Source organism: Anomaloglossus baeobatrachus, chromosome 3, assembly GCF_048569485.1.
Source record: "Anomaloglossus baeobatrachus isolate aAnoBae1 chromosome 3, aAnoBae1.hap1, whole genome shotgun sequence".
In the NCBI taxonomy this organism is placed as follows: Eukaryota; Metazoa; Chordata; class Amphibia; order Anura; family Aromobatidae; genus Anomaloglossus; species Anomaloglossus baeobatrachus.
Genome location: NC_134355.1, coordinates 592617896 through 592762074, shown reverse-complemented (window position 1 = coordinate 592762074; position 144179 = coordinate 592617896). Strand labels below are relative to the sequence as shown.

Genomic DNA, 144179 nt, shown 5'->3' with positions numbered 1-144179 from the left:
GATGACTGTGTATAGATTTGTCTGTTTTTATGTATTTTAGGGAATTTGTCTTCAAATATGTACCGTATATGTGCGTATGCCTGTACCCATGATCAGGACTCACTGTGTCCTGGAGGCAGCGCATCCTGACCTGCGGGGCTGCACGTCTCCTCCACAGGGACCGCAGCTGCCTGTGTCCATGATCAGGACTCGCTGTGTCCTGGAGGCAGCGCGTCCTGACGTGCGTTGCTGCACATCTCCTCCGCAGGAGACCACAGCTGCCTGTGCCCACGATCAGGACTCACTGTGTCCTGGAGGCAGTGGGTCCTGACCTGCGGGGCTGCAAGTCTCCTCCGCAGGAGAACGTAGCTGCCTGTGCCCACGATCAGGTTTCAGTGTGCTGCGTTCTCCTGCTGTGTTCTCCCTACAGAGGACGCATGCAGCTGCAGCAAACAATTGACATGCTGCAGTCTGGAAAGACGCTCCGCAGGTCAGTGTTTGCTGCAGAAAAAACAAGCACAGTGGGCACGGGATTTCTAGAAATCCCTTCACTGTGCTTGTACTGTACAATGCAGCATTTTAGACACAGCAAAAACACGCTACATCCAAAATGCTGCAAATACTGATCGTGGGCACGCAGCCTTAAACAATGTGATCAGCAGTGCTGAAAAGGATTGGATGTGGGCGTGACAAATTGCAAAATGGGTGTGGCTAGAGGGCATGGCTTAAAATTGCCCCTCTTTGTCCCTCTTTCTCATCTTTAAATGTTAGGAGGTATGGTATAACACTGGCTTTAGTTTATATAGGAAAATCCGGGTGGTTGGTCCTCTTTAAATAAGTTTTTTTTTTAAAACCCACCCTACAGGCTGACAAAGTGCTTTCCCAGGACTTGGGACTCCTTTAGATATATATAAATATCTATCCTGTGTCCTCATGGAATAGTTTTCATTTTATAATAATTTAAATAAAACTTTACTTTTTATTATGTATATCCATATCGAATCCCTGCTTAAGTGATAATTACTGATTGGATTCATTAGCCTTTGGCTATTGCTTTGCTTTATAGTCACCCACTACCTGGTAAACCAATATTTAGTGCATGTTCACATATGGATTATAAAGCCTCTGATCATAATCAGTCATTGCTTCACTTTGGGAACAAAAAGTATAATAAATTTTGTGACCTTTAAGCATCCAGACTACATATATCCACACCTCACACTTGGTAGATTACAGGAGGAATAGAAGATTAATGAGACCTTTATGTAGGTCCCTGATGGCGTTGCCACCTGTGCTGTCTTGATAGAAGTCTATGTGCCATGTAACGAGGCGAGCAGCTCTGACTGTTTTGTGATTAAAATGGACATGGAGACTGACAGCACAGAATGGTGCTGCCACCTTGTGGACAAGTGCTGAAACTGCTCGAACAAGCCTGCAAAAATGGAGAAAATCTAGCTGGTACATCCTACCGCGACCTGATGCTGAGGGACCAATTCGTAATAGGACTGAGAGATCCGTATCTCAACCGCTCATTGCAGGACTTACTCCGGATAAATCCAGCCCTTACATTTGCTGAGGTTAAAGAAGAAGCCATAGAACGTTCTAGGGGACCTGTTACGGGAACAGAGACTTATACCGCTACTTGCAGATCCATGTACAGTACAAATACTCCGAACAGCGACACGGAGGAACTGAAGCAGATGGTGGCGGATTTACAGAAGCAGGTGCTGCAGCTCACATTAGACCGACAGGCGGATAGGCAAGTGAGACGGCAACCTAGCCGGCCTATGGGAAAGTGCTGGACATGTGGTGACCCCCGTCACAGAGCAAACCGTTGCCCCCAGAACTCCTTCCATCCCGAACCGCAGCCGTTCCATCGAATGGACTCTCAAACACCCCAGCAAGCGGAGTTTCACTCGAAACAGCGGATGGAGCCCCAAGCCTATTACTAGAACCGCCAAGCCGTGCCTCTCAACAGCGGCCACCTTTAAACTAGACATCCTGGCTGAGGAGGCTCACTCGACCGGGAAGGCCAAAGATAAAAGGAACCAGCAAAGAAGCCAGCTTGCATCAAACAGCCCGACACTGAAAGTAATGCTAGAGGGGGTTGCCGTGCAAGGACTAATGGATACTGGATCCCAGGTGTCCACCATCTCAGAGCAGTTTTATGAGAAATATCTACAACCATGGGCTGCTTATGACCCGAATACCGTCATCAAGATCAAAGCGGCCAATAATCTACCCATCCCAGTAACGGGAGTAGCTTGGATGAGCACCGGACCTCGGGAAGAGGGGGATAATCGTGGTCAAAGAATGCTTCGGTTCGGAAACGCCCATGATTATTGGGATGAACATCCTGAAAGACCCAGACCTGGTATTGTTTACCAAGCGGGGACCAAAGTACTGGCAGGAAGTTACCACACACGGGGCAATCCGCCAAGCATTTTGAAGAGTGGTTCGGGCCTGCAGCCTACAGCAAATGGCAGAGGAACAACGGCCCATAGCCACTATCACCGTGCCTCGCCCACTAGGATCACCTTACCGGCTGAAAAGGAGACAATTATCTCGCTACCCCTTAGCACCACAAGACCGCTTGAAGGTGTGGAAGTACTGATTGAGCCGCAAACCCCGAGGGAGGGAAAACTGAACCCATTAGTCGCTCGCACTCTGGCTGTCGTGAGGAGGGGAAGGATCCCTGTCCGTCTGAGCAATACGGCTAGTGTAGGCGTCGACCTAGAAGCGGGGACACAGCTCGCCAGAGTCTATGCCCTACCTACAGAGGTGAATCCCAGGGGCCCCCTCCAGTTTGCCCCATCGGCAGAGGGAGACTGGACAGTGACTGTCTCCGCCATGGCCACCGCCACAGATGACACTGAAGCTGGAAAGGAGCTGCTAGAAAAGTGTCAGCTGGATACATCCCAATACTCTAAACAGGAAGTGTCCCAGGTGGAAAAACTACTGCAGGAACACCAGGCGTCCCTTGCCCGGCATGACACCGACTTTGGATGCACCACCAGTATCCAACACGAGATCCCTACAGGTAATGCTTCTCCTATGCGCGAGAGATACCGGCAGATACCACCCCAGCAATACCAAGAAGTGAAAAACCTCCTGAACTCCATGCTCCATGCCGGAGTGGTACGAGAGAGCCAGAGCCCCTGGGCTGCACCAGTGGTAATAGTTAAAAAGAAAGATGGATCCCTGAGTTTCTGTGTGGACTACCGCCGCCTGAATGCTTGCACCATCCGGGACTAATACCCTTTGCCGAGAATCGAAGAATCCCTGATGGCTCTGAAGAAAGCCAAGTACTTTTCCTCCCTGGATCTGGCCAGCGGCTATTGGCAGGTACCCATGAGCGAAAAGGACAGAGAAAAGACCGCTTTCATTCTACCCATGGGTCTGTACGAGTTTGACAGGATGCCCTTCGGCCTGAACAACGCGCCGGGAACTTTCCAGAGGCTGATGGAGCGCTGCTTGGGAGACTTCAATTTCGACTTCACCGTCATCTACCTTGATGACATTGTGGTCTATTCAGCCACGTTCAAAGAACATCTACAGAAGCTGGGCCAGAGGATAAGGGAACATGGCTTGAAGTTGAAACCCAGCAAGTGCCATCTTCTACAGCAGGAGATCGATTACCTGGGCCACAGGATCTCAGCCGAAGGTGTACAACCATCGCCGGAGAAAATAGCCGCTGTACGGGACTGGCCACAGCCCACAACTGTCAAGGAGGTCAGGGCTTTCCTGGGACTGGCAGGCTACTACCGCCGGTTCGTCAAGAACTTCGCCCGTTTTGCCGAACCACTGCACGACCTGCTTCGAGGAACCACCAACAGTCCCAGGGGATGACTCATCAATTGGGGACCTACCCAAGAAGAGTCCTTCCAAGCTCAAAAGGGTACCTTGACGTCGTGCCCCATCCTGGCATATGCAGATTACACCCTGCCCTTTCAATTACATACTGACGCCAGCCTAAAGGGTCTGGGGGCAGTACTCTCACAGGTACAAGAAGGCAAGGATCGTGTTGTAGCCTATGCCAGTAGGTCCCTACATGAAGGTGAAAAGAATCCCACTAATTACAGTTCATTCCAGCTGGAGCTGTTGGCCTTGATGTGGGCAATGACTGAGAAAATTGCCGGATATCTGACGGGGACAGAAGTACAAGTCCTGACGGATAACAACCCTTTGGCCCACTTAGAAAATGCAAAACTTGGGGCTATGGAGCAGCGATGGATGGCTCGGCTCTCCAAGTTTAACTACAAGATTAAATATAGAGCTGGGGCTGAAAATCAGAATGCGGACAGCCTGTCCAGAAGAACATCCCCCTCGCCCACTAAGGACCGGGACGAGGAGCTGGAAGGAGATGAGATGCCTGACTTCGCAAGACTAGCCCGGCAGATGATGGATTGTCGCCAGTATGCTGTGGATGAGGCTGGCACTCCAGTAGGGTCCCCATTGTCCCCACAGGAATGGTGCAGAATCTAGGACCGGAATGCTGAATGTGCGCTACTCAAACAATGGGTGAAGCAGCAGCAGAAGCCATCCTCTGACACGCGGTCACGACTGTCCACCAGTACCCTGACCCTGCTCAGCCAATGGGATCATCTGATTCTGAGAGAAGGAGTGCTATACCGGAGGATCTTCCTATCCCACTTGCTGGAGGAGTGCCTACAGGTTGTAGTGCCGGCCCAAATGGCCCGTGAGATGGTGGGAGAAGCACACAAGAGGAACGGCCACTTTGGAATAGACAAGACCTTCCAGTGGATCCAACAGTCCATCTACTGTCCGGGACTCCGCAAGCTGGTTGAAGATGTCTGCCAAGCCTGTCGCACCTGTGAGCTTTACAAGTCCGCTGAGCAACGTGCACTTGTCCAAACAGTTGAGACATCCCGGCCCCTTGAGCTGTTGATGGTGGACTACCTGTCGATTGGGACGGCGAGTGGTGGCTACCAATACTGTCTGGTTATGGTAGACCATTTCACAAAATTCGCAGTTGCTGTTGCCACCAAAGATCAGACTGCCGAGTCAGCTGCGCGGGCCATCTGTCGACAGTTCATCCAGGTCTATGGGTGTCCGGAGAGGTTGCACTCTGATCAGGGGGCTTGTTTTGAAGGTCAAATTATCGAGGAGCTGCATCGGATGTATGGGATCCAGAAGTCCAGACCCACCCCTTACCACCCACAGGGGAATGGTGTGTGTGAGCGCTTTAACCAGACTCTACTCCAGTTGATCCGCACCTTAGCCGATGACAAGAAAGACCAATGGCCCCGATTCCTCCCAGATCTAGTGTGGGCCTACAACAATCAAGTCCTCTCCGTGATGGGCTTTACCCCACACACCCTTCTCTTTGGCCACCCAGGAAAAGGGGTCCATGACCTAAACCTGACCAGTCCTGAAAAAGATACCGGCGGTACCTATCCATACTGGCTACACACTCACCGTCAGAAGATGGAAACTGTATACCGACTGGTAGGCCAAAAAATCCGGGGCCAGAGACAAGCTGACCCGCTGCCCGTACAGGAAGAACTCTTAGAAGTAGGACAGCTAGTCCTGGTTCGTATTAAGAAGCCTCAAGGAAAACTCTGAGCTAAGTGGGAAGCTGAAGTCTATCGGGTAGTTGAGCACCCCTATCCCGATGGTCATGTGTACAGAGTCCGGGACGAAGATAGAGGCAACTCTCGCACCTTACATCGGAATATGTTGCACCCCTGCCGATCCCAGCCTGACCCCCTGACCACAGTATCCGGTGAGGATGACACTGCTGACATGACTGACACCATTGATATTACTCAGCATAGTGACCTTGTTGACTCCGGGACTGATTACCCACCTGCTCAGACTGGCTCTCCCTCTAGGGAACTGACGGAGGTAGAGAGTGTAACCGGTGATAGAGTGGAGGGAAACCAACCTCTGCAGCGTACTACCCGCACCACTGCCGGGGTTCCTCCTGGACAGTCTTATAGGGACCAGTATGTATGGTCCGCTTCTCAGCCTCCCCGTGCCACAGCCTCAGTCCTCGCTGCCTTGGAACCTGTGAATGTTGACAGGGACTGCCAACCTTTCAGTGGGGGGATATATAACGAGGCGAGCAGCTCTGACTGTTTTGTGATTAAAATGGACATGGAAACTGACATTACACAGGATGGTGCTGCCACCTTGTGGACAAGTGCTGAAACTGCTCGAGAGGTGGACGCTGTAAAATCTGATCCCCTCCCTCAGGCACTTGTTGTACAGGAAGTAAAAGTGTGGGAAAAGGACACTGAGCTTCTGGAGCTGGACCTGAGCAGACCTGCCTCGGACTGCCCTCATCGCTGAAGTGTGAGGAATTGCCAGAACTGCTGCAGATGGGATACTGGACTCAAGGGACCTCCGGACTGTTTCCTTCCTCCATACCAAGAGACTGTAAGCTAGTCCTCTGTTGAGAGGGCTGAAGATCTTCCCACTTCTCTCCCTTGGAGTCGCCGCCGTTTACCCGGAGTCCAGGCCTGCTACGTGGGAGCCCTCCCCCTTGTGTTTTGGACTGGTAATATAACCTATAGGGCAAGTCAGGGACAGAATTCTTGTTTATCATTGCTGTTTTTTTTGTGTTCTGCGCCGCGCGTCTGAAGTTAAAGACCCGGATAGCAAACCCTGGTTATTTGTGCTGCTAAGCCAGCGGCGTGTGTCATTGGGATGTTTACCAGTAAAGAAATGTACCTTTACATAAAATTTGAGCGTGGGGATTTTGTTGGCGCAGATTATGGGAACTCAGCCGCGGCCTTACCCGAGGTCACTTCAGCCAGATGGTATATAAAGGCTCAGTAACGTGATAGTCCCAGTATAGGACAGAGCCATTTTGTATACTTATAGTTATGCTTTTTAGGAGGAGAGCCTTGATTAGGGTATGTGCGCACTAGGCGTTTTTTTCACGCTGCGTTTTTATGTGCGTTTTTGTCTAAAAAAACGCACCCGCGGCAAAAAAACGCATGCGTTTTTACCGCGTTTTGGTGCGTTTTTTGCTGCGCTTTTGCTCACTGCGTTTTTAATCAGTGAACAATGCCATTAAAGATTGTTGATGAAAAAAAAAAAAAAAGGTCTGATGTCATTTCCTTCTTTAATATGTTCTTCATTGTATGCAGGAGAGCAGACAGCTGCAGAACTAGTGTATGCAGGAGAGCAGACAGCAGCTGCAGAACTACAAGGCTCAGCATCCTCCATCCAGGACTGTATGCAGGAGTTTTTTGCCCAAAAAAAATGACATGGGCTTCGCTATATTTTTGTATGCTAGCCAGGTACAGCAGGCAGGTACGGGCTGCCCCCAACCCCCAGCTGCCTATTTGTACCCGTCTGGCAATCAAAAATATAGGGAAGCCCCCTTTTTTTCTTTTTTTTTTTTTTAATTTCATGAATTTCAAGAAATAATAAAAAAAAATGACATGGGCTTCGCTATATTTTTGTATGCTAGCCAGGTACAGCAGGCAGGTACGGGCTGCCCCCAACCCCCAGCTGCCTATCTGTACCCGTCTTGCAATCGAAAATATAGAGAAGGCCCATTTTTTTTTTTATTTCATGAATTTCAAGAAATAATTAAAAGAAAATGACGTGGGCTTCGCCCAATTTTTGAGTCCAGCCTGGTACAACTAGGCAGCTGGGGATTGGAATCCGCAGTGCAGAGTGCCCAAGCTTTCTGGGCACCCCCGCCGCGAATTGCAGACCACAGCCACCCCAGAAAATGGTGCTTGCATAGAAGCGCCATCATCTGACGCTGTATCCAACTCTTCCAGCTGCCCTGGTGACGGGTGGCTCGCTGGGTAATAATGGGGTTAGGGTTAGCTGTATATTGTCAGCTGGCCCTAAGCCCGAAATTCATGGTGTCATGCCAATATTAGACATGGCCACCATGAATTTCTAGTAAAGATAAAAAAAAACACAAAACACAGAAAAAATATTTTTATTATAAATAAAACACAATACAATTAGTGACTCCATCTTTATTGAAATAAAGAGCCCCTCCGCAGTAATCCTGGGTCAAGGGTCCCACGCCGTCCAATCCGGATCCAATATCATCTGATCGGTTTGCTGGAAGGCAAAGCGATCAGATGATGTGTCAGGTTCAAGGACGTGAATCACATCACACAGCAGCTGATTGTATAAAAGCCGATTATACAATCAGCTGATGCATCAGTAGAAAAAAAAAAAAAGGAGTCACGTCCGTGCTGATTACCGGCAGCTCCTGTAGCGATCGGATGAGAGTCTGATCCTGTCTGATCGCTGCAGGAGCTGCCAGTAATCAGCTGATGAAGTCTCCTGACGGCACGATCAGCTGATAAGTTAAGCCGGCCGGGCGCTAAAAAGCTGGCGTCACCGCGAGACTTACGATCAGCTGACGCGTCAGGTGACTGCATCAGGTGATAAGCGTCAGGTCCTGCAGGCATCGGACATACCCGGGGATACTGCACACAGCCGGAGCGGCGGTAGCGGGAGAGAAGCTGGGAGCGGACATGGCACAGGGACCCTGCAGACAGGTATGACATTTTTTCTACTGTTCACTTTTGTTTTCGCCGCTGCCTCCACCTCCGACCCAGACATGACGCCGCACGGGAGCTGACATGGCACCGGGCGGGTTGTAGAAGCAGCGGTGACGGTACCGGGAGGATTCACGCTTCTGTGTTTACCAACAGAAGGAATCCTCTTCCTGTACACGTCACTTTAGTACCCACCCCTTGCGTTTATAGCTGCATTTTTAGTCATAGAAACGCAGCTATATGCGTTTTTCATTGCGTTTTTGAACATCTCATTGAACTCAATGGGTGAAAAACGCAGTGAAAAACGCAGAAATAATTGACATGCTGCGTTTTTGTGGTCACCACAAAAACGCAGCTACAAAAAAAACGCTGTGTGCGGACAGCAAAAATGAAAACTCATAGACATTGCTGGGGAAGCAATGTCACTGCATTTTCAGCGCAAAAACGCGGTAAAAAACACCACTAAAAACGCAGCAAAAACGCCTAGTGCGCACAAGGCCTTACTAAGCAAAATCTGTGGACTGCTAGTGTCCTCTGTTCTTCATATTATATTGATAATGGGGTAGATCTGAGCAATTCTTTCTCGAGTCCAAATAGACCATATCCAGCCCACAAAAACTTTGGGCTATGGGAAGAATTAATATTTCTGTTTTTGTTTGCCTTTACAGAATGTAGTTTGGTTTGTACTGATATCAGCTGCGGTCCTATAGAATATACAGTGTGTTCGTAACTGAAATCCATGTCTGAATCTACGGTTCTTATTTGATGGTTAAAATGGTTATCCACTATTAGACAACATCTTTCTTATGCTTTCAAGACTTGCCAATGATTCTCTGATGCCATGGCAAAACCAGGTAGTCACGAATAGGCCCCCGCATAACACCTTCCCTCATTAGGCAACACACAGCTGACCAGAAAACCCTAGTCACCCCCCTTAGGGAAAGATAGACACACCAGTGGGCGTGACCAGGCGGTTGGGACACGCCCATCCAGGGGTCCAGACAGCCCAGGGCAGGAAAACAAGCAGTGAAGTTTGTAGAAGGAGTAAGGAAGTATATGGACTCGGCACAATCTCCTTAAAAATAACTTGAATCCTTTATTGAAAAATTACTAGTTAAATTTTTATTAAAACACAATTTTTTTCAATTTAATAACGTTTATTATCTTCAGATCTCCGGTTGCCCTATGGGAGCTAGCTTCTCATGTGCTTTGGCCAACCTTTTATATGTCATTGTGGGAGGAACATTTTGTACATACCTGCAGCAACCCTTATCTCGGGCATATCCGGTGGTACGCCAGATATATTGACAATCTGGTATTCATCTGTGACAAACAAGCTGGCATGGACCCATTAAATCTATCTACCGCCCTAAATGCATACTTTAATAACAATCAATTCAATTTGTCATTTACAGTCAGTTATTTTGAGACCACAGCAACCTTTTTAGATGTTCTCCTTTCTGGGAATTTGGCTACTGGCAAAATTGATACATTATTGTATCGTAAAGCTGTCAGCGGCAATACAACCTTACACGCTGACAGTTGCCATACCACCCATACAATACGGAACTTGCCAGTAGGAGAATATCTACGAGCTAAAAGGCTCTGCTCATCGGAGACCTCTTACCACAAAGAAGCTGCCAATATAGACAACAGACTCGGGAAGAGAGGTTATGGGAATTCATCTCTTAGGAGGGCACGTAGCATAACGGATAGCAAATCCAGAGTGTCTTTATTAAAGGACAAAACGGAGTCACAGGAATACATAGGTCGCATCACATTTTCTACTCCATATAGTATTGACTTTCCAGCTATAAAAAAGACCCTTTTAAAATTCATCCCCATTTTACAGCAGGACAAAGAGGTAGATTTAGTCCTATCCAAAGGCATTAACGTGGTTGCCAAACGTGCTAGAACTATTGGAAATATGATCTCCCCCAGTTTTTACACTTCGGGAAATAAAAAACAAACATGGCTTAGCACAACTGGTTCACACCGATGCGGGTCCCAGAGATGCAACCTTTGTCGCTTTATGAAATCAACCCAAACATTTCAGGGAATGAATGGCGACTTTTTTAAAATTACATCCTTCCTTAATTGTTCTTCTACATACATTATTTATAAAGCTTCATGCCAAATTTGTGATAAGGATTATATAGGTTGCACCTCTAGGGCCCTCAGGACACGAATATCTGAACACACAAGATCCACACCACCCACTTCATCTATACTGGATAGTGAAACAAGGAGGAAAAAACGTTCCTCCTCAGGTTTGACACGTCATTTTCAGGATCTGCATGAGGGGGATTTTTCATCCCTGTATGTAACGGCTATCGAACACATCCCTAAACCCCCGAGAGGAGGCGACTGGTTTGCGCTTCTATTACAGGCAGAAGCGAAATGGATCCTTAAACTGGATACACGACAACCAGCGGGTTTGAATTTTCGATCTGATTTGCGGTTTATAATTTAGACTCCATATGATATATTTGTAGCCTGTGGATCTTCATTATAACTTATATTATCGCAAGTGACAGAGATCTTCAGTAATTATGTAGACAGTGGGACCTTATTTGTTTGTTAGACCACAGGGAAGTAAATAGTTTGCTTACTATTTAATGACATTATTAAATACAAAATTATGGTCATATTTAGGATTACAATGATATATGGGGTTTTCTATCAACAATCCTAGATTTATCACATGTGTATTTTTTGCATAATATTTTTTGCATCATACTATTGTAGATATCTTTCTCTTATATGCATGTGTATATACGTATATATGGATTTATTCAGCATCTTACACGCTAATTATTACATGTGTTTATTGTACAGCCCTATGGTGGAGTTATCAATATCGACTCATTTGTACATAAATATTTTTCCCTCCCCCCTTCCCCCCCCCCCTCCCCCCCCTTATCTTTCTCTTATATGCATGTGCATATACGTATATATGGATTTATTCAGCATCTTACACGCTAATTATTACATGTGTTTATTGTACAGCCCTATGGTGGAGTTATCAATATCGACTCATTTGTACATGAATATTTTTCCCTCCCCCCAACCCCCCCCCTTTCCCCCCCTTTGGTCATGATTACATGTATATACATATATATATTTTTTTTTCATATGGATGTTCCCTATTTTTGCATATATATATTTCATGTTTCTTATGTTTTTCCACATACATATATTCATCCATTTTTTTGTTCTTTCATGTCTCCGGTATACCCACATTGAAGTCCTATATTGTGACGTTTCATTTCTGTCTAGTTTTTTGGAGACCGGGTGTATACTCACCTGATACGAATGATTAGGGGACCCCTCCCTCTGTTTTTGCTCACTGCCTTTCAGAATCTCCATTTCTCTGGTGAATACACATATATACTTTGGTATCAGCTCTATACAGGTAACTTAGTATTAAAAACAAAAAAGTCCTTAATCATATGTCCGAAACGCGTTAAGTTTCTTCTGTATCATACTTGGTGCAATGCGTTTGTTGGCTGATTTTAACTAGTAATTTTTCAATAAAGGATTCAAGTTATTTTTAAGGAGTCCATATACTTCCTTACTCCTTCTGCTTCACCGGCGTGGACTGGCCGGAGGACTTCGTGCACTCCGAGGATTTTTGTGGCGTTGGATGACAGGTGAGCTGAAAACCACTTCACTAGTGAAGTTTGTAGTTCAGTTTGGAGAGGACTGTGGGCTGGAGCTAAGTGTAGCTCCAGCAGGTGAAGTTCAAGTTGAACGGTGCCAGGGTTGGAGCCCTGGTGCCTTGGCTAGGAGGCAGACGGTGGTCTCCGTCAGCAGGAGACGGGAAGACGGCTAGGCAGAACCTAGGTGGACCGGGACAGGGTTGTAGCCCGCCGGTACCGACACGGGGAACCGGCAATGGAAACTGTTTCACAAAGGGGGATACTCGGACCCTGAAGCCAGAATCGGAAACAAGCGGACTGGTTAATTCACCGATTGAGGCCAGGACTAGAGGTCCTGTCCCACCCAAAGTCCCTCATAGAAGACAACAGCCCACCGATAGGGATCAGAGGTCACCGCCATGGCCCATAGATCCCACAGGCCAGCGTCTGCGGGCACGGCTCCTTAGGCCACATCCAGCCGGGAACGGACTCCTGAGTTTCAGACTACGAAGTCCACCTTACACAAAACAGTGCAGAGGAAAAGGATAGAGACCACCAGCCGGGTGGGGGACCCGAATGCAACCAGCCGCCAGCACCTTGGTTTACCAGAGACTTGTGTGGTTTATTAACTGTGAGTAAGCAAACACCCCCTGTGGTCACTATACTCTGCACCAGAGCCACTAGGTCCCCGGGCAACCATCCCTACCCACGGAGGGGTTAGCATCCAGCTGCCACTACATCTTCCTCGGGTGCCCCATCACAGCAGCGGTGGTGTCCCAACTCACCACACACCGTGGGTGGCATCACAAACTTAATATGGCCTAGCCCGTACATCTACGTCCCCCCCATTTATTCGGCGTGTCCGCGAGACCCCCGGGTCCGGAGACCCTCGAGCCACCACCCCGGAAGGCCCGGACCCAAGCAGCGCCGGCTGCTGGCACGGGGGCAGCACAATTCTGCTTTTGTTTTTACTTTTTGATAATTTTTTATTGCACTTTCTTCAGGTAGTGCCGGTCACAAAAAAAACAGCAATTTTGACATATACATTTTTTCCTTTTCGGCTTTCAATATATGATCTAAATAAATTTATAGTTTAATAGATCGAACAATCCCTAGTAGTGGATGACTCCTTTAAATATGACCTATTTATTACCAAAGATGACATTTTTGTGTAAGCCATATACCGTTGTATTTTATGAATTATGCCTGCCATCTAGTGGTCAAAGCATGAATTGCTAGGTGAGTTTGTAACGTAGATGATACTTCTCAGTCAGTAATACAATATTTTTAATGCAGAGGTGTATCTAGGCTTTCTAGCACCTGGGGCAAGAATTCAGTTTGGCACCCCCCCCACCAAACAGTTTGGGTGGTCGTCATGTGACCAATCACTCATATGTGATTTGTACACTTGCAGTCACGTGATGACAACCTGCTCTTAATAATTCTCTCAATGTTCAATGAGAAATGTATGAAGAAAAGCTAATTGTCACATGCAAGTATGAAAATCACATGAGTGGAGTGGCCAAGTGGTGACTGCTGGAACCAGCAAGCAGAGCTGAATTGTGACAGTGGGCATATTACATGCTGTTAGAACTGAGGATACTACACTGCTTAATTTTAAATTAAAGGGGTTGTCCAGATTTGAGATGAAACTCTCCAGTGACTATTCGTGACTTTGGGCTTCTGAATTCTTACAGTGCATGCTCTGCACACTTTTAGGATTCTCCGGTGCCAGTGACGAGAGTAGACGATCATGTGAGCACAAATATGAATTTGTATACTTCTGGCCACATTCTGATTTGATGTGTCCAGCCTCAGTCAATTCATTTCCATTGAGCATGTCTGTTCAGCACATGACCACATCTATATAAATCGCATACTTGCAGCTTTGTAACCTCCCACTCTCATTGCCGCCACCAGAGAATCCTGACAGTGTGCAGTGTGCGCACTGTGAGAGTTCAGAAGGCTGCAGTCACAGAGTGACACACAGTGTGACTGCAGGCTCATCACAAACTTGGACAACCCCTTTAATGTTCCTAACAACATAAATAAAACCATAGTAACCCTTAACTTGTCAGATGGCACAAGACTTTATTACAGAGATTGTCCACTACTTTACCATTGATGGCCTTTCCTTAGGATATGTCAGCAATTTCTGATTGGTCGGGGTCTGGCACCTGGAACCCCAGCCAATTGCTTGTTCTAGATGCCGTACCGGAGGTGGCAGGTGACCAGAAGTGCTCAGTTCTGGATCTGCTCTGTCTTCTGATAGTGGTATCAGCCTTCTATTAAAATCATTGAGGCGGACGTGTAGTACCCGTCCGTGAACAGTATCAGAGGACAGAGCAGATCCAGAAATAAGCATTTCCGGCCACCTGCACCTAGAACAGCTGATCAGTTGTGGTCCCATTGCGCTCACATCAGAAACAATGCGCAAGTGGGACCAAGGCCTTATGATGGGACATAGTCAGTATCACAAATAAACATTTACATTCAGGTTCCTTATAGATGATGTTGTCTATTTGTCGTTTATTTTTATTCTTCTTCTTGTCCTGACGCCATTATAAATTTTCACATTCACATCTCGTCTCTGCATATTTCCATCTTGTCCGGTCTTCTGCAGCACATCCCGGCACGATGCCCCTAAAAATAGCAGAATGATTATAATACTTCTATTTAAAAAATATCTGCCCTACAATGTGCTCCTACGCTGTTCTCTACACAAAATATGACCCACACACTGTCCCTCTTATGGTACATGTGTGGCACCCCAGTGGTCTTGAGAGCCACAGTGGCATTGTTCTCCTCACTGGAGGGCAATGCTGTGCCTGGAAGCAGCGGGGAGATCTCTATGCCAGGTACAATCACACCCAACACTTCCTAATCCAGGCCAGAAGGGGGAGCTCAAGTTCTGTTTGGGGCGAGCTTCCCTGTGCATTCTGGGTTTGGGAAGGGTTAGAGAGAGGAACAGGAAGAGGGACCTGAGAACTCTAGTAGCAGGAAAAGAGAACGGTCGCTGTCAGAGAGAGGTCTACAAGCTTTCCAGGACCGAGCGCTGAATCAGGACACCGTCAACTGTCGGGTGCTAACGGCCCAGCAAAAGAACCCAGAGGGCAGAAGATTCCACACCTCAGAGCCCGGGGGCCTAAGAAATACCGGTGAGCCCTACATTCGGCTTGCGCTGCCTGTCACAAGGGACAAGGCAAATCACATCTAGGAAGAGGGACGCTGTGCTTCTCCAGGCCACAGAGACTCACAGTCAGAGCGCACTAAGGAAGGCCTCCAACGTACCTGGCAAATAAGAGATTCCTTACTGCTTCCCGGCTGACCGGACCACTGTAACCTGGGACCATAACATCTGACTAGTAAAAGGTAAAGGAAACTACTGGCCAGTGTCATCCAGTTACTGTCGGTGTCCTCAGCCCTGCTCCCCAGTGTATAACACCATAGACTACCACTCTATCACCCTCCTTTGGGCCCGCTCCACCTGTGGGGAGCTAAAACATTCCAGCTGCTACACCATCTGCCCCAGAGGACTGCACCCGCAGCAGTGGCTAATCCCTGGCCGCACACCACAGGTGGCATCACGATACAACCACTATTCCCACCATCCTTCATCCCTTTTATTGTACACCTCAGGGCCATGAAGCCGGGGAGGGCCACCCGTGACACCCCAGACCCGACATCACCGGCCCGGCAATGAGTATTTAACCCCTTGCCCCGTGGGTGCTACACATGCCCTCCACACTGCCGTCTCCTTTCCATACTTAGCCCACTCTTCACACTGTCCTTTACACTGTGTCCCCTTATACTGCCCAGTCTTTATACTGTGCTCTTTCATCACACACCCCTCCTTGCTATGGCCTCAAACTAACCCCTGATGCTACTCCCTTTCCATATCGCCCCCCTCCACTACCCAGTCTCTGTTCTGTGCCCCCTTACCATTTACTCATCCCTTACTGTCTCTTCACTACCTCCTGTATGTCCATACTTTTTCCCCTCACTCCCCAACCTGCCCACTTGCTCCTCATACCATGTCACTCTTTATTCTGTGTCCACAAAATTTATTTCCCGTTTGCTCCCCATACTATGTCTGTATACATCACCCCTCATCCTCTCTCTCTCCCCATACATTAATCATTTCTCATCCTCTCTCTCCCCATACATCAATCATTCCTCATCCTGTCTCTCCCCATACATCAATTATTCCTCATAGTCTCTCCCCATACATCAATCATTCCTCATCCTCTCTCTCCCCATACATCAATCATTCCTCCTCCTCTCTCTCCCCATACATCAATCATTCCTCCTCCTCTCTCTCCCCATACATCAATCATTCCTCCTCCTCTCTCTCCCCATACATCAATCATTCCTCCTCCTCTCTCTCCCCATACATCAATCATTCCTCATCCTCTCTCTCCCTATACATCAATTATTCCTCATCCTCTCTCTCCCCATACATCAATCATTCCTCCTCCTCTCTCTCCCCATACATCAATCATTCCTCCTCCTCTCTCTCCCCATACATCAATCATTCCTCATCCTCTCTCTCCCTATACATCAATTATTCCTCATCCTCTCTCTCCCCATACATCAATCATTCCTCCTCCTCTCTCTCCCCATACATCAATTATTCCTCATCCTCTCTCTCCTCATACATCAATCATTCCTCATCCTCTCTCTCCTCATACATCAATCACCCCTCATTCTCTCTCCCCCTATACATCACCCCTCATCATCTCTCCCCCATACATCACCCCTCATCCTCTCTCTCCCCATACATCACTCCTCATCCTCTCTCCCGCCATACATCACTCCTCATTCTCTCTCTCCCCATACATCAATCACTTCTCATCCTCTCTCTCTCCCCATACATCAATCACTTCTCATCCTCTCTCTCTCCCCATACATCAATCACTCCTCATCCTCTCTCTCTCCCCATACATCAATCAAACTTCATCCGCTCTCTCCCCATTCCCCATACTCCAATCACTCCTCATTCTCTCTCTCCCCATACATTAATCACTCCTCATCCTCTCTCTCCATACATCACCCCTCATCCTCTCTCTCCCCATACATCACCCCTCATCCTCTCTCTCCCCATACATCACCCCTCATCCTCTCTCCCGCCATACATCACTCCTCATTCTCTCTCTCCCCATACATCAATCACTTCTCATCCTCTCTCTCTCCCCATACATCAATCAAACTTCATCCGCTCTCTACCCATTCCCCATACTCAAATCACTCCTCATCCTCTCTCTCCCCATACATCACCCCTCATCCTCTCTCTCCCCATACATCACCCCTCATCCTCTCTCCCGCCATACATCACTCCTCATTCTCTCTCTCCTCATACATCAATCATTCCTCATCCTCTCTCTCCCCATACAGCAATCATTCCTCATCCTCTCTCTCCCCATACATCAATCATTCCTCATCCTCTCTCTCCCCATACATCAATCACTCCTCATCCTCTCTCTCTCCCCATACATCAATCACTCCTCATCCTCTCTCTCCTCATACATCAATCACTCCTCATCCTCTCTCTCCCCATTCCCCATACTCCAATCACTCCTCATCCTCTCTCTCCCCATACATCAATCACTCCTCATCCTCTCTCTCCTCATACATCAATCACTCCTCATCCTCTCTCTCCCCATACAGCAATCATTCCTCATCCTCTCTCTCCCCATACATCAATCATTCCTCATCCTCTCTCTCCTCATACATCAATCATTCCTCATCCTCTCTCTCCCCATACAACAATCATTCCTCATCCTCTCTCTCCCCATACATCAATCATTCCTCATCCTCTCTCTCCTCATACATCAATCATTCCTCATCCTCTCTCTCCTCATACATCAATCACCCCTCTTCCTCTCTCTCCCCATACATCACCCCTCATCCTCTCTCCCGCCATACATCACCCCTCATTCTCTCTCTCCCCATACTCCAATCACTCCTCATCCTCTCTCTCCCCATACATCAATCACTCCTCATCCTCTCTCTCCCCAAACAGCAATCATTCCTCATCCTCTCTCTCCCCATACATCAATCATTCCTCATCCTCTCTCCATACATCAATCACTCCGCATAACCTTTCTCTCTCCATACATCAATCATTCCTCATAACCTTTCTCTCTCCATACATCAATCATTCCTCATTCTCTCTCTCCCCATACATCAATCATTCCTCATTCTCTCTCTCCCCATACATCAATCATTCCTCCTCCTCTCTCTCCCCCATACATCAATAATGCCTCCTCCTCTCTCTCCCCATACATCAATCATTCCTCATCCTCTCTCTCCCTATACCTCAATTATTCCTCATCCTCTCTCTCCCCATACATCAATCATTCCTCATCCTCTCTCTCCTAATACATCAATCATTCCTCATCCTCTCTCTCCCTATACATCACCCCTCATCCTCTCTCCCCCCATACATCACCCCTCATCCGCTCTCTCCCGATACATCACCCCTCATCCTCTCTCCCGCCATACATCACTCTTCATTCTCTCTCCCCATACATCAATCACTCCTCATCCTCTCTCTCCCCCCATACATCAATCAAGCTTCATCCGCTCTCTCCCCATTCCCCATACTCCAATCACTCCTCATCCTCTCTCTCCCCATACATCAATCACTCCTCATCCTCTCTCTCCTCATACATCAATCACTCCTCATCCTCTCTCTCCCCATACAGCAATCATTCCTCATCCTCTCTCTCCCCATACATCAATCATTCCTCATCCTCTCTCTCCTCATACATCAATCATTCCTCATCCTCTCTCTCCCCATACATCAATCACCCCTCTTCCTCTCTCTCCCCATACATCACCCCTCATCCTCTCTCCCGCCATACATCACCCCTCATTCTCTCTCTCCCCATACATCAATCACTCCTCATCCTCTCTCTCTCCCCATACATCAATCACCCCTTATCCGCTCTCTCCCCATTCCCCATACTCCAATCACTCCTCATCCTCTCTCTCCCCATACATCAATCACTCCTCATCCTCTCTCTCCCCAAACAGCAATCATTCCTCATCCTCTCTCTCCCCATACATCAATCATTCCTCATCCTCTCTCTCTCCATATATCAATCATTCCTCATAACCTTTCTCTCTCCATACATCAATCATTCCTCATTCTCTCTCTCCCCATACATCAATCATTCCTCATTATCTCTCTCCCCATACAGTAATCAACCCTCATTCTCTCTCTCCCCATACATCAATCACCCCTCATCCTCTCTCTCTCTATACATCATTCACCCATCATCCTCTCTCCCCATACTGTGTCTATAGATACTGACCCCACCCCACCCTACTCTACCCTCTGTCCCCCCATTCTGTGTCCATAGATACTTCCCCCTCACTGTTCCTCTTTGGTGTCACTGTCTTCAGCTCCACCCCTGTGCTGCAGCCCTGACTTTCGGGTCATTAGTGTGATCAGCTAACCTAATCACACTACAGACATCGCTCTGAACCGGAAGTCAGTGTCGGTGGTCACCGCTCCAATTGTCCTCGCGTCTGAAAGATACAAGGACAATTGATCATTGTGAGCTGCGCGCTGCAGTTTCTATGAGTGCGGCTGTCAGATTGACAGCTGCGCTCAGAGAATGGCCGGCTCCCTATATGGGGCGGCAAACACAGCCCCCGGGGAGACTTTCACAGCGCCACATCAGGCAGCCCGACAGTGCCCCCCTGACAGTTGCGCCCGGGGCCGCGGCAGAAGCCCCGCCACCTCCTTCCTAAATACGCCTCTGCATTACCACTCCAAAACACTTTTCCATTGGGAGACTCTGATGAATATTCCTCTGTCTTCACTTTCATACATTTACATAATTAACAGGAAATAATCAGCCACTAGTGTTTATACTTGATTTGAACAGCCATTCTGTGGGCACAGAGTCCCTTTAAAAGCCTCACCATATATTCCAAATTAGTTTTACATGTTGGAAAAACCCTTTACTAGTCCTGTTTATTCTGACCATACTGCTCTATAGGCAGATCAGGCTTTTTTTTTTCTTTTTTTTTTACATATATTTATATTGAGACCCCTCCTGTACAATCATCACATATAGAGACCCCCATGAATAGTATATAGCCTAAGATAATAACACTGACACTGGGGGTACAAGATAATGACACTGGGGGCAGAGGATCATGACACTGGCACTGGGGGTAAAATACAATGTATTGATTTTATTTATTAAGTATGAATCACTTTTTTTACCCATGGGTTTTTGTACTAAACCAAGGGTTCTGGATTTAAATGTGTATTTTAAAGTGTCATGCACATCATTATTCTAGGACTATAGTTGATAAAAACTGCATATCATGTTGTCTTAAAATTAATGAAGGAGTAGAGATAGCAAACTGAAACATAGAGAACTTTTTAAACTATATTTAATTATAAACAAGTCCATAGCATTTAATTTGTACGTGTCAGCAATTATACATATTTTTGTAGTATTTGGTAACAATAGGTTTACATTAATCTGTGAATTTACAAACTTTCAAATTTACATTATTCTAATACTTTATTGACATCTAAGGATATTCTAATACGGACACTGTAATAGAGAGATAAAACATTTTGAGTGCATTTTTTTCATTATACATTTACAGTCGTGCTCAAAAGTTTACATTTTTTTTTGCTTTCTTGGCCTTTTTTTCAGAGAATATGGATGATAACACAGAAACTTTTGTTTCCACTCATGGTAAGTGGTTGGGTGAAGCCATTAATTGTCAAACTACTATGTTTTCTCATTTTAAATCCTAATGACAACCAAAAACATCCAAATGACCCTGATCAAAAGTTCACATACCCTGTTGATTTTGGCCTGATAACATGCACAGAAGCTGACACAAATGGATTTGAATGATAATAAAGGTAACATCCTCACCTGTGACCTGTTTGATTGTAATCAGTGTGTGCATAAAAGCTGATAAACTGAAAAATAAGGAGCGCTGATAGTGTAATACCAACAGATCAGTGAGGTAGATCAGGAAAAATACACTCACCTGAAAAGGTTGTGATAGTCACAACCACTGATAGAGCATAGGATGATGGCGTCTGCTGCAGCCCCACGTGGATGTGCATACAAATCAGAGTGAAGAGGGGGTTAATGCCGCGCATCAGCCAAAATGAAGATGTAGCACGTTGATGTTATAAACGTATTCTTTTATTCCATCGGTCTACGCATTTCGAGGATATACCTCTTCTTCAGGACCAGTGCATCAACATAGTATATCTATATATATACTATGTTGATGCACTGGTCCTGAAGAAGAGGTATATCCTCGAAACGCGTAGACCGATGGAATAAAAGAATACGTTTATAACATTAACATGCTACATCTTCATCTTGGCTAATGCGCGGCATTAACCCCCTCTTCACTCTGATTTGTATGCAGAAAAGCTGAGTGAGTTTCTGGGATCCAGACTGACTCTTGCATCTTCATCCAGCCACTGACATTTCTGGATTGTGGGTCATGGGGAAACCAAAATAATTGTCAACGGATCCATGGGAAAAGATAGTTGAACTGTATAAAATAGGAGAGGGATCCAAAAAGATGTCCAAGGAATTGATAATGCCAGTCAGCAGTGTTAAACTGTGATTAACAAATGGAAAATTAGGGGCTCTGTTAAAACCAAGCCATGATCAAGTACACCAACAAAAGTTTCGGCCACAGCTGCCAGGAAAATTGTTTGAGATGCAAAGAAAAACCCACAAATAACATCAGATGAAATACAGGACTCACTGAAAACTACTGGTGTGGCTATTTCAAGATGCCCAATAAGGAGGTACTTTAAGAAAAATGGGCTGTATGGTCGAGGCGCTAGAAGAAAGCCATTACTACGTAAATTCAACAAACTATTTTGCCTACAATATGCCAAACAGCACAGAGACAAGCCTCCAAACTTCTAGTACAAGGTAATTTTGAGTGATGAGACCAAAATCGAACTTTTTGCCCACAACTATAAACGTTACATTTGGAGAGATATCAACAAGGCATAGGATGAAAGTAACACCATTCCTACTGTAAAGCACAGAGATCATTGATGATGTGGGGATGTGTGAACTACAAAGGCACAGGAAACTTGTTAAAAAATGAAGGAAGGATGAATGCAGCAGGTTATCAGCAAATACTGGAGGCAAATTTGCACTTATCAACCCGGAAGCTGTGCATGGGGCGTATGTGGACATTCCAACATGATAACGATCCAAAACACACAGGCCTAGTTGACCTGTCATTGGCTACAGCAGAACAAAGTAAAAGTTCTGGAGTGGCCATCTCAGTCTCCTGACCTCAGTAACATGGTGCCACTCTGGGGAGAACTCACGCATGCAGTTCATGCAAGAAAGCCCAGGAATTTCCAGGAACTGGAGGCTTTTTGCCAAGAAAAATGAGCAGCTTTACCATCTGATAAAATAAAAAGCCTCATCCACAACTACCACCAAAGACTTCAAGCTGTGATTGATGATAGAGGGGGCATTACACAGTATTAAAAACTGGGATATGTGAACTTTTGATTAGGGTCATTTGGATGTTTTTGGTTGTTATTATGATTTAATAAGAGAAAACACAGTAGTTTAACAATAAATGGCTTCACCCAACCACTAACCATGAGTGGAAAAAAGTTTTTCTGTTATCGTTCATATTCTCTTAAAAAAGGTCAAGAAAGCAAAAAATCTGCCGGGGTATGTAAACATTTGAGCACAACTGTAGTTATTGATCTTTTTGAGTGTGATAAGCAAATGTTAAGTGAAGATATTTTGCTAGTTTAGCCTAACCAGAATGTACAGTATGTGAAAAATTGAGAAACAAGATTGAGTGCAAACATTCAAAAATATATAGTCACAGCAGGTAATGTTCATTGGTAAGTGGTTTCATTCCTAAGTACTGCATTATATACAGAAGGACAGTATTCTTTGTAGAGATGTTCTACTAAAGTGTTACTACCAGGTACCATAGTATATTTTGTATGTTTGTTCAGGGAGTTCCAGAGATGCAAAGCATAGGAGTTATTGAAAGTTGTCTTTTTGTCCCAAACCTTGTAAAATTTTCTCCACGAATCCCAAAATATAGGGTAAAACTGTTTGGGATTGAAGAAAGTAATGTTTCCACACATGATATCTTCAGTTCTATTAAATTTGGGTATATCACATACTGTTTTTAACATACGGGTAAAGAGACGTGGCCCCTGCTGACCCCATACTCTGCCATTATATTTATCAACAAAGTCCTCCATACATTTCAGAGGAAAATAATGATGAGCAGAAAACCCAAAAACACTGCTGCCAGAATATTTAGATACTTCTGCGGTTAAAAAGTCTTTAATTGGAATGACTCGTTTTGAGATCATGTCCGTATCCAGATATATGCCTCCATACTTCCATATCAGAGCTATTCTGCAGCCATTAGAACAGTTGCTGTACCACCAGCGCTCCTTCTTTGGATCAATCTGAAAGCAAAATAGAAACATTAAGAGGAGGGATGATCGAACGTTCAGTGTCCATACTGAACACATAGTGTCCATGTAACAGACCTGAAGACATACATTTTATTGTATTTCAGGTTCCTATTCAGGTTTGCCACTCAAATAAACCTTGCTGAAAGGTTGTAAAGCAGACAATCAGCAAGATTTTAGGCTGTGGGCGCTTCCGGAGCCATCACAGCCATAACATGTATTAGCATGGCTGTGATTGGCAGGTACAACCTGTGACTCGGCCTGTATAAAGGCCGCCATTTTACGTTGACTATAATAGGGAGAATAGAATGTTGGAGTGACGGGTAGTGATAGGTGTGATGCCCTGGACTATTCAGGTCATCACACTCTTTTTCTTAGTGCAGGATTCAACTCCCCATGGTTCTGGGTCTCCATCCTGCAGTACTGCCTCCTTCAGCATTCACGAATCCTAGATACACTTTGCACCACTCCTGTCAGGCACACCAGTGGGCTGCTTAAGCAGGAATAGGGCCGCCCACCTAGGGGTCAGTCAGGGAGGTGGGAGGAGTCAAGGGAGTTGAGTGGTAAGCCTCGAGCTGTGAAGAGCTCTGAGGAAGCTGGGAGTTGGAGTTCCCAGGGGAGAAGCAGACTAGGTCGCAGACAGTGGTCTGGACCTAGAGGAGTCGGACCCCCGGTCGCAGGGGATTGAGGCTAGGTGCCTGGAACCCATCAAGGAGGATGGTCAGAAGCCTGGTGCTATCACCAGTCCGGGACCAAAGGCACGTCAGGGTACTCGGACCCTAGGTTGGGCAGAAGCTTCAGGCGACCCAGCAATTAACCTGCGGAGGACAGGGCCTTTATGGACTGTTCCCACCCAGCTCAGAGATCGGGGGCACTAGCACAACGAGGGGAATAGGGCTTTCCTAGCAAGTGGCCCACTGAAATCCCAAGCGTGAGCTCCTGAGAGCAGGCTCCTTCACTTAGCCATAGTGGGGAGAACGGGACCCGGATGAGCTCCCCTTGAGAGGCAACGGCATTCAGAGACTTGGTTTACCCTGTTGTCAGCGTCTGCTTCATTGCTGAGTGAGTACCCGACTGACCCCTGCACTGTGTCCCCGCATCAGCATCCAGAGTCCCGGGGCCTACTCCTACCCGTGGAGGGCAATGTCACCTAGCTGCCCCACTCCATCAACCTGGGTACTCACAACGGCAGCGGCGGTACTCCCAATTACCATAGACCACGGGTGGCATCACAAACTATACCAAATTCCCTGTAAATACTCCCTTTGCCATTTGAGTGTGGCCCCTAGCCCCCGTGTCCGGAGACCCTCGAGCCACGAGTAATCACCACCCCCGGATCCGAGCGGTTCGATCCACTGCAGGGGCGGCACAATAGGTGCATATTGTCCAAAATAAATACATTGCAGGGATATGACGCTGTAGAAGTGAGAGACAGTGATAAGTGCATGTAAATTAAAATCTAATACAGCGCTGCATCAAACAGCTTTGTGTAGCAACAAAACAGCAGCTTCCAAGTGGTGTAATCTGTTGGCTCAGTCTATTAAAAATCATAGTAGTAATAGTAATTTTGTAATTTCATAAATCATGGGCGTATGATCGTTTTTTCTTCCTTTCTGGTTTGTCAAAAATCATAGTGTGTACAGCGTGCTTGGCTGTGTGAGTATCTCTGCAATCTTATACTGGATGGCATCATGTAGCTTGGCATAGCGCCCCAAAACAATAGATTACAGGAAGTGTTATCTATTATCTCAATCTAGCAAAAAACAGACCGTGTACAGCGTGCCTTGCTGTGTGAATATCTTGGCAACATTATACTCTGTTAGATCATGTAGCTTGGCATAGCGCTCCAATACAGTAGTTTACAGGCGGTGTAATCTTTTAGCTCAATCTAGCAAAAAAACAGACCACGTACAGTGTGTGTTGGTGTGATTATCTCTACAATCTTATACTGCGATGCATCATGTAGCTTGGCATGGCGCTCCAAAACAGTAGCTTATAGGCAGTGTAATCTGTTAGCTCAATCTACCAAAAATCATAGTGTGTACAGTGTGCATTGCTGTGTAAATATCTTTGCAACCTTATACTGTATTGCATTGTGTAGCTTGGCGTACTGCTCCCAAACAATAGCTAACAGGCGGTGTAATATGTTAGCTCAATCTCACAAAGAAATTCTATGAACAGCGTGCCTTGCTATGTGAATATCTCTGTAAACTTATACTGCGTTGCATCACATAGTTTGACATAGTGCTCCAAATCAGTAACTTACAGGCCATGTAAACTGCTAGCTTAATCTAGCAAAATATAGACAGTGTACAGGGTCCCTTGCTGTCTGAACATTTCTGGAAACTCATACTATTTTGCATCACATAGCTTGGAATAGTGCACCAAAACAGTAGTTTACAGGTGGTGTAATTTGTTGGGCCAAGCTACCAAAAATCTTAGTGTGTACAGTGTGCTTTGTTGTGTGAATATCTCTGCAATCTCGTACTGCGTTGCATCACTTAGCTTGCGCACCGCTCCAAAACAGTAGCTTCCTGGTGGTGTAATCTGTTAGCTCAACCTAGCAAAAACAGACTGTGTACAGTGTGCCTTGCTGTGTAAATATCTCTGCAACCTTATACTGTGTTGCATCACGAAGCTTAGTGTACTGCTTTAAAATGGTAGCTTACAAGCGGTGTAATCTGTTAGCGCAATCTACCAAAAATCATATAGTGTGTACAGTGTGCTTTGCTGTGTGAGTATCTCTGCAACCACATACTGCGCTGCATCACATAGCTTGGTGTACCACTCCAAAATAGTAACTTGAGCCGGTTTCACAAATCCGGCATTTTGCCCCTTTGCCGGATCCATCACACTCCAATACAGCGCAATACAGTACAATGGCATCACGGCAAGCTCCGGTCACATGCTGTCATGTGACCGGAGCTTGCCGTGATGCCATTGTACTGTATTGCACTGTACTGGAGTGTGACGGATCCGGAAAAGCAGCGAAATGCCGGATGTGTGAAACCGGCCATACATGCCGGGTTATTTGTTAAAGCAGCGAAATGCCGGATGTGTGAAACCGGCCATACATGCCGGGTTATTTGTTAGCTCAATCTAGCAATAATAGACTGTGCACAACGTGCCTTGCTGTGTAAATATCTCTGCAACCTTATACCTGTTTCATCACATAGCTTGGCGTAGTGCTCTAAAACAGTAACGTATAGGAAGAGTAATATGTTAGCTTAATGTAATAGAAATCATTGTGCTTTGCTATGTGAATATCACTACAACCTTAGGGTACCTTCACACTTAGCGATGCAGCAGCGATCCGACCAGCGATCTGACCTGGTCAGGATCGCTGCTGCATCGCTACATGGTCGCTGGTGAGCTGTCAAACAGGCAGATCTCACCAGCGACCAGTGAACAGCCCCCAGCCAGCAGCGACGTGCAAGCGACGCTGCGCTTGCACGGAGCCGCTGTCTGGAAGCTGCGGAGACCGGTAACTAAGGTAAACATCGGGTATGGTTACCCGATGTTTACATTAGTTACCAGTGTGAGCAGGGAGCAGGGAGCCGCGCACACTGAGCGCTGGCTCCTTGCTCTCCTAGCTACAGTACACATCGGGTTAATTAACCCGATGTGTAATGCAGCTACATGTGCAGAGAGCAGGGAGCCGCGCACACTGCTTAGCGCTGGCTCCTTGCTCTCCTAGCTGCTGTACACATCGTGTTAATTAACCCGATGTGTACAGCAGCTACATGTGCAGAGAGCCGGAGCCGGCAGCACAGGCAGCGTGAGAGCTGCAGAGACTGGTAACTAAGGTAAATATCGGGTAACCACCTTGGTTACCCGATGTTTATCTTGGATACAGCTTACCTCAGCTGTCAGACGCCGGCTCCTGCTCCCTGCTTGCTTCATTTGTCGCTCTATTGCTGTCACACACAGCGATCTGTGTGTCACAGCAGGAGAGCGGCTTTGAAGAAAACGAACCAGGGCTGTGTGTAACGAGCAGCGATCTCGCAGCAGGGGCCAGATCGCTGCTCAGTGTCACACACAGCGAGATCGCTAATGAGGTCACTGCTGCGTCACAAAAAGCGTGACTCAGCAGCGATCTCGGCAGCGAGCTCGCTGTGTGTGAAGCACCCCTTATACTGTATTGCATCACGTAGCTTGGTGTAGCACTCTGGAACATTAGTTTACAAGCTATGTAATCTGTTAGCTTAATCTACCAAAGATAATAGTGTTTACAGTGTGCTTTGCTGGGGGAATATCTCCATAAAGGCCCCGTCACACTAAGCAACATCGCTAGCAACATCGCTGGTAACGAACAACTTTTGTGACGTTGCTAGCGATGTTGCTGTGTGTGACATCCAGCAACAACCTGGCCCCTGCTGTGAGGTCGTTGGTTGTTGCTGAATGTCCTGGGCCATTTTTTAGTTGTTGCTGTCCTGCTGTGAAGCACAGATCGCTGTGTGTGACAGCGAGACAGCAACAACTAATGTGCAGTGAGCAGGGAGCCAGCTTCTGCTGAGGCTGGTAACTAATGTAAACATCGGGTAACCAAGAAGCCCTGTCCTTGGTTACCCGATATTTACCTTTGATACCAGCCTCCTCCGCTCTCACTGCCTGTGCTGCCGGCTCCAGCTCTGTGCACATGTAGCTGCAGCACACATCAGGCAATTAACCCGATGTGTGCTGTAACTAGGAGAGCAAGGAGCCAGCACTAAGCAGTGTGCGCTGCTCCCTGCTCTGTGCACATTTAGCTGCAGCACACATCAGGCAATTAACCCGATGTGTGCTGTAACTAGGAGAGCAAGGAGCCAGCGCTAAGCATTGTGCGCTGCTCCCTGCTCTGTGCACATTTAGCTGCAGCACACATCGGGTTAATTAACCTGATGTGTGCTGTAACTAGGAGACTGGGGGCTGGTCACTGGTTGCTGGTGACCTCACAAGCAACTCGTGTAGCCACGCTCCAGCGATCCCTGCCAGGTCAGGTTGCTGGTGGGATCGCTGGAGCGTCGCAGTGTGACAGCTCACCAGCAACCTCCTAGCAACTTACCAGCGATCCCTATCGTTGTTGGGATCGCTGGTAAGTTGCTTAGTGTGACTGGACCTTAACATTATACTGCGTTGCATCATATGGCTTGGGGTACCACTCCAAAACAGAAGCTAACAGGTGGTGTAATCGGTCAATCTAGCAAAAAATTAAATGTGTACAGCGTGCCTTGCAGTGTGAATATCTCTGAAACCTGATACTGCTTTGCATCCTGTAGCTTGGCGGAGGGCTACAAAATGGTAGTTTACAGGCCGTGTAATCTGTTAGCTCAATCTACCTGAAAATAGACTGTGTAGAGTGCAGCATGTGATCTAATATGTGTTATACCTCTGTATGGAGCAGTGCCAAAGACCCTATGCACATTTCAGCTGCGTCACTTTGAACCTATAGAAAATGCAAGCTGTGTCTTACAGTAGAAGGTGGATCCCGGCACAATAACGTCCAAAAATTTCAGAAGTGTGTATAAAACTTCACATTTATTAAAAAAATAAAAACAGCATAAAAATAATTCCTCCGATCAACGCGTTTCAGACACGATCGTCCTTCGTCATGATTAACAATGCCTTCCTTATCCAGGAGCACCATCCAGATTCTCCTCTTAAGCGGGCTTTACAAGCTACGACATCGCTCAAGTGATCTCTTTGGGGTCATGGAATTTGTGACGCACATCCAGTCGCTTTAGCGATGCCGTTGCGTGTGACACCTATGAGCAATTTTGCATCGTCGCAAAAACCTGCAAAATCGCTCATCGGTGACATGGGGGTCCATTCTCAAATATCGTTACTGCAGCAGTTACCTATCGTTACCTGCTTCCTGGCCAAGGAAGGAGGTGGACGGGATGTTCGTCCCGCTCATCTCCGCCCCTCCGCTTCTATTGGGCGGCGGTTCAGTGATGCTGCTGTGACGTCGCTGTGACACTGAACGAACTTTCTAAGGGGGCGGTTCGCCAGTCACAGTGACGTCGCAGGGAAGGTACGTAGTGTGACGGGTCCGGGCGATACATCTCTGGTTATGAGTTCACCTTAACATTATTATAATATATATATATATATTATAATGTTAAGGTGAACTCATAACCAGAGATCACTAGTTGCCTACTGCCTGGCCGAATTGATATGGGCCAAGTGCATGCATAAAAGAATCCACACCAGACACAGTCGGATGTGTAATCTCTTCTTGGTCACAGTAGAAAATGGCACCAAAACAGACTGAGGAGACTCATGCGTCCTCTGATATAGGCTAGGGGCGTACACAAGTTCAGATATGCACATTTAGTGGGACAGTTCATGGGCTAGCGAATGGGGAGATCCGTGTTGCTGTTGATGGGCAGGTCTGACTCCAGTGGATGAAACCATGACGATGGGAGGGACGTCATCTGGTGCATCCATGCTGATGGTTTGGTCTGTGATTTCCAGCTTGACCAGAGGTCTTCCCTTATATGGAGGTCTTCTTTCATCTGGACATTCCTTGCATTCCAAGCAAGGTGTGGATAACAGGAAATGGTGGCCATCTTTATATCTGTCATGTATATGATCTGAAACCTGAATTATGTAAGGCAAATCGATATATTTCCCACAATGCTCTATGTCCAGAGGTTAATTAAGTATTTCATTTTATGGCTCTCCTCAACAGTCCCCCCTAAATACTTTATTAACCTTCTGACCCTACCGTGGTCCTCTAACACATCAGCTCTAATGCTTTAACTGCAACCTTTTTTCATTTTTCCTATCTGTTATACAAGCAATACTAAGTTTTTGCCCCCGCTGGTACAGACTGCTGATCAGAGAGTTGATCACATCCCGCACACACAGTTCACAGAGGTATAGGTAACGAACCAGTCCTTAGAACAGACTATTTAATACCGAAGATTTTGAGATTAATCGATAAGAAAGATTAAGGCAATTGTAAGAATAAGCTTCTTACTGTTATGCTGCAGCTTTTAGCGTTACTGTTTCTGAAAGACTGAATCTCAGTCAACATCTGAGTGCTGTCCGCATCTTCGAGACTTTTCTACCCGAATACACCTGAGTATATCACAACACTAATGGATCTCTTCTTGTCTCGGGTCTATAATCTACCACCAGGAGGCCTTTAACAAGATTTCCCTTACACATGGATCCGATTACCTTCAGTAACACAGAGTAGCACTTTTACGGCTTCAAATACCAACAAATAAAACAATACCAGTTACCTACAAGTGTATGTTATCCTTAAAAAGTCACTTAAACCCTTAAAATAATTGATTGGTTCAGGTCAGATAATGTTTTTTTCCACCATGAGCCCTTATTTGTGTAATGTTCCTGTACCCAATGTTCCCTTATCGTTATTTCCCATGTATCATCCCCAATCTAGAAATTCTCCATAAGGTTCTATGTGAGATAATCCAGCACTATGTGTGTTGTGACCCTCATTCTGCTGGTACAATGGAATCTTTACAGTGGTTGTTGTCTCCAGATGGGTTTTCCCTCAAGCTTCATGGAAGTTGCTTGGTTGGGATAAGCTGGATCGGTCCACCTGATTCTGACTCAGGGATCATTCTGACTTGTCTTTTTAGGATCACCCGGTCTCCTGGCTTGAGACCACGTGCTCCTGACACTGATTTAGGATCTGGAATTGGAGGATACACATATTTAACACACTATACAGGCAGTTGTATACGGCTCGTACATCACTGGTCAGGATATCACACTGTATCTGCAGTATCTGTGAGAAATATAATCACGTTCTAGGTACTAAACCAAAAATACCTTATGTAAAGATCTAATTATTAAAGGAAAACGAACATTTGTTACATGATTTGCAGCGTTCACCATTATCTTGGGGATCGTTACATGTTTACGTTACAATCATTAAAATTCCAAACAACATACATGTGAGTATAGACACAACTAAATATTCCAATAAAGGAGGGGGCAGGGATTGGGGCAATAGCCCTAAACTCTCCCTACCTCGCAGCGGAGGTCGGCACCCTATAAGGTGAATTGGCGCCCCCGCTCACCGACGGCTCACCCTCCCTATCCCTACACTGCTAAGCTAATACGTGCTGCTAATGTCAGTGAGGAAATATAGAAACCGTGAGATACCGGGGATAAAGAGGCGGCAATATGCAATTATATATATCCAATTCCTTCCAAAAGATTAAATATTCACACACTGTATTTACATAGCTGTTTGGTAGCTTAAATCAATATGATACAGCAAATTCAAGGACCAAACCCTAAAATAAATGAAATATCTCACATGTATAACATGTACCCACTGTATCAATATAATAATAGTAAGGCCAGGTAAAGTCATGAGGAGATCTCGTCCAATCACAGACCCTCCACTGTCCAATTCACACTCAGGCTAATAAAATAAACGCATATTTATCAGACACTTAGCATGAAAGAAGCGCAACGCGTTTCTCCCCTCTTCACAATGGCAGATGGGTTCATCAGGTACTGATCTCTATAGTGACCTCTGCTATAGAATATGTTCCTTTACCGCTTTTTAGGAACTCCATCTTTACATACCACCAGCATCATGAGTTTTTCAGCAGTAACGTTTTCCATACTGGATATGTTTCAGAGCAGACCTGAAAAGAAATTCACACAACACGCACAAAACTCATATAAACCTACTCATGGTAGATGTATATGACTAATCTGCAATCACCGGAGTAGTAGAGCGGATGAGGGGGGGTGTTTCTACGAGGTCTTTACAGTTTTTCTACCTTAATAGACACACGTCTTACAAGACTGGAGGTGTCTCGCCACCTGGGTACTGAGCAGTGGTGCCGCCCATATCTTGTCCATCCCAACACCTTTGTCACATGGGTTACCTGGGCCATTATTGAGTAGAACGCTCACGGCAGAGAAAGCTTACCGCCCTTTATCCACAGACCTTCCTCAGTCACTGGCTCCCTGCGTCTCACACGCCGTTCCTTGCTGAATCGCTTGTTCCTGTAAGGATTTAAGAACACAAGGAGTGACCAATGTCACGGACGACGTGACAGGAGCCACCGAGGTACTGGTCTGCATTGGACTCTCAACTCTAGGCCCATTCACTGCTTCTTTGTTGTGCACCTGTGCGAGCATCTCCTCCGGCTGCTGCCTATATCCACATTTTGACTATCTTACCCCTTTCCGCTCTACAAACCACAGTGATCGCAAATCTTCATCTCATTCTCTTATTCCGATGAGAGAGGAGTGGTTTGATTTTTATTACCCCATGTTGTGTAACCTCAGCATATCCAGTGCAGAATCAACCAGCATCTTGGTATCTGGATCCATCTACGGAAAAACTCAAAATCTGCATTAGCAATGGGCTCATCTGAGACATGTTCAAAACCTGACCATTCTTGTTACATCAGAGCAATCATGAGATATATGTGTGTCTGCTGTATCCTCCTTACAGATAAAAATATAAAGAACACTTAATAGAAAAACTCAATCGATGAACAAATTAAAGCCTTAAATAATATGTGTGATTTTCCACACCATCTTTCCCCCCTTTATGAATCTATTATCCAAAACATAATTAGATTCAAAAAGTGTGTGGCCCCAGAGCTCTACATTTAGGCAGAAAAGTCACATTGTATAGATTGTACCTAATCGGGAACACCAGAAATATTCTTTTTATCTGTAACGTAATAATGGAAAACCCTTTCAATGGCTTTTCTAACCTTTGCTTGGACCACAGAAATCTGCATTGCAATCATTCTTTCTATAAAAAGAAAGCAGATTATTCAATACATTAAATATAAAACACAGAATTCCATAAATCATCCACATTCCTTAAAACAAATTATTGTAATTATTAATAAATATATTAATAAATTATTATTATATTATTATTAATAAATATAATAACGTAGCACACCTTTGGATATTGGATGTAGGGGCGTTCATTTTTGAATCAGAGGACATTATCAGCATCTCTGTGATACTGTCCTATAACTTGAAGGGATAAAATAATCTAGAACAAATAAACTGGCCATGTGGGAACACAAAATGTTGATTTGCCATAGAAATCCATCTGATTAAACAGCTTCCCATGCTCTTCCATGCTCTTGTATCTACCAATAAATCTAAATATTTACACAATTAAGTTTTATTCCTTTAGGATAAAATTAGTAAAATAAATTATACCCTTTTTTCAGTATAATTTGCAATGAATTAAATGCAGAAAGCTCTTTTTTTTTTTTTTTTTTTTTTTTTTTTTGGGCTGCTCTCACAATAGATTCCAAAGGGAGACAAAAAAACCCTGTTCCACAAGTTTTTAAGATTGCTCCTCCCCCAAAACCAGATGGAAATAGGCTTCCTAAGCTGCAAGAGACTAGTCACATTTCCCTTCTTCTGTGGATTTATTTGTTTATTTTTATTTTACTGTTGATTTATTTGTTTATTTATTTTCCTTTCTGCAAGACATGGATATCCCATGGATATTTTTACTATTTATTTATTTATTTATTTATTTTAAAAAAAACAAACATTCAACTCTCAGGATTATTCGCCACATTCGTAATTGGAATATGTATTATTTATCATGACATCTGCCGCAAAGGTACGTTTATTTTAAGGTTTTTAAGTGTCTTCCACAACTCCCCAATCATACAATATTCCATCTTTTAGTGCTATAAACATTTACTAACACTTCATGTTATTCAGTGGCTGCAGTTTTGTCAGCTCCACTGAAGGGCTCCATACAGATTTACTAACAAAATGGCCACTGCCAGAATAGCACATGGCTTCTTTGTGTAAGGGCGGTTGAACCACATGAGAGGGGGAAGGGAGAAACTGATTTTACTTCTGCTAAACTTACAAGTTTAACCAATTATCCTTCCTGCCTATATTCCATACTCTATACATATACACACAGATTTACATATCCACAGTCCTGGTCCAACTACAGTTAAAAACACTAATTTTTCTGTCTAAATATGTACTACTCCATTCAGCCATGTGCTTCATCCACCATTTTAAAATCTGTAGGAACATGTGGCAGAGAAAAGGGAAAACTGACCTCACATCTGCTCAAACTCTGTCTCCCCATTTTCTATAGTCTGTACTTATACATATATATATATATATATATATATATATATATATATATATATATATATTTATTTATACACACACACATATGTCCTAGATCTAAGTCTAATTATAGATAAAAACACTTATTTTTCTGTCTAAGTATATAGTACTCCATCCAATCCATTGCTCGAACATTTACAGAGCACATGGTCTTCTTCACACAAACCCCTGACTCACTTTGATTTCTTTGTCTCAATCATGCTGTAGCCATGTGCTTCGTCCACCATTTTAAAATCTTACCTAAAATGTCTGCCTCCATGACTAGCACATGGTTTATCACAGGATTGCAGCCTAGAGTCCCCACATCCCAACAAAGTCCACTCTCATCCGGATCTTTCCGGCACAACTAGACACCGCTTCATCAATTTTTCCATCTTTCTCTCAAGATAAACAACACCAAACAAGCAATCTTTCTCTATGCATACCAGATAAAAACAGACAAACAAAAAGACGGGGGAGATGACAAATAACTGAAACACTAAAGAAAACCTGCAGTTTGCAGCACACACTTCCAAATCCTTCCTTATACTGCCACGTGGTCCCTGTCTGATTTCTGCATTCCGTAATATACAAAAAATACCTAGTATCACCCCTGACTACAAGGTGTCTATACCGGCCGATTCACTCCAGGAAAACACTTTAAAAAGGTTAGATTTATGTATAACGTAAGGCTCTGCACTCAGTCTAGCTAAAGCTGGGCCCTTACATATGGCTCTGCACTTAAGTCTAGCTGATCTTGGCACTTACATCTGGCTCTGCACTCAGTGAGCTTGGCACTACAAAAAGCTCTGCACTCAATCTGAGCTTGGCACTTACATCTGGCTCTGCACTCAGTGAGCTTGGCACTACAAAAAGCTCTGCACTCAATCTGAGCTGGGCCCTTACATCTTGCTCTGCACTCAATCTGAGCTTGGCACTACAAAAACCACAAACCGTATCACAGGCAACCACAAACCATATACTTTACACGTTTTACAGACACCACTCACAAACCCACATGCTCTCTTCACAAATACACAACAGGCAGCAGGCAACTGAATATGTGACGGTTCTTCCGAGATTAATATGGCCAATAGCCGTGAGACCCGTCTGCCCGTCAACAGATACCCCAACAAACCGGACACAGTCAGGCAATCAGTGCCACACACCCCACCGAGACCACGGGAAGACTACAGATTATGAAAAATCAGCAGACTTACCATACTCTCGTTAGGAAGTGATCAGTTTCCTGGGGTGTCCAGCACGTCATGCCATTCCAGTTGCCGGTTCATAAGGATTTCAGGTGTCTCCGTCTATTGGCCCCACGTTGGGCGCCAATAATGTTAAGGTGAACTCATAACCAGAGATCACTAGTTGCCTACTGCCTGGCCGAATTGATATGGGCCAAGTGCATGCATAAAAGAATCCACACCAGACACAGTCGGATGTGTAATCTCTTCTTGGTCACAGTAGAAAATGGCACCAAAACAGACTGAGGAGACTCATGCGTCCTCTGATATAGGCTAGGGGCGTACACAAGTTCAGATATGCACATTTAGTGGGACAGTTCATGGGCTAGCGAATGGGGAGATCCGTGTTGCTGTTGATGGGCAGGTCTGACTCCAGTGGATGAAACCATGACGATGGGAGGGACGTCATCTGGTGCATCCATGCTGATGGTTTGGTCTGTGATTTCCAGCTTGACCAGAGGTCTTCCCTTATATGGAGGTCTTCTTTCATCTGGACATTCCTTGCATTCCAAGCAAGGTGTGGATAACAGGAAATGGTGGCCATCTTTATATCTGTCATGTATATGATCTGAAACCTGAATTATGTAAGGCAAATCGATATATTTCCCACAATGCTCTATGTCCAGAGGTTAATTAAGTATTTCATTTTATGGCTCTCCTCAACAGTCCCCCCTAAATACTTTATTAACCTTCTGACCCTACCGTGGTCCTCTAACACATCAGCTCTAATGCTTTAACTGCAACCTTTTTTCATTTTTCCTATCTGTTATACAAGCAATACTAAGCTTTTGCCCCCGCTGGTACAGACTGCTGATCAGAGAGTTGATCACATCCCGCACACACAGTTCACAGAGGTATAGGTAACGAACCAGTCCTTAGAACAGACTATTTAATACCGAAGATTTTGAGATTAATCGATAAGAAAGAGTAAGGCAATTGTAAGAATAAGCTTCTTACTGTTATGCTGCAGCTTTTAGCGTTACTGTTTCTGAAAGACTGAATCTCAGTCAACATCTGAGTGCTGTCCGCATCTTCGAGACTTTTCTACCCGAATACACCTGAGTATATCACAACACTAATGGATCTCTTCTTGTCTCGGGTCTATAATCTACCACCAGGAGGCCTTTAACAAGATTTCCCTTACACATGGATCCGATTACCTTCAGTAACACAGAGTAGCACTTTTACGGCTTCAAATACCAACAAATAAAACAATACCAGTTACCTACAAGTGTATGTTATCCTTAAAAAGTCACTTAAACCCTTAAAATAATTGATTGGTTCAGGTCAGATAATGTTTTTTTCCACCATGAGCCCTTATTTGTGTAATGTTCCTGTACCCAATGTTCCCTTATCGTTATTTCCCATGTATCATCCCCAATCTAGAAATTCTCCATAAGGTTCTATGTGAGATAATCCAGCACTATGTGTGTTGTGACCCTCATTCTGCTGGTACAATGGAATCTTTACAGTGGTTGTTGTCTCCAGATGGGTTTTCCCTCAAGCTTCATGGAAGTTGCTTGGTTGGGATAAGCTGGATCGGTCCACCTGATTCTTACTCAGGGATCATTCTGACTTGTCTTTTTAGGATCACCCGGTCTCCTGGCTTGAGACCACGTGCTCCTGACACTGATTTAGGATCTGGAATTGGAGGATACACATATTTAACACACTATACAGGCAGTTGTATACGGCTCGTACATCACTGGTCAGGATATCACACTGTATCTGCAGTATCTGTAAGAAATATAATCACGTTCTAGCTACTAAACCAAAAATACCTTATGTAAAGATCTAATTATTAAAGGAAAACGAACATTTGTTACATGATTTGCAGCGTTCACCATTATCTTGGGGATCGTTACATGTTTACGTTACAATCATTAAAATTCCAAACAACATACATGTGAGTATAGACACAACTAAATATTCCAATAAAGGAGGGGGCAGGGATTGGGGCAATAGCCCTAAACTCTCCCTACCTCGCAGCGGAGGTCGGCACCCTATAAGGTGAATTGGCGCCCCCGCTCACCGACGGCTCACCCTCCCTATCCCTACACTGCTAAGCTAATACGTGCTGCTAATGTCAGTGAGGAAATATAGAAACCGTGAGATACCGGGGATAAAGAGGCGTCAATATGCAATTATATATATCCAATTCCTTCCAAAAGATTAAATATTCACACACTGTATTTACATAGCTGTTTGGTAGCTTAAATCAATATGATACAGCAAATTCAAGGACCAAACCCTAAAATAAATGAAATATCTCACATGTATAACATGTACCCACTGTATCAATATAATAATAGTAAGGCCAGGTAAAGTCATGAGGAGATCTCGTCCAATCACAGACCCTCCACTGTCCAATTCACACTCAGGCTAATAAAATAAACGCATATTTATCAGACACTTAGCATGAAAGAAGCGCAACGCGTTTCTCCCCTCTTCACAATGGCAGATGGGTTCATCAGGTACTGATCTCTATAGTGACCTCTGCTATAGAATATGTTCCTTTACCGCTTTTTAGGAACTCCATCTTTACATACCACCAGCATCATGAGTTTTTCAGCAGTAACGTTTTCCATACTGGATATGTTTCAGAGCAGACCTGAAAAGAAATTCACACAACACGCACAAAACTCATATAAACCTACTCATGGTAGATGTATATGACTAATCTGCAATCACCGGAGTAGTAGAGCGGATGAGGGGGGGTGTTTCTACGAGGTCTTTACAGTTTTTCTACCTTAATAGACACACGTCTTACAAGACTGGAGGTGTCTCGCCACCTGGGTACTGAGCAGTGGTGCCGCCCATATCTTGTCCATCCCAACACCTTTGTCACATGGGTTACCTGGGCCATTATTGAGTAGAACGCTCACGGCAGAGAAAGCTTACCGCCCTTTATCCACAGACCTTCCTCAGTCACTGGCTCCCTGCGTCTCACACGCCGTTCCTTGCTGAATCGCTTGTTCCTGTAAGGATTTAAGAACACAAGGAGTGACCAATGTCACGGACGACGTGACAGGAGCCACCGAGGTACTGGTCTGCATTGGACTCTCAACTCTAGGCCCATTCACTGCTTCTTTGTTGTGCACCTGTGCGAGCATCTCCTCCGGCTGCTGCCTATATCCACATTTTGACTATCTTACCCCTTTCCGCTCTACAAACCACAGTGATCGCAAATCTTCATCTCATTCTCTTATTCCGATGAGAGAGGAGTGGTTTGATTTTTATTACCCCATGTTGTGTAACCTCAGCATATCCAGTGCAGAATCAACCAGCATCTTGGTATCTGGATCCATCTACGGAAAAACTCAAAATCTGCATTAGCAATGGGCTCATCTGAGACATGTTCAAAACCTGACCATTCTTGTTACATCAGAGCAATCATGAGATATATGTGTGTCTGCTGTATCCTCCTTACAGATAAAAATATAAAGAACACTTAATAGAAAAACTCAATCGATGAACAAATTAAAGCCTTAAATAATATGTGTGATTTTCCACACCATCTTTCCCCCCTTTATGAATCTATTATCCAAAACATAATTAGATTCAAAAAGTGTGTGGCCCCAGAGCTCTACATTTAGGCAGAAAAGTCACATTGTATAGATTGTACCTAATCGGGAACACCAGAAATATTCTTTTTATCTGTAACGTAATAATGGAAAACCCTTTCAATGGCTTTTCTAACCTTTGCTTGGACCACAGAAATCTGCATTGCAATCATTCTTTCTATAAAAAGAAAGCAGATTATTCAATACATTAAATATAAAACACAGAATTCCATAAATCATCCACATTCCTTAAAACAAATTATTGTAATTATTAATAAATATATTAATAAATTATTATTATATTATTATTAATAAATATAATAACGTAGCACACCTTTGGATATTGGATGTAGGGGCGTTCATTTTTGAATCAGAGGACATTATCAGCATCTCTGTGATACTGTCCTATAACTTGAAGGGATAAAATAATCTAGAACAAATAAACTGGCCATGTGGGAACACAAAATGTTGATTTGCCATAGAAATCCATCTGATTAAACAGCTTCCCATGCTCTTCCATGCTCTTGTATCTACCAATAAATCTAAATATTTACACAATTAAGTTTTATTCCTTTAGGATAAAATTAGTAAAATAAATTATACCCTTTTTTCAGTATAATTTGCAATGAATTAAATGCAGAAAGCTCTTTTTTTTTTTTTTTTTTTTTTTTTTTTTGGGCTGCTCTCACAATAGATTCCAAAGGGAGACAAAAAAACCCTGTTCCACAAGTTTTTAAGATTGCTCCTCCCCCAAAACCAGATGGAAATAGGCTTCCTAAGCTGCAAGAGACTAGTCACATTTCCCTTCTTCTGTGGATTTATTTGTTTATTTTTATTTTACTGTTGATTTATTTGTTTATTTATTTTCCTTTCTGCAAGACATGGATATCCCATGGATATTTTTACTATTTATTTATTTATTTATTTATTTTAAAAAAAACAAACATTCAACTCTCAGGATTATTCGCCACATTCGTAATTGGAATATGTATTATTTATCATGACATCTGCCGCAAAGGTACGTTTATTTTAAGGTTTTTAAGTGTCTTCCACAACTCCCCAATCATACAATATTCCATCTTTTAGTGCTATAAACATTTACTAACACTTCATGTTATTCAGTGGCTGCAGTTTTGTCAGCTCCACTGAAGGGCTCCATACAGATTTACTAACAAAATGGCCACTGCCAGAATAGCACATGGCTTCTTTGTGTAAGGGCGGTTGAACCACATGAGAGGGGGAAGGGAGAAACTGATTTTACTTCTGCTAAACTTACAAGTTTAACCAATTATCCTTCCTGCCTATATTCCATACTCTATACATATACACACAGATTTACATATCCACAGTCCTGGTCCAACTACAGTTAAAAACACTAATTTTTCTGTCTAAATATGTACTACTCCATTCAGCCATGTGCTTCATCCACCATTTTAAAATCTGTAGGAACATGTGGCAGAGAAAAGGGAAAACTGACCTCACATCTGCTCAAACTCTGTCTCCCCATTTTCTATAGTCTGTACTTATACATATATATATATATATATATATATATATATATATATATATATATATATATATATATATATATTTATTTATACACACACACATATGTCCTAGATCTAAGTCTAATTATAGATAAAAACACTTATTTTTCTGTCTAAGTATATAGTACTCCATCCAATCCATTGCTCGAACATTTACAGAGCACATGGTCTTCTTCACACAAACCCCTGACTCACTTTGATTTCTTTGTCTCAATCATGCTGTAGCCATGTGCTTCGTCCACCATTTTAAAATCTTACCTAAAATGTCTGCCTCCATGACTAGCACATGGTTTATCACAGGATTGCAGCCTAGAGTCCCCACATCCCAACAAAGTCCACTCTCATCCGGATCTTTCCGGCACAACTAGACACCGCTTCATCAATTTTTCCATCTTTCTCTCAAGATAAACAACACCAAACAAGCAATCTTTCTCTATGCATACCAGATAAAAACAGACAAACAAAAAGACGGGGGAGATGACAAATAACTGAAACACTAAAGAAAACCTGCAGTTTGCAGCACACACTTCCAAATCCTTCCTTATACTGCCACGTGGTCCCTGTCTGATTTCTGCATTCCGTAATATACAAAAAATACCTAGTATCACCCCTGACTACAAGGTGTCTATACCGGCCGATTCACTCCAGGAAAACACTTTAAAAAGGTTAGATTTATGTATAACGTAAGGCTCTGCACTCAGTCTAGCTAAAGCTGGGCCCTTACATATGGCTCTGCACTTAAGTCTAGCTGATCTTGGCACTTACATCTGGCTCTGCACTCAGTGAGCTTGGCACTACAAAAAGCTCTGCACTCAATCTGAGCTTGGCACTTACATCTGGCTCTGCACTCAGTGAGCTTGGCACTACAAAAAGCTCTGCACTCAATCTGAGCTGGGCCCTTACATCTTGCTCTGCACTCAATCTGAGCTTGGCACTACAAAAACCACAAACCGTATCACAGGCAACCACAAACCATATACTTTACACGTTTTACAGACACCACTCACAAACCCACATGCTCTCTTCACAAATACACAACAGGCAGCAGGCAACTGAATATGTGACGGTTCTTCCGAGATTAATATGGCCAATAGCCGTGAGACCCGTCTGCCCGTCAACAGATACCCCAACAAACCGGACACAGTCAGGCAATCAGTGCCACACACCCCACCGAGACCACGGGAAGACTACAGATTATGAAAAATCAGCAGACTTACCATACTCTCGTTAGGAAGTGATCAGTTTCCTGGGGTGTCCAGCACGTCATGCCATTCCAGTTGCCGGTTCATAAGGATTTCAGGTGTCTCCGTCTATTGGCCCCACGTTGGGCGCCAATAATGTTAAGGTGAACTCATAACCAGAGATCACTAGTTGCCTACTGCCTGGCCGAATTGATATGGGCCAAGTGCATGCATAAAAGAATCCACACCAGACACAGTCGGATGTGTAATCTCTTCTTGGTCACAGTAGAAAATGGCACCAAAACAGACTGAGGAGACTCATGCGTCCTCTGATATAGGCTAGGGGCGTACACAAGTTCAGATATGCACATTTAGTGGGACAGTTCATGGGCTAGCGAATGGGGAGATCCGTGTTGCTGTTGATGGGCAGGTCTGACTCCAGTGGATGAAACCATGACGATGGGAGGGACGTCATCTGGTGCATCCATGCTGATGGTTTGGTCTGTGATTTCCAGCTTGACCAGAGGTCTTCCCTTATATGGAGGTCTTCTTTCATCTGGACATTCCTTGCATTCCAAGCAAGGTGTGGATAACAGGAAATGGTGGCCATCTTTATATCTGTCATGTATATGATCTGAAACCTGAATTATGTAAGGCAAATCGATATATTTCCCACAATGCTCTATGTCCAGAGGTTAATTAAGTATTTCATTTTATGGCTCTCCTCAACACTATGCTTACCAACACCAGGGCACAATACTAATAAAAATTGTGGTCAGGTATTGGTATAGTTGCTTTTTTTCTGTGGTATTATTTGCAAAACTGACATAGCGCATCATATAGCACTAGCGGTCAAGCAATTACTGTACATGTTCAAGTTTCCTGCAAACCCTAAAAAAGGTACAAAGCAATACATATTTAATGTTTTATATATATATATATATATATATATATATATAAAACACATACATACATATATATATATATATATACAGTGCCTTATGAAAGTATTTGGCCCCCTTGAATTTTTCAACCTTTTCCCACATTTCAGTCTTCAAACATAAAGATAACAATTTTACATTTTATGGTGAAGAATCAACAACAAGTGGGACACAATTTTGAAGTTGAATGATATTTATTGCTTATTTTAAATTTTTGTAAAAAATAAAAAACTGAAAATTGGACAGTGCAATATTATTCGGCCTCTTTAAGTTAATAGTTTGTAGGGCCACCTTTTGCTGCAATTACAGCTGCAAGTCACTGGGGGCAGTACAATACAGGTAATCCAGAAGGCTGACCGAGGTGTGACCACGCAGGCGCATAGTAATCAGGTCTCACACATGTACCTTTGGGAGGACTCCTGAGAGCTTCCAGGAGGGGGCGTGCCTCCATGTCCACTCAAGGGGTGTGGTGGAGAGCCTGGTTGCTAGGTGGCATAGGCAGGCACGAGTGGGGAAAGGAATTAAAGAGTAGGAGTTAGTCACTTAGTGAGAAGACAGCGAGGAGAGCAGACGTGCAGGTCCCACAAGTGAGCCGGTTTAGTGCGCAGCTCGGGGAGAGCAGAAGCAGACCCTGGAGCTGTTGCAGTCTAACAGCGTCCGCGCAGTGACTACTGACGGGAGAGATCGGTCACCTACTATTGCCGCCCGAAATCCACCCAAGGCTAAAGAGAGAGCAACGGAGTGGAGAGTAAGAGGACTGCCAGGGAGGTACCAGGCCCAAACGGGTAACAGGTCCCAGTGCAGAGATAGATTCACCTTTCTTCTACCCAAACCTGCCTGAGGGGGCACATCACACCCCCAAGACAACACCACAGAGTACGCAGCCACGTAGCGGAGTGAGGGCCCATAGCTCACAAGAGGCAAGCAGCCGGAGTGACCTGGTTCAGGCTACAAGCAAACGGGCCGAAACGAGGGGAGCAGCAACTTCCCTGGGTGACCCCCGTAGGAACTGCAAGTCGGGGTCATCACAAACAACAGAAGGGCTAAGGAAGGCGAGTCAGTAGCCACCCTCAGAAGTCAGCCTGAAGGACGCCTCGTTTCAGCCTGGTTCATCCCAGCTACGCCCGGGTTACTCACCCTGCCATCAACAGTGAGTAAAACCCCTGAAAGACATTCTGCTTGTGCGTGTGAATCATTCTGCGACTTGTGGTTCCACACACCTACCCAGGGCCCTGGGGCTTGCCTCACTCTCAGGAGGCTATTACAACTGACTGCACCCACCATCAGCCCCAGGCATCCCTTAACCTGCAGTGGCGGTCTCCACTTACCGCAATTCTGAGAGTGGCGTCACGACAATCCTAAAAGAAGGTTTCCTACCTGTGACCAGAACCATCCCATCACGTGGAGTCCCTAAAGGTAATGCACCGCTACACCGCACCTGTGGGGCTTCACAGTAGCATCTGTAATGTCTCTCTGAAGTGTCCAATAGTAGTCTGCCATCATTGTAATGCTCCATCTTCCCTGGTATCTTCTTACCATCTCTTTAATGTTCTGGTGGAATCGTTTACCTTGCTCTTCACTCACAGCTCCAAAATTTTCAGGAACATTGTCAAGGTGGGAATGGAGGAAATGCACTTTCAAACTCATCAGGCAACCTAAAGCTTGAAATGCTTTCAGCGTTCGTCCGACGATTTGTTTGTAGTCAGGGTCTTTGTTATTGCCTAAAAATTTCTCTACGACCTCTTTAAATGCAATCCACCCTTCTTTTTGAGGATGCGTCATTGTATTGATATTCTCTTCATCAGTTATAAGCCTTCTAATGTCTGGTCCGACGAACACACCTTCCTTCAATTTTGCCTCCGAGAGGCCTGTAAACTTGGCGACAAGTATTTGAAGCATTCTCCATCTTTTGGAAGTAATTTTACGAATTGCTTCATCAATCCCAATTTGATGTGGAGAGGTGGTAGAAGAACTTTATGGGGAGGAACCAAAGTTTCTCGGAGGATATTTTTTCACCAACTGTGAGCACCCTCAGCTGCCAATTCTTCTTGGTCCAGTGATTTTGTCGGTTTCGACTGTCCCATAGACACAGAAAACAAGGGTATTTGGTATACACAGCTTGTTGCCCGAGCAGCATGCACAAGACTTTCAAATCCCTGCACACTTGCCAACCATGGTCTTCATATTTAAGTTTATGAAGAACCAATTCCAAGTTCTCGTAGGTTTCATTGAGGTGTACGGAATGACCTACAGGGATGGAAGCATAAAACTGCCGTTGTGGAGTAAAACTGCTTTGAGATTTCTTTTTGAAGAATCTATAAAAAGACGCCATTGCGCTGAATCATATTGGATTTTGAATTGACCCATCAAACCTTCGACATGGATGCAATAAACCAACTTATCTTCCCGGGCAAATTAAGGAATGAACTCGTCTTCACGATGTCTGAACCATGAAAAAGACACTCCTGGCAACAATAAATTCTTGCTTTTGAGCCTTGAGCCGAGTAACTCAGTGACATCTTTGGGAAGATTTAAGTCTCTTACCAAATCATTCATCTCCTCCTGGGAAAACAATTTTGGTCTTGTATCATCTTCAAAGTCAGAACTTGATTCATCTGGTTCAGGTATGACTCCACCTTCATCGGACATAGTTATCTCTTCCAAGTTAGCAGGGGGCCTTGGGTACTGGTATATTTGTGCCATGGGGGATGGGACGAATTGCTGAGTGAATATTGGGGTATGAAATGGAATGGTTCCATTTTGAATTATACCCTTTCACATCGCATGAACAAAAGTAACAATCGTCACTATGGTTCTTTTGCTCTCGCCATACCATAGGCATCCCATAACGGAAAGCTTTTTTCTTACCCTTGAACCAATTTCGGAGGTCCTCAACACACCGTTTGCATACTTTATGAGGCGCCCAAGCTTTATCTTGATCTCCAAGCTTTAGTCCGAAATATGCGAAGTATACTTTTTTCACAAAGTCTGTAATATTCAGCTGTTGCTTCAATACTGTTTATTCACCACAAATGTAACAGAAACTGTCAGGCGAATTAATTAGTGATGAGCGAGTACTAAAAAGCTCGGGTGCTCGAGGCTCGGGCTGAGCATCCCAAGATACTCGTGTACTCGGCCCGAGCACCGAGCCCAATGTTATCCTGTGGGAGACCCGAGTATTTTTATGAAATGACCCCCGGCAGCATGTAGAAACCCTAAAAATGTCACAAAAGTCTCAGAAGAGTGCTCAAATGACATGGCAACAGCATGGGGAAGACCCCTTGAAGCATTTATCACTCAAAAGTCACAGCTGTGAACAATTTTGTCCACGTTTTACGCCATTTTTACGGACTCACCAGAAAACCTTCCAAAATGACACCAAAATGAATTTTCATGGCGGAAATGTTAAGGGCACATACCCAATAGTGAGATAGAGCTGGTGTATGTTACTTTTGGAGATTACATGAAAGATTTTACGTGAAAACATTGTGTGGCACTTCGATGTCCCTGAGAAGAGACGTACATGAAGGCCTCTTGAGTCTAATGTGCCCATTTTGAGGAAGTGGGTCTATTGTAGTATAGCCCTTTGGCAGGGCAGCCAAAAATTGGGAGGCTCCACATTGTCCCTGGATAGAGACGTGCATGAGGGCCTGTAATCCTGAACTGCCCATTGTAAGGAAGCGGGTCTATTGTAGTATAGCCCTTTGGCAGGGCAGCCAAAAATTGGGAGGCTCCATGTTGTCCCTGTATAGAGACGTGCATGAGGGCCTGTAAACCTGAAGTGTCCATTGTCAGGAAGTGGGACTATTGTAGTATAGCCCTTAGGCAGGGCAGCCAAAAATTGGGAGGCTCCACATTGTCCCTGGATAGAGACGTGCATGAGGGCCTGTAAACCTGAAGTGTCCATTGTCAGGAAGTGGGTTTAGGCAGGGCAGCCAAAAATTGGGAGGCTCCACATTGTCCCTGGATAGAGACGTGCATGAGGGCCTGTAAACCTGAAGTGTCCATTGTCAGGAAGTGGGTCTATTGTAGTATAGCCCTTAGGCAGGGCAGCCAAAAATTGGGAGGATCCACATTGTCCCTGGATAGAGACGTGCATGAGGGCCTCAAAACATTGTTCCCATTGCAAAGGAGCGGGTCTCCTGTCGTTGTAATGTCCATTCTGAAAGAATGGGCGAAAAAATTTACCACTGGGGGTATACCTGAAACAAAGGCCTAACTATTGTAACGGTCATCATGGTGGCGCATGAGGAGAAGGAGGAGCAGTCCAGCGATTATCCAAAGTCCAGAAGTGTGTACCCATGGGTGAGTGGAGGTACATGGCAAATTCCCGTTACAAACTTTAAATTCTGCTCTCATTTGCTGGTGGTGTGGTGAAGTCTGGCCCAATCCAACCCTTGTTCATCTTGATCAGAGTCAGCCTGTCAGCATTTTCAGTTGACAGGCGGGTGCATTTATCTCTAATGATTCCACCTGCGGCACTAAAAACACGCTCTGACAAAATGCTAGCGGCAGGGCAGGCCAGGACTTCCAAGGCGTAGAGAGCCAATTCATGCCACGTGTCCACCTTGGATACCCAATAATTGTAAGGCACAGAGGAATGTCGGAGTACAGTTGTTCGATCTGCAAGGTACTCCTTGAGCATCTGGGCAAACTTAGGATTTCTTGTGGCACTACCCCGCACCTCAGGGGCTGTGGTACGTGAGGGGCTGGGAAAACTGTCCCACATCTTAAAGACTGTTCCCCTACCTCTGGCGGATTGGACTTGTGCCCCTCTCGGCTGTACGCCTTGGTTGTCCACTGATTCCTGACCTATGCCGCTAGCGTTTTGTGAGGGGAATGCTTTGCCTACTTCCGTGACTATGGCCTTCCGGAACTGCTGCATTTTGGCTGACCTCTCCGCCTCGGGAATAAGAGACATAAACTTCTCCTTGTAGCGTGGGCCTAACAGTGTTACCAACCAGTAATGATTGTCGGCCAAGATGTTCTTAACGCGAGGGTCACGAGACAGGCAGCTTACCATAAAGTCAGCCATGTGCGCCAGACTCTTAACAGCCAGTACTTCAGTATCTTAACCAACACGATGAGTGAACATGCTGTCCTCCTCCTCCTCCTCCTCCTCATCTACCCTGTCCTCTGGCCAGCCACGCTGAACCGAGGATATGACTGGTGTGCATGTCATATCCTCAATTTGGCCGGAGAGTTGCTCCATGTCTTCATCCTCCTCCTCGTCATAGTCCTCCACTGCACGTTGTGATGAGACGAGGCTGGGCTGTGTGTTATCACCCACACCCACTACTGTTTCTTGCTCCAACTCATCGCGCTCCGCCTGCAATGCATCATGTTTGTTTTTGAGCAGAGACCGTTTTAGAAGGCAGAGAAGCGGTATGGTGATGCTAATAATGGCGTCATCACCACTCACCATCTTGGTGGAGTCCTCAAAGTTTTGGAGGATGGTACATAGGTCGGACATCCATCTCCACTCCTCAGGTGTTATGTGTGGAGTTTGACCCATTTCCCGACGGCTTAGGAGATGCAGGTACTCAACAACTGCCCTCTTCTGCTCACATATCCTGACCAACATGTGCAGAGTTGAATTCCAATGCGTGGGGACATCACACACCAGTCTGTGAGCCGGAAGATGCAAACGGCGCTGAAAGCCGGCAAGGCCGGCTGAAGCAGTAGGTGACTTTCGAAAATGTGCAGATAGGCGGCGAACTTTTACCAGCAGATCAGACAGCTCTGGGTATGACTTTAGAAACCGCTGAACCACGAGGTTAAGCACATGGGCCACGCATGGAACATGTGTCATCTGGCCTCGCCTCAAAGCCGCCACCAGGTTCCGGCCATTGTCACACACGACCTTTCCTGGCTTTAGGTTCAGAGGTGTGAGCCAGTGATCTGCCTGCTGTTTCAGAGCTGTCCACACCTCTTCTGCATTGTGGGGTTTGTCACCTATGCAGATTAGCTTCAGCACAGCCTGTTGCCGCTTCACCGAGGCAGTGCTGCAGTGCTTCCAGCTTGAGACTGGTGTGGAGGGTAAAGTGGATGAGGATGCGCAGGAGGAGGGGGAGGCTGAAGAGCATGACATTCCGGAGCTGTAGAGTGTGGGTGAAACCCTGACTGAGGTAGGGCCTGTAAACCTTGGTGTGGGAAGACGTGTTCCGTCCCTCGCTCAGACTGGGTCCCAGCTTCCACAATATTAACCCAGTGTGCCGTCAACGAGATGTAGCGGCCTTGCCCACAAGCACTTGTCCACGTGTCTGTGGTTAGGTGGAGTTTGGGTGAAACAGCGTTGTTCAGGGCACGTGTGATGTTTTGTGACACGTGGTTATGCAATGCGGGGACGGCACACCGGGAGAAATAGTGGCGGCTGGGGACCGAGTAATGTGGGACAGCTGCCGCCATCAGGTCGCGGAATGCTTCTGTCTCCACCAGCCTAAAAGGCAACATTTCCAGCGCAAGCAGTCGCAAAATGTTAGCATTTAGAACTGTGGCATGTGGGGCGTTGGCAGTGTATTTGCGCCTATGTTCAAAGGTTTGCTGAATGGATAACTGAACGCTGCGCTGGGACCAGGACGTGCTTGATGATGGTGTTATTTCTGCGTAGGCAACTGCAGGTGCAGGACCGGAGGAGGCTTGTTCGCAGGCAGCATAGACAGGTGATTGGCTCGCATGCACAACAAGCGAAGACGTAGCAGTGACATCAGCAAGCACTGCTCCTCGACTCTGTTGTACTTCCCACAAAGTCGGGTGCTTGGCTGACATGTGCCTGATCATGCTGGTGGTGGTCAGGCTGCTAGTTTTGGTACCCCTGCTGATGCTGGCACGGCAGGTGTTGCAAATGGCCTTTTTAGAATCATCTGGAGCCAACTTAAAAAACTGCCAGACTCGGGAAGACCTAACATTTGTACAGGCACCTTGTGTCGTGTTGTTGTTCCGGGGAACGGTTGCCTGACTTCTGCCTGGAGCCACCACCCTGCTTCTTACTGCTTGTTGGGATGCTACGCCTCCCTCCCCCTGTGCACTGCTGTCCTCGCTTTGCATATCCTCCTGCCAGGTTGGGTCAGTTACTAGATCATCCACCACGTCGTCTTCCTCTTCTGCACCCTGCTCCTCCTCCTGACTTCCTGACAATTGTGTCTCATCATCGTCCACCCCTTGTTGAGACACGTTGCCAACTTCGTGAGAACGTGGCTGCTCAAATATTTGGGCATCTGTACATACGATCTCCTCATGACCCACTTCAACATGAGCTGGCGAGAGGCCAGAATGTGCGAATGGAAACGTGAACAGCTCTTCCGAGTGTCCAAGTGTGGGATCAGTAATGTCCGAGGACGTGTACTCAGCCTTGTGGTAGGAAGGAGGATCAGGTTCTGAAATGTGCGGTGCAGTATCACGGCTACTGACACTTGACCGTGTGGAAGACAGAGTGTTTGTGGTGGTGCCAATCTGACTGGAAGCATTATCCGCTATCCAACTAACAACCTTTTGACACTGGTCTTGGTTCAAGAGCGGTGTACTGCTGCGGTCCCCAAGAATTTGGGACAGGAGGTGCGAGCGAGTAGATGTGGCCCTTTGTTGTGGCGAAATTAGAGCTTGCCCACGACCTCGGCCTCTGCCTGCACCACCATCACGTCCACTTCCTTGTTCGTTGCCAACGCCCTTGCGCATTTTGCAATGCTGTGCTGACTTGTATTCACTAGACTTGTGCGTTATATCCAAGTTTGTGCAAAACGCACACAAGTGCACCTGTACGCTGCCACCGACAGGCACACACGTGCGGTTTTTAAATGCAAGCACGGACGCACTAAGAACCTAACAGGTTTTTAGGAGCGACAATTACTGAGAAGTCTGACACTATCAGACACTGCTGACTGACGTGTATTATTCACTAGACTTGTGCGTTATATAATAGTTTGTGCAAAACGTGCACCTGTATGCTGACACCGACAGGCATACACGTGCAGTTTTTAAATGCAAGCACGGACGCACTAAGAACCTAACAGGTTTTTAGGAGCGACAATTACTGAGAAGTCTGACACTATCAGACACTGCTGACTGACGTGTATTATTCACTAGACTTGTGCGTTATATAATAGTTTGTGCAAAACGTGCACCTGTACGCTGCCACCGACAGGCACACACGTGCGGTTTTTAAATGCAAGCACGGACGCACTAAGAACCTAACAGGTTTTTAGGAGCGACAATTACTGAGAAGTCTGACACTATCAGACACTGCTGACTGACGTGTATTATTCACTAGACTTGTGCGTTATATAATAGTTTGTGCAAAACGTGCACCTGTACGCTGCCACCGACAGACACACACGTGCGGTTTTTAAATGCAAGCACGGACGCACTAAGAACCTAACAGGTTTTTAGGAGCGACAATTACTGAGAAGTCTGACACTATCAGACACTGCTGACTGACGTGTATTATTCACTAGACTTGTGCGTTATATAATAGTTTGTGCAAAACGTGCACCTGTACGCTGCCACCGACAGACACATACGTGCGGTTTTTAAATGCAAGCACGGACGCACTAAGAACCTAACAGGTTTTTAGGAGCGACAATTACTGAGAAGTCTGACACTATCAGACACTGCTGACTGACGTGTATTATTCACTAGACTTGTGCGTTATATAATAGTTTGTGCAAAACGTGCACCTGAATGCTGCCACCGACAGGCACACACGTGCGGTTTTTAAATGCAAGCACGGACGCACTAAGAACCTAACAGGTTTTTAGGAGCGACAATTACTGAGAAGTCTGACACTATCTGGACTGTTTTAGACTGTGTACACCAGCCCCAGATATGATGAAGGCTGGTATACGGTCACCACTAGGAATGGCTATATACCCTGCCTGCCTGCCTGCCTGTATACTGCTACAATAGTCCTGACAAGGACTCTTCTGGTCACTAGCCTGTATTCCGACCTGGCTATACCCTGCCTGTATACAGCAACAATAGTCCTGAGAAGGACTCTGCTACTGTACTCCGACCTGGCTATACCCTGCCTGCCTGTATACAACTATAATAGTCCTGAGAAGGACTTCTGGTCACACTGTTTGCAGTCCTGCTACGGAAATAACTATAAAGGGCCGCAAACCTTTCCCTGAAGCAGCAACACTCTCCCTGCACTGACTGTCTAGATGGCTGTGTGCAGAGCACAGCGCGCCCACCGGTATAAAGGCTCGGTCACGCTGTGCAGGCCGGCCAATCACTGCAATTCCACAACTAACAGGGCTGTGGCATTGCAGTGGTCTGCCAGCCAATCCCTGCATGAGGGCTGGCTCTCAAAAGAGCGCCAACATGCAGGGATGAAGACCACGAGTACAGCACGAGTATCGCGAGATTACTCGGTCCCCGCCGAGTAGCCCGAGTACAGTGATACTCGTGCGAGTACCGAGTAGTAACAAGCATACTCGCTCATCACTAGAATTAATACACTTCCGCTGAGCCATAATGCTAATTTTGGGAAACACGGTTGAATATGAAGAGCTAACGTGAACTGAGATTAAATGTGAACAGGCGAGAACAAAGATAAAACAATTGAAACAAGCCAGGGCATGTCAGAGCTCGCTCATTCAGCTTGCAAAATGCTGATGCTGGTTTCATTAGCTCACTCTGAAAGTTCTTTTCTTTGAAAGTTATATTTTTTTGGCATTATATATTTTTATATATAATGTGTATATATATATATATATATATATATATATATATATATATATCTTCAATGCATTGATGTGAATTAATTAATAGTAATTTTGACTTTCAAAACCCTAAAAAAAAAAAAAAAATTATGAAAAATGTACTAAATTTGAAGAGTATTTTGCACTTTGTGGCAAATCCTGACATACAGGATTTTTTTCAATATTTTTTCCATTTTCAGCACACCAAAATACATGGAAATTAGATGAAAATAATCAAACAGCTTTTTAGTCGCAGACCTGTAGAACCCCCATCAGAACAGAAAAACAGCATCACAATGACCAGGAGTACAGAATTTCCTTTCCACAACCACCAGCAGTATAGAAATTCATCCCAGAACCACAAGCAATACAGAAATACATCACCAGAACCACCATCAGTATACGGCACATCAATTGAAATGTCAGGTCAGACCCACATACATTTGCATGAACCTTCAATTTTCAATATATCCTTAACAATGGTATGATACTGGGAGTTATCAGTCACTATCAGACTGCGGACCATACAAGTACCTCAGCACTGATAAGAATTAGTCAGTATCACAAATAATCATTTACATCGAGATACCTAATAGATGATGATGTTTCTGATCCAAGTCATCGATTGCTTTTATTCATCTTGGAATAAATGAAAAGAAAAAAGAGGAAGACAACGGGGCGCCAAATCTAAGTGTAGATGTATGTGAACACAGATTGCAATGATCAAACGAATTTTACACTCACCGTGCAGATTTCTTCTGTTTTCGCTTGTGTGATCCGTGTAGTAGATACATTCTTTCATTATTCCTCCAGTAGGCAGCATGAATCCTCGGGAAACAATGGAAGTCCTGTAAAGGTGCTCCACATGGGTAATGGTGTAAATAGAATAAATACCTTTCGGCGCTTCTGGAGAAAAATGGGATATCAGTGCAACTTTGTTAATACTTCAAGAGCAAAGATTTGTTACGTTCAATTAAAAAACGGGCAATTACGGACAATGCGTTTCAGCTAACAAAAGTCTTCATCAGGTATAGTCTACATTGCTGGTATTTAGAAAATCTAATTTATAGACTGATCTGTGTGTGACATCCTGGCAAAACCAGGTAATCACACATAGGCTTCTGCATAACACCTTCCCTCACCTAGGTCACACACAGCTGACCTGAAACCCTAGTCACCCCCCCCTTAGGGCAAGACAGGCACATCAGTGGGCGGGACCAGGCAATTAGGAAACACCCACCTAGGGGTCTAGACAGCCCGGGGCGGGAAAACAATCAGTTACATTTTAGTTCAAGTTGAGAGGAGTGTGGGCTGGAGCTAGGTGTAGCTTCAGCGGAGGCGAAGTTGAACGACGCCAGGGTCGGAGCCCTGGTACCTTGGCTAGGTGGCAGACGGTGGTCTCCATCAGCAGGAGACGGGAAGATGGCTCGGAAGATCCGAGAAAGACCGGAGCAGGGCTGGAGCCTACCGGTACCGACACCGGACACCCGACCGGAAACCGTGCACAGAAGTGGTACTCGGACCCTGAAGCCAGGACCGAAACCAACGGCCTAGCTAATCAACCGATTGAGGGCAGGAATTATAGGTCCTGTCTCAACCAAAGTCCCACAGGCAGACAACCACCCACAGAGAGGGATAGGGCTACTGCCAGGGCCCATAGATCCCACGGGTCAGCGTCAGCGGGCACAGCTCCTCAAGCACACAGAAAGCCGGGAGCGGACTCCCGTGTTCCACACCAGGAAGTCCAAACAGACAACCACAACCAGTGCAGAGGAAGAGACAGCGACCACCAGCCCGGGCGGGAGACCGGAGTACAACCGGCCGCGGCGGCCGGCCACCAGCACCTTGGTTTACTAAAAGACTCGTATGATTCATTTGCTCGGGAGTAACCAACCATCCTCTGCTATGTCCGGGCACGCGAACCCCTGCCATTGCCATACCCTGCACAGAGTCACTGGGCCCCGGGGCAACCATCCCTAACCACGGAGGGGTTAACATCCGGTTGCCATTACACCCCCCCGGGTATCCTAGAACAGCAGTGGTGGTGTCCCACTTCACCACACACCGTGGGTGGCGTCACGAACCCTAATACGGTCCAGGCCATACAACTACGTCACCCTTTTCATTCAGTGTGTCCGCGTGGCCCCCGGGTCCATAGGATCCCTCAAGCCACGCAGCAGGTCCGGATCCGAGCAGCGCCGGCTGCTGGCACGGGGGCGGCACATGTGTGTATCATGTAGGCGTGTAATAGAAACATGGGTGTGTGCTTCTAATTAGATTATCACTCCACCTCAAGAGGTAAATGGTGGTTGTTGTGATAAAATCCTTATATGGATCGCGCGTATGGGCAATCAAATAATATTACTGCTATGCATGAATGCTACAAATTATGAATGAAAATAAAAATAAAAAATGTAAATATTAATGAAGAAAAAAATATTTTGGTATTTAAAATATGTGGTGATATAAAAGACATATAATAAATTATTCAGATTAAAAACACATGTTTTTTTAGATAATAGTTTAAAAATGTATGCACTTATATGAAAGTGTCACTTACAGTTACAGTCATATGAAAAAGTTTGGGCACCCCTATTAATGTTAACGTTTTTTCTTTATAACAATTTGGGTTTTTGCAACAGCTATTTTAGTTTCATATATCTAATAACTGATGGACTCAGTAATATTTCTGGATTGAAATGAGGTTTATTGTACTAACATAAAATGTACAATCTGCATTTAAACAAAATTTGAATGGTGCAAAAGTATGGGCACCCTTATCAATTTCCTGATTTGAACACTCCTAACTACTTTTTAATGATTTACTAAAGCACTAAATTGGTTTTGTAACCTCATTGCGCTTTGAACTTCATAGGCAGGTGTATCCAATCACGAGTAAAGGTATTTAAGGTGGCCACTTGCAAGTAGTTCTCCTATTGGAATCTCCTATGAAGAGTGGCATCATGGGCTCCTCCAAACAACTCTCAAATGATCTGAAAACAAAGATTGTTCAACATAGTTGTTCAGGGGAAGGATACAAAAAGTTGTCTCAGAGATTTAAACTGTCAGTTTCCACTGTGAGGAGCATAGTAAGGAAATGGAAGAACACAGGTACAGTTCTTCTTAAGCCCAGAAGTGGCAGGCCAAGAAAAATATCAGAAAGGCAGAGAAGATGAATGGTGAGAACAGTCAAGGACAATCCACAGACCACCTCCAAAGACCTGCAGCTTCATCTTGCTGCAGATGGTGTCAATGTACATCGGTCAACAATAGAGCGCACGTTGCACAAGGAGAAGCTGTATGGGAGAGTGATGTGAAAGAAGCCGTTTCTGCAAGCACGCCACAAACAGAGTCGCCTGAGGTATGCAAAAGCACATTTGGACAAGCCAGTTACATTTTGGAAGAAGGTCCTGTGGACTGATGAAACAAAGATTGAGTTGTTTGGTCATACAAAAAGGCGTTATGCATGGAGGCAAAAAAACACAGCATTCCAAGAAAAGCACTTGCTACCCACAGTAAAATTTGGTGGAGGTTCCATCATGCTTTGGGGCTGTGTGGCCAATGCCGGCACCGGGAATCTTATTAAAGTTGAGGGTCGCATGGATTCAACTCAGTATCAGCAGATTCTTGACAATAATGTGCAAGAATCAGTCACGAAGTTGACGTTACGCAGGGGATGGATATTTCAGCAAAACAATGATCCAAAACACCGCTCCAAATCTACTCAGGCATTAATGCAGAGGAACAATTACAATGTTCTGGAATGGCCATCCCAGTCCCCAGACCTGAATATCATTGACAATCTGTGGGATGATTTGAAGCGTGCTGTCCATGCTCGGTGACCATCAAACTTAACTGAACTGGAATTGTTTTGTAAACAAGAATGGTCAAATATAACTTCATCCAGGATCCAGGAACTCATTAAAAGCTACAGGAAGCGACTAGAGGCTGTGATTTTTGCAAAAGGAGGATCTACAAAATATTAATGTCACTTTTATGTTGAGGTGCTCATACTTTTGCACCGTTCAAAGTTTGTTTAAATGCGGATTGCACATTTTCTGTTAGTACAATAAACCTCATTTCAATCCAGAAATATTACTGAGTCCATCAGTTATTAGATATATGAAACTGAAATAGCTGTTGCAAAAACCCAAATTGTTATAAAGAAAAAAGGTTAACATTAATAGGGGTGCCCAAACTTTTTCATATGACTGTATATTGCACTTAAAAAATAAGACAAAAAACAAAAAAAAATATAAAAATAAAATAAAAAAAAACCCAACAAAAAAACCCACCAGAGTGGTCAAAACTCATCCACTCCTGATAATATTCATCTGAACAGGAGTGGGGATTCCAAGAGACCAGCAGTTTAACTCTGGCTTATCATTACAGCTGGAAAGAAATCTTTCTCTCATCTTGACCAATCCCTTCCCTCTTTTGAACACTGTTTCCACTACAAATGCTTCTTTACAGCAGAAGAGTACTGAGCCTCCCTACAGAAGAAAACTTGGAACTGTCTCTCAATATCAGTGATCTCTCAAAACACGACATCACTGATTCCTCCCAGGTATTCACCACAGTTTTACAAGCTACCTCACCTTCCCCCTCAACGTCCAGTGCACATGTGCACATGTCTCTTTTTTAGAAATATGCCCGACTTTGCTTCCCAGATTGGAGAGCCGATCAAGTATAGCGGCATGCATGCAAACCCCCGCAAAAAATCCCCTAACAAAGTACTTTTTGCGGATACAGACCTTATCCACAAAAAGAAAAAGAGGGCCTGAGGTACCAGGAGAAAAGGAAGCAAAAAAAGAACTTTTGAATGCAGAACTAATAAAGACTAGTAAAGACAGTCCGACTGGATAGTCCCCCTGAAAACGAAGGGAGGACACTTGTAGGTGACCCAATAAAAATATTTAACCTATCAAAACACTCTCACACTGGAACAGAGATGAAAATACTTCAAAAGGGTCTGAACTTTTTCCCCACCCAGAAAGCAAAAGAATTCAACCTCTTTTTTTTATATCTCAGTCGTTTTGTGCGCAAATTAACTCTGAACGCCATTTTGCATTACAAGAGAGAACTCTAGGATTGATTAAACCTACAGATAATCCCAATTCAGACTTGAGAAAGAACAGTATACACAAAGATGTTCATCTAAGATCAAATTTTAATCCAGTACATTATAGAGGGGGTTGCCTTGATACATTTTACACTTTGGTAGCTGACGAATTCCGTAATTTAAACTCAGAGAAAAATTTCAAAAATTCCATTCAGTTAAAACAAAAATATAATCATTTTCTATCATCCCAGATGACTCCTAACAAATTTAAAAACACAAATATAGGAGGGATAAACACTATTACTCATATAAAAACAAATTTTTCAAAAGCTGAAAAGGGAGCTCTCAGACATATAACACTAGAACTACTGAGGTAGTCATTTTGACTACTTCGCACTATGTATTTCTCCCCTGTGACTACATTTTTTGGAATTCCGGCTTGAGACTCGGTGACATTTCCTTAAATAGGATGCTAAAAAAGATTTTGTGGCAATAAATAATTTAGGTGCAAAAATTGCGCATTTATTTCAACATTCACCTATAACTACTAAAGGTAGTCATTTTGACTACCTGCTATATTTTGCTGTCATTTTGTCACTAAAAGTTGCTGAAAGTTACTGTAAAGTATTGTGCATAATTTTTTCACTGTATCTTATTTACCCTGATGTTCTTATAGAAGTAGTTCAATTCAGATGTCAACTTTTCACATTTTCATTGTGTTACCTTACTGTGTAATGCTGATCTGAATAGAGCTTTTTTGTAAAACTGTAGGCTCTTATCTTATCTTATCCTAACGAAGGGAGGTGTTTTTCTCTGGTCCTAGCAGTAGACAGTAAAGCTGGGTTTACACACTGCAACATCGCAAAGGACATCGCTGTAACGTCACCGGTTTTGTGACGTAACAGCGACCTCCCTAAGTCTCTGCTAAGTCGCTGGTGAGCTGTCAAACAGGCAAACCTGGCCAACAACTCAACAGCGATCCGGACCTGCAGAGCGACCTAGCTGGTTGTTGGGGACGTTGATAAGCAGCCTTTTGAAAGGGAAGTTGCTAACAAAGTCTCTGCAAAGTCTTTCACACACTGAAACTTTCCAGCGATGCACGCTGCACAGCGGGAAACAAAGGACCTAGGAATGGTCCTGAACGATTTGTAATGATTACAACTTCACAGCAGGGGCCGGGTCGCTGATAGGTTTCACACACTGCAACATCGCAAACAACATCACTATTGCGTCACAAAACCGGTGACGTTACAGCGATGTCGTTTGAGATGTTGCAGTGTGTAAACCCAGCTTTAAGGTCCAGTCACACTAAGCAACTTACCAGCGATCCCAACAATGATAGGGATCGCTGGTAAGTTGCTAGGAGGTTGCTGGTGAGATGTCACACTGCGACGCTTCAGCGATCCCACCAGCAACCTGACCTGGCAGGGATCGCTGGAGCGTGGAACAGTGACCAGCCCCCAGCGCCGCGTGGAAGATGCTGCGCTTGGTAACTAAGGTAAATATCGGGTAACCAACCCGATATTGACCTTGGTTACCAGCGCACGGAGCTACACGTGCAGAGAACAGGGAGCAGCGCATACTGAGCGCTGGCTCCCTGCTCTCCTAGTTACAGCACACATCGGGTTAATTACCCGATGTGTGCTGCAGCTAAATGTGCACAGAGCAGGGAGCAGCGCACAATGCTTAGCGCTGGCTCCCTGCTCTCCTAGCTACAGCACACATCGGGTTAATTAACCCGATGTGTCCTGCAGCTACATGTGCACAGAGCAGGAGCCGGCACTGACAGTGAGAGCGGCGGAGGCTGGTAACAGAGGTAAATATCGGGTAACCAAGGACAGGGCTTCTTGGTTACCCGATGTTTACTGTGGTTACCAGCCTCCGCAGAAGCCGGCTCCTGCTGCCTGCACATTTAGTTGTTGCTGTCTCGCTGTCACACACAGCGATCTGTGCTTCATAGCGGGACAGCAACAACTAAAAAATGGCCCAGGACATTCAGCAACAACCAACGACCTCACAGCAGGGGCCAGGTTGTTGCTGGATGTCACACACAGCAACATCGCTAGCAACGTCACAAAAGTTGTTCGTTAGCAGCGATGTTGCTAGCGATGTTGCTTAGTGTGACGGGGCCTTAAGTCTGGATACTAAACTACTTTCATTTCACTTGGAGAGACAAAGACAACAGATACAAACATAAGAGCTCTGAAAACTGTTACAGGTATATACAACATTTTATTGTCATATTATTCGATTATTTTAGGAAAGACTTTAGCTGTCTGTCAACTGATTCAACCCACCTACGTTTGAAGGTGGCAGAACATGTATTATTTCTTATAGTTTTCATTTCATTTCTATTTTTCAGCAGTGAACCAGTGAACTCTCAAGTCGAATTTCTCCAATTTACTAATATGGCTAGAAGACGTGCGGTAAAGCCTGAAGATATTCTGGCTATTTTGCAATCCATACCAGAGGATGAATCGGAATCCGAATGTCAGGATACTCAAATTGATACGGACAGTGATGAAGATTTCAATCCTCAAAACATTTCGAGTGAATCTGAAGACTCAGAAGAAAGAAATCTGGAAGGTAAGTAGTTATGTGTATTTATTTGTTCTTCCACAAACTGAGTTACTAAACAAAAATTCTAAATATTCATTAACTTTTTTGCCAGACGTTGCAAGCTCATCAACTGGGGATCAGGCTCATGCGTTGATGTTGCCTCGCGACTATCCTCCCGGTCATGGACAGAAAAAATCTGCAAAACGTCCCAGATATGTACCCACAACAGAAGACGATGGCGGCGAAGGCGATGCAACCAACACCACAGAAGGCGAATCTCCAGGAATACTAGTTTCAGCTGATGGTATTCAATGGAAACCTCTTGAGATTGGAGAAAACTTAGCTGGTAGGAGGGAAAAACAAAACATTCTTAGAGAAGCACACGGCCCTACAGGATACGCCAGAAGAAATATAATTAGTGATAGTCCTTTGAGTACATGCAGATTATTTTTTGATTCATTTATCTTGACTCACATAAAGAACTGTACTATTGCAGAAGCACGCCGGAACAATAATGAAGAGTTTACTTTTTCTGATGAGGATGGTCGGTTTTATTGAGATTCTGCGCCATATTTTCATTTTTCTTCTCCTTCACTTACATTTTCTCTGCTTGTTGTTCTTGAGTTGTTGTTTATATGTGTGCACTTTAATAATAAATTATTTTAAAACGTCTATTATTATTGTTTTACTTAGTTTACTTTTGTTATTTCCTGTAGAAAAATATGAAAAAAATCAGAAAAAAAACATTCCAAAGCATTACTGTTGGATCTCACAATAATAATACATTAAAAAAATATAATTATTAATAAATAACCAAAAATGAAACTCTAAAAATAAACGAAAACACGTCAGTAGTCAAAATGACTACATTCAGTAGTTCTAGTAGGTGTCACGAGTCCAGTAGTCCTAGTGTTAAAAAATAACAATACCATAGTTATCAGACAAGCTGACAAAGGAGGGGGGTGGTAATTCAGGATAAAACAGCGTATCTGGCAGAGGCATACAATATATTATCAGATCAAAAAAATTACATAAAACTAGAAACAGACCCAACCAAAATTTTCAACGCAGAATATAATTTCCTCATAAATTAAGCTTTATGACAAACAAAAAACCTAATGGAACAACATTCTACCCTTTACCAAAAATTCACAAAAACACAAAGACCCCCCCCCCCGGAATAATTTTGGGTATAGGGTCCTTAAGTTATTTATCACACTATATCGATTTACATCTGCAAGATCTAGTTACCCACTTGCCATCTTATCTCAGAGATTCCAACCAGCTAATAACAGAATGCAGCACCTTAGATTGGAAAAAGGAATATTTATTTATTGCACTGGACGTTAACGCTCTATATTCCAACATTGAGCATATGAAAGGTATCCAGGCGGTTTCTCATTATCTAATGGGAATACCTAACATGCCATCTCATCATAGTATCATAGTATCATAGTTTTTAAGGTTGAAGGGAGACTCTAAGTCCATCTAGTTCAACCCGTAGCCTAACATGTTGATCCAGAGGAAAGCAAAAAACCCCCCAATGTGGCAAACAAGTTCCAATGGGGAAAAAATTTCCTTCCTGACTCCACATCCGGCAATCAGACTAGTTCCCTGGATCAATACCCTGTCATAAAATCTAATATACATAACTGGTAATATTAAATTTTTCAAGAAAGGCATCCAGGCTCTGCTTAAATGTTAGTAGTGAATCACTCATTACAACATCATGCGGCAGAGAGTTCCATAGTCTCACTGCTCGTACAGTAAAGAATCCTCGTCTGTGATTATGATTAAATCTTCTTTCCTCAAGACGTAGCGGATGCCCCCGTGTTCCAGTCGCAGGCCTAGGTGTAAAAAGATCTTTGGAAAGGTCTCTGTACTGTCCCCTCATATATTTATACATTGTGATTAGATCCCCCCTAAGCCTTCGTTTTTCCAAACTAAATAACCCCAAGTTTAATAACCTGTCTTGGTATTGCAGCCCACCCATTCCTCTAATAATCTTGGTGGCTCTTCTCTGCACCCTCTCCAGTTCAGCTATGTCCTTCTTATATATCGGTGACCAGAATTGTACACAGTATTCTAAGTGCGGTCGCACTAGTGACTTGTACAGAGGTAGAACTATATTTTTTTCATGAACACTTATACCTCTTTTAATACATCCCATTATTTTATTAGCCCTGGCAGCAGTTGCCTGACACTGTCCACTAAAGTGAAGTTTACCATCCACCCATACACCCAAGTCTTTTTCTGTGTCTGTTTTACCCAGTGTTCTACAATTAAGTACATAATCATAAATGTTATTTCCTCTACCCAAGTGCATGACCTTACATTTATCTACATTAAACTTCAATTGCCACTTCTCAGCCCAATCCTCCAATTTACATAAATCTCCCTGTAATATAAAATTATCCTCCTCTGTATTGATTACCCTGCAGAGTTTAGTATCATCTGCAAATATTGAAATTCTACTCCGCATGCCCCCCAACAAGGTCATTTATAAATATGTTGAAAAGAAGCGGGCCCAATACTGACCCCTGCGGTACCCCACTATGAACTGAGACCCAGTCCGAGTACGTACCATTAATAACCACCCTTTGTTTCCTATCACTTAGCCAGTTTTTAACCCAGTTACACATATTTTCCCCTATCCCCATTATTCGCATTTTATGTACCAACCTTTTGTGTGGCACCGTATCAAAAGCTTTTGAAAAGTCCATATACACAACATCCACTGCATTTCCCTGGTCCAGGCTTGAACTTACCTCTTCATAGAAGCTGATCAAATTAGTTTGACAGGATCGATCCCTCATAAACCCATGTTGATACTCTGTCATAAGGTTATTTTTCTTGAGATACTCCAGTATAGCATCTCTCAAGAAACCCTCAAGGATTTTACCAACCGTAGAGGTTAAACTTACCGGCCTATAATTTCCCGGCTCAGTTTTTGTCCCCTTTTTGAATATTGGCACCACATTTGCTATGCGCCAGTCCTGCGGTACCGACCCTGTTATTAAGGAATCTGAGAAGATTAAAAATAATGGTCTATCTATCACAGAACTCAATTCCTGTAGTACTCTGGGGTGTATGCCATCCGGGCCCGGAGATTTGTCAACCTTAGTGATTTCGAGGCGGCGGCGTACTTCCTGCTGGGTTAAGCAGGTAATATTCAAGGGTGAATTTATGGTATCACTGGTCATGTCATCTGCCATGGCATTTTCTTGTATAAAAACCGTAGAAAAAAAGTCATTCAGCAGGTTGGCTTTACCCTCATCCCCTTCCACCATTTCACCAAGACTATTTTTAAGGGGGCCAACACTATCGCTTTTCAGTTTTTTACTGTTTATGTAGTTAAAGAATATTTTAGGATTATTTTTACTTTCTCTCGCAATGAGTCTCTCTGTCTCAAACTTAGCTAACTTAATTTGCTTTTTACATATTTTATTTAATTTTCTATAATTATATAATGCCTCATCACTACCTACCCTCTTTAATTCTTTTAAGGCTTTCTGTTTTTCTTTTATTGCTTCCCTTACAGCTCTATTTAGCCATAGGGGTTTCCTCCTATTTCTAGCATGTTTGTTCCCATAGGGTATATTTTCTGCACAAGCCCTATTCAGGATGCTCATAAAAGTCTCCCATTTGCTTTGTGTACTTTTATTACTTAGTACATCATCCCAGTTTATTGCACTAAGATCATCTCTCAACCGTTTAAAATTTGCTTTCCTGAAGTTTAGTGTCCTTGTAGCCCCTCTACTAGACATCTTACTAAAGAATACATGAAAACTTATTATTTTGTGATCACTATTCCCCAAGTAACCGCCAACTTGTATATTTGATATGCGGTCTGGCCTATTGGTTAGTACAAGGTCTAGTAGTGCTCCCCCTCTTGTGGGGTCCTGTACCATTTGTGAAAGGTAATTATCTTTCATTGTTATCAAAAATCTATTTTCTTTGCTGGAACTGCAAGTTTCTGTTCCCCAATTTATATCAGGATAGTTAAAGTCCCCCATAATAATTACCTCTCCGAGACTCGCTGCTTTATCAATTTGCTTTATGAGGAGATTCTCTACCTCTTCCATAATATTCGGCGTCTTATAACACACCCCTATCAGTATTTTATTATTCATTCTCCCCCCCCTTATCTCCACCCATAGGGACTCTACATTCTCAGTACCCTCACATATGTTGTCACGCAGGATGGGTTTTAAGGATGATTTTACATATAGACACACACCTCCCCCTCGCTTATTTGTACGGTCATTCCTGAATAGGCTATAACCCTGTAAATTAACAGCCCAGTCATAGCTCTCATCCAGCCATGTCTCTGATATCCCCACTATATCATAATTTTCTTCCAACAATATTAATTCTAATTCCTCCACCTTATTTGTGAGGCTTCGGGCATTAGTGTACATGCACGTTACGTATGACTCTGTACCTGTATTCCTGCTTACTGTATTAACTGTCCTAACCCTTCCCCCCGTACCACCCCCAATTTCATTACTTGTGCCCTGGTCACTATCTGCACTACATTCCCCTTCTATAAAGTGAATACCCTCGCCCCCCATTCCTAGTTTAAACACTCCTCCAACCTTCTAGCCATTTTCTGCCCCAGAAGAGCTGCACCTTCCCCATTAAGATGCAGCCCATCCCTAGCATAGAATCTGTAGCCAACTGAAAAGTCGGCCCAATTCTCCAGGAACCCAAAACCCTCTTTTCTACACCAATCTCCACAGACACTTTTTTTTATCTGGGCTAAAATTCATTCTGGAGCACAATGTTTTTGAGTTTCAGGATGATTTATATCTGCAGCGGTATGGCACCGCAATGGGGTCTCGGGTCGCACCAAGTTTCCCTAATCTTTTCATGGGGCGATTCGAGTCCTCATCGCCCCTGAACACTACACCCTTTAAGGAAAATATACTGCTATACAAACACTATATAGATGATCTTATTATTTTCTGGAAGGGTTCGGAGGAAGACGCCAACTTACTTATTCAGGAGCTTAACAAAAAGAGTTGGGGCATTTCCTTTACCCATAACATGAGTAAGGATAAAATTCACTACCTAGATCTTGAAATTAGTCACACAGACAACAAAATTATAACTAAAACCTTCTTTAAAAAAACCAGACTAAAACAGATTTCTTCACTTTCGTAGTGCTCACTATCAAAAATGGAAGCTGAATATACCGTTTAGTCAATACCGACAAATTCGGAAGAATAATACTTTGGAGTCAGATTATATTGAGCAATCCATAATTTTTTTACCAAAAAAATTTTGGATAAAAAAATACCCCCATAAATTAGTAACAGAAGTCTTTGACATATATCTAAAAAAAACTCCCAAAAGGATTGTTTGGAAAGAAAAAATAAAGAAAATACTTCCTCGATTCGGTTAAACACAGAACAACAGGTAGATCCATATGGGAATAATGACAAAAGAAAAACTGAACACAGAGGGACAAAATGGGAAGATAATTTTATAACCGCATTTAACCAGGGTAGTAATTTGATCAGGACAATTTTAAAAAACATTGGCACATTTTAAGAATAAACCCCTTTTTAAACAAATTGTTACCAGACGTTACAGGTATTACATTTAAAAGGGGGATAACGGTGAATAATATTATTGCACCGACTGTTTTAAAAAAACCTTTGTCAGTTTTTAGAGCAGCAAATTCTCCACACAGAAACCCCCGGGTGTTTTCAAATGTGGATCAAAGAAATGCTCTTGTTGTGGTATTATTACACCATGTTCCAAATTATTATGCAAATTGGATTGAAGTGTCATAGCGAATATTTTTTTTTTTTCAATGAAACTCATTGATGGTATTGTGTCTCAGGTTTCTTTGGATCACTGAAATCAATCTCAGATACCTGTGATAATTAGTTTGCCAGGTGAGCCCAATAAAAGGAAAACTGGATGTTCCACAATATTAAGCAGGCCACAGTTTTCAAGTAACATTGAAAAAGACATGAAAAAGACATTCAAAGACATACTGAGGCTATGTGCGCACGTTGCGTAAATTCATGCAGTTACGCTGCGCTTTGCAGCGCAGCGTAACTGCATGCGTCCTGCGTCCCCTGCACAGTCTATGGAGATTGTGCAGGGGCCGTGCGCACGTGGCGTCTCGAAGCGCTGCGCAAAAAGAAGTGACATGTCACTTCTTTCCTGCGCTTTGCCGGCAGCTCCTGCTCTGTCTATGGCAGGAGCTGCAGGCAGAGCGCATGGAATCGGCGCTCACTACGGACATTTCTGCAGCGATCTAAAGCGCACATGTGCTCTTCAGATCGCTGCAGAAATTTCTGCAGGGCTAGTACGCAACGTGCGCACATAGCCTAATAGTGATCATATGTTGTTGTATACTTGCGTTGTTGTGAGCCGCGCCAAGTCTTCGGAGAGGGGTGACCTATAAGTTCGACCAATATAAGTTTGACCAATAAATAAATAAATAAATAAATAAAAAATAAACATGGGAAAGAAAAATGATCTCTCTGCAGCCGAAAAGCATGAAATAAGTAAATGCCTTGGACAAGGGATGAATACATTAGATATTTCATGAAAACTTAGGAGTGATCATCATACTCTAAAGAGATTTGTGGCTGATTCTGAGCACATACGTGTTTGTGCTGATAAAGGCAGAATGAGTAAGGTTTCTCCCAGGCAAGTTTATTGGATTAAGAGAGCAGCTGCTAAAAAGCCATAACAAACCAGCAAACAGATATGTGAAGCTGCTGGTGCCTCTGGAGTCCCTCGAACCTCAAGGTGTAGAATCCTTCAAAGGCTTGCTGTGGTGCATAAACCTACTATTCGGCCACCCCTAACCAGTGCTCACAAGCAGAAACGATTGCAGTGGGCCCAGACATACCTGAAGATTCATTTTCAAACAGTTTTATTTACTGATGTGTGTCGAACAACACTTAATGGTCCAGATGGGTGGAGTAGTTGGTGGATGGCCACCATGTCCCAACAAGGTTGCGACGTCAGCGAGGAGATGGAGGAGTCATGTTTTGGGCCAGAATCATGGGGAGACATCTGGTAGGCCCCTTTAGGGTTCCTGAAGGTGTGAAAATTACCTCTGCAAAGTATATAGAGTTTCTGACTGACAACTTTCTTCAATGATACAAAAAGCAGAAACGTACCTTCAGGAGCAAAATCATCTTCATGCATGACATTGCACCATCTCATGCTGCAAAGAATACCTCTCTGTCATTGGCTGCTATGGGTATAAAAGGAGATAAACTCATGTTGTGGCCACCATCTTCCCCTGACTTCAACCCTATAGAGAACCTTTGGAGTATCATCAAGTAAAAGATCTATGAGGGTGGGAGGAAGTTCACATCAAAACAGCAGCTCTTGGAGGCTATTCTGACATCATGCAAAGAAATTCAAGCAGAAACTCTCCAAAAATGCACAAGTTCAATGGATGCAAGAATCATGAAGGTCATATCAAAGAAGGGTTCCTATGTTAACATGTAACTTGGCCTGTTAGGATGTTTTGGATTTAAATAGCTTTTTATTTCAGTGAATGTGACCTCCTAATGCTACAAATTCCACAAATTAGCATTTTCAGTTCTTTAAAACATATAAAATGTTTAGAAACTCTACTGTGCCTAATAATTTTGAATAGTGTATTTTGATTTTTTTTACATTTTGAAGATTATACTGTTATCATTGGGAGGTTTGTACAATAAAAATTGATGTATACTCAAACAGATGATGACTTTTATGATGCTGAATGTCATTTCCACCGACCATTTAGGAAAATCAGAGAAAAATATAATTTGCATAATAAATTGGAACATGGTTTAGTCACAAACAGAATAGCATCACGTCAAATAGCACAGGAGAGGCGATTAGTATTAATCAACATCTAACATGTGACAGTGACCATGTAGTTTACGTCGTCACCTGTGACTGTGGTCTTCAATACGTATGCCACAACCACACAGATGGTGTGGTAAAGCATGAATGGCCACAGGCCCAATGCAAAAAAAGGTTTTCTTAAACATAGTCTCTCCAAACACCTGTTAATCAAACAACAAAAAAAATTTGATATAAAAGTGACTCCTGCAGAAAGAATTGCAGAGGATGATAGTGACATACGTATTTGCACGTACCGGAGACACGGAGACCCATGTTATTCAATGGTAGATGGCACACACATGTAAAATCACACGGAACGTGTGTCCATGTGGTAGGTACGTGTGTGCGCTTTTCTACACGGACGACATGTCCGTTTTTGGCCGGCAGCACGCAGGCACGGACCCGCTTTAGTCTATGGGTCCGTGCCTGCACGGACCGCACACGGAGTATTTCCGTGTTCAGCACGTATCGTCTGTGTCCATTTTTCATCACAAAATCTGAAACACTTGTTACCAATCTATCAGGTAAATTGATGGCCATTAATTCTGGCGCCAAACATACATTTCCTGTCTCATTTGCACGCCAGACAGCAGCTGGGTACCTGTCCTCTCACTGCAGGGGAACTTTGAGCACAGAGAACACCACAGGTACTGAGCATGGCGCCCAGAATCGATACAGAGAAGCTGATTGGAGAAGTGGAGAGGCATCCAGAGCTGTGGGACACACGTGTTGATGGCTACCATGACAGGTTAATGGTGGAACGAGCATGGATGTCTGTGGCAGAGCTAGTCTACCCTAGGAATGGATGGTCTCAATGTACCCCTGGAAGGAAAAATAGATATGGTGAGTACAGATATTTGCATTGCTTCTGTCTTTACCTACATGTGCTCATTCTGTAGACAGATTAGATCCATATTTGTATAGTTTGTTTGGCATGTATTAATGGGCCTGACTCATTTTGAGCTACACTGGAGACTCACAAACAGGAGAGTGTAGTTTTTTGGCCTTTTGAACTATTCATTGCAGTTTACTAGTAATGTCAGCATGTGTATATGTGGCCTGGAAAGCATTTTATGCATGTACACAAAGCATTTCAGGGTGGTCAAGCAACAATTAAACATGTTTGAAATATATTTTTGTTTTCAATTTTGTGCTTTTTCTATTGTAAATGTGCTGTGAAATGTCTATACATTTTGAGTTGTATTTTTATGTTTGGTTTATTATGCATGTTCCTTGGTGTCACCATGTCTGGAATGGTAACAGTAATGTGTAGTGTATAATGGAAAATCTTTGAGGAACATATGGCACTTCATGGGTTTATAGACATTTTGTAAGTAAAAAAGGAGATAAATGATTATACAGTGGTTTAATCTTTTTACTGGAGATCTTGTTTACTTTGTCATGCTTATTGTGTTATTATGTCACTATATGAGTGTCATGGGTTGTTGTTTTCATACACATGGATGTGTGTTCCAATTTATTTAAATTGCTGCAATTCAAGAATAATGTTTTATTTTTTATTGTTCAATTGTTATAATTTGTGACCTTATTATACAATTTTTTGTTTTTAAACAGTGGATCTTGTTAAACGGCGATGGTGCTCAGCACGTGACCAGTTCAGAAGAGAATATAACCCAGTGGCAACCACAGCTGCCGCAGCCAATAAGAAAAAATATGTCCATTATGAAAGACTCAGCTTCCTCATGCCCATTATGGAAGTACCAAAGTAAGTTTAACCCCTTCAGCCCCCGGGCACTTTCCGTTTTTGCGTTTTTGTTTTTTGCTCCCCTTCTTCCGAGAGGCGTAACTTTTTTATTTTTCCATCAATCTTGCCATATGAGGGCTTGTTTTTTGCAGGACGAGTTGTACTTTTAAATGAAACCATCAGTTTTACCATATAGTGTACTGGAAAACAGCAAAAAAATTCCAAGTGCGGAAAAATTGCAAAAAAAGTGGGATTGTACAATAGTTTTTGGGATATTTTATTCACCGTGTTCACTATATGGTAAAACTGATGTGTGGGTATGATGCCTCAGGTTGGTGCGAGTTTGTAGACACCAAACATGTATAGGTTTACTTGTATCTAAGGGGTTAAAAAAAATTCACAAGCTTGTCCAAATAACGTGGCACACGTTTTGCGCCATTTTCCAAAACCCGTAGCGTTCTTATTTTTCAGGATCTGAGGCTCAGTGATGGCTTATTTTTTGCGTCTCGACCTGACGTTCTTAATGGTACTATTTTTGCGCAGATGCTACGTTTTGATCGCCTGTTATTGCATTTTGCGCAAAATTTGTGGCGACCAAAAAACGTAATTTTGGCGTTTGGAATTTTTTTGCCGCTACGCCGTTTACTGATCAGATTCATTGATTTTATATTTTGATAGATCGGGCATTTCTGAACGTGGCGATACCAAATATGTGTGTATTTTTTATTTTTTTAACCCTTTAATTTTCAATGGGGTGAAAGGGGGGTGATTTGAACTTTTAGGTTTTTGGTTTTTTTTTAATTTTTTAAAACTTTTTTTTTACTTTTTTTTTATTTTACTAGTCCCCCTAGGGGGCTATTGTGATCAGCAATCCGATCGCTCTGCACTATCTGCAGATCTCAGCTACAGAGCTGAGAACTGCAGATTTGCTGCTTCACTTTCAATGCCGGCTGTATTCCGGCATTGAGAGGAAGTGACTCATGTTAGCTACAGGCGTCATCACATGACCCTGTGCTACCATGGCAACCGCCGAAAGTCACGTGATCATGTCACGTGACTTCCGGTGGGGGCGAGGTAAGTCACTGTCATGGCGGCGCCCATATACATATCGCTGCCAAGAATTTGGCAGCGAAATGTAAGGGGTTAATGGCCGCGGGTGGAAGCGATTCCACCCGCGGCTAGCAGGCACACATATCAGCTGTTGATAACAGCTGATATGTGCGCGTCTCGCCGCCGCCTGCCGGCGGCAGGGGGCGGGGCTTACCGGCACACGATCCATGATGTACCTAGTACGTCATGGGTCGTTAAGGGGTTAAACCATTACATCACATCACGTTTTTTTTTTAAATGCACACATTAATTGTTTTATTTTTTTTCTTTCTTCAAAGTACAGAGGATAATTTAGAAGATAGTGAGGAAGCCCAGTCAGCAGTATTAACAGCGACCTCTGCTTCCGAGATGGAGCCTACCTCATATCAACCACCAACAATCCCCAACAACAGCCAGCCAGACGCAGAAGAAATGTCCTCTGATTTGGGTTTGGGAACAAGTCAATCCACTAATGTAATTCCAGGCCAGTCTACAGGGCAACAAAGTGGCCCTTCACCAGTTCTTGCAGAGAGTAGTCCACAGCAACATGCAGGCACACAGCCAAGAATAACAACTAATACCATGCGCACAGTAGCCCAATCTATCCGTGGTCGCAGACATAGGCGTTATGAAGATTTACGTTCCCTGCCAGATATCATTGATACCAGAATAATACACATGATGAATTCACTGATACCAGAGAGTGATGGAGAGAGATTTTGCCACTCCCTTTCTCCCTCTCTTGCATTGGTTCATGCTGATAGGCAGGACAGATTGAGGGCGTCCTTAATAACACTAATATCTGCTACCCAACGTGAGCCAGAACCCATATATTGTTTTGAAGTGATAGAGCAATGGAGAGCTAATCCACGTGGCCCACACACAAACACAACCCAACAAACTGTGGAAACCCAAACTGATGAACATTACTCTAATTTTCAACTAAATCCTGTAGTGCAACAAACACATATACAGTGTCCATCTTCTTCTATGGGAAGTGATGTACAAATTAGGCCAACAATTGTCCCACACCAAACAGGTACATTAATGACACAAAGGCCATCTCAACAGCCATCATTTGTCCCACAAGTACCCCAACAGACACCAATGCAAACCTCTTTTAACTATCCTAGTATTGTTAGTAATGTTCATAGACTACCTCAAATGTTTCAACAACCAACATCCTACCATGTTCCTAATAATCCACAACAACAGTACTTTCAACATCAGACTTACCCAACTAACTTCACATACACACATACTCAGCCTCTTCCAACACATCAATATGTACCACCTACACTTGGTCTTCCATCTGCTCAAACAACTGCATCATTATTTGTTCCAAGTACAACAACTGTTACTAGTGGAAACACTGATCAGTCACTCACTACAACATCTAGTGTTGTGCAGCAAACATATTCTGTAGGTGTCAATGCAATGGAGACTACACAGGAAAGCATCACTAGCCTAGAGGATTTAGTTGAATCATAATGTGATATTGTATGTATTATTTTACATTTTGGTATGTTTTCTAGGATATTGCTGGTCAGAAAACATTTCAAAATGTAACACATTGGTTACTCTATATGCATGGGGTCATATTTGTGTTTTCCTTTCCAAAGATTCAATAGAAATTACTCTATCACTTCAAAAAAATTACCTGCCTGTTAGAATGCTGCCTTGCTCTGGACATGTTGTTTGGACCATCCATTAGAAAAAACTGGGTTTAGGGAAAAAATGCATGCACATAAACTACTACACTAACATTCATACAGCTTTATTATTAAAAATCCAGCCACTATGCAGTATCTGCATATGGTCTGGTCCCATATTTGTATTCCAATAGTGTCAAACAAATTATGTTTGCGTGACATTATTGCATAATAAAGTATGGTGATTTGTATGGGCTAATGTCCCTAACAAAATTCTGTAAAAAAAATAATAGAATACAGGGTGTTTTGCAAAAGATAACAGACATACATAGGTTCAATAAAAAATCTGGACTAATTTTTTCAAATGCAATTTGCCATATTTTTATTAGTCATGTACATTCAGTAGTACTGTTACTTGCAAAACAAAAATTCCTGATTTTATAGCAATAAAGTTAAATCACAATAGCTTATTGGGACCACAAACACAACCAACCAACAAAAAAACCCACAAATTATACCTATGTATGGTCATTTTCTCTTTTGTATTACATATGTGTTTGTGATTATGTAACCCAAGTGATGAAAAACTATAACAATGTCAAATTTATACATGACTATGGCGATTTAAACTAAAATAATCTTTAAACTGATTCCTCACTTGTAGACCAGAAGTGGACACATTGGTTCTAACACTACCATTCTCTACAAATGGTGCATTTAAAGCTTTCAACTCCTCAATGTCTTCGTCATTGCTTTCATGTAATCTACAGTAATTATGTAATACTACTGTAGCTTTAATGACAGCCTTGACGGTGGTTGCTTGGCGTTGGATGGTGGTTTGATAAATGTGCCATCTTGAGGCCAAAATGCCAAAGGCACGTTCAACATAGCAACGTGCTCTGGCCAATTTGCTATTAAATAGGGCTTTTGATCTGTCCAGCCCCCTTCTGGGATATGGATGCATCAAATGCCTTGACAATGCAAACCCCTGATCTGCAACCATGACAAAAGGAACAATAGGGCCATTATTACCAGGCAATGGTCTTGGTGCAGGCAAACTTAAACTATCAGACATTAATCGTCTTGCTAAACGTGAGCTTCTGAAAATGCGTGCATCTGAGGCACTGCCATAGGCCCCAATATCAGCAAATAAAATGCAGTAGTTTGTATCTACCATGGCCAAAATAACTACAGAAAAAAACTTATGATAATTAAAATATCTTGATGCAGAGTTAGGTGGTTCCTTCACTCTAATGTGCTTTCCGTCAATGGCGCCAATACAATTAGGGAAAGCTGTTTTCTCCAAAAATTCTTCTGAAATGTGCATCCATTCCTGTGTTGAAGGCAGCTGCATGACATGATGCCTAAGGGTCTCCCATAGCACAGTGCAGGTATGCAGGATAATCTTGCCAATTGTAGACCTTCCCAATAAGAATTCGAAATATAGACTGCTGATGGATTGTACAGTTGCAAGGTAACTGAAATAGAAAAAAAACATGAGATTACTTTGACTATTCATGAAAGTTGTTTTTCAAAACAAATATTTGTGTCATCCAATGACTGGCGAGATACTGTATATGACTATTATTTTATTGCTTTTGTTGGAAAAACATATGTGTTGATATTTACTTTCCATATTGGAAAAATAATTACTTTTCTGTTTAATAATCAAGATTGTTTGATTTATGACTCTTGTTTCTTTAATTTTGGTAGAGATAGAATGGTAGCTGTGAGCACTCAGATCTTATTTTAAGATTACAATGAGGTTATGTGATCTATATAAATTTTTTACAAAGCAAATACCTAAATTTAAAATTACATAATTTCTACAAAATTATGCCTTTGAGATTTAACATGTATTTCAAAATAACAGATAAAGCATGAGTATACATGACAACACCTACCGTAAAGTCACCAACAGTCGTTCCTCAGGGGAGCTGCTGAGGCGCATACAGGTGTCCTGATGCTTCAAACGATGGTACACAAGGCCAAGGATGTTGTCAAATGAATTCATGGTGAGATGGCAGTAGGCTTGGAATTTTGGTGGAAATTTCCGCATTTCGCCATAGAGAATATTAAAATGCCCATGTGTTTTCCTGAGCTTCACAAGAGGGTGAATCCACATCCTTCTCTCCAGTGGTGGCTCTTCTTCAATCATATGTCACCTAACCCCAAATCTCCTAGATATCAACCAGAGCAAATACATGGTTGCTTCATTGGAGAGAGACATTTTGGAGTGTGTATAATGTGAGAATGAGCTCAGAAGCCATGTTTTTAAAGGTTTTTTAAGCAAACTAACCAAATTGGGTAGTTAATTGACCAATGTAACACACCAGGAGCACATTATGATGGGCTAACAAGGTTTTTTGTGTGAAAATACGGATCTGAAAAAACGGACGGCACACGGACTGCACACGTACGTATTTTATGTCAATACGGACATTCCACATGCACACACGGCTCGCATACGCCATCACACGGATGCCATACGTACCGGAGAAACGCCCCTAAAAAACGGAACACGGACCCGAAAAACGGACCGTAAGACACGTACTTTTTTTTGCGGAAGTGTGTTTTAGGCCTTAATAATAGTGATTATGAACTCAAGTATTTTTAATACAAAATTAAAATTACTGCTTATTTAGTTATTATTTAATTCTAATTTTACTGAAGCACTGGGGGCTGCTATCGTGGATTTGGTGTTTTAACAACAGTTACTCACCTCCTTTATGGCAGCCCCCTGGGCATAGACTCTGATAGTCATGCTCCGACCCCATTTAGTAACATTAGAGAAGGCGTCTGCTGTGACCAGGACACGCACCCTGGGCTCTCCAGATCACAGCAGAGGGAGGTGATCAGCGCCATCATTATGGAGCTCACAGCGCATGCTGTTTGCTCCACTTTTTTTTTTTACCTGGGATTGGTGCTGAGCCCGTTCCTTCACTCTTTTTGCTCTTGCTCCACTTTACTCCTGTCAACCACCGGAATGTGTGAGTATGAGGCGTCGGGCAGCCCCCCTCCCCCCACCGTTGCCGTCTCCAATGACATCCCCTCCCCCCGCTCTACCTAGCCCCACTCTCCCCCTCCTGCTGCCGCCACCGTTGCCGCTGCTACAGTCTCCAATGCTACAATGACACCCCCCCACTCGCCTTGCTGCAGCCGCTGCGGGCGTGCATGCAGAGCAGTGCGTGAGTACCGGCGCCCCTCCCCCCATCGCTGCTGCTTTCGTCTCCAATGACACCCCCAGCTTACCCCCCCCATGCTGTGTATCTAATCCTCTCCTGTGTGATACTGTCTCCAGAGCTGGGTATCTAATCCTATCCTTTGTGATACTGTCTGCTCAGCTGTGTATCTAATCCTATACTGTGTGATGCTTCCTGCTGAGCTGTGTATCTAATGCTTTCCTCTGTGATACTATCTGCTTAGCCGTGTATCTAATCCTATCCTGTGTGTGATACTGTCTCCAGAGCTGGGTATCTAATCCTAAATTGTTTGATACTGCATGCTGAGCCGTGTATCTAATCCTCTCCTGTGTGATACTTCCTGCTGAGCTGTGTATCTGTAACAGGGTGAAAATGTACATCAGATAAACTTGCATGTTTGTTTATGTATTTTATATATTTATGCTATAATTTAAATGGCCACTAAGTGTCACTAGAGTGCAGGCACACAGCTAAACAGTAAGGGGTTACATTAGGTTTCCCTGGTAACGTAGATGGAGAGAGACGGTTGAAAATTTCAGTCAGGATCTGAGGGACTGCGCAAGAGAAGAACTGCTGTCATTTTCCCGTGTTTGGATTCATAGGATTGCCTGTTTTTTTCCTTCTTTTTATGGACTGCTTACTCGTTTTTTTCTTGGAGCTCCTACTGCCCCTGATGAGGGGAATTTATCTGAGTGACTTTTTTTCTCCAGAAACTGTTTGGACAAAATCATCTAAGGCTATGTGCCCACGCTGCGGATTTACCGCGGATTTTGCCACGGATTTGCCGCGGATTTACCGCGGATTTGCCGGAAATCTGAAGCAGCGGCACTTCCAAGCCATTTCAATGGCATTTTGGAAATGCTGTGCCAATGCTGCGGATTTTTCTGCGGCGGATTTGCCGCGGATTTTGATCCGGAAAAATCTGCAGCATGTCAATTATTGTTGCGGATTTTGTTGCGGATTTTTCCCATGCAAGTCAATGCAAGGTGTAAAATCCGCAAGAAATCCGCAGGTCTGTTCTCACAGGCTCTTTTTCCTGCGGATTTGGTGCGGATCTCGCAAACAAATCCGCAGGAAGTGATGTTGGATAGTTCAGGAAGAGGAAGTTTCACCATTTTGTAGTGTAGAGTAGTGGCAGTGTAGTCGTGTTGTGTCCGGACTCTGGATTGCCAGCTAAAAGCAGCTAGTTACAGGCTGCTTGCTTTTAGCTGGCAAAACAGGATCCCAGGTCTTTTTTCACAATTCTTTTTAAAAAAAAAAAAATGTGCTCCGCTATATTTTCACTGGTCAAGCCCGATGCAAGCAAGCAACTGAGGGCTGTGCTTCTCAGCGGGATAAGGCTGAAGCATTCTCTGCCCCTCCCGCTGAGAAAAACAGTCCTCAGCTGCCCCTGAAAATGGCGGCTCCGTTGTGAAGCGCCATTCTCAGGTGCTGTACCGAGGCTCATCCAGCTGCCCTGATGCATTTGGCTGGCTGGGTAATATAACGGGGTTACTGCCAGTTTTCTGCAAACTGGCACTAAGCCCGAGGTTCATAATGTCATGCCTGTGTAGACACGGCCATTATGAACCTCCGTTTGGTAATAAAGAAAAGAAAACACTTTTTTAAAAATTTTATTTGAAAGAAAAACACACACACATCCCTGATTGCCATCTTTATTACTCCCTGAATCCCCCGACGATAATCCATGACAGCTCCGATGTGCACCCGGCTGACCCGGGCACTGACGTCAGCCGGTCCCAGCAGCCGTCAGTGTACGAGATGCTGCAAAGCTCTCTTCCGTCTGCTGGGACCGGCTGACGTCCGTGCCCGGGTCACATGAGTGCACATCGGAGCCCAGCACATCAGCTGGTCGGTGTGCAGTCAGCTGACCCGCCTGCACTCGCGAATTAAGTCAGCTGACGATGTGCAGTCATGTGACCCGGGCACGGACGTCAGCCGGTCCCAGCAGCCGTCAGTGTACGAGATGCTGCAAAGCTCTCTTCCGTCTGCTGGGACCGGCTGACGTCCGTGCCCGGGTCAGATGAGTGCACATCGGCCGACTATTCAGCTGTCGATGTGCACTCAGCTGACCCGCCCGCACTCGCGAATTAAGTCAGCTGACCGGCTGACTTCTGTGCCCGGGTCAGCTGATGCTCTGAAGTCAGCTGACCCGAGCTCAGCTATGAACTGAGCTGACCCGGCAAGTGAGTTCTGCCGCTCCCAGCAGCCGGCAGAGAGCTTTCCTGTGATATTGTCCTGGATTAACCTCTGAGGCTTGATAGTAATAAAGATGGCAATCAGGGATGTGTGTGTGTTTTTCTTTCAATTAAAATTTTTAATAAAGGTGTTGTGTTTTATTTATTACCAAATGCAGGTTCATAAAGGCCGTGTCTACACAGGCATGACATTATGAACCTCGGGCTTAGTGCCAGTTTGCAGAAAACTGGCATTAACCCCGTATTACCCAGCCAGCCAATGCATCAGGGCAGCTGGATGAGCCTCGGTACAGCACCTGAGAATGGCGCTTCACAACGGAGCCGCCATTTTCAGGGGCAGCTGAGGACTGTTTTTCTCAGCGGGAGGGGCAGAGAATGCTTCAGCCTTATCCCGCTGAGAAGCACAGCCCCCAGTTGCTCGCTTGCATCGGGCTGGACAGTGAAAATACAGCGGAGCACATTTTTTTTTTTTTTTTTTAAATAACAGTGAAAGGGAACATGGGACCACATTTTTTGGCTATAAGCTGCGGCCACCACCACTGGGTTATTATATACAGCCTGTTAGAATGTAAGAGCCCAGTGGTGTTGGCCGCAGCTTTTCTGTATAAGCACACTGTGAGACTGCTAACAAAATGGATAATGGAGAAGAAAGGAGGGTTGGGACAGGAAATGACATAAAGAGACTTTTTTTTGCCTTCAAAACAGTCAAAGCTTTATTCAGAAACACATTGGACAAAATCCGCATCAAAATCCGCGTCAAATCCGCGTTAAATCCGCGTCAAATCCGCGTCAAATCCGCAGCTATGCTAAGGTGCGGATTCTGGGGGAAAGCTGCGGATTTTGAGGCAGAAAAATCCGCAGGTACATTCTACCGTGGACACATAGCCTAAGAGTGAATCAGAAGCAGTCTGAGGGGACGGACGCCATCTTGGGTGAAGACTTCAGTGAGTAACAATTGACCTGAGACCGATCGGTGTATAATAGTCAGTCAGGGACAGATAGGTAGAAAGGATAAAGAAGAAGAAGGATTATTCTACAGATTATTCACTGAGAAGGAGCTGTGTTTGCTTATCCTGAGGCGTTTGCTCTGAACCGGAAGTTAGTGGAGGTTAAGCTGTGTTGTACTGATAATAAGACTATTCTGCCTTTGCTTCATCACACTGTCTGGGGGCAGTGAGGTACAGAATATTGAATAGAAGTACACAGTAGAGGTAGAGGTACAGGTATAAAGGTACATGTACATATATTTACTTGTTTCTGGCTGTATATGGGGAGGTGGCCGGGTACCCTGATTGAATTGTAAACATAAGGGGAGGTGGTTGTAAGATTATATCCTTGGAGGGATCACGTGCCATTATCTGTAGTAGTGTACCCGGGTAAGCCCCATTAATAGATAAGGGAGGGAGCAATATAGTGGGGGGAAATATAGTCCAGTTCATCCCTACAGACCGACACTTGAAGTCCTCCGAGTTGCATAAACTGTTATTGTTTATTCCGGGCTGTTGTGGCCCATAATTTGTAAGAGAACTGTTTTTTTTTTTGCAAAATAATTTTTTTTGAGAATTATAAATAAAACTGTTGTTATTCACCATCTTTGTGTCCCTGGGTTTTCCATAGTGCAATCATATCTTAATAGTCATAACAACTGGCATTCAGTCGTTACATATCTATTCCTATCCTGTGTGTAGTCTGCTGAGCTGTGTATCTAATCCTGTCATGTGTGGTACTGTCTACTGAGCTGTGTATCTAATCCTCTCCTGTGTGATACTGCCTGCTGAGCCGTGTATCTAATCCTCTCCTGTGTGATATTGCCTGCTGTGTATCTAATCCTATCCTGTGTGATACTGTCTCCAGAGCTGGGAATCTAATCCTAAACTGTGTGATACTGCCTGCTGAGCTGTGTATCTAATTTTCTCTTGTGTGATACTGCCTGCTGAGCCATGTATCTAATCCTCTCCTCTGTGTGATACTGCCTGCTGAGCTGTGTATCTATTTTTGTCCTGTTTGTTACTGGCTACTGAGCTGTTTATCTAATCCTCTCCTGTGTGATACTGCCTGCTGAGCCGTGTATCTAATCCTCTCCTGTGTGATACTGCCTGATGAGCTGTGTATCTAATCCTATCATGTGTGATACTGTCTGCTGAGCTGTGTATCTAATCCTGTCCTGTGTGGTACCATCTGCTGAGCTGTGTATCTAATCATATCCTGTGTGATATTGCCTGCTGAGTTGTGTATCTAATCCTATCCTGTGTGATACTGTCTGCTGAGCTGTGTATCTAATCCTGTCCTGCGTGGTACTGTACCACCCCAGCAGCGGTCGAACCGCTCGGATCCGGACGTTGCTACTAGTGGCTCGAGGGTCTCCGGACCCAGGGGCTAAGGGTCACACCCGATTGAAGAAGGGGGGTATTTACAGGGGAGATATATATAGTTTGTGACGCCACCCGTAGTGTGCGGTAATAGGGAGTATCGCCACTGCCGTTGGTATTACCCGGGGTGATGGATTGGGGCAGCTAGATGACGTTACCCTCCACGGGTAGGAAAGGCCCCGGGACTCTGGCTAGGGGGGTGCAGTGCAGGGGGAACGCAGGCTCGCTGGTTGCAGGGCTTAATCAGGTACTCACTCAGCAAGAAAGCAGACGCTGACAACGTGGTAAACCAAGTCTCTAGGTGCTGCTGCCTTCTTGGGGGAGCTCACCTGGGTCCCGTCCCCTGCAGCACTGCCTAGTGGTCTGTGGCCTGCCTCCTGGCACAGTAGTGTTAGAGTGTCCAAAGTGGCCCGTCAGCTTGGAGCTTTCCAGGCCCCGCTCCCTGCTAAAAGTAGCAGAGGAGCTTGCTCTCAGGAGCTCACCCTTGGGATTTCAGTGGGCTGCTTTACTTGGAAAGCCCTATCCCCCTCGTTGCGCTAGTGCCCCCGATCTCTGAGCTTCGTGGGAACTGTCCATATAGGCCCTATCCTTCACAGGTTAATTGCTGGGTTGCTTGAAGCTTCTCCCCGACCTAAGGTCCATGTACCCCGATGTGCCTTCAGTCCCAGCCCGGCTATTGAACTGAGGCTGCTGGCTATCCTTCAAGACTAGTTCAGCACCCAGTCACAATCTCCCGTGACCGGGTCTCCGACTCCTCCGGGTCCAGACCACCATCTGCGACCTAGTCTGCTTCTTCCCTGGGAGCTCCAACTCCCAGCTCCCTCCGAGCTCCTCACAGCTTGAGGGCTACCACTAAACTTCGGGGAGCTGCTACTTCCAGCTCCTCACTCCCTGGGAGCTACTTCTGTTCTGCCTGTCAGCTTTTCTCTATTCTCCACTTCCTCCCTCGCTGACTTTCCCCCTCCCACCAATCTGTCTGACCCCTAGGTGGGCAGCCCCATTCCAGCTTAAGAAACCCACTGGTGTGCCTGACAGGGTGTGATGCGAGGTATAACTAGGATTTGTGGATGCTGGTGGAAGCAGTACTGCAAGATGGGGACCCATAACCTTGGGGGTTTGAGTCCTGCACGGGGAGAGAAAGATTGTGCAGAACCCTGTGACGAACTGACTAGTCCAGGGAGTCACATTCCCCCTTGGTTAAACGTAGCTCGTCACCGAGCTACAGGACATCCAAAGGTTTATTTTGTTAACTGAAAAGAGAAAGACCACAAGTTTAATGAAAAATTTCTCTTCCCACACAGGGGACGCACATTACTTAAACGTTAAATTTAAAACTCTTAGAGTTCCTTTTTATTGGTAGAACCATGGGAACGCTACCGGTTGTGGCGGTAGTTGGTAAATCAGCCTACTCCACTGCAGCACCTTCCTACGACAGTCCATTCCCATTGTCCCTCTCCCTTCAACCCGCCACCCAAACAACCTGTCCCACTGCTTCCTACTTGGTTACGTGACAGGGTTGAAGTCCTGGAGGCATAAAAGATGACTCTTGTGGGCGCACTGGGCGCAACTATATACGAAAAGCACAAGTTCGTGGTTGCCGCTGCCAGTCCCGCAGCCATGGTCCATGTTTATCTTCGATAATTGGCAGAAAATCAGGTGACTTTCCCGGATGATCAACATTTTCATTCAACATTAGCAGCATTTTCTTAAGCTTATCATTTTTTAGGAAAATAAACTAAGAAAAGCAATAAAAGAAAGCACAATATTAACACATTAACATTAGATAGCCGGGTCCTGCGACCACGACTCCTTGTGGTCACGTACCACGGATGCTGGCAGGATCTCCTCGTTGATCATGACATATTTATTCACCCCTAGGGTATACCAGCCCCGCTCTCCACAATGCCGGGTATAGGACACCATGTCTCCCGGCTCCAGATTCCACCCAGGGTATCCCCTGGGGAGGTGCTGTGCCCCATTTCGTCGGGACACAAACACCCCAGCCGTGAGGCCTGCTTCCCGGATGTTCCCCCATCCTTCGTCGGGGTCAAACCACTCTACAAGGCAACGTTACCGCGGCCCTCTGACTCGGAAGGTGGCATTCCTAAGATGCTCTCTCTTGTTTGGTGCGGGCAGCAATCTCCTGTCGTCGCTGTTCTCTGGTTGTCATTTCCAGGTTCAGCTTTTGCTGTTGTTGTTCCCAGTAAGGGGCATCAGCGTCCGGCCTCACCTGCCTCACTGGTACCTCTCGTAGGTAGACTTCTGCGGCCCCAGCAGCCGCTGGGATGCCGCGTGGTGGCGGAGCTGGCATCTCCACAGGCTCCGCCTCCGCCATGATGAACAAAGGAACCGACTGCTCCGCTGCCAGGGATGCAGAGACTGGGTGCTCCGTATTGGGGTACGGGCCTGGTGATGCGGCCGGGTCTGGTCGGGTCAGTGCTGGGATAACCGCTGTCGTGACCTGGTCAGATGGTGGGTTCAGGGGCTCTGCAATCTGCTTCTCACAAATGGGGACTGGAGGTTCCGCTGCCGGTGTTGGGGTTGGCATCTCGGCATCCGCCGAGGATGAGGGTGATGGTGGCGGAATTCTTGGAGCGGGCGGGGACAAACCGGACCCCACAGCCATATAGGCCGGGTCAACTGGAGCTGGGTAGCTGCTTACCCGCTCCTCGCGTGGGACTTCTATCTCATGGACTCGCACCGCCATTGCCAGGCTTGTCATCTCTTCCCTCCAATGATCCAAAATAAAGAGGAATTGCGTCCACATTCTCCTGCAGAGTTGCTCGGTCTCCTGCTGTATCCAGGCCGCGGTCCCAGGAGCAGCGCACTCTGGTGACCAGTCTCATGCTGCCACCATCTTGCCTCTGCGGTGCCCAGGAACTTTATAGCAGAGTCCTGGCATCCCTGCTCCATTTCCGCTGCTACATCCCGTCACGCCCCCTTGGTTTTTGCCAGCCACTCACTTTCGCGCTTGAGCACTCTGGGAACTTCCGATTCTGGCCACAATCTCAAAACGAAGGGTAGGGCTTCAACTTTGCGCGCTTTTGGTCTGGAAGATGGTATTTTGGTTTCAAAGATGGCGGAAAATGGCAGGAACGGGATTTTGACACCGCTGCTTGGATTCTAAGGCGAACGTCACCCAGGTTAGAGCGTCCTGTCCGAATTCTGTTCGTGACGCCAACGTTTTCGGCAGCGGTTGAACCGCTCGGATTCAGACGTCGCTACTCGTGGCTCGAGGGTCTCCGGACCCGGGGGCTAAGGGTCACACCTGAATGAAGAATGGCGTATTTACAGGGGAGCTATATATAGTTTGTGACGCCACCCGTGGTGTGCGGTAATAGGGAGTACCGCCACTGCCGTTGGGAGTACCCGTGGTGATGGAGTGGGGCAGCTAGATGACGTTACCCTTCACGGGTAGGGAAAGGCCCCGGGACTCTGGTTGGTGCTGTGTAGTGCAGGGGGAGCGCAGGCTTGCTGGTTGTAGGGGTTAATCAGGTACTCACTCAGCAAAAAAGCAGACCACTAGAGATGAGTCACCCCCCTAGTGTTCGAGTTTGGTTTGGTTCGTTGAACGGCGGGTGTGTTTGTCGAATGTTTGACGAACGTTCGTTGAACACTGTCGAACCCCATTGAAAACAATGGCAGGCAAACAGATACAAACACACAGAAAACACCTTCTAAGGTGTCCAAAAGGTGACAAACAACTCAGAAGACACCACAAACACATGGAAAGGTGGCAAGTACATATACTCATGCTGAAAGAAAAGAGCTGGACGGGTAAAAGGAGGAAGAGACACAGATATAGGAGTATCTCCAACGAACATCGATGCCATGACTGTGCAACTTGAGCCTTGCTCATTTTGGGCTTCCAATCTGGAAAAATGGCCTGAGCTCGCCACTTATGACTTGGGAATCTTGTCGTGTCCCGTAGCCAGCGTTCTCTCGAAAAGTGTATTCAGTGCTGCTGTAGGTGTGCTGACAGATAAGTGCACGTGTCTGTCCAGTGACAATGTAGACAGACGAACGTTCATCAAGATGAACAAATCATGGATCCGCAAGGACTTTTCTACCCCTGTGTCATCCTGGGGAGACTAAAGGCTTGTGTATTTTTGATTGTGTTTCATGCAAATCAACATTTTAAGTTTGCAACTGTGGGACAATTGATGCCACTTAAGTGGTATCTGTGGCCAAATTTTTTCAAAAAATGGAGACTCTTGTTGGAGTCCCCTTGCTGTGTTTTAGATGATCATTCATCAACATGAACACGTCATGGATCCGCAAGGACTTTTCTACCCCGGTGTCACCCTAGGGAGACTAAAGACTTGTGGATTTTTGAATGTGCTTCATGCAAATAACCATTTTAAGTTTGCAACTGTGGGACAATTGATGTCACTTAAGTGGTGTCTTTGGCCAAATTTTTGGAAAAAATGTAGAGTCTTATTGGCGTCCCCTTGCTGTGTTTTACATGATTTTATACAGTCAGGGCCAGAAATATTTGGACAGTGACACAAGTTTTGTTATTTTAGCTGTTTACAAAAACATGTTCAGAAATACAATAAAAATATATAATATGGGCTGAAAGTGCACACTCCCAGCTGCAATATGAGAGTTTTCACATCCAAATCGGAGAAAGGGTTTAGGAATCATAGCTCTGTAATGCATAGCCTCCTCTTTTTCAAGGGACCAAAAGTAATTGGACAAGGGACTCTAAGGGCTGCAATTAACTCTGAAGGTATCTCCCTCGTTAACCTGTAATCAATGAAGTAGTTAAAAGGTCTGGGGTTGATTACAGGTGTGTGGTTTTGCATTTGGAAGCTGCTGCTGTGACCAGACAACATGCGGTCTAAGGAACTCTCAATTGAGGTGAAGCAGAACATCCTGAGGCTGAAAAAAAAGAAATAATCCATCAGAGAGATAGCAGACATGCTTGGAGTAGCAAAATCAACAGTCGGGTACATTCTGAGAAAAAAGGAATTGACTGGTGAGCTTGGGAACTCAAAAAGGCCTGGGCGTCCACGGATGACAACAGTGGTGGATGATCGCCGCATACTTTCTTTGGTGAAGAAGAACCCGTTCACAACATCAACTGAAGTCCAGAACACTCTCAGTGAAGTAGGTATATCTGTCTCTAAGTCAACAGTAAAGAGAAGACTCCATGAAAGTAAATACAAAGGGTTCACATCTAGATGCAAACCATTCATCAATTCCAAAAATACACAGGCCAGAGTTAAATTTGCTGAAAAACACCTCATGAAGCCAGCTCAGTTCTGGAAAAGTATTCTATGGACAGATGAGACAAAGATCAACCTGTACCAGAATGAGGGGAAGAAAAAAGTTTGGAGAAGAAAGGGAACGGCACATGATCCAAGGCACACCACATCCTCTGTAAAACATGGTGGAGGCAACGTGATGGCATGGGCATGCATGGCTTTCAATGGCACTGGGTCACTTGTGTTTATTGATGACATAACAGCAGACAAGAGTAGCCGGATGAATTCTGAAGTGTACTGGGATATACTTTCAACCCAGATTCAGCCAAATGCCACAAAGTTGATCGGACGGCGCTTCATAGTACAGATGGACAATGACCCCAAGCATACAGCCAAAGCTACCCAGGAGTTCATGAGTGCAAAAAAGTGGAACATTCTGCAATGGCCAAGTCAATCACCAGATCTTAACCCAATTAAGCATGCATTTCACTTGCTCAAATCCAGACTTAAGACGGAAAGACCGACAAACAAGCAAGACCTGAAGGCTGCGGCTGTAAAGGCCTGGCAAAGCATTAAGAAGGAGGAAACCCAGCGTTTGGTGATGTCCATGGGTTCCAGACTTAAGGCAGTGATTGCCTCCAAAGGATTTGCAACAAAATATTGAAAATAAAAATATTTTGTTTGGGTTTGGTTTATTTGTCCAATTACTTTTGACCTCCTAAAATGTGGAGTGTTTGTAAAGAAATGTGTACAATTCCTACAATTTCTATCAGATATTTTTGTTCAAACCTTCAAATTAAACGTTACAATCTGCACTTGAATTCTGTTGTAGAGGTTTCATTTCAAATCCAATGTGGTGGCATGCAGAGCCCAACTCGCGAAAATTGTGTCACTGTCCAAATATTTCTGGACCTAACTGTATATATATACATATACATGAAGAGCATCACATGCCTAAGAGGTTGACTTTCAGCATCTGCAAGCTGTTGGCTACAGAAATGCTGCCTTTCCGCCCAGTGGACACAGAGGATTTTCGAGACATTGTGTCCATCGCAGTTCCCCAAAAGCAGATGCCCAGTCGCCACTACTTATCCAAGAAAGGTGTGCCTGCGCTACACCAGCATGTCGCACAGAACATCATCGTTTCCTTGAGGAACTCTGTGTGTGACAGGGTGCATTTCACCACAGATACTTGGACCAGTAAGCATGGACAGGGGTGCTCCATGTCGCTGACTGGGCACTGGGTAACTATGGTGAGAGATGGAGAAGGGTCTCCTGTACAAGTCTTGCCGTCCCCACGAGTTGTGCGTCAATCCTCTTTATGTAGAAGTTCCTCCACTACTTCTGCCTCCTCAACCTCGTCTCGGTCCTCCACCTCCACCCAAATCCTGTCTGGTAAGGCCACCCACGTTGTAACTGTGCACAAGGAATCCTGCACACCTCCTTACTATGCTGGCAACAGAGCTCAACGGCATCAGGCGGTCGACTTTTTACTTTGAAATGTACGGGAAATGTGAGTCACACCGCTGAGGAGTTGTGGATGGTTAGCTCTGGAGACCGAGTTTCATCAATGGTTGTCTCCACTCAACCTGCAGCCAGGGAAGGCTGTGTGCGACAATGCTGCAAACCTGGGTGCGGCCCTTCACTGGGGCAATGTGACACACGTGCCTTGTATGGCTCACGTGTTGAACCTGGTTGTTCAGCAATTTTTAAACCACCATCCCGACCTACATGGGCTTCTGCAGGGGATACGGTTTAACGCCTGCCTGGATCCACATACTCAGACGGGCTGTAAAAGATAGGCTAGAGGGAAGCCATTCACCAAGCAGGACCCATAGAAGCCTGAAACCCTTTAACCCTTATACAGGGATTTGGAATTACACAAGGCCCAAGGTGATCACTACTTGTGAAGGCTGCAGTCTGAGAGAGATGTAGTCAGGCAGGGTCAAACCAGGAATTGTGGAACAGGGACAGAATCGGCCGGCAAGGACGTAATCACAAAACAAGCTGAGGTCAAATGCGGATCGGGCAAAAAGGTACATAAACAGCAGGCAGGAGACGTAGTCAGGAAACAAGCGGTGGTAAAATCCGGATCCGGCATCAAGGTACATAAACAGCAGGCATGAGACGTAGTTAGGAAACAAGCGGTGGTCAGCACACAAAATCACAAAACAGGACAGGGCAGAACAGGAACCAGAAGTTCAGAACTATCTCTGGCAGTGGTCAGCAGACAGGAGGGGCATTAAAAAGGGTGTGGTGTCATCCCATTGGTTGTAGCTGAATGATGGTACTTCCGCTGTGAGACACCCACCACCTACAGTCAGCCAGTGGTACTGCAGATCCCAAGGTAACTCAGCCCAGTGGATGAGCAGAGGGTGTGCCCACCGGCGCCGCTGGCATTGACTCCTCTCCCATCACCAGCACTATCCACGAAAGGAACACGGCGTCACCTGGCGATCGGCGTAGAAGTCGCTGGAGCGGACTCCGGTGGTGATATAACAGCCGTGTGTGACAATGCTGCAAACCTGGGTGCGCCCTTTCACCGGTGCAATGTGACACACGTGCCTTGTATGGCTCACATGTTGAACCTGGATGTCCAGCAATTTTTAAACCACTATCCCAGCCTACATGGGCTTCTGCAGAGGGCACGTTCGCTATGTGCTCACTTCCGCCGTTCACACCCCGCAGCTCAACGACTTTCATTGCTCCAGAAGTGTTTCGGCCAGCTGGTTCACCGTCTGAAATACGATGTGCCAACACGCAGGAATTTGAATCTACACATGCTGCAGCGATTGTGGCAGCACCGTCGAGCCCTACTGCAATACGTTATGACGTATAGCCTGGGCCAACGAGATCCAGAGGTGGGGCAGGTCACATTGCTGGAGTGGTCTCAGATCAAGGACCTATGCACCCTTCTGCACAGTTTCGAAATGGCGACGAAGATATTTAGCGCTGACGATGCCATTATCAGCATGACAATTCTGGTCATCTACATGCTGGAGCACACTAAACAGTATTCGGAGTCAGGTGGTGGGACAAGAGAAAGGGGAGGAAGTACAGGGGAGTCATATGCGGAAGGGATAACAAGATCTCCAAGGTCCAGACGGTCAGCAGCATCAAGGCGGCAGGCATGGGATGGTGGGGGAGAGGGATTAACAAGGGCACATGGTAGCGGACAAACTGTTGAGGAAGATGCAGGAGCCCAGGAAGAAATGGAGGACGAACTGGCGATGGTCATGGAAGAATCAGCAGATGTGAGAGACCTTGATCACATTTCTGTTGTGCGAGGTTGGGGGGAGAGGGCAGAGGAAGTAAGCATGATTCTCACCTTGCCTCCAACAACACAGAAAGGACTTGTTCCTCCTGGATGTGCAAGACACATGAGCGCCTTCTTGCTGCACTACCTACACCATGACCCTCGGATTGTCCAAATTAGAAGTAATGCTGACTACTGGGTTGCCACACTCTTAGGGGTACTTTGCACACGACGACATCGCAGCTGCGATGTCGGTGGGGTCAAAATCGAAAATGACGCACATCCGGCGTCGCTGTCGATATCGTAGTGTGTAAAGCGTTTTTGATACGATTAACGAGCGCAAAAGCGTCGTAATCGTATCATCGGTGTAGTGTCCGACATTTTCATAATTGCGCGGCAGCGACGGTACAATGTTGTTCCTCGTTCCCCTGCGGCAGCACACATCGCTGTGTGAGAGGCCGCAGGAGAGAGGAACAACAGCTTACCTGCGTCAACGCGGCTGACGCTGGCTATGCGGAAGGACGGAGGTGGGCGGGATGTTTATGTCCCGCTCATCTCCTCCCCTCCGCTTCTATTGGCCGCCTGCCATGTGACGTCGCTGTGACGCCGCACGACCTGCCCCCTTAGAAAGGAGGCGGGTCGCCGGCTAGAGCAGGTGAGTGCATGTGAAGCTGACGTAGCGATAATGTTCGCTACGGCAGCGATCACAAGATATCGCATGTGCGATGGGGCGGGGACTATCGCGCTCGGTATCACAAGCATCGGCTTGCGTAGTCGTAGTGTGCAAAGTACCCTTTAGATCCCTCGTACAAGACAAAATTTGGCGAAAAAATTCCTGCCATAGAAAGGGACGCACGTATGCATGAGTATCACTGGTACGCAATCTTAGATCGGCTTTTCAACTAAACACCAATGCTGCACAGAGTAAATTTCACATTTCTAACTTGCCAATCATGGGACTGTCGAGTCATCACTCAAACCGTACCAGTAACACTGTATCTGGTGGTAACAGCAATTTTATGTAATTGTTTCATGAATTTTTTACACCATCCTTTGCAAGACCAGAAGACACAAGAAGTCTGACACATAGTCAATGCCTGGAGAAGATGATACAGGAGTATCTCCAAGTGAACATCAATGTCATGGCTGTGCAACTGGAGCCTTGCTCATTTTGGGCTTCCAATCTGGAAAAATGGCCAGAGCTCGCCACTTACGGCTTGGAGATCTTGTCGTGGCCCACATCCAGCGTTCTCTCAAAACGTGTCTTCAGTGCTGCTGGGTGTGTGCTGACAGATAAGCGCACGCGTCTGTCCAGTGACAATGTGGACAATCTAACGTTCATCAAGATGAACAAGTCATGCATCTGCAAGGACTTTTCTACCCCTGTGTCATCCAGGGGAGACTAAAGGCTTGTGGATTTTTGAATGTGCTTCATGAAAATAACCATTTTAAGTTTGCAACTGTGACAAAATTGATGCCACTTAAGTGGTGTCTGTAGCCAAATTTGGCGAAATAATTTCTGCCATAGAAAGGGACGCACATATGCAGGAGTATCAGCAGAAGCTGTTACAAAATCTTAGATCAGCTTTTCCACTAAACACCAGTAGTGCACAGAATGAATCTCACCGCTTTATCATGGCTAGGAGGAAATGGTCTTTTACTTGTCCACATCAAGGGACCGAGGGCTGGCTGCTGTGCTTAAATGGCGTTGAGTAGGGTGTCCCTGCAGAGTTGCAAATTTGGTCTTATACAAAATGAGTGGAAAAAGGCCAGATGCTGGTGGAAAGGGGAACAGGTGTGTTAGAAAGGGGAAAAAAGTTTGTGTCCGTGGGTTTGGTGGTTAAGCAACAGTAACATCTGCTGAAGAAACACCATCTGTTAAAGGGGGGACTGGCAGATTTGGATAAGGTGGTATATATCCCAATCACCAGTCGGGGTCCACCGTGCTCCTAGATGGAAAAGGAGATGCTGGCAACCCAAAGGTTAGGCGGAGGATACTGAGCTGGGTGGCTCTGAAACTAATAGGAGCCTGAACTGAGTTAGACGACACTCGGATCAGGAGACTGTGAACCCTGTTAGCGTCACAGGGTCCACACACACAGCCCAGGAACTACCTGTTAACAACACAGGGGCCCTGGGGTACGCTGTCCATGTGCGTAGGGGGCAGCAGGCGCAGCAGCAGCAGCCCAGTTAATGCCACTAAGCTGCACTAGCAGGACTGGTAGGACAGGAGCTGGCAGTAACCGTGCCGAGTTACTAAGTGTGGTGGCGTCCAGCACCAACGCCCTATCCCTGCCTACCACTGTCCTAAAGCCACAATGGGTTCAACACATGGAGGTGTGCTCTGTCTGAGCATACTAGAAGACTGCGCACCTCTATGTTGTCTCCAGCCCCTTTTATAACCTGGGTCCGCCCCAACCCAGGGTGGACCACAATGCACCTCCAACTGAGTGCCACGTCATCAGTGACATAACCAGCAGCCTATCCGGAACCGCCACTTCACTGATGACCTCATGGCAGCCACGCCCCAAACACCGCACCAGTCGTCGTCTTACGAACAATGATGATGTGCAAGTCATAGGGGCGGGCCTCTGCGAGCCAGTCTGGAGTGGCCACATCATCAGGACACCTGATGCCCTCTGGCCTATTAGGGCCTGCCACCTCATGGACATGGCCAGTGAAGTCCTTACCGGACCTAGCCTCTAATGCACTAAGTGCCAGAGCATGCTCAGTAGCCTGAACAACAGTCTCAGAAAACAGACTATCAGCTTGATCATGCTCAGTAGGCACAACACAGGACTTAGACACGTCACGGAGTCCAAGTACCTGTGCAAAGAGGCTTTTCGCACTAAGTGTGGGAGCATGCTCAGTAGCCCGAACTGAGGACTTATCCTCAGGAATGGCACAGTCAGGCTGAGCATGCTCACTAGGCGAAACACTGGACTTAGGCTGTGGCTGGGGTAAATCGGCACACGCATGCGCACTAGCCACCTCTCCACACTTAGACGTGGAGGAGGAAGCAGCCAGCTAGATGACCCGAGGCACGGCCAAAAATGGCAGCCGACACATGGGCGCAACTGGAACCGCAGCAGGCTGCTTGCGGCTACAGCAGCAACGATTTATAACACCATCTTCCAGCCAAAATACGATGTCTACTTCTTCCCGTGGATAATCTGATATGATCCCTTTGTTATGGACACAACCATCGCTACCAAATGTAGATGAGGCACCAAAACAGCAGGTGCTTGAATGGATCTCAAGTGCTCCATCAAGTGGCCTCTCCTTTACCTCAACTTCAATATCCCAAATACTCCATTCCTCTGTGGTGTCACCCCAATCGCACTTGCTTCCTACCAGCTCTCAAGTCTCCACCTGCCCTGCTGAGTATGGGGTAACAGAGATGGTTGAGTCTGCAGAGCTATTCAGTCATACTATAGCCTAGGAATCAGAGGTCTGCTCCAAAGCGGCAGTGAGTCCAGACAAGGAAATGATCTGCACTGATGCCCAGAAGTTTTGCGAGTCGGATCCAGGCCCAGATGAAGAAGGTTCTGAGCATAATGTAGACCCTCATTCCCAAACTGTAACTCCTCTTGGTGGAGACAATTGGGAACATGCTGATGAGACTCAGATACCTGATTGGAACGACAACTTTACTATTCGGTCAGAGCAGGAAGAGGTTGGCTCTGAGGAGTCAGGACGAGGGGAGTGAGACCACACAGGGTAATGATGAGGTTGGAGACCCCACTTACTGTCAATCCACAGTCAGCCAGTCGATGAGGTCAGCAGAGGAGGTGGAGGAGGATGCAACTGACGACGAGGTTAGGTTGCGCCTTCCTGGACAGAGACGGAGTACTGGAATCACATCAACAAGTGCATCCTCAGCCACAACTCTGCCTCTGAGCAGACGTCGTGGTGGCTCTGCAGGTCGCATGGGCTGTAAGCCTTGCCTAGCCTGGGCCTTTTTTGACATCACAAAGGATCACCCAACTCATGTCATCTGTAAGATTTGTCACCGATCTATAAGTAGAGGCCAAAAACTCACTAGTTTGAGTACTTCGTCCGTGAACCGTCACATGGATATGAAGTGATAGGGTGAGGGTGTATTGATGACCTTTATCCACTGTGAATGCAAGATGCTTATTTGCCATTCATTGTATGCATTGTTATTCACATGTAAAAGGGTAAGAGTGTATAAATTACCTTTATTCACTGTAAATGCAAAATGCTTATTTACTGTCTATTGTATGCATTGTTGCTGACCACCCACAAGGGGCCGCTGTTTTGCATCTGCCTTTGACTGTTTGGTCACTATAGCAACAGCAAAACGGTCTTCGGCTGTGGACTTGGAGACCGGAGGAGGTGCTGAATGTGAGCATAGTTTCATAGTTTTTAAGGTTGAAGGGAGAATCTAAGCCCATCTAGTTCAACCCGTAGCCTAACATGTTGATCCAGAGGAAGGCAAAAAAAACCCAATGTGTCAAATAAGCTCCAATGGGGAAAAAAATTCCTTCCTGACTCCACATACGGCAATCAGACTAGTTCCCTGGATCAACACCCTGTCATAAAATCTAATATACATAACTGGTAATATTATATTTTTCAAGAAAGGCGTCCAGGCTCTGCTTAAATGTTAGTAGTGAATCACTCATTACAACACCATGCGGCAGAGAGTTCCATAGTCTCACTGCTCGTACAGTAAAGAATCCATGCCTGTGGTTATGATTAAACCTTCTTTCCTCGAGACGTAGCGGATGCTCCCGTGTTCCAGTCACAGGCCTAGGTGTAAAGAGATCTTTGGAAAGGTCTCTGTACTGTCCCCTCATATGTTTATACATTGTGATTAGATCCCCCCTAAGCCTTTGTTTTTCCAAACTAAATAACCCCAAGTTTAATAACCTGTCTTGGTGTTGCAGCCCACCCATTCCTCTAATAATCTAGGTCGCTCTTCTATCTACCTGTAAGATTATGCTATTTATAACCTTCTATACTTTTGCTATCAAGAAAAGCATCCATTCCTTTCTTAAATTCATTCAGTGAGTTGGCCATCACCACTTCCTCAGGAAGAGAGTTCCAGAGCCTCACTGCTCTTACCGTGAAGAACCCTCTTCTATGCTGATGTAGGAATTTTCTTTCCTCCAATCGAAGAGAATGCCCCCTTGTTCTTGTCATAGTCCTTGGTACAAACAGATCATGGGAGAGATCTCTATATGGCCCTCTGATATATTTGTACATATTTATTAGGTCTCCCCTAAGTCTTCTCTTTTCTAGAGTAAATAGACCTAATTTTGATAACCTTTCCGTGTATTGTAATGCACCCACTCCATTTATTATTTTAGTAGCCCGCCTCTGAACCCTTTCAAGTTCAGTAATGTCTTTCTTGAGCACCAGTGCCCAAAATTGCACACAATACTCCAAGTGTGGTCTGACGAGTGATTTGTACAGAGGGAGAATGATGTTTTCATCTCGTGCCCCCAGACCTCTTCTAATGCATCCCATCACCCTATTTGCTTTGGTGTCTGCTGCCTGACACTGGGCACTCCAATTTAGATTCTTATTGACTAAGATGCCTAAGTCTTTTTCCATGTCTGATTTCCCCAGCGGTTTCCCATTTAGTAAGTAATCATAGCATCTGTTTCTCCTTCCCATGTGCATAACCTTACACTTATCTGTGTTAAACCTCATTTGCCATTTTTCAGCCCAATTCTCCAATTTACTCAAATCCATCTGTAGTTGCAAACTGCCCTCCTTTGTGTTAACTACCTTACATAGTTTTGTATCATCTGCAAATTCTGATATTTTACTAAGTAAACCATCCACCAGATCATTAATAAATATATTAAATAGTAGGGGGCCCAATACAGACCCCTGTGGCACCCCACTAGTAACCCTGGCCCAATCTGAGTATGCGCCATTAATAACCACTCTTTGTTTTCTACCACTAAGCCAGCTACCTACCCATCTACACACATTTTCCCCGAGCCCAAGCTTTCTCATTTTACTTAGCAGTCTTTTATGTGGGACAGTGTCAAATGCTTTACCGAAGTCGAGGTAAATGACATCCAATGATTCTCCTCTGTCCATGTGAGAGCTTACATCCTCATAGAAGCTGATCAGGTTAGTTTGACAGGAGCGATCCTTCATAAATCCATGTTGATATGGAGTTAAACAGTTATTAACATTGAGACATTCCATAATAGTATCCCTTAAAAACCCTTCAAACATTTTACCCACAACAGATGTTAAGCTTACCGGCCTATAGTTTCCAGGTTCCCTTTTACACCCTTTTTTGAATATTGGTACCCCATTTGCTAGCCGCCAATCCAGTGGAACAGACCCAGTTTCTATAGAGTCTTTAAATATAAGGAATAGAGGCCTGTCTATCACATTACTTAACTCCCTTAATACCCGAGGGTAAATGCCATTAGGGCCTGGTGATTTGTCAATGTTAATGTTACTAAGTCGGTTCTGCACTTCTTCCTGGGTTAGGCAGGTCATACTTAATGAAGCGTTTACATTATCACTCTGCATTTCCCGTGGCATATGCTTTTCCTGTGTGAACACAGTTGAGAAAAAAAGTATTTAAAACATTTGCAGAAGGAAAAGCGAAAGGTGTGCGTAACAGAAAGGAGCCGCCGCAGAAACACTTAGGTGGATTGTGAGGAGACTCTTGTTGGAGTTTGGTGAGGAGGACCGTATTGCGTGTGAGCAGCATCCTATGCCGGAGACCGCCATTCTTCAGTTGCTGGCTATACTGATTACCGTGAGAGGATCTTCAAGTCTGTATTTATGGCAGCTGGACACCACAGTACCCGGGTACGGTAGGCTGGGCCCAGGACTGCGTGCACGCAACACTTTGTTTTGGTAACAAAACACATATCTGTTCTGCTTAGGCCGAGTATATAGACAATAAGACTTGCTGGCTCTGCTCTGTCTGTTACAGTTAAAATCTTAAAGGGACAGCGACACATGTTTGCATTGACTGTTGCTTTACAAGATTTCCAGGACTGTGTTGCTAAGCTGTGTGGTTTGCCATACCAATTTTATCATCTGCCTTATCTGTGAGGCTTCAGCAAACAAGGGTATTCAGGGGGGTTAATGGGTTTCGTCTATGTTTAGGTAGATAAGTTGTAAGCTCTTGTGCTGCGCCACTGGTAGGTCATGTTCACACACACACACACACACACACACACACACACACACACACACACACACACACACACACACACACACACACACACACACACACACACTAAGGGTACCTTCACACTTAGCGATGCAGCAGCGATCCGACCAGCGATCTGACCTGGTCAGGATCGCTGCTGCATCGCTACATGGTCGCTGGTGAGCTGTCAAACAGGCAGATCTCACCAGCGACCAGTGAACAGCCCCCAGCCAGCAGCGACGTGCAAGCGACGCTGCGCTTGCACGGAGCCGCCGTCTGGAAGCTGCGGAGACTGGTAACTAAGGTAAATATCGGGTATGGTTACCCGATGTTTACATTAGTTACCAGCTCACACCGCTTAGCTGTGTGTGCAGGGAGCAGGGAGCAGCGCACACTGAGCGCTGGCTCCTTGCTCTCCTAGCTACAGTACACATCGGGTTAATTAACCCGATGTGTAATGCAGCTACATGTGCAGAGAGCAGGGAGCCGCGCACACTGCTTAGCGCTGGCTCCTTGCTCTCCTAGCTGCTGTACACATCGGGTTAATTAACCCGATGTGTACAGCAGCTACATGTGCAGAGAGCCGGAGCCGGCAGCACAGGCAGCGTGAGAGCTGCGGAGGCTGGTAACTAAGGTAAATATCAGGTAACCACCTTGGTTACCCGATGTTTATCTTGGTTACAAGCTTACCTCAGCTGTCAGACGCCGGCTCCTGCTCCCTGCTCGCTTCATTTGTCGCTCTCTCGCTGTCACACACAGCGATCTGTGTGTCACAGCGGGAGAGCGCCTTTGAAGAAAACGAACCAGGGCTGTGTGTAACGAGCAGCGATCTCGCAGCAGGGGCCAGATCGCTGCTCAGAGTCACACACAGCGAGATCGCTAATGAGGTCACTGCTGCGTCACAAAAAGCGTGACTCAGCAGCGATCTCGGCAGCGATCTCGCTATGTGTGAAGCACCCCTTACTCCTGCTATCCAGAGGGATTACCAGGTATTAGGCGACTGTTTACACAGTACCTTGGTTAGGCAAAAGTTGGTGAGAAGGCGGTATAAATCGCCATTACGAGTGGTGCAACAAAGGGGTGTAGGCTTTTGGCTTTATGAATAGATTGTTCTATTCTTTCTGTTTTATGCATGGTTTTTATTGTTTGCTTTGGTAAAGTTAAACAATCATTTATCAACCCAACTGCCTAGAGTCCTTTTCCTGGTGTGTGGTTTTACTATATACTGGGGAGCCCACCCTGTACACGACTTTAAATGAAGCATAAGTCGCAGTGGGAAGCTCACTGTGCTACAATGCGGCCCCATCATCTGCCCCATCAAGTGCATCTGCATGCTCTTCATCCTCTGTGACTGTGGGGGCAGCAGTCACACATGCTTTTGGATGCAGACCTTCCACCTCTTTACCCGCAACAGGCAGTGTGATTGGCAGGTCGTCAGTTGTTTTGGAAGTGGAAACAGCTGCTGGTGTTGAGCTCTCTCAGACATCGAGAGCACCACCTTTGGATGAAGGCAACATTATATCTACGCCTGCACCTTCGTCACAGATTGGCTGGACTATCTGCAGTTAAAAATTGGCTAGTAGAAATGGAGAGGTGGGGTAGCTTTCTTTACAGCAGTGGTACGTCACTGACTATCACACACACTGATACTATGCCCCAAAGAATTGCCTGAGCTGATTTAGACAGACGCTGTGAAAAACCCTTGCACAGCGCTGGCTCAGACCTGCCTAGCAAATATGGCTATGAACTGCTCTAATCTAGCCCTGAAAAGAGCTGAAATTACAAGTAGTCCCTAATCCCTAAACCGATGTGTAGATTGCACTGTATAAGTGTATAGCGCCCACAGCAGCAGCGAGTGCGGTGACTGACACACACCCGCAGCACTGAGATAATGGCGGCGATGGGAAAAATGGCCAGGTCTTATAGGGCAAGGACATGTGACATGCACAGCCAATGAAACATGCCCTTGCTTGTCTGGCAAAAATCCACTTTGCTGTGTGTGTCTGTGATTGGCTGACAGCCTGGCCCGCCCCACTGTACGAACGGTTAGAAAAAAAAAATGGCGATCGCTATTCTTTTAGCACTCAGCAGCACTGATCTAAACCCTGTCCCCCCCCGCACACTTTACGCTGAATTTTGGAATTTTGATAATATCATTATTAACAGTGACTGACAGTATTACAGTGAAAAGACAGCTAGTAAATAGCTACGCTTTTGGTGATCGAACCATTATCGAACGGTAACTCGAACGGTCGAACGTTAAGCAAATCGTTCGAGTTCGTTGAACGACTCGAACATCGCCAAAAACAACGATTCGAACACCGCTCATCTCTCCTGACAACAAGGTAAACCAAGTCTCTGGGTGCCGCTGCCCTCTTGGGGGAGCTCGTCCGGGTCCCGTCCCCTGCAGCACTGCCTGGTGGTCTGTGGCCTGCCTCCTGGCACAGTAGTTTTAGAGTGTCCAAAGTGGCCCGTCAGCTTGGAGCTTTCCGGGCCCCGCTCCCTGCTAAAAGTAGCAGAGGAGCTTGCTCTCAGAAGCTCACGCTTGGGATTTCAGTGGGCTGCTTTGCTTGGAAATCCCTATCTCCCTCGTTGCATTAGTGCTATCGATCTCTGAGATTCGTGGGAACAGTCCAAATAGGCCCTGTCCACCGCAGGTTAATTGCCGAGTTGCTTGAAGCTTCTCCCCGACCTAGGGTCCATGTACCCTAACGTGCCTTTGGTCCCAGCCCAGCTATTGAACTGAGGCTGCTGGCTATCCTTCAAGACTAGTCCAGCACCCAGTCACAATCTCCCGCGACCGGGTCTCCGACTCCTCCGGGTCCAGACCACCGTCTGCGACCTAGTCTGCTTCTTCCCTGGGAGCTCCAACTCCCAGCTCCCTCTGAGCTCCTCACAGCTCGAGGGCTACCACTGAACTTCAGGGAGCTGCTACTCCCAGCTCCTCGCTCCCTGGGAGCTACTTCTATTCTGCCTGTCAGCTCTGCTCTGTTCTCCACTTCCTCCCTTCCTGACTTCCCCCTCCCACCAATCTGTCTGATCCCTAGGTGGGCGGGTGTGACTTGTGGTGTAACTAGGATTGGTGGATGCTGGTGGAGGCAGTACTGCAAGATGGGGACCCAGAACCATGGGGGTTTGAGTCCTGCACAGAGAGAGAAAGATTGTGCAGAACCCTGTGATGACCTGACTAGTCCAGATGTCACAATACCATCTGCTGAGCTGTATATCTAGTCCTATCCTGTGTGGTACCATCTGCTGAGCTGTGTATCTAATCCTATCCTGTAAGATACTGCCTGCTAAGCTGTTTATCTAATCCTCTCCTGTGTGATACTGCCTGCTGAGCTGTATCTAATCCTATCCTGTGTGTGATACTATCTCCAGAGTTGGGTATCTAATTCTATCCTGTGTGATAATGCCTGCTGAGCCGTGTATCTAATCCTCTCCTGTGTGATACTGCCTGCTGAGCCGTGTATCTAATCCTCTCCTGTATGATACTGTCTGATGAGCTGTGTATCTAATCCTGTCCTGTGTGGTACCGTCTGCTGAGCCATGTATCCTGTCCTCTCCTGTGTGATACTGTCTGCTGAGCTGTGTATCTAATCCTATCTTGTGTGTGATACTGTCTCCAGAGCTGGGTATCTAATCCTAAACTGTGTGATACTGCTTGCTGAGCTGTTTATCTTATCCTATCCTTTGTGATACTGTCTGCTGAGCTGTGTATCTAATCCTTTCCTGTGTAGTACTGTCTGCTGAGCTGTGTATCTAATCCTATCCTGTGTAGTACTGTCTGCTGAGCTGTGTATCTAATCTTCTCCTGTGTGATACTGCCTGCTGAGCCGTGTATCTAATCCTCTCCTGTGATACTGCCTGCTTAGCTGTGTATCTAATCCTCTCCTGTGTGATACTGCCTGCTGAGCCGTGTATCTAATCCTATCCTGTGTGATACTGTCTGCTGAGCTGTGTATCTAATCCTGTCCTGTGTGGTACCATCTGCTAAGCTGTATACCTAATCCTATTCTGTGTGATACTGCCTGCTGAGCTATGTATCCAATCCTATCCTGTATGATACTGTCTGCTGAGATGTGTATCTAATCCTGTCCTGTGTGGTACCATCTGCTGAGCTGTGTATCTAATGTTATCCTGCGTGATACTGCCTGCTGAGCTGTGTATCTAATCCTATCTTGTGTGATACTCCTGCTGTCCTTGGTGGCACTTTAGACATTTCTGGTCACCAGCAAAATAGCTCCGCACTGTGATCCTAAATTTCATTCTCTGTTATCCCAGATAACACCCAGATTGGGTTGGGGGGGGCTTGGGTGACATCACACACAGGAGAGCAGATTCTGCCCACTTTTACTGCAGCTGTAATCCAGGCTATTTCTACAGTAGGATTTCTGTAGGATTTCAGCAGCTGCTCCCCCTAGTGTTTAAGAGTGGAAAATATCAAACTTTTTTTTTATATTTTGCTCAATTAGAAACAAATAATAATAGTTAAACAAAACATTAAAACATTAATACTTTACATTTTTCAGTTATTGAATTTTTTTTTTGGCCGACCCCTTCCCTTTAAACACCAAAATATTTTTTTCTTCATTAATATTTACATTTTTTATTTTTATTTTCATTCATAGTTTGTATCATTCATGCATAGCAGTAATATTATTTGATTATCCGTACACACGATCCATATAAAGATTTTATCACAAGAACCACCATTTACCTCTTGAGGTGGAGTGATAATCTAATTAGAAGCACACACCCATGTGTCTAATACATGCTTACATGATACACACAGATAGATCAGTCTGCTGGTATTTAGGAAATCTAATTTACAATGTAGACTATACCTGATGAAGGCTTTTGTTAGCTGAAACGCGTTGTCCGTAATTGTCCGTTTTTTAATCAAACCTAACAATAAATCTTTGCTCTTGAAGTATTAACAAACTTGCACTGATATCCCATTCATCCTCCAGAAGCACCGAAAGGGATTTATTCTATTTAGTCCATTTTTTCATTTTGTCCAGACACCATGATGACTTTTACATTCACAGGACGTCTCTGCAGACTTCCATCTTCTCCGGTCTTCTGCCACACATCCCGACACGATACCCTTAAAGTAGCAGAATGATTATAATACTCATAAAGATATCTGCCCTGCACTGTGCCCCTGAATAAATTATTGCCCCTCACTGTGTTATCTGCACAAAATATGGCACAGAGTGTCATATACTAATGGTATATCCCCTCCACAATGCCCTCTGCTTTCCATACTGAGCTCCTCTTCACACTATCCTCTTATGCAGTCCTCTTATACTGCCCAGTCTTTATACTGTGCCCCCTCATCACACCCTTCCTCGATATGACCTCACACTTCCCCCAAAACTGCCTCCTCTCCATACCCCCACTACCGAGTCTCTATTTTCGTCCCCTTCACATTTTTTTCATCCCATACTGTTTCCTTACTACGTCCACACTCATTCCCCCTACTCTCATACTGTATCTGTAAACATTTCTTCCCAGCTCCCTATTCTGCCAACTTGTTCCCCATATTGTGTGCTAAAAATTTCCCCCTTGCTCACATAAAGTCCTGAAATTCTCTATACTGTGTCCTCAAAATTTATTTTCCCCATTTGCTCCCCATTTGCTGTGTTCATATGCTCATATGCACTCCCCTCCCCACTTACCATACTATGTCGGTATATATTCCCCTTTCACCCTCTCCCCATACTGTCTCCATATAAACATCCTCTTTCCCTACCCTCTCTCCCAACACTGTGTGGCCATATATACATTCCCACCTCCCCAATCTCTATCCCTTCTATACTGTGTTGTTATGAATCAGTAACCGAGGAGGATCAGAAAAAGGACAAAAAACTAGGAAACCCAGAATGTTACCAAAGTGATTGTAATCTCAGCAGACTGCAGACCTAACACTAACACACAGCTATAAGTAGCCCCGGGACATGCCTACGATGACCTGGTCGCCTCGACACAGCCGGAGAACTAATAATTCCTACAGAGAGAAATACAAGAAAGATTAATCTGCCTCGGAGCAGTCCCCAAAGATATAGATAGCCCCCCACATGTAAAGATTACGGTGATGTAGGAAAACACAGTACAAAGGTAGAAATCAGATTAGGAAAGATGAGGCCCAAACTAGCTAAATAGGAAAGGACAGAAAAGAGCACTGTCTGCAGCCGTGCAATACCCTAGATCAGTGATGGCGAACCTATGGCACGCGTGCCAGACTGGGCACGCAGAGCCCTTTTTGCTGGCACGCGCGCTGTCCCCACATTCAGCCACTTTGAAATGTTGGTGTGATCGCGCCGGCAGTTCAAAGTGGCGTTTAGCAGAAGAGACATTTCTCCTCCCTCTGACACGCCTCCTCTCCTGGGCCGCAGGCCTGTTGCCTAGGAGATGGAGGAGCGTCAGTAGGCGGCGCTGGCGTCTTGTCCCCACGCTGGAACTGAACTGACTGAGGACCCAGCGGCATGCAGCAGGGGAGCGAGGGCTGGAAGGTGAGGTTTTTATTTTTATTTTTAAACTGTGTGCGGCTGTGCCAAGGTGTGCGGGACAGTGCCAGCACGAGGCAAACAAACAGTGCATGGGGAAAACAGAGCACGGGGCAAACAGAGCACGGGACAAACAGAGCACGGGACAAACAGAGCACGGGACAAACAGAGCACGGGACAAACAGAGCACGGGGCAAACAATGTCATCACCATCGTCATCCAAGTACCCGCCCATAATCTCGCGCCCGCGCAATAAGATCACCGACGCTCGCGATTTGAACAGTGCTCAGTGATAGTGCCAATGGGCATGCGTGAGACTTCAGGAGCACTGCGTAACATGAGGGCGGCGGCCTCATCTATGTCAATCAACACTGGGGGACGGTGAACAGCGGCAGGAGGGGGAATAACGGACGCAGTACAGCCCGCCCCTGTGGCCAGCAAAGCTCATTAGCATACCAAAAGGTAAGATTTTATAAAGTGTTTATTTAGATCTGAAAGGGGGGCCAGTAGTAAAATGAACCTTTCTAGAATGCAGCCCAGGAGCTGCAGAAGGGGGTTCTTTTAGTTTCATATCGAAAATTCTAGTGACAGGTTCCCTTTAACACATTCTGCATTGGTCAATTTTCTGGAAAATCACCTGGAATAGTGTGTATCACCTTCTTCCTTTTTTCCACCACTGGAGGCTGGGGCTGAAGTTCTTCTGCCCTTCTCAATGGTTCTGGACACTTCTTCAGGTGGTCTCTAAACACTGTAGCGGTAGTTCTCCCATCATCTTTGCTGATCAAACAGGTCTTCTGATTATCGAAATTGGATGGCTGTATCACATACGGCTCTTTCTCCCACTGGTCGTCCAACTTGTGTTGCTTCCTTTTCCTTTTTAATACAATTTCACCAGGGGCGAAGGGGGATGCCTTAGCCTGTCTATTAAAATTCCTTACTTGCCGCTCCCGGGTCTGACCCAAACTTTCTTCAACGTACTTCTGGATCTGTTTGTACTGGGCTTGGCGACGTGAGTCCCAGTCTTCTCTGAATGCGTAACTTTCAGGCAACTCCACTTCCATCTCTAGGTCTACCGGCAGTCTTCTCGGGCGAGCCCTCATCAGATAGGCTGAGGTACATTTGGTTGATCCTACCGGAATGTTATTGTACATGTCGACCAAATCTGGCAGCTTTTCGGGCCACCGATTCCATTCTTCAAGAGGGAGGGTTTTCAGCAAATTAAATCAATCTCGGCTTCAAACTTAGGTCCCTGGTCTGTCAAAACTCGGTCGGGATAAACATGCGGCCTACAAAAAAGGGTCTGAAACGCCCTTGCTGCAGTACTGGCAGTCAAATCCTTCACGGGCACCAACACCAGGAAGCGGGAGTAGTGATCAACCATCGTGAGCGCATACGTGTACCCACTTCTGCTGGGGGTCAGTTTAACATGGTTCAGAGCCACAATCTCTAAAGTTTGTTTAGTGACAATCGGTTGGAGGGGTGCATGCTGACTGGTGCCATCTTGCCTGATCAAGGCACAGGGGCCGCAATTTCTACACCAGGCCTCTATGGAGTCACTCAGTCCTATCCAGTAGAAGCGACTCCTCAGCAGCATCTCTAACTTCTTCCACCCGAAATGTCCAGCTCCGTCATTGTATACGTCCAGCATCACTGGGATGTAAGACTTAGGGACTTTGATCTTGCAGTTCTCTCGTGGGTCTTGGGGTTGGTCAGGCTTCTGCACAGTTTACCTTGATGCAGACAGAGCCAACTCCGATCTTGCCACGACTTTTTGCCCTCTTCTGGAGCACCTGGTCCAAGACGGGCATCAGGTATAGCCAGCAGCACCTAGACTAACTTGATCGCTGGTTCCCGATCCTGAGCTTCCTGCCAGCCATGGTCAGGCAATGGATTACAGGTCATCTCCTGTTGTCGGGCACTGGATCTGGATTGTCCCTCCAATGGAGGCTGGTGGAACGCAGGTAGCTTAACTTCTTCCAGGTCCTCTTCATTTCCGCCATCATCGGACAAGTGAGGCATCTGGGATAGGGCATCTGCATTATTGTTCTTACAGCCAGCCCTGTACTTAATAACGAAATCGTAGTTGGCCAGTCGTGCGACCCATCGTTGCTCCAAAGCTCACAACTTTGCCGCATCTAAGTGAGTCAATGGATTATTATCGGTGTACATCGTGAACTTGGCAGCAGAAAGGTAATGCTTGAACCATTCAGTCACTGCCCAGACAAGTGCCAGGAATTCCAATTTGAAGGAGCTATAATTTTCTGGATTTCTTTCCGTCGGTCTTAGCTTCCGGCTGGCATAGGCGATCACCTTTTCTTTGCCCTTCTGTACTTGGGACAAAACAGCTCCCAGCCCCACATTACTAGCATCAGTGTACAACAGGAAGGGGAGGCCATAATCGGGATAAGCCAAGATTTCATCCCCAGTTAGGACAGACTTCATCCTCTTGAAAGAATCTTCTTGTTCCGCACCCCATTTGAACAGAGCCTCCGAGGATTTACCATGTGCAGTCTGACCCACCAGGAGGTCCTGTAAGGGAGCTGCCATTTGGGTACATCCCTTAACAAACTTCCGGTAGTACCCCATCAGGCCTAGGAACTGCCGCACTTCTATGACTGTAGTGGGCCGTGGCCAGTTCTGGATGGCTGTGATCTTTTCGGGGTCTGGTGCGACACCTTCAGCACTCACCACATGCCCCAAGTACTGCACCTTCAGTTTCAACAAGTGGCACTTGGACAGCTTTAGCTTCATTCCATACTTGGACAGAGCGTCAAACACCTCAGCCAGATGCTCCAAGTGGGCTTCGTAGGTTTTGGAGTAAACAATGACGTTGTCCAGGTACAGAAAGATGGTTTCGAAGTTACAATGGCCCAAACAGCACTCCATCAACCTCTAGAACGTCCCGGGTGTATTGCACAGTTCGAATGGCATACTATTACACTCATATAGACCCATTGGGATAGCGAAGGTGGTCTTCTCCCGGTCTTCCTCGGCAACTGTGACCTGCCAGTACCCGCTGGTAAAGTCAAGGGTGGAAAAGTAAGTTGCAGACTTTAGGGCGACTAACGACTCCTTAATGCGAGGCAGAGGGTAGGCGTCCTTATGAGTAATCTTGTTAATCTGGCAGTATCTACGCACATCCTCATGGTCCCATCTTTCTTCTTTACCAGTACCAGTGGGGCGGCCAAGAGGCTGCAGCTACCATGGATCACTCCTGCTTCTTTCATGCTTCTGAGCATGTTCTTGGCACACTGATAATGGGCAGGTGGTATGGGCCTGTACCTTTCCTTGATACGTGGGTGCGTGCCAGTGGGTATGTGGTGTTGTACCCCCTTAATTCACCCAAAATCCAGAGGGTGCTTGCTAAAGACCTGCTCATATTCCCTGACCACCCTGTAGACCCCTTGTTTGTGATGTGTGGGTGTAAAGCCGGTGCCCACATGTAGCTCCTGACACCACTTCTCTACTGGACCCTGGGGATCAGCGCTAGGATGTTGACTCTGCTCGTCTGGAGACCCTGTTGCATGAATGTCGTCTGCATTTACTGTAAACAGCTTGGCTATGGTGGCATAGTGGGGCAATGTGACCTCCTCCTCCCCACAGTTTAGCACATGCACGGGCACCCTCCCCTTCTGGACATCAACTATCCCTCTGGCCGTGAACACAGTGGGCCAATGTTCTGAGTGTAGGGGTTCTACCACGGCCTGGTAACCCTGTCCTCGGGAGCCTATAGCTGCCCTGTACCATATCAACATTTAACTTCATGGGGGCACTACTAGGGGGGCTGTATCCATTACCCGTACACTACCTATCTCACCTCCAGAGAGATTTACCTGTTGCCGCTGCAGGAGAGCTCGGATCTCATGTTGCAGGACCCTGCTCCTGCAGTCTCAGACAGCTGTTGAAGCAAAAACAACACTTCACCCATGCAATTCTCAATGACATTTGTTCCTAAAATGATCTCCGGGTTCCGATCACTAAGGTCATTTTGTACTACTATCAGGCCTTGTCTGACTAATTCTACTCGGCCCACCTTTATGGTCACCTCCTTGAACCCAATTTGAGTCACAGGTAACCCGTTGATAGCATAGATGGTCAAACTGTCATCTGGGGGCATCAAGTCATCATCACTTCTTATAGAGTACATAAGGGATAGTTGTTACCTGGGAGCCGGTATCAAGAAGTGCAGAGGTAGGGATCCCATCCGGAGTAATGGAGACGATGGGCCGTCCCCCGACATACTGCTCTCTCCAGTCTGCTGGGCCTTGACATTTTATTCCTGGGGATTGTCCATTGGCCCCAGGGGCTGCCCGTTTAAAGGACGGCTTCATGCGTAGTGGCCGGTCTTGTTACATTTATAACAAACAGGTGGATCATACCGGTCACCGCCTCGTCCTCTGTACGCTGAGGTCCGCTTTCTCATCCAGGGGACGTTTTCTGGGCAATCTGCCAGTTGGATCTCTCTTGACGGGGTGGTCTTCGACTTCAGCTGCATGGCTTCCAGAATCTGGGCGACGTCGTTAGTTAGTTGTTGCACTTGGATAGATGAATCGGGTACTCCGCTCCCAGTTGCTGTTAAGGGAGTCATTGCAGGCAGGGCCAGGGCAGAGGGCTTTACTTGCGCTGGGAAGGCATCAGCCTGCCAAGGTGGGAGTGGGGAGTCAGGAGCCTCTGGAGGCTGTAGGGCCTTGATTGCCCGTTCTTTTAGGGTAGCAAAGTCCAAAGCAGGGTACTCCAAAGCCCATAGCCTAAGCTGCTTGCGGTCCTCCACCGACCCGAGGCCTTGTAGGAACTGCTCCACTAGCATCTTGTTCCCTTCCAGCTCTCCGATTTCGTTGGTCAGTCTTAGGGTCCGCAGCGCTGCTTACAATTTCAAGGCGTAATCTCGGATGCTTTCTTTGGGCCGTTGCTTGCAGCTGTAGAACCTCATTCTCAGCTCAGCTTTTGTGCGGGTTTCAAATGCAGCTCCCAGTCTCCTGAAAATGGCGGTCACTGATGTCCGGTCTGCTTCAGTCATGTCTCCACTTCCAGCTTGGCAGCACCGGTCAGCTTCCCCAGTACCACCGATGCCCGCTGCCACCCGTTCAAGGCTTACATATCTAGAATGTTACAGATTTTCCTCTTAAATCCCTGCAGCGCATCTGGTCGGCCGTCATACTGTGGGAGCCAGGCAGCGCCTGGTACATACGGCAATGTTATTGGCATTATGGGGACAACCGCTTCAGGTCCCGGTGCCGCCGTTTTTGCAGCCAGAGCGGCGTCCGCTGCGCCATCATTACCCTGGTCGGGCGGAGGCAGCACCGCCACACTCCTATCGTCTGGAGCCGACATCTCCGCGCGCCCCCTTGTTCTTTTTGCAGCACTCTCTTGCTGACCGTGGCCCTCTGGGAACTTCCGGTTCCGGCCTCACTAGGAAGACGAAGGGCGGGGCTTAGGCTTTGTGTGCTTTCTTGGGGAAGACGGCGTTTTGGCGCGAAAAAATGTCGGAAAATGTCAGAATTGGCGGGAAACAGAATCTTGACTCGCGGTTTTCGGCGCACGTCACCCAGGTAAGTGGGCCCTGCTCGTATCCTGTTCGTGACGCCAGGTTTTATGAGGTGTACCACCCTTGTGCCAGCGGCCGAGCCACTCGGATCCGGAGCCGCGATGGCTCGAGGGGTCTCTGGACCCGGGGGTTCGCGCGGACACTCAAATTAAACAAAGAGAGGGGGAGATATGTACAGGGGATGTGTAAGTTCGTGACGCCACCCACGGTGCGTGGTAATGTGGGAGACCACCGCTGCTGTTGGGGAGCCCGGTGGCGATGGTGTAGCAGCAGGATGTTTAACCGCTCCGTGGGTAGGGGGTTTGTGCCCCGGGGCCCGTTGGGTGTTGGTGAATGGGGTGCCATTGGGTAGAGGAAAAGGGGCTTTTCAGCGTACTCACTCAGTCCAGGAATAATAACACCGACAGCTTGTAAATCAGAATTCTGAGCAGCACTGCAGCATGGAGGGAGCATGCGTGGATCCATGCCTTTGGTGTTGCTGTTGGCCTGTGGCCCTTTCCTTGGCACCTTTTTGCCAGTTGGATTCTCAAGCTTGAAACTTTTCGGGTCCCACTCACCCGTATGGCTAACGGAGTGAGCTTGCTCTCAGGATTCACACGAAGGATTTCTTTGGACTGTATTGGGAAAGTCCTATCCCATCGGTGTGCTAGTACCCCGATTTTGGAGCGGGTTGGGGATGAATCTTGAAGTCTTCACCCCCGTCGAGTAAATTACCGAGACGCGTGAAGCTACTTCCTGGCCTAGGGTCCACATACTCCGTCGTGCCCTGGCCCCTGCCCGGTGATGGCTCAAGGCTGCAGACTGCCCTCCTCGGCAGTCCGTGCCCCTTGACGCGATCCCCTGCGACCGGGGTTCCAGCTCCTACCAGGCCTAGACCAATGTCTGCCACCTAGTAAACTACAGGAGCCCTGCTCCAGGCCGGTGACCTCTCTCTCCCCAAAAGTCACCTTCCACTGCCTACTCATTTCACTCCTGTTTCACTTTTGTGTCACTTTTCTGTCACTATTTCACTTTCCCCTACCAACCCCCATGTGGGCGGCCCTATTCCCTTCAGGCCCCCCCAATGGTGTGTCTGGTGGGTACGGTGTAAAGTGTTCCTAGGATTTTGATTGGTAAGCTGTTAGCAACACCAAAGGACCAGCATCCGTAACCAAGGAGGAGTGGATACTGTGCAGAAGGGCAGATTGCACAATACCCTGTGAGGACCTGATAGGCCAGGGCGTCACACAAGTCTCAAATCGGGTGAGATCGCGGAGAGAATCACTCCCTCATTCAGGATGGTAGCAGGCTCGGTGACATCAAGAGAATCAGCAAATAAACTCCTAGAAAGGGCACCTGCCTTAATATTCTTAGTGCCCGGAATATAAGAGACCACAAAAGTAAAGCGTGTGAAAAACAAGGCCCATCTAGCCTGCCTGGGATTCAACCTCTTTGCAGATTCGAGATAGACCAAATTCTTATGATCGGTGAGTACAACAGTTTGACGTCTTGCCCCCTCGAGCCAATGTCGCCATTATTCAAAGGCCCACTTCATAGCCAATAATTCCCAATTCCCCACATTATAATTGCGTTCCTGTGGTGAAAATTTCCGGCAAAAGAAGGCACAGGATCTCATTTTAGAAGTCACAGGGTCTCTTTGAGACAAGACAGCCTCTGCTCCGTTCTCTGACGCATCGATCTTCACCTGAAATGGAAGAGACATCAGGCTGCCGCAAGAGTGGAGCAGAAGTACACTTCATTTTAATCTCCTGAAAAGCCAAAACTGCCTCAGAAGACCAATTTACAAAGTCAGCTCCCTTTTTGGTTAAATCAGTCAATGGCTTGACAATACCAGAAAAATTGCCTATGAATTTACGATAGAAATTAGCAAAACCCAAAAACTTCTGAAGGGCTTTCAAAGAAGTAGACTGAACCCAATCATGAATGGCCTGGACCTTGACCAGATCCATTTCAACAGAAGATGGGAACAAAATGAATCTCAAAAAAGAGATCTTTTGTACGCCAAAAAGACATTTTGATCCCTTAACATATAGTGCATTGTCCCCGAGAACCTGAAACACTGTCTGAACCTGTTCAACATGAGAATCTCAGTCAGAAAAAACAAAAATGTCGTCCAAATAAACAATCAAAAACTTGTCAACAAAGTCCCGGAAAATATCATTCATGAAAGATTGAAAGACGGAAGGGGCATTAGTAAGCCCAAAGGGTATCACTAGGTACTCAAAATGCCCCTCAGGGGTATTAAATACCGTCTTCCATTCATCACCATGCTTAATGCGAATGAGATTATACTCCCCCGAAGATCGAGCCTACCAACTAGCACCCTTCACTCTGGCAAACAGGTCGGAAATCAGTGGCAAGGGATACTGATATTTAACCGTAATTTTATTAAGGAGACGATAGTCAATACAGGGTCGCAATGACCCATCCTTCTTGGCCACAAAGAAAAAAACGGCACCCAAGGGTGAAGATGACGGTCTGATGTGACCCTTCTCCAAGGACTCCTTAATATAAGTCCAAATAGCAACATATTCAGGTACAGATAAATTGAAAAGCCTTCCCTTAGGAAATTTACATCCAGGCACTAATTCAATACCGCAATCATAGTCCTTATGCGGAGGCAAGGACGCAGCCTCGGTTTCATTAAATACATCCATGAAATCTGCCAAATAGTTAGGGACCTCCTGTGTCTTAGATGAAATAGACAAAACAGGAGTATCACTATGCACACATATTAAAAAGACCCGTGTTTTCTCCGGTATGTGTCACACTGATGTCACACGGATCACATCAGTGTGACACCCGTGCTGCCGGAGAAAAAACGGACATGCCTGCGTGTGTGCGTGCGGGGTCATGAGAGATCACATAGTCCATGTGAAAATACAACCGTGTGAGTACAGCGTAGAATAACATGGGTACGTGTGACATCCGTTTTAAAATCAGATGTCACACGTACATAAAACACGGACGTCTGAAACCAGCCTAAGAGTCACATTTCTGTTTATTGTCTGTATTGAAGCTTGCAAAGACAAAATTATTTTGTAGTCTTTGTAACAAAGTGTGTCATGTTGCAACACAGAAATCTTCTCAGAGAGTCCAAATGTTTCCTACTTGCCCATATCAACTGACCACCAGTCTACTTATATTTTTTTCGAGCTGAAATTTTTATTCAAGTTTTTTCGAATAACAGATGCAGAAAAGTAATCAACAATATCAATAAAGTTGGATAGTGATGCATGTAACTTGGGTATTTATTACCTGGGAAGAGAGTAGGAGGAAAAGTGACAGAGAAGATAGAATAGGAACACAAAGGGGAGAGGTATGTAGAAGTAAGGCGTGACATTGTTCATTGTGCTTTCTAATTTTCTAGATTTCAATTTTTCAGTGAGAGGCAGAGTGGACTAGCGTACCATCAGGATAAAGTGGGAAGGTGGATACACAGAAAAAATAAGCGTCTGATTAAGACTAGGGGCTTAAATTCACATTCAACAGCCATCCATTGGCCGTCATCTATCTTTGCCAACTTCCCTATACACATGAATGCTTGGCCTTGCGTGGTGCTCCTGTATTTTATAGAAGAGAGCTGTGCTTATTGCAAGGGATGTATTGCCCACAATACACGGTCATCTGATTTCGGTGATTCAGTATTGTAAAACAATATTTAGTCCCCAACTAGTCACAGACAAATATGTCCAATCCAGAACTAGATTATGGTTTTGCAACCAAGGGAATCCTAGTGCCAAAATGTCATGCAAGTTACGCAAGACCAAAAACTTACAATCCTCCTGGTGGTTTGGTGAGACCCGCATTGTCACCTGGGTCCAAAACTGGGGCTTATTTTTAGCTAAAGGAGTAGCATCAATACCCCTCAAAGGAATAGGGGTTTGCAAAGGTACCATCAGGAAACCACAACGCTCAGCAAACCCAAAACCATCAAATTCAGGGCCGCTCCTGAATCAATAAAAGTCATAGCCAAAAATGATGATAGGAAACAGATCAAAAAAACTGAAAAACAAAACTTAGGCTGTATATTGCCTAAAGTAAATAAACAGTCAAATCGTTTTTCACTCTTAGGCGGGCTTTGCACACTGCGACATCGCAGGTGCGATGTCGGTGGGGTCAAATTGAAAATGACGCACTTCCGGCATCGCATGCGACATCGCAGTGTGTAAAGCCTAGATGATACGATTAACGAGCGCAAAAGCGTCGTTATCGTATCATCGGTGCAGCGTCGGCGTAATCCATGATTACGCTGACGCGACGGTCCGATGTTGTTCCTCGCTCCTGCGGCAGCACACATCGCTGTGTGTGAAGCCGCAGGAGCGAGGAACATCTCCTACCGGCCTCACTGCGGCTTCCGTAGGATATGCGGAAGGAAAGAGATGGGCAGGATGTTTACATCCTGCTCATCTCCGCCCCTCCGCTCCGATTGGCCGCCTGCCGTGTGACGTCACAGTGACGCCGCACGACCCGCCCCCTTAACAAGGAGGCGGGTCGCCGGCCACAGGGACGTCGCACGGCAGGTGAGTGTGTGTGTGAAGCTGGCGTAGCGATAATTTTCGCTACGCCAGCTATCACCACATATCGCTGCTGCGACGGGGGCGGGCACTATCGCACTCGGCATCGCAGCATCGGGCTGCGATGTCGCAGTGTGCAAAGCCCGCCTTAGGGCAGACAGAAATAGTATGAGAGGTGTCTCCACAGAAGAAACATAGCTTATTACGTCGTCTAAAACACTGCCATTCCGCCCTAGAAAGGACCCTATCACACTGCATAGGCTCTGGAGACTGCTCTGAGAGCGACACCTTTGCTCGCATTGTTTTGCGTTCATGTAAACGTCTATCAATCTAAATGGCCAATGACATCGAATCATTGAGACCAGAGGGGACAGGAAAGCCCACCATAACATCCTTAACAGGCTCTGCCAATCCCTTCCAAAAAAGAGCCGCAAGAGCCGCATCGTTCCATTTAGTAAGGATCGCCCACTTTCGAAATAAATTTCTGACAATATATCTCTGCGGGTTCCTGACCCTGGATCATAGCAATAATGTCTTCTCGGCTTGATCAGTAGCATTAGGTTCATCATATAACAACCCAGAGCCTGAAGAAAAAAATCCACATCAGCAAGAATAGGATCTTCAGGTGACAGAGAAAAAGCCCAACCCTGGGGGTCACCACGCAACAGAGAGATAACAATCTGAACTTGCTGCCTCGAGGACCCTGAGGACTTTGATTTCAAGGCAAAAAATAACTTGGAATTGTTCTTAAAGTTCAAAAATTTAGACCGATCCCCAGAAAACAAATCAGGAACAGGGGTCTTAGGTTCTACAGTAGGTGTCTGAGAAAGATAATCGGATTTAACCCGAGAAGAAAGCCGATCAACTTGCTCAGCTAATTGTGCAACATCCATAGCAGCACAAGATCCTCCACGGCACCCAGAGAAAAAGAGGAAAAATACACACGCGCAAAAAAATTCTGACACTTTTATTTTTCCCCCTTCTTTTGAGTACCCTAGAATCTTAGGTATGGCCGGAGCTACTGTTATGAAGTGACCGAGAAGAATCAGAAAAGGACAAAAAACTAGGAAACCCAGTATGTTACCAGAGTGGTTGGAATCTCAGCGGACCGCAGAGCTAACACTAACACACAACTAGAAGTAGCTGTGGGACGTGCGTACGATGACCTGGTCGCCTCGACACAGCCAGAGAACTAATAATTCCTACAGAGAGAAATACAGGAAAGACTAATCTGCCTTGGAGCAGTCCCCAAAGATATAGATAGCCCCCCCACATGTAAAGATTAGGGTGATATAGGAAAACACAATACACAGGTTGCACAGGTAGAAAACAGATTAGCAAAGTTGAGGCCCAAACTAGCTAAATAGGAAAGGACAGAAAAGAGCACTGTCTGCAGCTATGCAATACCCTAGATAAAGAACCAACACGCCTGATATGGCAAAATACTGAGCCCACACGGACTCTCCCCCACTATATCAGGACTCTGGTGTAACTGCGATCCAAATAAATACTAATATAGTGGAGGGACTGAAATTAGTACCAAGCATGACAAAACAAAATACATAGCAGAGTATGGAGCAAGACACACAGATATTCCCAGCAGGGAATGATCCAACTCCACCCAGAACTCCACACAGGCAAAATCAGAGAATAAGGGCGGCTTTGCACACTACGACATCGCAGGTGCGATGTCGGTGGGGTCAAATCGAAAGTGACGCACATCCGGCGTCATTTGCAATGTCGTAGTGTGTAAATCCTAGATGATAAGATTAACGAGCGCAAAAGCGTCGTTATTGTATCATCGGTGTAGTCTCCGACATTTCCATAATGCCGGTGCAGAGACAGGTACGATGTAGTTCCTCATTCCTGCGGCAGCACACATCGCTGTGTGTAAAGCTGCATGAGCGAGGAACATCTCCTACCTGTCTCCCAGCTGCAATGAGAAGGAAGGAGGTGGGCGGGATGTTTACATCCTGCTCATCTCCGCCCCTCCGCCGCTATTGGCCGCCTGCCATGTGACGTCGCTATGACGCCGCATGACCCGCCCCCTTAGGAAGGAAGCGGGTCGGCCGGCCAGAGCGACGGTCGCAGGGCAGGTGAGTGTATGTGAAGCTGGCGTAGCGATAGTGTTCGCTACGCCAGCTATCACAAGATATCGTACCTGCGACGGGGGCGGGCACTATCGCACTCAACATCGCAGCATCGGCTTGTGATGTCGTAATGTGCAAAGCCCACCTAAGCCTTTGTACCTAAACAGAAAAAACAACAAGAAAGTGGAAACCACCAGCAGAGGTACAAAGACAAAACTTATCTGAAAGTAGTTCTGGTAGACACAGAAGGAAGGGCTGGCTTTAGAGTGTCCTTAGCACACAGGAGACAACATTGAGCACCAGCAAGGAACAAGAGAACACTACTCAGTTATATAAGCCCAGTCAGAACCACCTGACTGCCAATCATCCCCAGTGGTCTGGTTTCTATTCAGCAAGCCAACATCACTACCAGCACTGACCACAAGAGGGAGCCCCAAACTGGAATCCAATCCAAATGTATTCACAACACTGTGTGGGCATAAAAACTTCCCCTCCACCCATACTGTGTGGCCATATATACTTCCCCTCCCCACCCTCTCTCCCTATACTTTGCAGCCATATATACTTTCCCCTACCCACCCTCTCTCCCCATACTGTGTGGCTATATATACATTCCCCCTCTCAATACTGTTGCCATATGTATATCCCACTCCCCATCCTCTCTGACCACATTGTGGCCACATATGCATTCCTTTTCCCCCCAATACTGTGGCCGGTTATGCATTCCTATCTTTACCCTTCCCTATACTGTGGCTGCATATGCATTCCTCCCCTCCCCTTCCCTCGAAACTGTGGCCGCAAATGCATTCCTCCCCTCCCCCTCCCTTCATACTCATTCCTCCCCTCCTCCTCCCCCATAATGTGGCCGCATATACATTCCTCCCATCCTGCATATTGTGGCCGCATATACATTCTTCCCCTCCCCCATACGGTGGCCACATACACTTTCTTCCCCTCCCCCATACTATGTCCGTATATAGATTCCTCCCCTCCCCCATATTGTGTCCATACATATTTTCCCCCTCACCTTCTGTTGTTTCTCTTCGGTGTCTTCAGCTCCACTGGAGCACTTACCACCAGCACTATTTGCCGCCTCTGCGGCACTGACGAGTGACATCAGCAGTGTGATCAGCTGACCTGACTACACTGCTGATGTCACCCTGACCCGGAAGTGTCGGCAGTCAGTGTTCAATTGTTCTCAAGTCTGAAAGACACAAATACAATTGATCACTGGGAGCTACACGCTGCATTTTCTCCGTGTCCGGTTGTCAGTTTGACAACCAGACTCAAAGGATAGCTGGCTCCCACTATGAGGGTGAAAAAATGCAGCTGCCCGGGAGACTCTCACAGCGCCGCATCAGGCATCCCGACAGCACCTCCGCCAGCCCCCCCTAGATATGACTCTGATGTAGGGGCTATTATACTATTTGGAGGGCTATATAAGAGGCCATGATACCATTTGGAGAGCTATTTGGGCACCATCATACTATTTAGAGGGCTATTTGGGAGTCATCAAATTGTTTGGGAGCCCATAATACTATTTGGAGGGCCACTATACTATTTGGCTATATGGGTGCCATTATACTGTTTAAAGGGCTCTGTGGGGAAGAATTATAGTGTTTGTATTGCTCTTGGGGCAATTATAGTGTTTGGAGGGCTATGTGAGAGGCCATTATACTGTTTATAGGGCTAGTACTGGCCATTATACTGTATGAAGGACCACTGTACTGTAAGGAGGGCCGCTATCTTGTATGGAGGTCTATCATACTGTATGGCAAAACATTATACTGTATGGGGGGCTGTGTGGGGGCCATCATATTGTATGGAGGGTTATGTTGGGGTAATCATATTGTGTGGAGGGCTGGGCTGGGTCAGTCCATCATGCTGAGTTGGGGGGTCACTGTGGGGTTATTATACTTTGTATTGTGTAATACCTCCACAACACTGTATACATTATGGGGCCCATGAGAGGGATATCCTAGTGCATGGGAATATTAAGGGGCTTCATACCATTTGGAGGGCTATTTGGGGGGTCATCATACTATTTGGGGGGTCATCATACTATTTTGACAGCCATTATACTATTCGGAGTGCTATTTAGGGGACATTATACTATTTAGAGGGATATTTGGGGATCATTATACTGTTTAAAGGGCTGTGTGTGGGCCAATTATACTGTGTGAATAGCTATGTGGAGGCCCTTATAATATCTAGATGGATGCGTGGGAACATTATACTGTTTGTAGGGCTGTGGGGGGATCATCATAGTGTTTGAAGGGCTATATGAGGGGCAATATATGAGGGGCAATTATACTATATTCAGGGCCACTATACTGTAAGGATTGCCACTGCTATATGGAGGGGTATTATACTGTATGTGTGACGCCCTGGGCAAGCCAGGGGTCACAGGTCACAACACCACCACACCCTACATCCCAGTTAGGCACACCAAAGCTAACCAAAAATCCTTGTTGCCTTCCTCCAGAGGCTGATGTTCACACCAGGGGGTGGGCCAGGCGGTTGGCTCCGCCCACCGAGGAGGACACAGCTCTGGAGGCGGGAGAAACCAGGCAGAGTAGCCCATGCAGGGCTTGAGTAAACAGTGAAGTGGAGTTAAGGAAGTGAAAGTGAAGGAAGTAAAGTGGTAAAGGAGGACAGCAAGAGTGGTGACAGGAAAGAAAGAGTGTGAAAAGCCTGAAGAGTCCAGCTGTGTGCAGGACAGGGTCAGCAAGGTCAGCAACGGCGGTGACTGTCTGGAGGGGGACCGTTTGGAAGTTCCTGGAAGGACCGCGGACGGGTAGTGACCCGGCGGTCTGGAGCAGTGTACCGAAGGACAGTCAGCACCAGGGCAGGGGCCTCTCGGACCCCGGCAAGGCTAGGAGTCGCCATAATTTGCCAAATCCGTCAGTGAAGGGGACGCAGATCCCCCAACAACCAAGTCCCGATTGACGGCAACAGCCCAACCATAGTAGCAGAAACACCGCCACCGCCAGGGCACCAGTTTCTCAGGGCCAGCGCCTGCGGGCAAAGAGTAGAGCTCCTCCGGTCCAGCTTGAAGCCGGGGAGCGGGTTACCGGTGGGAACCCATCGCTACCAACACAGAAACAAAGGTGCAAGGAAAAGGGACATCACCGTCACCTACTGGGAGAGCAAGTGCAGCCGTCCGTGGGAACCGTCTTTCCAGCCGTGTGGTTTACCGTAAAACTGTGTCAACGTCTCAGGCTGAGTGAGTACCACAGTGCCGCAAGGCACAGCGCTGCCCCCGCGTCCCTGCGCCCACCAGGCCCTGCACCTTCCACACCATCACTGGGCCCCGGGATCACCAACCCCTACCCACGGAGGGGTAACACAACACTTGGCTGCTCCGCATCACCATCCCCGAGATCCCCATATTGAGCAGCGGTGGTGAAATCACCACAACCGTGGGTGGCGTCACGGACAATAAACAATCCCCACAACCAACAAACCCCCTTTCACTCACGGGCGAGGAGTGCCGCTCGAGAAACCCCGGGATCCGGCCCACAGCTCGAGCCACCACTGAGCAGCAGCCGCCGGACCCGAGCAGAAGGGGTGAGCGTAGTGTGCCGACACCCTCCTCCCCGCCCGCGACATATGGAAGACCATTTTACTGAATGGAAAACTGTGTGTGGGCCATCATATTGTGTAGGGGCCCCATATTATGTGGAGGGCTGGGTCAAGCTGTTATACTGTGCTGGGTCAATGTGGGGGTATTATACTTTGCAGGGGGGTGTACTGTAGGGTCAGCATACTGTGCCTGTGGACGGTACTGTGGAAAATTTCATGGTGATATCTTCTTGTGTATGAGTGGTAATTATGTTAGCATCATACTTGATGGGGCCATGAGATTGGTACCCTAGTGTGTGGGAACACTAAGTGGGCTTTATCAGGAGCAAAATTACCTTGTACGGGCTGTAACTTTGTGGCATATGATTTTTGTGAGCCCACTGAATATTAATTATCTTTATTTTTTTTGGTGGGGATTAGGACTGTTAATATGAGGCCCCATGGTGTTCCATTTTGACAACAAAAATTGGAGCCACTGAAGAAACACCTTCAGAAGAGGCAACTGATATATTCCATGCACAGGTTTACCATAGCGCAGGGGTCGGGAACCTATGGCTCGCGAGCCAGATATGGCTCTTTTGATGGCCGTATCTGGCTCGCAGACAGGGCTCCTACCTGTCTATGGGAAGGATGCATGCACCGCGCTCCATCAGGCCGCGGTGCTCGCTGATATCAGGCCCGGACTGACAGGCGGGAGGGGCGGGACTTCTCCCGGTGGGCTGGCCGGTGGAGGGGTGGGGGGGCCGCCCCCCGCCTCTCCTGCACTGCCTGTTTAAAATTATTTTGTGGCTGCCGCCACCCGCCGGCCGGCCCCGAGATGCCCGTCACCCCCGCTATCTGGGCATGCAGCTCCCGGACACTGGAGGCGTCACACAGCCCCTGCAGCAGGTGGGTGCCCTCCCGGGTCTTACAGCGGAGCCGCAGCATGGCCGGTCTCTCCACAGAACAGCAGCACAACAATGGTGGACGCCGGCCGCTGACTCAGGGTCTCGCGAGACTTCACAATGGCGCCTGGTGACGGAGGCCGCCAGCTTCAGGCTGCGTGTACTGTAGTGCAGTGCACAGTGTGAGCGGCGCGGGCAATGCATGTGTTGTGGCCGCCTGCCCGTCACTGCGTATTGTGTCCTGTCACAAGCGGGGTACTCACCTCACAAGTGAGCGATAACCCTCACCATGTGTGGAACACCCTATGGGAGCATGGCTGTCCAACAAACCATACCTATTGACCTCTATGGGGCAGGGGCACTTGTAGAGTAAGGTAGTCTGTGTAGACCAGGGGTTGCAGACCTGCAGCTTGGTGGCCTATGATGTGAGGTTCACTGGCCTGTCACGTATTGCTCACTGGCTCGTTATGTGCTGCTCGCTGGCCTGCCATGTAAGTGTGTCGCCCAGGGCTATAGTGTACTGTACTCTGTCCTGGGCAGTGCAGGGTGAGGGGCATATGAGGGCTGCAGACTGTGACAGAAGCATGTGAAGGGGTGCAGAGTTTTTGAGAGGGGTAAATTGGATTACATGCAGGGTGAGGTATGGGGGTGTAGTGTGTGTGATATGGGGGTGCAGGCTGTATGGGGAGCAGGGTGTGTAATATGGGGGGTGTAGTGTGTGTGATATGGGGGGTGCAGTGTGTGTGATTATGATATGGGGGTGCAGGCTGTATGGGGAGCAGGGTGTGTGACATGGGGGTGAAGTGTGTGTGATATGGGGGGTGCAGGCTGTATGGGGAGCAGGGTGTGTGACATATGGGGGTGTAGTGTGTGTGATATGGGGGGTGCAGGCTGTATATGGAGCAGGGTGTGTGACATATGGGTGTGTAGGGTGTGTGAGATATGGGGGTGTAGTGTGTGTGATATGGGGGTGCAGGCTGTATGGGGAGCAGGGTGTGTGACATGGGGGTGTAGTGTGTGTGATATGGGGGGTGCAGGCTGTATGGGGAGCAGGATGTGTGACATATGGGGGTGTAGTGTGTGTGACGGACCCGTGGAAGCACCCCTAGTGGTGTGAAACGGTGCCGTTGTCCAGCGTGCTCCATCCCCCCTTTTGCCTGCCTTTTATATGCACGAATGAAGCAATGCCTCAAAGCTGGCATTCTCTCAACATCAGGTGGGAAAAATGCCAGCTTCCAGTCATGCGCAGGAAAAAGAAGAAGCCAGACTGCTGGACTGATGTCATGCATCGCAAGTTCACAATGTAAGTTATTTATTTGATTTTTTTACTGCTAATTACCATTGTTTCAGTCCAGTTGTGGCTTTATACAGCAGGGAGGAGCATTCCTTGCTGTACTAAGTGAACATTGGAGCGATTGATCTGTCAATGGCCCTTTAAACATATTGTACGGCTCTCGCGGAATTATATTTCAAAATATGTGGCGTTTACGGCTCTCTTAGCCAAAAAGGTTCCTGACCCCTGCCATAGAGCGATACCGTGGTAGACTAGTTTACATTTAGAAGCAATAACTATATCACGGCAAGTGAAATCCAGATGCTGAGCACTTTACCTTCAGATACCAGGAATGAAGTGGTGTGTCACCAAACAAGTCCTCCAAAACCAGAGGAAAGAAGTGAACGTTCTTCAAGGATGAGAGCACTGAGAAATATCTCCTCACAGTTTCTTCTTTGTTGGTGTTATTTAATCCTTTCATGAAGAAGGCCACTGGTCGGTTCTTGTACACACGAGCTGCTGATTCTATAGCACATAACACTAATGAAGGGGGTTGTATTCGATCTGATGTTTCCACTAACATGATCCCATCACCATTTTTTAATACTTCATATGGAGACCTGAGAGTAATTGTGCTGGATGGTGTATTGACCGTCTCCTGTTCGGTTTTATTTGACCAATCATGTAAGGGAATGGATCCTTTCCTCATTTGAAGAAATGAGTCAAATTTATTTAATATTTCAGCTCCAGAGATATAAAGCATAGTCTTCTTTCTGTTGATTGCATGAAAGAAGCCGATGGATAGCACTAGAAGCAAGAGCACGACTACCCTCAATTTTTTTATCATTACTGAAGCGTATGTGGTCAGACTGCAAAACAAAAGAAATCACAAAATAGTCATTAAAAATGTCTCAGTTAAAAAATAAACCATATAACACATACAGGAATGCAACAAATGACATAAAAATAAAGCAAATAACTATTTTAAAAACACCAACTTGACTTTTTCATTTGCAAACAAAAAGCACTCTAGAAATATGGAACATATTGCAGAAATGAGTCTGTAAGAGTGGGATCTCCTCTTAGGCTATGTGTCCACGGTAGAATGTACCTGCGGATTTTTCCGCATGAAAATCCGCGACTTTCGCGGCAAATCCGCACCCGCGGATTTGCCGCGGATTTGCCGCGGATTTTGATGCGGATTTTTTTTTTTTTTTCCCCCATTCTATACCCAAATCCACACCAAAATCCGCAACAAACAATTGACATGCTGCAGATTTTTCCGCATCAAAATCCGCGGCAAATCCGCGGCAAATCCGCAGTGGAAAAATCCGCAGCATGGACACAGCATTTCCAAAATGCCATTGAAATGGCTTGGAAGTGCCGCTGCTGCAGATTTTCGGGAAATCCGCGGCAAATCCGCGGCAAATCCGCGGCAAAATCCGTGCGAAATCCGCAGCGTGGGCACATAGCCTTAGGAAACAAAGAGTTGTTCTTAAAGTGAACCTTTCAGGTGCAATATGCACCCATGAACCACGAGCAGTTCTGAGTGCATATTGCTAATCTCTGCCTAACTGTCCCTGTATAAACTAGTGTGACGCCCCTGCGGTAACCAGGTGTTTTAAAATAAGATAACACCACAGCAACAGCTTGGGTCCTACATGACTATGCCAGTCAGTACACACACACTAGCAACCCAGGACACTAAGGCCATGTGCCCACGGGCGCTCGTACCTGCAGATATATTCGCAGGTACGACCGCATGTTTCCCGCAGCTGCGAATTTCCAGCGGAATAGCTGCGGGAAACATGCGGACTTTCACGCGATTTACCTGCGGACGTCCCGGCCTCTATCTCCATAGCGGAGGGCCGGGATCTCCGCAAGTAAATCCGCATGAATAATTGACATGCAGTTAGGTGCGGCTGAGGGATCTCCGCAGGAGATTCCGCAGCCGCAATTTCCGCAGCGTGGACACAGACACTCCCCATGTCCCATAGGGTAACATGGGGAGTGCCTGTACATGCTAGAACTTGCGTATTTATCTGGAAAATCCAGAAAAATCCGCAGGTTTTCCGCGGCAAACTCCGCAGCAAAAAGCTCCCGTGGGCACATGGCCTTACACTCACAACCAGGGCGGGAGACCCCCCTTAGAGCCAGGTGACAGGGCTGGACACTGTGAGCTAACAGGCAGCTAACTGGAAAGGGAGGGACAAGACCTGTTGGAGGAGCGAGTGACCTGGGAAGTGTGGCTAGTCTGCGGAAGACAGTGAGAGAGAAAGGAGTTGAAAGTTAGGGAGAGGAGTGAGAAGTGAGCGGTAGTAAAAAGGATAAGTGTCAAGACAGACAACGGAATCTTGAGACACCGTGAAAGTAGCAAAGACCCCGACAAGACCTGAGTAGAAAGATCAGCCACTCAAAGGAGAAAATAGCTGGAGAGCGAGAGAGCAAGCTCCAGGAACAGAGGGAACCTGTGGGGTGGACATCCAGGGCTCCCAGTACTTTGCACACATGGGGTGCAGATCCCAGAACAGACCAGGACTTCAAGCCATCTGTTAACTCTGCCAGGCGGGTGGGTTTTCAGAACTCATCTGCCACCACTAACGTCCAAGGCAACAGCAGCAAAGGGAGTAATGGGACATATTCCCTTAAATAGTCCAAGCTGCCTGCGGCAGGACCCAGACACCAGACGGACCTCCAGGAGCTCCACACCAGGGAGGACCGACAAAGAAACCAGAGCGCATCGGTGGGGGGAGGGGCACCAGGTTGGCTGGCACAGCTATAGTGGACTCAGGCACACCTGGGATCCAGCACGTCTCCAGGGTGCGAACCCAGCTGTAAGTAAAAGTAACCAAACTGTCCTGTCTTGACTGATTTATTGCCCTGCACCTCCACGTTAAACCCTCACCTACCCCTGGGGAAAAGCCTTACTCGCAGAGGGCTCCACCATCCATGCTGCTTTGACGTCCTGTACCCCAGGGGTCACAGGTAACAACACCTACCACATCACACACACACCCCTATCCGCCGTGAGGACACACCCGTCACCTGAAAGGGAGACCTGATGCCTTCCTCAGGGCCAGTAGGGCCCACCAGGTGGGCAGAGTCAGGCGGAAAGGCACGCCCACCGAGGAGACTACTGTCCTAAGGCAGGAAACACAAACAGAACAGTTTAGAGAGTTGTAGAGTGACAGTGAGAGGAGTGGAGTGGCAGAGCTGTCAGGGACCCTGGTAGGAGCCTGGGACCCTTGAAACGTAAGGCAGGCAGATGGTGGTGGCCGCCTGCAAGAGTACCGGTACAGCAACCGGCGGAACCGTAGGAACCGGGCCAGGATTGGAGCCCGCCGGCCCTGAACCGGGGAGTCAACTGTGTATTGGAGCACCAGAAACCAGGTACTCAGACCCCGTCCTAGCTTAGAAGCCACTGAGTTTAGGCAAATTAACTGATTGCTGGCTGGACCTCACGGGTTCATCCACACCCAAAGTCCCGAAAAAAGGCAAAAGCCCACCGACACCGGGTGAGTGCCACCGCCAAGGGCCAAACACCCGACGGGCCAGCGCCTGCGGGCAACCGAGGGCTCCTCCGGCAGCTTAACGCCGGGGAGCGGGCGACCACTGTTCAGGCAGGGGAGCCGAAAAACCACAACAAGGTGCAAGGGAAAGGGGCCACCATTAACCTCACAGGGGACACAAACAGCCGGCTGCGGGACCCGACCATACCCGAACTTTGGTTTACCAGTGACTCTGAGTGTGAATTAATAGTGAGTACACCAGTGCCATCCGGGCACGACTCTGCACCGCAGCACGGCTTCCTGCACCCGACAACAACACCGCCGCCAGCGGTCCCCCACCACCGGGCCCCGGGACACACCGTCCCTACCCACGGAGGGGCTAACATCTAAGCTGCGGCCGCAACACCGATCCCGGACGAACCCACCTTCACTCCAGCCGCAGCGGTGGTGCATCCCGTCACCACGACCCATGGGTGGCGTCACGACCCGTTAGACGACAACGCGGCTCTGCCCGGCTGCACGCCTCGTCCCACACCACCACCACCCTACTGCCTTCCCCCTTAACAGAGCGACGTGGCCCCCGGTCCGGAGGCGCTCGTGCCACCGACAACCCGAGCCCGGACCTTGAGCGGCTCAGCCCGAGCTGCGGAGAAGCGGCCGGGCCCCTCTCAGGGCGGTACACTGCCACCATCCATCATCTCCAGCGGGAACCCGCAGCGGCGGCCCTACCATCCTTGGCCGCACACCGTGAGTGGCGTAGTCGGACTTTATTTATTTTTTTTTCCCCTTTCATTTAAAGGGGGAGAGCAAGATGGATGGCGGTGACGAGGTGGGCCCCAATGAAGCAGCGCCAGCAGCAGTAGCACCTGGGATGGCTGCGCCAATCATGCCGATCACGCTGCCCTACGTCACGGGGGCGGCATGGCTTCCCCAGTATGACGGCAAACCAAACGCCCTCATTGACTTTAAAAAGAGGATTTGTACGGTACTAGATATGTACCCGATGACCGGCAGACAACGGGCATCCGTTGTCCTGGGACAATTAACCGGAGCCGCTGAGCTGGAGGTGGAAACCTCTACTGATGCTGACCGGAGTTCAGCGACCGCCATCTTTGACAAACTGAGACTTGCTTTTGAAATGCGCATTGAAACAGAGTTGCGGATGGGATTCTATAACTGCCGTCAGAGACCCCAGGATAGCATAAGAGACTATGCTCTCCGGCTTCAGTTGGCCCTGAGGACTTTCAAGTATGTTGAACCTATCAGCGACCAGGAAGCTAATAAAATGCTGGTAGAGCAATTCCTGCAAGGGTTGCAGTCGGTTGAGAACCGCAAGCAGCTGCGGTTGTGGTCCTTGGAACATCCAGCTGAGAACTTTGTCGTCTTGAAAGATCGGGCCATAAAGGCCCTGCAGCCTCCTTCTTTACCAGACTCAGTGCTTTCACCCGTTTCAGGCCCCTAGGTACCTGTGAAACAAGAACCCTCATCAGGAGCCGCAGCAGAGACCAGCGTGCAGACAGCAACCCCTGGTGCCTCCACTGACCTGCGTTCCCAAGTGCAACAGCTCAGCAGAGACGAGGCCTTGATCCTGAAGGTCACGCAACTCCAGCTGGAACCTAAGTCGACGGAGAAGATCCAGCTAGCTGACTGCCCTGGGAACGTCCCGTGGATGCGAGCCAGAAGGAATCCCCCGCTGCGAGGAAGATCCAGTGATCGTTATGACTCGTCAAGAAGTCCTATTTGCCAGCGTTGCAGTAAGTCTGGACACTATGCACGGAGATGTCCTTTAAATGGGCAAGCCCTGGGGCCAAGGGCCAGTTCCCAGGAATAGATCTTCAAGGCCCAAGTGACTGGCGTAACCGGTATGTGGGAAGACGACCGATCCTGTCCATCACGATTGATGGAATTCCTACTCCTGCACTGTTGGACACCGGCTCGCAGGTAACCACTATACCTTATGTACTGTACCGGAGATTTTGGTCTGATAATGAACTCCCCCACCCAGATCCTAACCTCACCATTTATGCAGTTAACGGGTTACCAGTGACTCAAGTCGGGTTTAAAGAAGTGAATAGGATAACTGAAGTGAGCACTAATATATATATTATGAGTGCAAGCCAAAAATTACATACCATATAAGGATAAGGCTGCACATCAAACTTAGATAATGGTATAATGCCTCAAGCATATGGAAAAATATTGGAATATACAATGAAAAATGCTACTTGCTAATTTGAACATGTGAATAATGAATTGCATACCTGCCATGAATATTAGGAAAAAGGAGATATTTAGCAATCGCATTGATCAATGTAACTGAGCCCCAAGACCTCGTCAAGGTATATCTCTATATTGGGGTCCCTAGCTCTGTGACCCTAACTGTGTGTCATCTCATTGCAATTAAAAAGTGCTGTGGGTGGAGAGGGGTAACTAAGGACTTTCTTATATAGGAGATGGAAAAAACATGGCCGAAAGGGGCGGAGCTGTGTTCACATTCAGAAAAAAAACTACATATAACTGAATAGGATAACTGAAGTGAGCACTAATATATATATTATGAGTGCAAGCCAAAAATTACATACCATATAAGGATAAGGCTGCACATCAAACTTAGATAATGGTATAATGCCTCAAGCATATGGAAAAATATTGGAATATACAATGAAAAATGCTACTTGCTAATTTGAACATGTGAATAATGAATTGCATACCTGCCATGAATATTAGGAAAAAGGAGATATTTAGCAATCGCATTGATCAATGTAACTGAGCCCCAAGACCTCGTCAAGGTATATCTCTATATTGGGGTCCCTAGCTCTGTGACCCTAACTGTGTGTCATCTCATTGCAATTAAAAAGTGCTGTGGGTGGAGAGGGGTAACTAAGGACTTTCTTATATAGGAGATGGAAAAAACATGGCCGAAAGGGGCAGAGCTGTGTTCACATTCAGAAAAAAAACTACATATAACTGAATAGGATAACTGAAGTGAGCACTAATATATATATTATAAGTGCAAGCCAAAAATTACATACCATATAAGGATAAGGCTGCACATCAAACTTAGATAATGGTATAATGCCTCAAGCATATGGAAAAATATTGGAATATACAATGAAAAATGCTACTTGCTAATTTGAACATGTGAATAATGAATTGCATACCTGCCATGCATATTAGGAAAAAGGAGATATTTAGCAATCGCATTGATCAATGTAACTGAGCCCCAAGACCTCGTCAAGGTATATCTCTATATTGGGGTCCCTAGCTCTGTGACCCTAACTGTGTGTCATCTCATTGCAATTAAAAAGTGCTGTGGGTGGAGAGGGGTAACTAAGGACTTTCTTATATAGGAGATGGAAAAAACATGGCCGAAAGGGGCGGAGCTGTGTTCACATTCAGAAAAAAAACTACATATAACTGAATAGGATAACTGAAGTGAGCACTAATATATATATTATGAGTGCAAGCCAAAAATTACATACCATATAAGGATAAGGCTGCACATCAAACTTAGATAATGGTATAATGCCTCAAGCATATGGAAAAATATTGGAATATACAATGAAAAATGCTACTTGCTAATTTGAACATGTGAATAATGAATTGCATACCTGCCATGAATATTAGGAAAAAGGAGATATTTAGCAATCGCATTGATCAATGTAACTGAGCCCCAAGACCTCGTCAAGGTATATCTCTATATTGGGGTCCCTAGCTCTGTGACCCTAACTGTGTGTCATCTCATTGCAATTAAAAAGTGCTGTGGGTGGAGAGGGGTAACTAAGGACTTTCTTATATAGGAGATGGAAAAAACATGGCCGAAAGGGGCGGAGCTGTGTTCACATTCAGAAAAAAAACTACATATAACTGAATAGGATAACTGAAGTGAGCACTAATATATATATTATGAGTGCAAGCCAAAAATTACATACCATATAAGGATAAGGCTGCACATCAAACTTAGATAATGGTATAATGCCTCAAGCATATAGAAAAATATTGGAATATACAATGAAAAATGCTACTTGCTAATTTGAACATGTGAATAATGAATTGCATACCTGCCATGAATATTAGGAAAAAGGAGATATTTAGCAATCGCATTGATCAATGTAACTGAGCCCCAAGACCTCGTCAAGGTATATCTCTATATTGGGGTCCCTAGCTCTGTGACCCTAACTGTGTGTCATCTCATTGCAATTAAAAAGTGCTGTGGGTGGAGAGGGGTAACTAAGGACTTTCTTATATAGGAGATGGAAAAAACATGGCCGAAAGGGGCGGAGCTGTGTTCACATTCAGAAAAAAAAACTACATATAACTGAATAGGATAACTGAAGTGAGCACTAATATATATATTATGAGTGCAAGCCAAAAATTACATACCATATAAGGATAAGGCTGCACATCAAACTTAGATAATGGTATAATGCCTCAAGCATATGGAAAAATATTGGAATATACAATGAAAAATGCTACTTGCTAATTTGAACATGTGAATAATGAATTGCATACCTGCCATGAATATTAGGAAAAAGGAGATATTTAGCAATCGCATTGATCAATGTAACTGAGCCCCAAGACCTCGTCAAGGTATATCTCTATATTGGGGTCCCTAGCTCTGTGACCCTAACTGTGTGTTATCTCATTGCAATTAAAAAGTGCTGTGGGTGGAGAGGGGTAACTAAGGACTTTCTTATATAGGAGATGGAAAAAACATGGCCGAAAGGGGCGGAGCTGTGTTCACATTCAGAAAAAAAACTACATATAACTGAATAGGATAACTGAAGTGAGCACTAATATATATATTATGAGTGCAAGCCAAAAATTAAATACCATATAAGGATAAGGCTGCACATCAAATTTAGATAATGGTATAATGCCTCAAGCATATGGAAAAATATTGGAATATACAATGAAAAATGCTACCTGCTAATTTGAACATGTGAATAATGAATTGCATACCTGCCATGAATATTAGGAAAAAGGAGATATTTAGCAATCGCATTTTTTTTTTTCTGAATGTGAACACAGCTCCGCCTTGACGAGGTCTTGGGGCTCAGTTACATTGATCAATGCGATTGCTAAATATCTCCTTTTTCCTAATATTCATGGCAGGTATGCAATTCATTATTCACATGTTCAAATTAGCAAGTAGCATTTTTCATTGTATATTCCAATATTTTTCCATATGCTTGAGGCATTATACCATTATCTAAGTTTGATGTGCAGCCTTATCCTTATATGGTATGTAATTTTTGGCTTGCACTCATAATATATATATTAGTGCTCACTTCAGTTATCCTATTCAGTTATATGTAGTTTTTTTTCTGAATGTGAACACAGCTCCGCCCCTTTCGGCCATGTTTTTTCCATCTCCTATATAAGAAAGTCCTTAGTTACCCCTCTCCACCCACAGCACTTTTTAATTGCAATGAGATGACACACAGTTAGGGTCACAGAGCTAGGGACCCCAATATAGAGATATACCTTGACGAGGTCTTGGGGCTCAGTTACATTGATCAATGCGATTGCTAAATATCTCCTTTTTCCTAATATTCATGGCAGGTATGCAATTCATTATTCACATGTTCAAATTAGCAAGTAGCATTTTTCATTGTATATTCCAATATTTTTCCATATGCTTGAGGCATTATACCATTATCTAAGTTTGATGTGCAGCCTTATCCTTATATGGTATGTAATTTTTGGCTTGCACTCATAATATATATATTAGTGCTCACTTCAGTTATCCTATTCAGTTATATGTAGTTTTTTTTTTCTGAATGTGAACACAGCTCCGCCCCTTTCGGACATGTTTTTTCCATCTCCTATATAAGAAAGTCCTTAGTTACCCCTCTCCACCCACAGCACTTTTTAATTGCAATGAGATGACACACAGTTAGGGTCACAGAGCTAGGGACCCCAATATAGAGATATACCTTGACGAGGTCTTGGGGCTCAGTTACATTGATCAATGCGATTGCTAAATATCTCCTTTTTCCTAATATTCATGGCAGGTATGCAATTCATTATTCACATGTTCAAATTAGCAAGTAGCATTTTTCATTGTATATTCCAATATTTTTCCATATGCTTGAGGCATTATACCATTATCTAAGTTTGATGTGCAGCCTTATCCTTATATGGTATGTAATTTTTGGCTTGCACTCATAATATATATATTAGTGCTCACTTCAGTTATCCTATTCAGTTATATGTAGTTTTTTTTCTGAATGTGAACACAGCTCCGCCCCTTTCGGCCATGTTTTTTCCATCTCCTATATAAGAAAGTCCTTAGTTACCCCTCTCCACCCACAGCACTTTTTAATTGCAATGAGATGACACACAGTTAGGGTCACAGAGCTAGGGACCCCAATATAGAGATATACCTTGACGAGGTCTTGGGGCTCAGTTACATTGATCAATGCGATTGCTAAATATCTCCTTTTTCCTAATATTCATGGCAGGTATGCAATTCATTATTCACATGTTCAAATTAGCAAGTAGCATTTTTCATTGTATATTCCAATATTTTTCCATATGCTTGAGGCATTATACCATTATCTAAGTTTGATGTGCAGCCTTATCCTTATAGGGTTTAAAGAAGTGACCATAAATGTGGGGAGGGTGGAGCTCCGGGATCAAGGGTTACTAGTGGTTGCTACTGATCCCCTTGAAAGGAATCCTCAGGTGATTCTAGGTACCAATGTAATTGAAAACGGACTGTGTGAAGTGGTTTTTGCTTCAGCAGCTTGCTACCACTGCCAGTGCTGGTCAGCAGAGGGCTCTACAGAGAGAGATCCGTGCCCTCCTGATGAGACAATAAGTAAACCTGTGTGGTAGAGAGATTAGTAAAGTACGCGTAGCAGATTCAGTCCCTATTGTGTTACCCCAAAGGAGTGAAACAATACTGTGGTGTCATGCGGCAGTGGGCTTTAAAGGGCGGGATTACCAGGCAATGGTGGAACCCGTACATTCAGAGAATTGGGCCACGGTTCTGACAGCCCGGGGGGTAGTGGATGTGCGCAGGGGCTGGGTCTCAGTACGCGTAATAAATTTTGGGGAGGAGGAGGCTATAATAACCAAGTACACCACAATTGCCAAGCTATACAGTGTACACGAGCATGCCATTCAGCCAGTGGGACACACAATCCCATCAGGACTGGAGGAGGGTGATAGCAACACTGAACACCTAGAGGAATTACAGGATTGCCAGGAATTACACGTGGGAACTGATTACACTACCTCTTACTAAAAGCAAGGTGTCTATCGGGTGGTACAAGAGTACGAACAAGTTTTCAGTAAGCATCTGTACCACCCCGTGCTCGGCAGCCGAGCCGCTCGGATCCGGACCTTTAGTGGGTGGCTCGAGGGTCTCTGGACCCGGGGGTCTCGCGGTCACTTCAACTGAAAGGGAGGTTGTGGTTTGGGGATGTAGGCGTGCGGCCGGAGCCGTGATAAGTTTGTGACGCCACCCACGGGATGTGGTGAAGGTGGACACCACCGCTGCAGTTACGGGGCACCCGGGGGAGATGTTTGGCAGCAAGTTGTTAACCCGTCTGTGGGCAGGGATGGTGGCCCTGGGACCCGTTGGGGGTGTTTGGCGGTGCAGGGAGATGGGCGACCGGAGGGTGCTGTTGTACTCACTATTAGTAAACACACGAGTCTCTGGTAAACCAAGGAGATGGTGGTCGGTGCCCGCAGCCGGCTGCAGTCTGGTCCCCCACCCGGCTGGTGGTCTCTGTCTTTCTCCCGCACCTGTGTTGGATGGTGGACTGCCTGTGCTTGCAACTTCAGGAGTCCGCTCCCAGATTGTGGTTGCCTAAGGAGCCCTTTTTCCCCGCAGACTCTGGCCCGTGGGATCTCTGAGCCGTGGCGGTGGCCTTCTATCCTCCTCGTTGGGCTGTTGTCTTCAGTCGGGACTTTGGGTGGGACAGGACCTCTAGTCCTGGCCGCAATCAGTTAATTAGCTAGCCCCCAGTAGCTTCTGGACCTAGCTTCAGGGTCTGAGTACCCCCCTTTTGTGCTCCGGTTTTCGAATCAGTTCCCCAGGTCGGTACCGGCGGGCTACAACCCTGTCCTGGTTCGACCGAGCCATCTTCCCAGCTCCTGCAGACGTAGACCGCCGTCTGCTTCCTAGCCAAAGGTACCAGGGCTCCTACCCTGGCACCTGCTCAAATTGGTTTTTCTCCTCTGCTGGAGCTGCACACAGCTCCAGCCCACACACCTCTCCAACTTGAACTCTGAAACTGAACTGTTTACTTTCCCGCTCCAGGCTGTCTGAACTCCTCGGTGGGCGTCTTCCAACCGCCTGGTTCCGGCCCCTGGTGTGTCCATCAAGCCCTTGGGGGGGTGACTAAAGTTTAAATGTTTGGCTGTATGTTACCTATGAGGGACAGGTGTAATGCGGGGCCCTATTTGTGACTACCTGGCCCCGCCAGGGCATCACACATCCATTAGATTTTGGGAGGGTAAAAGGGGTATACCATCACATCCCCACAGGTGACCATCCCCCAATTAAAGAGTGGTATCCGCCTATCCCACCAGCACACTGCCAACGTGCCAAAGAGATGTTGAGGGACATGAAGGGGGCTGGGGTTATTAGAGACAGTTGTAGCCCCTGGGCAGCTCCCCTGGTCCTAGTGAGGAAAAAAGACAGTACAATGAGAATGTGCATAGATTACAGGCAAATAAATCGCATAACCCATAAAATACTTACCTTTTACCACGCATAGAGGAAACCTTAGCTGCATTAAAAGCTTCTAACTGCTTTTCTACTATGGATCTTACCAGTGGGTATTGGCAGGTCTCCGTAGTAGAGGTAGATCGGGAGAAGACTGCATTTGCAACGCCCGTGGGATTATGTGAGTTCTACAGCATACTATTTGGACTCTGCAACGCTCCTGGGACCTTCCAAAGGCTGATGGAATGCTGCTTAGGACACCACAACTTTGAGACAGTGCTACTTTACCTGGACGACATCATTGTGTAATCCAGGACCTATGAGGAGCACCTGAAACACCTGGCTGAGGTATTTGAAGCATTGTCAAGGTACGGGATGAAGCTAAAACCCTCCAAATGTCACCTGCTGAAACCCAAGGTTCAGTACCTGGGATGTGTAGTCAGGTCAGTGCAGAGGTCATAGCACCAGATATGGATAAGGTCACTGCTATCAAGAAATAGGCCCACCACTGTCAAAGAGGTGCGCCAATTCTTGGGCCTGGTTGGATACTAGAGGAGGTTTTTCCTAGGCTACACGAAGATGGTGGCACCTATGCAGCACCACCTGGTAGGCCAGAAGATATAGGGCAAGGCCTCCAAACCTCCTTTCCACTGGGGAGACAAGGAAGAAGGATCCTTCAACCTCATGAAAAAGGCACTAACGGGTGAAGAAATCCTGGCCTATCCTGATTACAATCTGCCATTCGTGCTGTATACCGACGCCAGCAACGTGGGACTGGGAGCCGTGTTGTCGCACGTACAGAGGGGCAAGGAACGTGTAATTTTGCCTATGCCAGCAGGAAGCTCCATCCTACAGAAAGAAATCCAGCTAATTATAGCTCTTTCAAGTTGGAATTTATGGCCTTGGTCTTGGCAGTGACAGAAAGATTCAAACATTACCTAGTAGCTGCCAAATTCACAGTGTTCACGGATAACAATCCCCTGACGCACATGGACACTGCGAAGCTGGGTGTCTTGGAACAACGCTGGGTAGCTCGACTACCGAACTATGACTTTACCATCAAGTACTGAGCTGGGCGCAAGAATGGCAATGCAGACGGTCCAGAATGCTACACCTGCCAGATGATGGAAGAAATGAAGAGGAGCTGGAAGAAATTGAGTTGCCCGCCTTTCATCACTTGAGACCATCACAGAGTCAGCAAACTCACCGCAGAGATGCAGAAGGAGTCTTGAATACCTCACTACACCATCAATGGAAGGAGACTCCGGACAGTGATATAGCTGTTGTCATGGTCAAGGAACTGATAACCCAACCAAATGCTCATATGGAGGCAGATGCACCTAAAGAAGCACAACAATTGTGGAAAGAGAGAGGTCGGCTGTTTCTTCATCAGGAAAAGCTGTGTAGGCGTTTCATCAACCCAAAAACCCAGGAATTGGTGTACCAGATAGTATTGCCGAAGAGAGATGTCCCAATGGTGTTGGAAGCATTCCATAACAGAACTGGACACTTCGGGTGGAAGAAACTTGAAGTACTCCTGCATGACAGATTTTATTGCGTTGGGATGAGGAGAACCATTGAAGATTGGTGTAGAAATTGTGGGCCCTGCAGCTTGAGGAGAACAGACCATGGTAGCCAGAAAGCACCATTGCAGCCCATCATTACCAAGCAACCCTTTGAACTGGTGGCCTTGGATCATGTCAAATTGACGCCAAGCCGAAGTAGTTACACTTATACTCTAACCATGGTAGACCATTACACCAAGTTCCTTGTTGTGGTACCAGTGAAAGATCTGACTGCACAAACAGCTGCAAAAACATTAAAAAACCTACTTTTTCAGACCTCATGGCTACCCTGAACAAGTGTTGACGGATCAAGGAACGGCTTTTGAAGCAGAAATCTTCCAGGAGTTCTGTCACCTATACGGTTCTAAGAAGATACGAACCACCCCATATCATCCTCAGACAAATGGTAAGTGCGAGAGAATGAATCAGGTTGTCATTGAACTGATGAAGACCTTACCACTAGAAGAGAGGGCTTTGTGGCCTGAGAAACTGCCTCATGGATATCTACAATAACATCTTGTGAGCTCTACCAATTGCACACCAGCCTATCTCATGAGGGCAAGACCAGGAAATGGGAATTGAGCCTTCAAGTACTGATGCACCAAATGCTGATTGGGATGCTGCATGTCGAGAACAATACAGACGCATCTAAGAGTGTGTGGAAACAAGTTTGAACCAGAGCAGAGAAAAGCAAAAAAAGGAATACAATAAGAATTCTCCTGCAATGTTTTTAACCCCTGGACAAGTTGTTTTGAAGAGAAAAAGGATAACCCATAAGCTAGATGACCAAAGGGAAGCAGAACCCTATACAGTACAACCTTCAAACTTTGACAACAGAAAGACTTGCGTCATTAGTAGAGATGAGCGGTGTTCAAATCAAACTATTCACCAATCTCAAATTCGTCCTGTTTTAGCCGATGTTCGAGTCGTTCGACGAATGCAAAAAATTAGCTTCAAGTTCGACAGTTCGAGGTTATGTTCAATAACGGTTCGATCACCAAAAACGTAACTGGCTTTTCACAGTAATACTGTCATTCAATGTTAATACAGTGGAACCTTGGTTAACGAAAACTATCCGTTCTGGGAGTGTGCTTGTTAACCAAGTTACTCGTTCAGCAAAGCAAGATTTCCCATTTCGTTCCACAACTTGTTAAATCTCCCAACCTGGTCCCCTATTGTGCCATTCCACACATGCACAAACACGTACAAACACCTACAAACATGTACAAACAACTACAAACACACACAAACATACACGCACACACACATATTATGCTCACCTTACCTTCCGTTCCATCGACCTCCTGGGACTTGCAGTTTGTCGGTACAGGATGTGTATCGGGTAACCATGCGACCGATGCCCCGGAGCTTCCACTGCCAGCGCGCTCACGTCAAAGGCAGGAGCTGCTTGTGTGATGCCCTGGCAAAACCAGGTAGTCACACATTAGGCCCCCGCATAACACCTTCCCTCACAGGGTTACATACAGCCGACCTGAAACCCTAGTCACCCCCTTCAGTGCAAGACAGGCACACCAATGGGCGGGACCAGGCAGTTAGGGAACGCCCACCTAGGGGTCTAGACAGCCTGGGGCGGGAAAAACAGTAGTTAAAGTCAGCAGTGGAGTGTTGAAGTTCAAGTTGAGAGGAGTGGAGGCTGGGGCTAGGTGTATCTCCAGCAGAGGAGAAGCTCAAGTTGAACGGTGCCAGGGTTGGAGCCCTTGTACCTTGGCTAGGTTGCAGATGGTGGTCTCCGTCGGCAGGCGACGGGAAGACGGCAGCCGGAGATCCGAGGTGGACCGGGAGAGGGTTGGAGTCCGTCGGTACCGACACCAGAGAAACAACCCAAAAACCGTGCACAGAGGGGGTACTCGGACCCTGAAGCCAGGACCAGAACCAACGGCCTAGCTAATCAACTGATTGAGGGAAGGATTTTAGGTCCTGTCCCAACCAAAGTCCCAAAAGCACACAACCACCCACAGAGAGGGATAGGGCAACCGCCAGGGCCCATAGATTCCACGGGTCAGCGTCAGCGGGCAGGCACGGCTCCTCAGGTACACAACAAGCCGGGAGCGGACTCCCGTGTTCCATACTGGCAAGTCTAAACAAACAACAGAACTAGTGCAGAGGAAAAGACGGCGATCACCAGCCCGGGGTGGGGGACCAGAGTATAACCGGCCGTGGAGGCCGGCCACCAGCACCTTGGTTTACCAAAAGACTCGTGTGATTCATTTAATTGTGAGTAACCAAACACCCCCTGGTACGTCCGGGCGTGCAGGACCTTGCCATCGCCATGCCCTGCACAAAGACACTGAGTCCCGAGGCAACCATCCCTACCCACAGAGGGGTTAACATCCAGCTGCCACTACATTTCCCCTGGGTGCCCCACAACAGCAGCGGTGGTGTTTCACTTCACCACATACCGTGGGTGGCGTCACAAACCGAATACGGCCAAGCCCGTACAACTACGTCCCCCTTTTCATTTGGTGTGTCTACGTGACCCCTGGGTCAGGAGGATCCCTCGAGCCACACAGCAGGTCCGGATCCGAGCAGCCCGGCTGCTACAGGCGTTGGGGCGGCACACTTGCCTTTGATTGGCCAGCGCGCTGCCTTTGAGTAGCGTCTGACAGAGGAAGTTCCTCCCTCGTCACGATAGTTACCCGATACACGTAGTTCGCCGCTACAGGATGTGTATCGAGTAACCATCGCGACAAGGGAGGAACGTCCTCTGTCAGACGCTACTGAAAGGCAGCACGCTGGCCAATCAGAGGCAAGCGGCTCCTGCCTTTGACGTCAGTGCTCTGGCAGCGGATGTTCTGGCATCGGTCGCGATGGTTACCCGATACACATCCTGTAGCGGCGAACTACGTGTATTGGGTAACCATCGCAACGAGGGAGGAACTTCCTCTGTCAGATGCTACTGAAAGGCGGAAAAAAGCAGAAGCTCCGGGGCATCGGTCGCATGGTTACCCGATACGCATCTTGTACCGGTGAACTGCAAGTCCCAGGAGGCTGGCGATGGAACGGAAGGTAAGGTGAACATAATATGTGTGTGTGCGTTCGTGTTTGTGTATGTTTGTATGTGTTTGTGTTTGCCTGCCATTGTTTTCAATGGTGTTCGAAGGTGTTTGAAAGTGTTCGACGAATGTTCGTTGTACACACCCGCCGTTCGACGAACCAAACCAAACTCGAACACTAGGGTGGTGGCTCATCTCTAGTCATTAGTAAGGACGAAGGAAAAACTGCAACAACAGTTTCCAGAGACCATCTTAAGAAGTGTCCAGAACAGTGGAAGTTCAAAAAGAAGACTCCATGTCCATCTCAACCAGTTGAACAGAAAAAAGTAATCCACATGGTATTAGGTGTTCCAGCAGATTGGCCTCAGAATCACTGAGACATAGTGGTACCAGTGCTTACATTTCCACAGCTTGCAGAAGCACAAGAAGATGCAGAAAAGAATGTTCCAGACTCTACAGAATCTGTGAGTGAAGTATCAGCCAATCCTGTGGTAATATCCAGAACTAGTAGCCTATTTCCTAGCCTACCCAATGCACATAGACGCATTCAGAACACAAACACTAGTGGGACACCATTGCATAGATCCAGTCGCAGCAACATTAGTAGACCCCCAACTAGACTAGGTGTATGGGTATATAGAGTAATTATGTGATAGAATAAAATGTAAATAGTTATCAAATGTATTTTTGCCAAATGTGTTAACCCTGCAGAGACTTTCCTGAAAGGACTTCTTTTACATTTTTGAATTTTTGCTTTTTGTTTTTCAAAACTGGACCAAAGGGGGCTTTACACGCAATGACATCGCTAACGAGATGTCCTTGGGGGTCACGGAATTTGTGATGCACATCCGGCCTCGTTAGCGACGTCGTTGCGTGTGAAACGCACGAACGACCGCTAACGAACAAAATTACTCACCATATCGTTGATTGTTGACACGTCGTTTTAATCTCAAATATCGTTGCTGTTGCAGGACGCAGGTTGTTCGTCATCCCTGCGGCAGCACACATCGCTATGTGTGATACCGCAGGAACGAGAAACAACATCGTACCTGCGGCCACCGGCAATGAGGAAGGAAGGAGGTGGGCAGGATGTTCTGGCTGCTCATCTCTGCCCCTCCGCTTCTATTGGGCGGCCGCTTAGTGACGCCGAATGAACCTCCCCCTTAGAATGGCGGCGGCTCGCCGGCCACAGCGACATCGCTAGGCAGGTAAGTATGTGTGACGGGGACTAACAATGTTGTGCGCCACGGACAGTGATTTGCCCGTAATGCACAACCGACGGGGGCGGGTGCTTTCATCAGCAACATCGCTAGCGATGTCTCTGTGTGTAAAGTGGCCTTAAGGCTATTGGACTAGCATAGCCAAAAACTGTGGAGATGTAAATAAGTTGCACTATTGTGTGCTAAACCTGGTTAAACCTGCAGCCTGCTGTACAGGACTGTTCCAGGAGAGTGGTAGGTGCAGGAAGGGTCCGTGGCGGAGCAGGCCAGGACCACGTCACCACAGGAACCGGTGACGCTCTCCCAGGACTTTACCACTTTGTTTATCCAGGAACAAAAGGACATCAGGGACTTTGGGTGGGCAACCACTGAGCAGTGGTGCCAGAGACTCTGGGTGGTGGGTGGTAAGGAAGGTGAAACCATGTTGCAACATTTAAGGAAATGTGCCTCCTGCAAGGGAAGAAATGTTTGAAAATGTTTAAAATGTTAACCTTTTAATGTTATGCATGTAAAACCTGCAGTATGACCTGTTTGAATTGCAGCCTTCAGACATGCCGGTAACCAGGTGTCACAAAATAAGGTAACACCACAGCAACACCTCGGGTCCTACATGACTGTGCCAGTCAGTACACACACACTAGCACACCAGGACACTTACACTCACAACCAGGGCGGGAGACCCCCCTTAGAGCCAGGTGACAGGGCTGGACACTGTGAGCTAACAGGCAGCCAACTGGAAAGGGAGAGACAAGACCTGGGGGGGGGGAGCGAGTGACCTGGGAAGTGTGGCTAGTCTGCGGAAGATAGTGAGAGAGAAAGGAGTTGAGAGTTGAGGAGAGGTGTGAGAAGTGAGCGGTAGTAAAAAGGACAGGGTGTCGAGACAGACAATGGAATCTTGAGACACCATAAAAGTAGCAAAGACCCCGACAAGACCTGAGTAGAAAGATCAGCCACCCAAAGGAGAAAATAGCTGGAGAGCAAGCTCCAAGGACAGGGGGATCCTGTGGGGTGGACATCCAGGGCTCCCAGTACTTTGCACGTATGGGGTGCAGATCCCAGAACAGACCAGGACTTCAAGCCATCTGTTAACTCTGCCAGGCGAGTGGGTTTTCAGGACTCATCTGCCACCACTAACGTTCGAGGCAACAGCAGCAAAGGGAGGTCCGGGACATATTCCCTTAAATAGTCCAAGCTGCCTGCGGCCGGACTCAGACACCAGACAGACCTCCAGGAGCTCCACACCAGGGAGTACAGAGACAAATACACCAGAGCGTATCGGAGGGAGAGTGGCACCAGGTTGGCTGGCACAGCTACAGTGGACTCGGGTACACCTGGGATCCAGCACGTCTCCAGGATGCGAACCAAGCTGTAAGTAAAAGCAACCAAACTCCACTCCCCTTTCTGGACTGATTTATTGCCCTGCGCCTTCACGTTAACCCCTCTCTTACCCCTGAGAAAAAGCACTGCTGCGGAGGGCTCCACACTCCATGCTGCCCCCATCCATCATCCCCAGCGGGAACCCGCAGCGGCGGCCCTACCATCCCTGGCCGCACACCGCAAGTGGCGTAGTCGGACTTTATTTTATTTTTTTTCCCTTTCATTTAAAACTGGGCGATAGTGGCCCCGGATGCGGGACCCCTCGAGCCACAGACCATCCGGATCCGAGCAGCCCAGCTGCCCCGGGGCGCGACACTAGCATAAACAAACAGATCTTTAGAAAACATATTTCTAAAGATCATTTAGTATATGCTAATGAGGCTAGCGACTAGTAGTGAGATACTTCCCTTGACTAGTTTGCCCACATAGCATGCTAGCGTGCTCCTCGTGCTCCTGTGGGCATACTAACTAGAGATGAGTGAACCTCAGGCTTGAAGCTCAGGGCTCGGGGCTCTGAAAATGCTGTGAAAATCTCCGTGGTGAGTATCGAGGTGTGCTGGTGTCTGCGCGATTACCTGCTTTGTGCACACTGCGTGCAGTGTTTGCTTGTCGCAAAAAAGGTTTTCATTCAGCATACTGAGCCATTTTATTCACAGAGTATTATTGAAAAAATTAACACCACCCACCTTCGGAAATGTTTTCCTTTAGGCCCATAGCAAAACATTTCCGGAGCAAAGTCGCCGGTGTTTTTTTTTTTTAACATTCTCCGTGAACAAAACAGCTTAGTATACTGAATAAAAGCCTTTTTTGAGACGAACAAACACTGCCCGCAGGGTGCACAAAGCAGGTAATGGCGCAAACACAAACACAGCGCGATACTCACCATGGTGTTTATTATAGCATTTTCTGAGCCAAATTCCTCAGCCTTTAGCCTGAGGTTAGTTCAACTCTAGTACTAACATGTTAATGAATGCACACTGACGCCACATATACCTCCCTCTTGATGGCGGCTGTGGATACACATAGCGCATGATCCGTACTCCCCAGCACTTCCGGTCATGCACAATATACATCACTGAAGCCGGGAAGCTTACACCCGGCATCAGTTTAGTGTGCCGCATGATCGGAAGTCCTGGGGACTCTAGATCATATGGAGTGCACATCCATCCTCTGCCGCCCACCATCATGAGTGAGGGGGTTGGGGATAAATACTCGTCACCGAGCCGGTGAGGATCAGGGGATGTCATGGGTGGCCCTGCCCGGCTTCGTGACCCCGAGGAGTACACGTAGGGAGAGGGGTGGTGAGGACGATGGGGAGGGTTGTTGCCGTGATGCCACCTGCGGTATGCGTAAGAAGGTGATGTGGTGTCTTGTCGCCAAAACTGAAGTCCCGGGTAGACTGACTGAAGGTTGTGTGAAGGTGCTCCTTTTTCTACCGCAAGTGGAACCCGCCCCCCAAGGTGGCTGACTTCAGTGACCGGTAAAGTCCAATGCTTCGTGATGGCCACCCCTACATCTAACCTGGGCCATCCCCCCCAGTGGGAAGGCACCTAACGGTATGTAAAGTGTGAATATGGAACACCGGTGATTAACCCCTTCCTTACCAGAGGCGAATACCGCGCCTTAAATAAGGTGCAGGACTCTGTGGCGACTGGAGCCTCATGGGCACCACATCTGCGTTGCTGTGCATTCATTAGCATGTTAGTACGCCCACACGATGGTGCTAGCATGCTATGTAAGCCGACCAGCCAAGGGAAGTAACGCCCCTACGACTAGTCACTAGACTCATTAGCATATACTAAACGATGTTTAGAAATACTTTTTTTTAAAGATCTGTTTATTTATGCTGGTGTATACAGGGACTGTTAGGCAGGAATCACTAATATGCACCCAGAACTGCTCATAGTACTGGGTGTATATTGGACCTGACAGGTTCACTTTAATAGTACATTCTTTAAAGTGAACAGTGGGGACCACAAGGATCTGTACTGTGAGAATTGAGGACCACAAGGATTTGTGCTAGGACCGATTCTTTTTTTTATCGCTTTATTAATGACCTTCTGGATGAGATTGAGAGTTAAATCTCAGTCTTTGCTGATGACACAAAACTATGTAAAATAATAAAAAGTAAAGTTCACAGTATAATGCTACAAAAATTGATCTGTATAAAATGTCTACATGGGCAAACATATGGCAGAGTAGCATTAGTGTTGATAAATATAGACCGTGGCTGGAAATATACTCAGACTACAGAACAAGAGAAAGACTCAAGTATTCTAGTTACAAGTAAGCTGGGCAGCAGCACTCAATGTCAAGCAGCAGCTGCAAAAGCAAACAAGATTTTAGGGTGTATAAAAAGAGATAAAATCCTGTGATCTCAGTGTATTGTTAGCCCTCTATAGATGACTTGTATGGCCAGGGGCATAACGTCCGTGGTCACAGTCCTTCAGAGAAACAGTTGGCTCCTCTCAGTGAGAGAGGAGCTGCGCTGTTCCTTTACTTTCAATCAGTATTGCAGCTACCACGGGAGAGGGGGCCCTTGCTCAGAGGGCGCCCACCCGGAGCTGCGCTACTGTTAACTACTGCATATCCATATATGTCTATATATATCTATATCCCAGCCTGGTGTATATATACCAGGATAGGCACAGCCTGGAGGACAAATAAGGACATTTTTGTGTACTCACCGTAAAATGTCTTTCTTGGAGCCTTTCATTGGGGGACACAGACAGTGGGTTATATGGTGTCTCCAGGGGAGGCGTGACACTAGGTTTGAAAAAAGAGTTATCTCCTCCTCCCACAGCATATAACCCCAGCTAGGCAGGAAACTTTTGGTGTAAAAGCAGTAGGAGAAGGACAACCAAAACCACAAGGGTGGGAGCTGTGTCCCCTAATGAAAGGCTCCAAGAAAGACATTTTATGGTGAGTACACAAAAATGTCCTTTCCTTTCTCGCCTATTCATTGGGGGACACAGACAGTGGGACGTCCCAAAGCAGTCCCTGGGTGGGAACTGAACTATTAACAGTGTAGAACATCAGCCTAAAAGCTGACTAACAACTGCAACTGTAGTGAACACATAACAAACACTGTCAAAAAACCGAGCAGTGGCCACTTATAAATGGGCCACTGCCGCCTGAAGGACTTGTCTTCCAAGAGCAGCATCCGCGGAGGCATGCGTATGTGTGACGCCCTGGCAAAGCCAGGTTGTCACAGAAAGAGTTAATCCTCCTTGGTAATCTGATCTCACACCGGTGCAGCAGGACAAACCACAGCCCCCAGTGTAAGGGGTGCTTCACACACAGCGAGATCGCTGCCGAGATCGCTGCTGAGTCACGCTTTTTGTGACGCAGCAGTGACCTCATTAGCGATCTCGCTGTGTGTGACACTGAGCAGCGATCTGGCCCCTGCTGCGAGATCGCTGCTCGTTACACACAGCCCTGGTTCGTTTTCTTCAAAGCCGCTCTCCTGCTGTGACACACAGATCGCTGTGTGTGACAGCAAGAGAGCGACAAATGAAGCGAGCAGGGAGCAGGAGCCGGCGTCTGACAGCTGAGGTAAGCTGTATCCAAGATAAACATCGGGTAACCAAGGTGGTTACCCGATATTTACCTTAGTTACCAGCCTCTGCAGCTCTCACGCTGCCTGTGCTGCCGGCTCCGGCTCTCTGCACATGTAGCTGCTGTACACATCGGGTTAATTAACCCGATGTGTACAGCAGCTAGGAGAGCAAGGAGCCAGCGCTCAGTGTGCGCGGCTCCCTGCTCTCTGCACATGTAGCTGCATTACACATCGGGTTAATTAACCCGATGTGTACTGTAGCTAGGAGAGCAAGGAGCCAGCGCTCAGTGTGCGCGGCTCCCTACTCCCTGCTCACACTGGTAACTAATGTAAACATCGGGTAACCATACCTGATGTTTACCTTAGTTACCAGTCTCCGCAGCTTCCAGACGGCGGCTCCGTGCAAGCGCAGCGTCGCTTGCACGTCGCTGCTGGCTGGGGGCTGTTCACTGGTCGCTGGTGAGATCTGCCTGTTTGACAGCTCACCAGCGACCATGTAGCGATGCAGCAGCGATCCTGACCAGGTCAGATCGCTGGTCGGATCGCTGCTGCATCGCTAAAGTGTGAAGGTACCCTAAGAGAAAAGCAGAGCAGAGGGGAGGGGCTGGAGCAGAGTG

At 46.2% G+C, this 144179-nt stretch overlaps 1 protein-coding gene across 1 annotated transcript; it reads right to left on the bottom strand.

Annotated features, from left to right (window-relative positions):
* Positions 1-23012: 23012 nt before the first annotated feature.
* LOC142295627 (alpha-1,4-N-acetylglucosaminyltransferase-like) lies at positions 23013-121482 on the bottom strand. Its single transcript, XM_075338728.1, has 2 exons — positions 120973-121482; positions 23013-23603 (listed from the first exon to the last, which is right to left on the bottom strand). Exons 1-2 carry the CDS (start codon positions 121480-121482, stop codon positions 23013-23015), a joined length of 1101 nt encoding a protein of 366 aa, XP_075194843.1.
* Between the last annotated feature and the right edge of the window lie 22697 nt (positions 121483-144179).

Coding starts and splice junctions, on each gene's coding strand:
- LOC142295627 (XM_075338728.1), bottom strand. CDS start 121,482: ATGATAAAAAAATTGAGGGTAGTCGTGCTCTTGCTTCTAGTGCTATCC. Junction 23,604..120,972: donor TTCATTCCTGGTATCTGAAG/GTAAAGTGCTCA, acceptor TTTTGCTTTCAG/ATTGATCCAAAGAAGGAGCG.